Here is a 105,668-nt window from a genome sequence, read left to right as displayed (position 1 = left end):
TTGAGGATTTTTTTTCATCTTTGACTTAATTTCTTGTAATGTCTTTGCCTGGTTTTGGCATCAGGATAACGTTGGCCCCATGGAATGAGTTAGGAAGTGTTCACCATTCTAAGAAGAGAGAAGGACTGGTGTTAATTTTTCTTTAAACATTTGATACAATTCACTAGTGAAGCCATCTGCTCCTGGGCTTTTGTCAGGAGGTTTTTGACTACTGATTCAATTTATTTACTTGTTATAAGTCTATTTACATTTTCTTTTTTTCCCTTGAGTCAGTTTTGGTAGGTTATGTGTTTCCAGGGAATTTGTCTATTTTACTTAGGCTTGTCAGCATACATTATTCATAGTTTTATCTTATAATCCCTTTTGTTCCTTTAATGTCGCTAGTAATGTCCCCATTATACTGTGTTCAAGTCATCTTTTTCTTGATCAAGAGTTCAGTTGGTTGCTGTAAACCTGTGACTACTTTCCAGCGTTCCCACAAAGTCAATTCTGACGCTTATCTTCTTGACGTTTCTTTTTAGGGATGGGCTCTTGGAGCTTCCTACCCTGTTATTTGCACCGATGCACTTCTACTTTTTGTTTTCTATTAGAGTAGAATGGCCAACTGCCTCTGAAACGCGAAGTTCCTTCCCCCGTACATCCCGCCTGACTGGGATTCGGTTCCCCACTCCTGGCCTTCCCACCATCTGGGTATCTGTCCTCCACCATTTCTTTGAAGCTCTCTAGCTCTAGCACTAAGCTATGTCCCTCCAAATGTTTTCCACCCTCCCTCCTCCTCACGCTCCCCACCAGCACCACCCAAACCCCCGCTCCTTCTGATTGTAGGAGCTCGCCCTTCATTGTTTAACCCTCCCGCGCGCGCGCACGCGCACAACACACACACACACACACACACACACACACACACACACACACACACACACACACACACACACGTGTCACTCTCTTACCCTTAGCCAGCAGGCTCCGCTGTGGTGAGGGCGCCTCAGAGACTGCACTGGCGCCGACTCGAAGGCCCCAGAGCCTCTCTCTGGCAAGACGGCGCTTCCCTCCGGGGCTCGGCGGGGCCCCGGGCTCGCGGAGGCTCCACGTGAGCGTCTCCCCCCACGCCGAGCGCGCGCACGCCTGCCCGCCAGCGCCTTCGCGGAGGGATCTGGGAGTGAAGCGCCGGGCCGGGCGCGGGTCGCACAGGTGCTTGGGCCGGACGCGAAACGGCTTTCAGTGGTTAGAAAGAGTAAGGGAGAAAGAGAAAAGGGAGGGTGCGAGAACTGGAGCGGAAGAAGAGAGAGGGAGGGGTATCATCAAGACGGTCCGAGCGCGGCGAGGGGGTAGGACGGCCGCTCAGCTCCGCGACAGGGGTTTTCCCTTGGTAACGGACCAAACGACCGAGTCAAGCAGCCGTGGGCTGTATGGTGGTGAGGGGTAAGGAATAACGATAAAAAATAGAAAAGGCGCCGCTAGACTGCAGCCTTTTCAAGCTTGGGTTGGAGCGCAGCCCAGGTCCCGCGAACTGGGAACCGGGAAGGCGGTAGTGGACGCTGCCGCGTCGCGAGACGGAAAGCGGCCGTGAGCCTCCCTGGGCCCCGCGCACCCCCGGGCCGGCCGTCGGGAAGGGCTTGCACCCCACCTCTTGCACCTCCTGTCAAGCCTCGCATACGTGATTTAGGCAACAGCGTTCAAGTAATAAGCAAATAAGCATATATATTTTTAAGTGAATATTATTATGACCTCACTTTTTCCGGAGTTGAGCTGCTTTGAATGGTCTTGAAACGGTTTAGTAGTTTTCTGAATTCTCAAGTGTCTTTTCATCAGATAGCGGACTCAGTAATTCGGTGTTGCCGCAGCCCTATCCGTCGATAAGAGGACTTTTTCGAGAGGCTGCAGCCAAGGAACGAGACTGAGAAAGTCGCTCTTAAACGTTTTCTGTCTACGGACTACTCTCTGAGATTAAGTTCTCTTTAAAGTATTTCTGAACATTTTGAGAATAATCAGCTCCTAACCTTTGTCTCCATTTAGATGGATGATGTAGCTGCCCCACTTCCTACTTGCACTCTTGTTTACTGGAAAAATGGATGGGAGATCTGTGGAGGCGGTAAAGCGAGGAGTTCTAACTCTGTAAGTAAGCTTACCATTCCCTAATTCATTCAATCAATAATCACTGAGCACTCCTTGTACGCCAGGCACTGTGCTAGGCAATAGAAGTAAAGGGCTCATCATCCCGAAAGAAAAAAAAAATAACAAAACAGGAGGTACTGTAGGTGTTCTTAAATCTTTCCATGTTTTGTTCTAGTTATCTCCTGAGGGAGTCCTTCCTTTCCATGGCAGGGGGAGAACAATATTAACTGACTAAAACCATACCTGTTCCCCAACCAAGCCAGTCTTTCTTGATTCGGTAAAGAGCACCAAAAATTTTTTTTTTTTAATTTTTTTAATGTTTATTTATTTTTGAGACGGAGAGACAGCATGAACGGGGGAGGGTCAGAGAGAGAGGGAGACACAGAATCTGAAACAGGCTCCAGGCTCTGAGCTGTCAGCACAGAGCCTGAAGCGGGGGCAAGATCATGACCTGAGCCAAAGTTGGACGCTTAACGGACTGAGCCACCCAGGCGCCCCAAAAATATTTTTAAATAAGAGAACAATTCACCATATTAGTCTACCTAGAAGAAGCTAGTGATGGTATTTTTTCTTTATTGGAGGTGAGGAGGGAGAAAGGGAGAGAGAGAAATAGCGTTCCTCTCATTATAAATCATTTAATGGAATGATTTTTGTTGTTGTCAATGACTCACGTGTGAAAACTGTTGCTACAGATGAAATTTGAAGTTAGCAACCTGGGAAGTAAATCTTGAGTCCTTCTACCTACCAGCTTCTAAAGTAACCAAGTCTGATAAATTGCTACATGATTTTAAAGCTGTTTTAACATGTAAAAAAATATATATATATTGGTTGCCATACACTTAAGCTTTAGATAGGAACAGCAAGGCAAAATAGGTTTGGTTTTTACAAATCAAGGAATCTCTATAGATAGGAAGCTGAGAAAATGACTTTGCAGGAAGCTAAACAATAATCAAATAAAATGTTTGCCTAAGGACCCTTGAGATGAGATTGATGAGAGGAGGGAAGAGAGAAATGGGGAATGTCTCTCTTTTTGACAGAAAAAGTCCCTGAAGTAAATAGTTCTTAGAAAGGGACACTTGTCCACTGGGCCCACCGTAGAACCAGAGGTACCATCAGAAAGTGAGTCAGGGTTGTGAGGGGCCAGTCAGCTCCAAAGCAGAGTTAATAATTTCCATGTCTGCCCTATATGAAGTAGATCAATCATGTAGAAACCAAAAGAGAAGGGAATTGATTTCACAGTTTCAGTTAGAAGGTAGTACCGTTACAGGAAACCAACCCCTGAACAAGGCTAAAAAAACCTAAATTTGGGTGACGAGTGTATGTAAATAAGACCAATTTTCCTTTTTCCTTTTCTTTCTTTTCCTCTTGTGCAAAGTGTTTCCATAATGTTGAAAAGGGCGTGGATAAATATTGCTGAGGGGAGTAAAATTACATAAAATCCACAGAGAAAAATTAGCAATATCGATGAAAAATTTAAAGGGACATCTCTTCAATTAATTCCACCTCTAGAAACGATTCTGCAGATATATTTGCACATGTGCAAAATGGCCCATGTGTAAGAATAGTAACTGTAGTTTTGTAATGACACAAGAGATGAGACTATTTCAATGGCTATAAATGGAGAGGGATCAATTAAATTATGAGGCTTCCCTAAAATTAATAATATATAGCTATTAAACAATGCAGCAGATCTGGCAGAAATATAGTGATTTTCAAGATACATTGTTGAGGGGAAAAAAGGGTATAGAATAATGTGTGTAAAATAATTCAACTTAAATTTTAAAAATATTTGTGTATACATAGAATATTTCTGGAAAGACATGCAAAATGTTGTTGACTGTTGCCTCAAGGGAAGGATGTAGGTATCCGAGGGCTGTGTGGAGGGAAATTTATTTTGTACAGAACACAATTTGCTACCAGTTTTAAAAACAAGTGTTTGAACTATCTAATACAAATAAATAACTAATAAAATAAGCCAAGCACTGGTAGCAGGAAGTTTTTCTAGAACTTACCACATTCTATTTCGTAAGAATTCTGCAACTGTCAAAATTGCGTTAACAGGAAGAGAGAAAAGAAACCATCAGGATAAGTGATTCAGTTAGGCCTCATCTAAGCCTTAGTTTCCTCATTTGTAAAATGGGTACAAGGGTAACTATTTTGCAGAGTTGTTGTCTGGATTAGACATAAAGGCTATGAATTATTATAATAGTAGTACACACACACACACACACACACACACTCCTCTGACTCAGGCCTTCAGTTTCCCCAGTGTAATTCCCAGAAAAAGATCAAGCTGGACCTGAAACAGGAAGAATTTATTTTCTCACCAGCACAGGATTTAGCACTAGTAGTAAGTCCCATCCCCTTGGATTTCATTTACTAAATGGGAAAATGGATCCCTGGATACCATGATGACCAAGACAAAACTCTGTGCTTTCAACAGTATTATGCAGTTTATACATAAGTGGATTTGCACTCAAATAATAGAGAACAAAACTAGTATTTCCCTTTGCTGTTACTCTTCTCCCCAGAGATTAATTGCTGATATCGTCGTAAAGGTGAGGGAGATCCTTTATGACTTACAGTTTTGTTTGATGCATGTTGTTTCCCCCCTTCATTAGCATCATAAAGTATACACTGGCTAAAATATCAATATGTCTTAGAGGTTTTTCGCAGGTCATAAAGATTCTTCCCTATTCTTTTAAACTGCTGCAGGTAGCCTAGTGTATGGATAAATGTGCCATTTATTTAATCATTTACCTGTTGATGGACATTGAAGTTGTTTTCAATTTTTACTAGTATAAAATGCCCAAAAGAGCATGGTTATACATATATCTGTTTCGTATATTCAAACCCATATTTTTTTCTTTCTTTCTTTTTCCTCTGAGGCTATTAATCTTGGTTATAAACATTACAAATGTCTGCCAGCTTGTTGCTTGTATTATTACTTTGTATATGGTATCATTCAACCTACAGAATTAAATTTTTTGATGGAAATAAATGTACCAACCATTATTTTAAAAAGATGTTTTTCTTACAACTTTGTTTTCTTGTTTAAGGTCTTTTACACACCCAAGATTATATGCACATATTCTCCTATATATTCTGTTATTATTTGAAATTTACATATTTTATCAACCTGGAATTTATTTTCAGTGTATGTCAAGTTGTAGTAGGCAGTATAGTGCTCCTCCACACAAGATGGCCGTGTCCCAATCTCCAGAACCTGTGAATATGTTAGGATACAGTATGCAAAATGAAATTAAGGTTGGAGATGGAATTAAGGTGGTAATCAGCAGACCTTGCGATGATGTATTAGTTTCCTATTGCTGCTATGACAAACCACCATAAATTTAGTAACTTTAAAACAACACAAATTTCTCCTGAAAGTCAGAAGTCTTCTTCTGAAAGTCAGAAGGCCAAATGAAATAAGTTTCACTGGGCTGGAGTGAAAATGTAGGGCTGATTCTTTCTGGAGGCTCTGAGGGGAAAGTCTGATACCTTCTTTTTTTCATCTTGTAGTGGCCACTTGTATTCCTTGACATGCAGCCCTCTCTTCTACCTTCAAAGCCTGTCTCTCTAATCTCTGCTTCTGTCATCATATCTCCTTCACCTTCCTGTTGTCAAATCTCTGACACACTTATAAGGACACTTGTGATTACATTTAGGGCTCATCCGGATAATCCAGGATAATTTCCTCATTTCAAGATCCTTAATTATGTATGCAAAGTCCCTTTTTCCATATAAAGTAACAATCATAGGTTCCAGGAACTCAGGCCCAGATATTTTGGGGGACATTATTCAGTCTGCCATATATAGAGTGATTATTTTGGATTATCCAGATGGGCCCAAAGTATCACAATTCTTATAAATAAAAGAGGGAGACAGAACAAAGAGAGCCTGAGACATAGCATTGTGAAAAAGACACAGCCTGATGTTGCTGGCTTTCAAGATAGAAGGAGGGTGTAATAAACCAAGGAATGTGGGTGACCTCTAGAGAGTGGAAAAGGCAAGAAACAATTATCCCCTAGTGCCTCCATAGCCATGTTAACACATTAATTCTAACCCAGTAAGACCCATCTTAGAAGTTTTTTTAAAAAACCTTAATTTTAGTAAGAACATTTAACATGAAATTTACCCTCTTAACAAAATTTTAAGTATACAATGCAGTATTGTTAACTATAGGTATAATGTTGTACAGCAGATCTCTAGAATTTATTCATCTTGCTTAACTGAAACTTTATGGATATTGATTAATAACTTACATTTTCAGGGTACTTGGGTGGCTTGGTTGGGTGTCCAACTTTGGCTCAGGTCATTATCTCATGGCTCATGGGTTTGAGCCCTGCATCGGGCTCTATGCTAACAGCTCAGAACCTGGAGACTGCTTTGGATTCTGTGTCTCCCTCTGTCTCTGCCCCTCCCCACTCATGCTCTGTCTCTCAAAACTGAAAAAAAATTACAAAATTTTTTAAAAATAATAATTCACATTTTCCCCTTTCTCCAGCCCCTGGAAACCACATTACATATTTTGATTCTATGAATTTGACTTTTTAGATACCTCATGTAATGTGAAATCATGCGATTTTTGTCTTTCTGTGACTGGTTCATTCCACTTAGCATAATGTCTTCAAGGTTCATCCATGTTGTTGCATATGACAGAATTTTCTTCTTTTTTAAGGCTTCTTTTCCATTGTATGTGTATACCACAATTTCTTTATTCATCTGTCGATGAACATTTATATTGTTTTCACATCTTGGCAATTGTGAATGGTTCTGTAATGAACATGGGAATGCTAATATTTTTTTAAGATTCTCTTTCAATTTTTTTGGATAAATATCCAGAAGTGGGATTGCTGGATCATATTTTTATTTAAAATTTTAATCTCCATTCTGTTTACCATAGTGGTTACACAATTTTGCATTCCCACCAGCAGTGCACAAGGGTTCCAATTTCTCTATATCCTCACCAACATGTGTAGGTTTTTTGTTTTTTTTGTTTTTACAATAGCCATTCTTAAAAATGTGAAGTCATAGGGGCGCCTGGGTGGCACAGTCGGTTAAGCGACCGACTTCAGCCAGGTCACGATCTCATGGTCCGTGAGTTCGAGCCCCGCATCAGGCTCTCTGGGCTGATGGCTCGGAGCCTGGAGCCTGTTTCCGATTCTGTGTCTCCCTCTCTCTCTGACCCTCCCCCGTTCATGCTCTGTCTCTCTCTGTCCCAAAAAAAAAAAAAAAAAAACCGTTGAAAAAATGTGAAGTCATATTTTATTGTTTTTTGATTTGCATTCCCTAATAATTAGTGCTGTTGGAGCATTTTTCATGTACCCGATAGCCATTTATTTATATTTCTTTTTTTGAGAAATGTCTGGTAACTCCTTAGCTCATTTTTAAATCAGGTTTTGGTTTTTTTGCTATTGAGCTGTAGGAGTTCCTTATATATTTTGGATATTAACCCCTTACCAGATATATGGTTTGCACATATTTTCTCACATTCCACAATTTCCCTTTTCACTCTGCTAATTGTTTTCATTGCTGTACAGAAGCTTTTTAGTTTGATGCAGTCCCACTTCACTGTGATGCCTTTAGCTTTGTTCTTTCTCAAGATTGTTTGGCTATTCTGTGTCCTTTGGGATTCTATATGAATTTTAGGATTTTTTTTCTGTTTCTGAAAAAAAAAAGCCATAGGATTTTGATAGGGAATGCTTTGAAATGGTAGGTCACTTTGTGGACCTTTTATCCACTGTGTGGATATTTTAATAATATCAGTTCTTCCAATCCATGAACATAGGATGTCTTTCCATTAATTTATGTCTTCTTTAATGTCATTTATCAACTTTTTAAAGTAGGCTCCATGCCCAGTGTGGGGCTTAAACTAATGACCCTGAGATCAAGGGCTGTATGCTCTACTGGCTGAGCCAGCCAGGCACCCCTCATTTATTGAAGTTTTGAAGCATTCGGTATACAAGTCTTTCACCTCATTAGTTAAGTTTATTTCAAAGCATTTTGTTATGTTTAATGCTATTGCAAATGGGACTTTTATTTCTGCATAGTTCATTGTTAGTGTATAGAAACACAATTGATTTTTTATATTGATTTTGTATTATAACACTTTACTGAATTAATGTATTAGTTCTTACAGGTTTTTTTTTAAGTCTTTAGAGTTTTCTACATGTAAGATTATGCCATTCGCAGAGATAATTTTACTTCTTCCTTTCTAATTTGGTTGCCTTTTACTTTATTTTCTTGTCTAATTGCAATGGCTAGGACTTCCAGTACTACGTTGAACTGAAGTGGAAAGAATAGGCATCCCTGCTGATTTTTCAGTTTCAAGAACAGCTTTCCATTTTTCACTGTTCAGTATGATGTTAATTGCAGGCTTTTCGTATATGGTCATTATTATGTTAGGGTAATTTCTTTCAGTTCCTACTTTATTGACTGTTTTATCATGAAAGGATGTTGAATTTTGTCAAATGTTTGGTCTGTTATCTATTGAAATAATTACTGTGGATAGTGTTTTTGTTACTAATTTAATCTTTTATTGTAGGTCTGTTCAGATTATCTTCTGCTTGCGTCATTTTAGAAATTTGTGTGTTTCCAGGACTTTGCCTACTTTATTTAGGCTATCTAATTTGCTCATACAATTGCTCATAGTATCCTTTTATAATCCTTTTTATTTCTATAAGAAGAGTAGGGGTGTCTCATCTTTCATTTCTAATTCCAGCAGTTTGAATGCCATCTCTTTTGTCTTTGTTAATCAAGCTAAAGTTTTATCAATTTTGTTGCTCTTTAAGAAAATAAGCTTTTTAATTGATTTTCTATATTTTTGAATTTTGTTTTATGAATTTCCACTCTGATTTGCTATTTACTTTCTTCTTCTTGCTTTAGGTTTATTTTGCTCTTCTTTTTCCAGTATTTTAAAGTGGAAAGTTAGGTTATTGGTTTGGGATCTTTCTTTCTTCTTGAAATGTTTCTGTGAACACTGCTTTTGCTACATCCCTTAAGTTTTGGTGTGTGTCTCCATTTTTATTCATCTCAACTTTGAGATGTTTTTGAGATTTTTAAAGTTCCCTTTTGATTTTTTCTTTGACCCATTGATTATTTAGAAGTGTGTTGTTTGATATCTTATGTTTCTGAATTTTTCAGTTTCCTGTCTGCGGTTGATTCATAATGTTGAAAAAAATATCTTTATATCATTTCTATCCTTTTAATTTTTTAATGATTTCTATTCTGTATACTTTATTAAAACAATCCTTTAATTATTTCTACTATACTTTAAATTCATTGAGTTTTGTATTATGGTCTATGATCTATTCTGGAGAATAGCTCATATACACTTGGGAAGAGTATGTATTCTGTTCCTGTTTTGAGGACCATTGTATAAATGGTTGATTTATAGTGTTGCCCAAATCCTCTATTTCCTTGTTGATCTTCTGGATAGTTTAATTGTTCTATCTATTATTGGAAGTGGGGTATTGAAATATTAAACTATTATTAAGTTCTTATTATTAAACTATTATTAAGTTCTTTATTTTAATTCCAGTACAGTTAACATACAATGTTATATTAGTTTCAGGTATACAAATAGTGATTCAACAATTCTATACATTACTCAGTGCTCATCATGGTAAGTGTACTCTATTCCCCTTCACTTATTCCACCTATCCCTCCAGAACATTTTTAGTGTTTATTTGTTTTTGAGAGAGAGAGACAGAGCATGAGCAGGGGAAGGGAAGAGAGAGAGGGAGACACAGAACTCAAAGTGGGCTCCAGGCCCTGCGCTGTCAGCACAGCCTGACGCAGGGCATGAATTTACGAACCATGAGATCATGACCAGAGCTGAAGTCGGATGCTCAACCGCCTGAGCCACCCAGAAGCCCCGTTTAGAACCTTTTTAATGTCTGCTTTTTCTGATGTTATAGCCACTCCAGCTTATTTGTTGTTGCTCTTTGCATAATGCACCGCTTTCCGTTCATTTGCTTCAAGTCTTTGTATTTTGAATCTAAAATGTGTCTCCTGTAGACAGCATAGAGTGGATCTTTAATGCACTGACAATCTCTGCCTTTTAATCAAATTATTTAATATAGTCACATTTAATGTTATTGATATATTTGGATTTATATCTGCCATTTTCTTTATGTTTTTGTATGTCTTACATCTTTTTAGTTCCTTTATTTCTTCTTTACTGCTCTCTTTTGCATTAAACTAATATTATCTGATGTACCATTTTAATTTTTAATCGTCTTTTATACTATATTTTTTCAATTTTTATTTAAATTACAGTTAGTTAACATGTAGTATAATATTAATTTCAGGTGTATAATATAGTGATTCGTCACTTCCATACAATCCCTGGTGCTCATCATATACTATATATTTTTTGAGTAAGTTTCTTACTGATTGCTCTAGGCTTACGATATACATCTTAACTTATCAGAATCAGCTTTATATTTATATTTATATTAATATTAATTTAATTCCAGTGAGATTTAGAAACATTACTGGTAAATAGCTCCATTCCCTTTCCTCCGTTTTCTGTTATTATTGATATACATATTATATCTGTACGTTACAAACCCAATGCATGATTATAATTATATAATACTATGTCTTTTAGACTAGTTAAGAGAAGAAAGGAGAGCAAGTACATATTTATAGCTTTTCTTATATTAACCTTCTTATTTATCATTTCTGATTCTCTTTATTTATTCTTGGAGAATCAAGTCACCATTTGGCGTTATTTCCTTAGCCCAATATAACTCCCCCTCCATACCTTTTGTGCTGTTATTAGCAAACGTATTACATTTGTATGTATCATAGGTCCAAGAATACATTACATACATATTGATTTACACAGTTGCTTTTTAAATTGGGTAGGAGAAGAAAGGAGAAAAATGGATTTATGTTGTCTTTTTTTTTTTTTTAATTTTTTTTTTTTTCAACGTTTTTTATTTATTTTTGGGACAGAGAGAGACAGAGCATGAACGGGGGAGGGGCAGAGAGAGAGGGAGACACAGAATCGGAAACAGGCTCCAGGCTCCGAGCCATCAGCCCAGAGCCTGACGCGGGGCTCGAACTCACGGACCGCGAGATCGTGACCTGGCTGAAGTCGGACGCTTAACCGACTGCGCCACCCAGGCGCCCCTATGTTGTCTTTTTTATGACATAATTATCATTACCAGTGCTCTTTGTTTTTTAATAAGAATTTAATTACCATTGGGGGTCACTTACTTTCAGTCTGACTAACTTCCTTTAGAATTTCTTATAAGGAGGGTCTGCTAACAACAGATTCTCTTTGTTCATCTGGGAATATCTTTCATTTACTTTTGTTTTTTAAAGATAGATTTGCTGAATATAGGATTCTTGGTTAACAGTTTCTTACTTTGAGCACTTCAAATATATTATCCCATCGTTTCCTGGTCTCCATTGTTTCTGCTGCAGATGTCATATTTTAATAATTTTGAGGTTCCCTTGAAAATGAGTCATTTTCTTACTCCTGTCAATTTTCTCCCTGTGTTTTGTTCTTTCAGAATTTTTTTAAGTTTATTTATTTAGAGAGAGAGAGAGAGCACGTACGAGCAGGGGAGGGGCAGAGAGAGAGGGAGAGAGATGGTGAGAGAGAGGGTGACAGTTTCCTCACTATCAATGCAGAGCTCAATGCAGGGCTCAGACTCACAAACCATGAGATCATGACCTGAGCCAAAATCAAGAATCAATGCTTAACCCACTGAGCCATCCAGGCACCCATGGTTCTTTCAGAATTTTTACTATGTTTTTATTTGTGGAACTTTGTGTTTTCCTACCTGGAGTTTGTTGAGCTACCTATATGTGTAGATTATTGTTTTTCAGTAAATTTGAGATGTTGTTCATCCATTATTTCTTCAAATATTGCTGCGCTTAATACTGTCCATATTTCTCTGAAGCTCTGTTCATTTTTCTTCATTTGTTTCTCTCTCTGCTCTTCAGGTTGCATAATCTCTATTATCTTTATTCACATTTGCTAATTATTTCTCTTTTTAAAATTTTATTTATTTATTTTGCGAGAGCATGAATGGGATAGGGGTAGAGAGAGAGGGAGTGAGATTTCCAAGCAGGCTCGGTGCTGTCAGCTCAGAGCTTGATGCAGAGGCTTCAGCTCAGGAACCATGAGGTCATGACCTGAGCAGAGTCAAGAGTTGGACACTCAACTGATTAAGCCGCCCAGGGCCCCACTACTAATTATTTCTTAATCACATCTACTGTTGAGCCTCTTCAGTGAAGTTTTCACTTTAGTCATTGTACTTTTCTAGTCTAGAATTTCCATTTGATTCTTTTTTATAATTTCTATCTCTTTATTGATATTCTGTATTTGCTGAACATGTTCATCATTCCTTTTTAACTCTTTAGTCATGACTCCCTTTAGTTCTTTGAACATGTTTATAATGACTACTTTGAAGACTTTGTTAAATTTGACATCTGGTTACTCTGTAGGCAGTTAGGCACTTTCTGTCGTCTGCCTTTTTTTTTCCCCCCAGGGTGCGGGTCATACTTTCCTGTTTCCTTGCATGACTAATCATTTTTGTTGGAATCTGGACATTTTAGATAATATATTTTGGCAACTCTGGGTACTGGTGCCTCCCCTTTTGTTGTTTGCTTGTTTATTTGTTTAGTAACATTATTTTAATAGAGTCTGTTTCTTGCACTGATAAGCTTCTGATATTGCTCTTCAGGGAGCATATCCTTGGGTTATATGCACAGTCACCCTGGGTTAATGGTGGTTTTTTTCAAGGTTCTCTTTGGTTGTCTCTTTTCCTGATCATACCCAGTTGTTAAACTCTAATCGCTGGGTGATTTCTTTATGGCTTTCAATCAGTACCCTGGGGTATAAATTGCTCATCAACTAAACCAAAGAAATTCAGACTCCTTTGAAGGGATAGTTCTGGAAGGCAGTTATTAATATTTGTTCTGACCCTAGACAGTTTCCTGTAGCTATGTTCTTCCAGGTTCTCTCCTGCACACTAGCTGGCTCACAATTTACCTTATATGTCCAATGATTCTACCCATATCATCCCAATTGCCCTTCAGTACTTCTTTCACTAATAGTGAGAGTAGTTTTGGGGGGGCACCTTTAGGCTTGAACTTCTCCACACTCTCTTGCAAATAAAGTCATTTCCTTTAGGAAAAGCTTTATTGCCTACTCTCCCTCCAGGAAAAGTCTTGGAGTTATGGCTATGGACCTGGAAGCGAGGACAATGGCAAGCTTCTCTCTAAATGACATTCCCAGTTTAGGAGCTGAGTGCTCAGTGGTGGTGGTTAGGGTGGGGTAGGCAGTATCTTCTGCTTTTTGTTTTTGTTTTGTTTTGTTTTGTTTTGTTTTGCTTGATTCTCCCAGCATGTAGTCAACAGACTGGTGGAAAGATGATTGGGGTCCCAATATTCTCAGCAACACCACACCCAGGGTAGAGCTCCTTAGGGACTGGGTAGAAGAAAAACTCCATCTCTATGCTTGCCTATAACTTAGCCTCAGTAGCAGATCGGTGGGGGAAAGATGAGAAATACTGACTTCCTGCCCCTCCTGGGATGATAGCTTTCTAACTGGGAACTAGGGGAGATGAAACTGTGCTCTTGCCTGAGCCAGCCTAGAGTGAAGTTTCCATCTTGCTGAATTGGGAGGAAGGGGAAGCAGATTTCTCAGTTCAAATACCACAGACTGTCATGGTTCTTCACACATTTTAATAAATTCTCTTGAATGTGTGTTTATTCAGATGTGTGTACTTAACCATACTGAGCAATTTTAGCTGGTTGTTTTAAAATTGTTTTCACTGGGTTTGCTGGTGACTGAGACTACGGAGTTCCTCAGGCTGTCATGCTGAGAGTCTGAGGAATGCTACCCATCTTTATTTCCTCTTTCTGGAACATGTATTCTCTTCAGTAAGATTTACATTGGAACTTCTGCTATGCTTTACATTTCAAGCTGTCATATTTTCCATCTCTTTATTTCTGTTATATTCTTTTCTGTGTGAGCTCTACACCCAATGCGAGGCTAGAATTCAACTCACAACCCGGAGATCAGGAGTCACATGCTATGCCAACTGAGCCAGCCAGGCACCCCTGTTTCTCTGTACATTCTGAGTTTATTTTCTTTAGTTCATAATCCATCTAACCAATTTTCTCTCCAACTCTGTCTAATATTCTGAGTTACTCTTGAATTTTTAATTTTATTTGAGTAATTTCATTTTGATTTTAATTCAGTTTTATTGAATTTAATTTTAATTTTATTAAAATTTTATATTTTAAATTTTCTTTAGTACTATTTAGTTCTTTTAAAAATCTGCCTGGTATTTTAAGATAGGGTCTCATTGATTTCTTATATTTTCTCCTCCTATGGCTTTGTTTCTAATCATTTATCCAATATGTATTTCATAGTATATATCTGATCCATTCTTAAATTCTAAGGAATTTCTGTTTCTTGTTTACTAAGCTTTTTTGCCATGAATGACTTAAATTTTATGAAATGCTCTTTCTGTATATATATTAAGATATTTTTAATCTTAAACAGGGAGGCTGTCACCTTACATTTCATGTGTTTAAATGGAGGTAACTTTGAATCAGAATATCATTTTTTTGCAACCCAATTTAAATTAATGGATAGATGGGTCATCTGGGTGGCTCAGTTGGTTGAGCTGTCCAACTGGACTCTTGATTTCAGCTCAGGTCATGATCTCAAGGTCATGGGATTGAGCCCCATGTCCGGCTCTGCACTAAGCAGTGGAGCCTGCTTAAGATTCTCTCTTCCTATCTATCTTCTCTCCCTCCCTCCTTCTGCACCTCTTCCCTCCTCACACACTCTAAAAAAATTTTAAAAGTAAATTAATGGGTAGAGACATTAAAAGCTGATGGCTACTAACATCCAAGAGAGATGAGACATTATGTGCCTCCTGATGAAAGAACATACCACCTCCTCTGAAGTAGCCTTGAGAAAAAAATCTATCTAGATTCAACTAATCAACTTAGAGGAAATCAGAAGACCAAGGATTATGTTAAACTACACTATGGAGATGCAGTTAATAGAATCTGGATTATATGAAACTCTCCAGGACAAACAACTGGCTTTCCTCACCAAGTAAACTGTAAGGAGAGAGAGCAGGAGAGAACACATGAAAGATGGGGAGGGAAAGGGAAAGCAAAAGAGCCAGCAAGAATGGGAGAGTGAACTCAGAGATTAAAAGGAACATAAAATACATACAAACCAATTGCTATGTGTGGAATTTAACTGGATCCTGATTCAAATAAAGAATATGTAAAAAAAAAAAAATAGTGGCATTCAGGAGATATGTGAAGTTTTGAATATTCACTGCATATTTGATGTCACTAAGGAATTTTAATTTATTTTCAAATGTGTGCCAATGGCATTGTGCCTATCTTAAAAATAGTGATCTTTTAGATGTAACATTGAAATACTCATGGTTGAAATTATATAATGTATGTAAAATGCTTCAAAATAACATGTGAGGAGTATAGTATAGAAGAAACATATAGGCTATGAGATAATTCTTGAAGCCAGGTAATAGATAAAGGTTCATTACTATTCTTTGTATTCTCTTACACATTTGGAATTGACTTTGCTATTACTTACTGCTTTAACCTTGTAATCTTGATTCTTACAGGGAAGGAATTTTGCTAAAATGAGGTCAAAAAGAGCAGTTAACAAATGCATCATCACATTCCGATGTGTAGACTTTTTAAACCTGAATCATCTGTAAAGCTGAGGGCATCATTTGAAAACACTGACAATTTCCTGTTAATTTTCCCTAAATGAAATCATCAAATGCATTTGTTTTTATTCTGAAAAAAATGTGCTGTGCTACAAAATACTTATGGAATCAAGCACACATCTCTTTTTTCGGTTCTGAAACACTTAAAATATTTCAGTGTCTGTACTTTTTCAAAAATCATTTTTTCAGGATCCTATTGATATCACAAGCTGTTCAGTTTATGTGAGTGTTCAGTTTACACTACTGATTGAGGCAAAACCAACAACTTTTTATTTGTTGCTCATTAAATGTAATAAGACATGGGCACCTTGGGAATGGCATCTAAATCAATCCATAATTTATAGAAACCTACAGTCTCCTTGGGAAGACAGATTACATGACAAGATGAACAAGAGAAATGTGTAAAAATAATTGTCAAGGCAACAGAATAAATTACATATATGTATTTTTTGTCAACTCAGAATTCAGTACCCAGAATTCCTAATTCCCTCCATCGTAAGTATTTTTTAACTGTATTAAACCTTGATTCACCCCCACCTCTGCTGAGATAACAAGGGGATATAAATGGGCAAAATAGAATGGGTAAAGGGCTCTAGTAACGTTAATTAGGGCACCAACATACTATCTGTAAATATATTCTTTCCCTTCTTGAAAAACATGGACTTTTGGTTTCTGCCATGCCAGGACACTATGATCTTTATCCTGAATTGAACTGTTACAAGGAGCCAGACTCTAGTCCTAGGGAGAAGTGATTTGAAATGGAAATGGAAGCATCACTAAAATTTCAATAGGCAGAAGCATAATGGGTGTATACATTTCACAAATATATATAGTAATGCTTATGTGTCAGTCACTATGCTAACTGGACAATCAGGCAATTTAATACAGTGTGAACAGGGTGTTTGGGGAACACAAAAGGAAGGACAGCCAGCCAAGTGAGGCAGATGAAAGAGGGTGGTGGTGGAGCAGTCAGGTGGAGAGACAACAAAGGGCAGAAGTAAGAGGGGGGTATCCTGCTTGGACCAGAAGTCTAAGAGCTGCTCTGATATGGCGGCCATCAGACACATGTGGCTGTCGAACACTTGAAATAAATTTACTTGACTGAGAAACAATTTGTAATTTTAGCACATAACTTAAATTTAAAAACTGATAGGTTTTTTTTTTACTCTTATTATTTTTTATTTTTTTTTCAGTATATGAAATTTATTGTCAAATTGGTTTCCATACAACACCCAGTGCTCATCCCAAAAGGTGCCCTCCTCAATACCCATCACCCACCCTCCCCTCCGTCCTGCCCCCCATCAACCCTCAGTTAAAAACTGATGTTTCAGGGGCGCCTGGGTGGCGCAGTCGGTTAAGCGTCCGACTTCAGCCAGGTCACGATCTCGCGGTCCGTGAGTTCGAGCCCCGCGTCAGGCTCTGGGCTGATGGCTCGGAGCCTGGAGCCTGTTTCCGATTCTGTGTCTCCCTCTCTCTCTGCCCCTCCCCCGTTCATGCTCTGTCTCTCTCTGTCCCAAAAATAAAAAAAAATAAAAAAAAAATGTTGAAAAAAAAAAAAACTGATGTTTCAATATACTTGCAATGATGGGTATGTGGATCTACTTTTTCATAGTAAAATTTATAAAATTTAATAACATCAAATTACTTCTAATGAAAGTTTAGCATCAGATTTGAGATGTGCTGGTAAGTGTAAAATACACATCTGATTCCAAAGATTTAGTATTTGCAAAGGTGTGTAAAATTTTTGACTTTTCACTACTGATTACATGTTGACATATTTTGGATAGAGTAAGTAAATATATTATTATAATTAATTGGCTTTTAAAAAATGTGGCTCCTAGATTTAAAATTACATATTGGCTCACATTATATTTCTAGGGATAGCACTAGTCTGTAGTGCTGTCAGGTGTGGGAGATAGAAGAGGCTGGAGTAAGCCAGAATATGTCAGGACATGCAGGGCTTTGCAAATTGTGATAATCAATAAGAAGCCGTACATTCAAAATAGTATTGGCTTGAAAGCCTACCAAGTGCCACTTCCTGGTCCCTTGGGATATCTATCAGTGAACAAGATTTCTGCCTTCACAGTGTGTACATTTCTAGGGAATGGGGGTGGAAGTTATCAAAAATCAAACAAGCAAACACAAATAAATATTAGATTTGTTGGGAGGTGTTAATAGCTTATGGAAGAAAAAAATTGAGTCATGTGGGAATGGGCAGGAGGGCAGGGGCTGTGGAGTGAGAATCATTGCCCTCCATTAAAATAGGATGTTGGGTTGATGCACTGTGATTTTTGAGCAGAGATTGGAAGGTGATAGAGTGAACCACGTGGTTATCTAGGAGAAGTTTTCCAAGTAGAAGGAATATAAAGCAAATACTCTGGTATTAAAGGCAGGAGAGGGCCTGATCTGCTCCAGGAAAAGCAAGGCCGGTGGTACAGAGGATGGTTGGTAGGAAGTCAGAGATGAGGGACATGTGCAGATTCCATGAGGACTCATGGACTATTGTGAGGATTTAGGCTCTTATTCTGAGTGAAAGAGAGTTTGAGCAAAGGAATGACTCATGTTTTACAAGGATCATTTTGGATCCTGGGTTGCTGTATGGGACTGGAGAAGAAGAAAAGAGGACCAGTTAGAATATCACAGCACCCAGGTGAGAGGTGAGTGGCTCAGACCAGGGTAGAGGTAGTAGCTGTTGTGAGGGTGTCAGTTTCTGGATATATTTTGGATGATAGAATGAATAAACCTCTTCCTGGTGTGAATGTGGGTTTTGAAGAGTCCAGGATAACTCCATGATTTTGGTCTGAGGGACCAGAACCATAAAACTGCCAACTACCAAGAAATGGCAGAGATTTGGTGGCGGCAAGGGTGGGGGTGGAGATGGGAAACAGTCACTGAGGAATGAGTGAAGATAGAGAAGTCCAAGAATTGAGCCCTGGGGCAGGTAACATTAAAAGATCTGAGAGAACAGCAGGAATCAGAAAAGAAGATTGAGTAGCAACCATTGACGTAGAAGGAAAACTGACTGTAGCATCCTTGGAAGCCATGTGAGGAATATTTATCAAGGAGGAGGGACAGATGAAATCTATCAAATGTGTCTGATAGAAAAAGAAAGATGAAATCTTAGAACTGACTGATTTAGTAAGGAGGTGACCTTGAAAATGGTGGTAGTGGTGGTGCTGAAAGTAGAGTGCTGGAAAAGCTAGATTGGAGTGAGCTGAAGAAAGGAGGAGGAATTGGAGGCAGAATAGATCTTTGGGGGTTATATTCCAATGAAAGGCAAAGCAGTAAGACAAACAGCATACTGGATTGTGGCCAAGAATTCTTTTTTAATGGGAGAAAGTAACAGCATTATTTGTGTGCAGAGAGAAATGATGCAAAGAGGGAAAATTTGAGCATGGAGAGATGGGCAACCACTAGAGTGAGGTCTTTGACCAGGTCAGAATTACACAGGAATGATCAGATTTTCATAGATGCAAATATTCACTGAACTTGTGCCAAGCACAAGGAACTGAGGATTCCAGTGAAAAAGACACAGTTCCTGCTTTTATGGAGGTTTATCAAAGAGTGAGGGAGATAGGGAAGTCCTTAACTGAATGATAGCCCTTTATATATTGGAAATTCTCAAAAGTTTTCCCTTCAATGGTTAGAAATTCTCAATTCCTTTAACCACTACTTATGTGGCATGGTCTTCCCAATCCTCACACCTTCCTAAACTGCTGCTTTTTAGATGGTCAGTGTTCTAAAAATGTTGTGCCCAGAACTGGATAGTGTTCCAGACATGATTTAACAGAATTCAATGTCAAACTAAGAGAGATTATTTTATTTTACAAAGCCAGGTCTCCTCTAGAGTCCACTCCTTAAAAGGTATCAATTTAAGGGGCACCTGGGTGATTCAGTGGGTTAAACTATCCAACTCTTGATTTTGGCTCAAGTCATGACCTCACAGTTTGGGAGTTTAAGTCCCGCATTGGGGTTTCAGACTGACCGTGTGGAGCCTGCTTAGGATTCTCTCCCCGCCCCCCCCCCCCCCCTTCCCTCTGCCCCTCCTGCACATGCTCTCTCTCAAATAAACTTTTTTTTTAAAGGTATCAATTTAAGAGAGTAGATGCTTACAGTAAAAAGCTCAAACAGTGCAGAAAGACATGAAGTACACAGTAGATCTCTTGATTCATACCTCAGAGGTTATCACCAAGCTTCTTACCAGAAACTTTCTATGAACATAAAGCATAAATACACTATCCACACATCCAGTATTTTTCTGACTTCCACTTGTAACAGACATCATTCCATTCTGGTGCATAAAGATACACATCATTTATTTGAGCTGATGTATCTTATTTAGATGCCCCCACTCCTTTGAGAATTTTAGCCATTCCTAAGCTTTTGCCTACTATAAACAACTCCAGAATGCACTCAGGCTAACTTGCAAAACATGTCAGGTTTCAAATATAACCCTGGTATTCCAGCCTTCTCCTTTTTTGGTTAACACTCTACATATGAAGGATTCTGGTTTATCCACAAAATCATGAAAAACAATGCAAAACAATGCATTATCAATAAAGTTTTTAAGTAGATGCAAATGCACAAATCAGTAACTTGGCACTCTTCCAGAGGGTTAAGTCACTATGCTACAACTTTTCCATTACGCCCATAACCTTCACTAGGGAAAATGAAAATATTTCAAAACTGACCAATGCGTTCCCTTAATTTTGTAGCTAAAAAAAAAAAAAAAAAAGTGAAAGATCATGTAAAAAGCATCCCAGGAAGAAAGTCTACATAGTCCTTAAGAATAAGGTATCAGCTGGGGCACGTGGGTGGCTCATGTGGTTAAGCATCTGACTTTTGATCTCAACTCAGGTCATGATCTCATTGTTCCTGAGTTTCAGCCCTGAATCTGCCTCGGCGCTGATGGCTAGGAGCCTGCTTGGGATTCTAGCTCTACCTCTCTCTGCCCCTCTCCTGCTCGTGCATGTGCGTGCTATTTCTCAAAATAAGTAAACTTTAATTTTTTTAATGTTTATTTTTTGAGAGAGAGCGAGCGAGCGAGCAGGGGAAGGGCAGAGAGAGAGAGAGGGAGACACAGGATCTGAAGCAGGCTCCAGGCTCCAGCTGTCTGCACAGAGCCCTATGTGAAGCTTGAATCCCTAAAACCATGAGATCATGACCTAAGCTGAAGTCGGACGCTTAACCAACGGAGCCACCCAGGTGCCCCAAAATAAATAAACTTAAAATGCCCCCCCTTTGCTCATGCTCTTTCTCAAAAATAAACATTTTAAAAAAATGAAAAAAAAAAAAAAAAAAAAGACTGACTGATGGGTAACAACAAAAAGACAGGAGTATATGCCAAATGAGAACTCTGAAAATGAGGTTGCTAGAAAAGGCTACTGAATCAAGAAAAGTACATAAGTCATTGGGGGAAAACTGTGCTTTCTGAAGGCAGCAAGAAAAATGCCCACGTTTTTGCCTTGATATCCTCAGACTTCTAAGAATGAAGGAAAGGAAGGCATAGTATTACAGAGTAGTGAATCAGGGTTTACAGACCCAGACAACCCTGGGTTCAGATTCATTAGGCCATCTGTGCATCTCTAATGCGCAACCAGAGTTGAATCACTGTATTGGAGAATGCGAGAGTCATAATCACATGTAACCCAAACAGCTCCATGTTTTAATGCTGGGGGTAACTGGTTTATTTTATTGTTTATAATTAGCAGATTATCTTGAAGCCAATCTCCTAGACACAAACACATGGACTTTACAGACTCTTTAAACAGGATATATCACTAAAGGATCCAGTAACAGCCCACAGTGAAAAGTAATAATTCTGAGGAAAAAAAAAAAGATCTCCCTGTGACAGAACAAAACACATTCCTATAAAATTAACAAAAAGCAGTGTAAGAAGCAAGCTTCTATTTTATGAAAAAATCTAAACCACTAACTCATGTAAAGTAATTCATCAACTCAAAAAGTAGAAACAAAGATCAAATATTAATTTTAAAAATACCTGACACACTATAATGTGTGTATATAGTCTCTTACATGGTTTAAGACTATCTGAGTATTAAACACCCAGTTTTTCTCAAGTTGTGGCAGGCCCAAATATCGTTCTGACTGTACAGTCACTCATGAAGATCGAACTCAAACAGAACTCTTCTTAGAATTACCATCTTAAATTTTGTATCATTACACCTGTATTTTTTCAAGAACTGGGTCTTTTTTAAGACAGCTTTACCATTTGAGTATATTCACTGTAGAAAAATGTGAAGACACAGAAAAATATAAAGAAAATTAAATTGTTTCCCTCCCCCAAATATGGTAACAAAAGATTATAATATATTCATTTCTAGTCTTTTTATACATCAATGCAGAATTTAAAGACAAAATTAGCAATGTAAAATGCTTACGCATATCCTTTTGTCATTTCATATTACAGAGCAGTCATTTCTTTAGGACATTAAATATGTGAAAACATGATCTTTACTTGGCTGCTTCACAATCTAATTAGAGCTAGGTCATAATTTACCTCCAACTGTTGGATATTCAGATTGTTTTGTATATTTGTTATTATAATTAAAACTATATTAGACATCCTTCTTTATATATAATTCTTTGTATCTCTGATAATTTTATAAAGATAAAGTCCTAGGACTAGAGTAGCCAGCACATAGGGTGTAAGTATTTTTAAAACTTTTTAAAACTGTAGGAATTTTACCAAACTGCCCTCCAGAAAGACTGTATGAATTTACAGTTACACCAATAAATAGTCTAAGAATTCCAGTTCTTCTTCATATTTCCTTGGTAACATAGGAAGCTGGATGTTATCTCCTACCCTGTATTATTACAAACTTACTGGGGGAAGGGCAAATGGGGTCTTGTCTTTTTAAGAATTTTTCCACGTGTTTAACTGGTGATTTGCTTTCCTTCTGTTTTCTGAAGCAGTCCAAGCCTTCTAGAAGGCATTTCTGATATGTGCATGTCTTGTCATGTTCTTCCTTAGCAGGCAGGGGCATGAGAGCTGCATGTCTTTCCATGTTTTTTCCATTAACTAGGCAGAAATTTCCCAAATGACTGGAATTAGAAAGTCTTCTGGTCTTCTAGGCAGCCACGCTCTTTTAATGTCTTGGTAATAAAACAGAAAACTGGGCTGTATTCTAAAAGGAAGAAAGCAGGCATAGATTACAGTTAACCAAGCACTTGCTGTAGGTATTGATTCTTAGGATCAGGATAATCACCTGGAGTACTTATTACAAACCAGATTTTGATTTTAATGTTTATTTTTGAGAGAGAGAGAGAGCACGAGAAGGGGAGGCCAAGAGAAGGAGACAGGGTCTGAAACAGGCTCCAGCTCTGAGCTATCAGCACAGGGCCCAACACAGGGCTTGAACTGACAGACCTCAAGACAGTGACCTGAGCCAAAGTCGGATGCTTAACCGACTAAGCCACCCAGGTGCCCCAAACCAGATTTTGATTTCAGAGAGTGAGGACTCATGGTGTACACTCCTCAGAAAATTTTCATGTCCACCAAAGCTTAAAAACAACCAACCAGAGGTGGGACTTGGGACATAGCTCATAACTCTTTGTTCCTCTGTCTCTCTCTCCTTTCCTGTAAAGTGTGTTTATTTCAAGAAGGTTGTTCAGATTCTCTCAGATCTCTATTCCCTTTCACATCCACTAGGACACATTTTATGCACCAACCTCCAGCCTCGATTAATTTAACGCAATCTCTGTCATTCACCTTATCCCACTGGAAAAAATCCTTGAAATTTTAACATACTGGTATCTCCAAACATAATAGGATCTTCTTTATCACAGCAAGTCTTATATATCTTTATAAACCACAGCTGGACACATAACGGGTACTAAGTGTTTCTGAAATGCATGAGTGAATGGATGATACACATTTCAGTGTAGAGGTCTGAACATGCTACCCCAGAAAACCCCAAAAGAATAAGCGGTTATTAGTAGGGTGTCCCTTAATGTGACAGAATGGAGGTCATGATTCTTAGTTTTGTCTAGAGCAGCAATTCTTAATTTTCTTCAGAATCTGATGATCAATTTCTTTCCTGAGAATCTGATGAAAGCTACACATATTAACCCTCTTTAAAAATGCATATATACAGAAATACACTATTTTTACATACTTTCAGAAGTTTCTCAGAAGGAAAGGAACACATGAATTTCTACCATTCAAGCATTTTTTACTTAAAAATGAGGCTGAAATAATTTATTGCTTGGGAAATTATCTTCAAATTTAAAAGACCATGGTCAAAATACGGTCAGTTGGAAAACCTAAAAAAAAAAAACAACCCATCATATTTTGCAGGTGACATTAGCCTCAGCAGCTGCAAAAGTATGAGTCATATTTCCCACAATCAATAGTGTGCTTGTTTAGACAAGCTAACGTTATGCTGCTCCTACTGCACCACACTCAGGGAAATATAACGGTTTCTGGTTATAACACTCCCTATTCTTAGAAATTATTGTTTCCCTTTCCTTCTCAATTATAGTAAGGATTGCCTGCATTCAATTATGATGGGGGAAAAGGGCTATCGTTTACTTACTTAAGAACATGTATCTCCTAGGTATACAGGTTGAAACCAACACATGTATTTCCTGTCCCTTATGGACTTGAAGTCTAGTGGGAAAACAGAATACAAATTCCAATATTCTTGACTTTGCCAGTCCTTAAGGCTGACAGACATCTTGTTATAGGGTGTGCTGCAGCCTGCTATATCAGTTTGCAAGAACCAGCTCTGTGTATCTATCAATGGCTTTGTGTGGACAGCTTGAAATCAGCTGTGCTGGAGCATTTACACCATGCAGTCAGCATCCACTCCAAATCATGGTTCCTCTAAGCCCAGCAGTTGTCCATCACTGACCACCACACGGTGTCTTCATCACACTGAAATCGTGGCTCTCATTCCAGGGCTCCTTGGTAGTAGCAGTTCAGGTAGGGAGGGCTTTTACCAACTTTTCAAATCCTCTCTCAACTACCTGTCATAAGATCCAAGAGTACAGGTGTGTTCTAGACCTTAGAACATGCTAGTTATCTTCTCTGGATAGTAGGGGAATATAATATCCAATCAATTTGAGGCAATTCCTTATCCAATGGGGTTAATCATGAGAGTCACAAAATGTCCAAGTAAAAATCATGAGTCTCTGAGTTTAGCAGTCTGTTTAAATTATATTCTGGGAATGACTACTAGAGTTGAAAAGCTACCAATCTACAACCCATCCCATGTTTATAATTAATCACTGTCTTAATTTGATACAACATCAGCCCTAGGTAGACATTCCTTGGCACCGTTTTGGTATTGCTATCTTAGTGTTTTGGCTTTAAATTTTGCATGGATCTGCCAAACAGCAAATAGCTTTGTCAACAATGTAAGCCATGTGCACAATAAGCACAATCAATCTTCTTTAAAGTATGACTTAGTGATACCTTGCAAAGCATGACAATGTTAAGAACCTGGCGGACTAGATAATAAAACTCTCACCACCTCGACTTTCAACAGTCTTGCATTATTAGCCAAAATATAAAACTACTCAATTTTAGTATGATAGTAAAGAGCATGAAAACTTGTAGAGAAATTCTAGACTAGTATAAAATACATGACGGGCTAAATCAAGGTGAAGTGAAAATAAGAGAAAAAGGCAGCTGAAGGTCTATGGAAGGGTCTGCTTGAAGATAGCTAAGGATACTTACCTTCAGGTTCTGGAGGGTTTCTGACCATTCCATGGACCCTATCTGAGGTATGGTAGTGAGGAGTAAACTTTTGGCTTTATTGGCATTTTCTTTCAGGGTCTTTAAGACCCGGTCCACTGAAACCTAGAGAAACAACAGCACAGGATGTTACTAGCAATTTAGAATTCCACTGCTTTTCGCAGACCATTTTCCTGAGTTTCTACCTCATCTGTGAAGTCAGTTTACTCCAATTCCAATCCCCTGAGCACCAGCTCTGCATTTTTCAAGGCAGTCTTGCTTCCAGAGGGAAGGTCTTGGAGAAACCTAATGACATCTCTGAAAAGCACCACTGGTTCTCAATATAATGTCTGAGAAACCATCTCAGAAGTATGTGTTAGCATGGTCTAGAAAGATGTGGCTAATTCTCCTCACATCCACAGTAAAATGGATCCCAGTCTTAAAACCATTGCTACACTGGCTAACCAATCAGAAGATGAGCACATTTCTCTTAAAAAAAATTTTTTTTTTAATAGAACTACCTTATGATCCAGCAATTGCACTATCAGGTATTTATCCAAGGGATACATGCTGTTTCGAAGGGGCACATGCCCCCCAATGTTTATAGCAGCACTATCAACAATAGCCAAAGTATGGAAAGAGCCCAAATGTCCATCGATGGATGAATGGATAAAGAAGATGTGGTATATATATACAATGGAGTATTTATTACTCGGCAATCAAAAAGAATGAAATCTTGCCATTCGCAACTATGTGGATGGAACTAGAGAGTATTATGCTAAATTAGTCAGAGAAAGACAAATATCATAGGACTTCACTCATACGAGGACTTTAAGACACAGAACAGATGAACACAAGGGAAGCAAAAATAATATAAAAACAGGGAGAGGGATAAAACATAAGAGACTCTTGAATATGGAGAACAAACAGAGGGTTACTGGAGGGGTTATGGGAGGGGGGATGGGCTAAATGGGTAAGGGGCTTTAAGGAATCTACTCCTGAAATCACTGTTGCACTATATGCTAACTAACTTGGATGTAAATTTTAAAAAAAAAATCTTTTTTAATGTTTATTCATTTTTTGAGAGAGAGCGAGTGCATGAGTGGGGGAGGGGTAGAGAGCAAGGGAGATACAGAATCTGAAGTAGACTCCAGGCTGTCAGCAGAGGGCCTGATGCAGGGGCTCAAACCCATGAACTGCAAGATCATGACCTGAGTCTGACATTTAACAGACTGAGCCACCCAGATGCTCCAGCACGTTTCCCTTTAGAGACGTCTTCAAGACGAATCAGAGTCTCATCATTTTTATAGCTCCCAATGAATTAATGGATGAGCTGCTAATATCACAGAAACAACAACAAAAAAATCCCAAACCAAACAAATAGTCCACTTTAATGAGCTTCCTGATGGGAAAACTAAACACTACATCTGAGGCCTGAACTGGATCAAAAAATCTTTAGAACCAGCTGTCAATTTACAGAAAATAATACAGCAGACAGAGAAATCTTTCAAACTACCCCAAGGAGATGATTTCAGTGATCCAGATGGTGGGAAACTCTATAGGTCAAAAGACCTGGTTTCTTCTCAGAACACTTGGAAGTAAAAAACTGTGGTATTAGAGATCACTAGAAACGTGAACTCTGCCTCGATAGGTTAAGGAATTATTGTTGGAAAGTGATGATAATGTATGTTAGGTGTCTATGGATAAAATTATGGATCAGAGTACAGATGAAATATGGTTGGCCATTAAGTTGGTATGTTCACAGATGAAGCTGGGTGTTGATTTACAAAAGCTCATACTATTATCTACTTTTGTATATGACTGAAATTGCTTCATAAGGAAGTTGAAAATTGTGAATGTAAAATGGATAATTAGAGGTGGAATATTTGTCACACCTCACTATACTTCAGAACGTATCTGAGGTTCAGGGACACAAGGACTGTAATACTTTACTACTTATTTCCTGGTGTTTATATAAAGTCCAAATCCCTCCCACAAACACTGAGGTGTGTTTTGGAAAAAAATGATGGGCACCGTTCACTGTGGGGATACGAAGCAGTGACGGGCTGGGTGCTGCCAGGTACATGGAGAGGCATATTTTAAGCAGAGTCTTCCAGGGCAGGCTCATGAAGCACCCAAGGGATTTACCTTATATTTGCTTTTTTTTTCCTTACGCTTTTCCTTTTGACTGATATTTCTATATAGACTCTGACCTCTCTTTTCTTTGTTCCTAATGTTGGGTTCTACCTAAAATGCCCACTCTACTAACCTCCTCATAATAAAATCTAACCCTCTGTTTAAAGTTTATTATTTATTTTTGAGAAAGAGCAAGTGAGAGCTAGAGCAAGGGAGGGGCAGAGAGGGAGAGAAAGAGAGGATCCCAAACAGGCCCTGCAAAGCCCAATGTGGGGTTCGATCTTATGAACCATGAGATCACAACCTGAGCCGAAGTCAGATGCTTAACCGACTGAGCCACCCAGGCGCCCCTCTAAATCCTCTGTTTAATGTCTAGCTCAAATGTCAAGTTTTCTTCACACTTCTGCACCCCCCTCCGTCATAGCTGCCATCCGATGGCCACCCCTGCATAGGAGCCAGCACTATGGTACTTGCTCAACATATATCATTTGGTTTAATTCTCCCAGAAATCCTGCAAGGTCAAAACTATATACGCCTCCCTCTCACCTTTGGCTCCATCCCACAGAAGAGTAAATGGATCAAATAACCTGCCCCATCTTACAAGTAAATGGAGCAACAGGAATTTGACAGCAGGTTTAGGCAACTCCCAGATCTTCACACCACGCCAGGCTGCACATCTGGTCTAAAGCACAGTGACACACATGGCTGGTTGACGATGCGGCGAACTTCATCTATGCTTTTCTTGTGGCATTCAGCATTATCTGCCTTCATGCCTTACCACTTACACCCAGCTCAGTTTCTCTGCTTTCAACTCAAGCGACTCCAACTGACTGCTTTCCAAACCTCATGTAGTAAAGGAAAGCACCATTTGCTCTGCAGAGGAGACCGATGTTACCAGACTGAGCAGAAAGCCACAGGCAGGAAGCAATCTGCTCTTGGGTAGTGGCAGGGGCTGGAGCCTCCTGCTAATTGGAGGCAGCTTCTCAACACCACAAGTCTGAGCTGTCCCTTAGGTGACCAGAGCTGCCAAGTCAGAGATTATGCTGTGTCAGGATCTGGAAGTCTCTTACACACCAAGCTACTGATGCAAAACAAGGAACCTGTGTTCAAGTATAACCCAAACCCCATATACACAGATGGACAGACAGCAAGAATATCTTATTCGGTTTTGTATGAAAATGGACGGTGAAACAAGCAGTTCTGACGTAGTGGGAAGGGTCACCTTGGAGAAGATGTCAGTTCCCCTACATGTGCTCAGAACAGCCAGCCCTGTACTTGTTCTTTACTTCAAAACTCCTTGACTGTACTTTTGTCCCTTTCTCTATTTTAGTCTATGTGCTGCTGAAGCAAGCACTCCCTTTCTCTATTTTAAAATGAGATAGAGGACAAGACAAATGATCCAGTTTCTTCAAGTAAAATCCAAGGAGTGAAAAGACAGGGGAATATTAGATTGAAAGAGATATAAGAGGTGTATCATTCCAGGGGCACCCGGGTGGCTCAGTTGGTTAAGTGTCTGACTCTTGATTTCAGCTCAGCACATGATCTCACGGTTGTGAGATCGAGCCCCGTGTTGGGCTCTGTGCTGAGTGTGGAGTCTACTTAAGATTCTCTCTCCCTCTCCCTTTGCCCTTCCCACACAAGCTTGCATGCTCTCTCTCAAAACAAAACAAAACAAAAAAAGGCATATCATTCAAATGCAATGTATGGGTTATAAGGGACCCTGATGTGAATGGTTGTAGAAGACTGGAAGGAAAATGTAAACAGTCTAGATATTTGATTACACTAGGAATTCATATCAGTATTTTGGGGTACAATAATGGTATTGTGGTTATTTTGTTATTTTATTTAAAAAAATAAAAGAGACTCCTTTTCGAAAAATATTTACTCAAAATAATGAGGGCAGGGGAGAGAGAAGCGGGTAGGGGTATATTTATATGACCCAAGACTGGCCATAGCTGGTAACTGGAAAGGTGGGTGATGGGTAACCGGGGGTTCATTATACTAGACTCTCTACTTTTGTAGCTGTTTGAAGTTTTTCACAATGAGAATATTTATTTTGGAAGCCTGACTGAAGTGGTCCAGTGTCTTCAGATACCAGTTGGACCTTGCCGTCTTTCCTGCCCAGAACTCCTTACTAACCTCCCCGCTGAAATCCTTATATAGCCTACATGGCGCTGCCTGCCTCCCTCCCTCCTCTCCACTCCACCCACGCATGCCTGCCTTTCCCACCGCACATACACCAGAAAGGCTTCCCAGACTTCAAATGCTTGGTTGAGTCAACTGGATATATACTTCTCACCATACTATTTCTTTATAAGCCTGAGCTTTCTTACATTGGTCTGCTTAACCTCTGTACTTCCTCCCTAAGCCCCCAAAAAACTCAGAATGTTAGACCCTTACAGGCTTGACTGTCTGCTGTCATATTCCTGCACCAAGCATCATCCATCCAGTCATGGCAGGTTAAACAGATATGAACACAGAGTCCTCTTACCAGGAAGAGGTAATAGGTCTTTCCCTTTGAAAACAAACAACCTGTAGCGCAGGATAAGGAAATTACAACCAAAACACACTTTCATCTTTAAAATAAGGCCCAAGTCTCAGGGTGCCTGGGTGGCTCAGTTGGGTAAGCGTCTGACTTCTGCTCAGGTCATGATCTCATGGTTCGTGGGTTTGAGCTCTGGGTCGGGCTCTGTGCTGACTGTTCAGAGCCTAGAGCCTGCTCCGGATTCTGTGTCTCTCTTTCTGCCCCTCCCCTGCTTGTATTCTCTCTCTCAAAAATAAACATTAAAAAAATAAAAAATAAGGCACAAGTCTCAAAATGAATTCCCACTGCACCTACATGTCTACAATGTACTGTTTACTGTTGATCCTTGGAAAGAAGTGTCTTGTTCTTCTCTCTGGAGACCTATTTTGTATCTTCCAATGAGAACTATATAGAAAATATTTGACCATATATAAAAAGCTGACTTTAAGACCTGGTAGAAAGGTGCTTTCTGGAACTAATACAGTAGAAACAAATGGTTAAGGCACCCTCTCAATGGCTCTCGTGGCACCCGGAAACCCAGGTCATATATATTCAGAAGGAAATTCCACCTACCGCTTCCTCATGCTCCTTCCAGCAATCATAATCTGTCGCCATGGCGATACTTGCATAGCAAATTCCAGCCTCCTTAGCAAGAACCACCTCGGGAACCGTGGTCATGTTGATAACATCCGCCCCCCAGGTGCGGAACATGAAGCTTTCTGCCCGGGAGCTAAAGCGAGGTCCCTCAATTGTGACCATTGTCCCTTTTGAGTGGCACCGGAGCCCTAACTTTTTAGCAGTCTCTATGAGGACCTAGAAAACACAGAGTCACAAACTCAAAACATACAAATGTAAGTAACAGTTTAATATTGGTTTTTTTCCCCCCAATGTTGAACAAGTTAATTACTTAAGTATTTTTCTATAAATGGCTAGTACCTGGAGGCCCTCAAACAGAGCCTGGGAGATCACGGAAATGTGTTTCCTGGATCCTCACCTTCCTTACATAATCCTGTTCCCCCAGCGCCTTGCACATATGGCTTACAGCAACAAAAGCAAACAGTGAGCTTTTTCTATACACTAGGCATTTGTTTTTATACTTTAATTTCATTTATTAACAGCTTGAAGAGACTAAGCTGGGTTGTGAATATGGATTTGAGTCTGAGCTCTTCACCCCAGAGGCTGAGCTAAGGTTCTGATTCTAGTCACATCTCAAAGACATGCTAGGAACAGTTTCCAAGCTCCTGAAAGGTCTTTCATACACAATCTAAAGACCATTGTAAAAGCTTTTCTTGGCTAGAAGATGATTTCTTCATAATCTCTTTTGCCTGTTGCCTCTTCCACAAACATACAGAAACAGAATGAGGCTGTGCAGGTTTTTTCTCTCTAGGGATAAATTTATCATGGCATCTCTTTCAATGGTAAGGCTATGCATGGATTTTAAAAACATTATTTATTTATTTTTAACGTTTATTTATTTTTGAGACAGAGAGAGATAGAGCATGAACGGGGGAGGGTCAGAGAGAGGGAGACACAGAATCGGAAACAGGCTCCAGGCTCTGAGCTGTCAGCACAGAGCCCCACGCGGGGCTCAAACCCACGGACCGTGAGATCATGACCTGAGCCGAAGTCGACCGCTTAACCGACTGAGCCACCCAGGCGCCCCTAAAAACATTATTTAAAAGCCTGATCAGTTTTTCCAGTATCTAATTAATAATGCACATCTAACCTTTAGGTTATTAATTTCTAGCCTGTGCTTCAACATTCCTTTTTTTTTTTTTTTTTTTTTTAACGTTTATTTATTTTTGAGACAGAGAGAGACAGAGCATGAACGGGGGAGGGTCAGAGAGAGGGAGACACAGAATCTGAAACAGGCTCCAGGCTCTGAGTTGTCAGCACAGAGCCTGACGCGGGGCCTGAACTCACGGAGTGTGAGATCATGACCTGGGCCGAGGTCGGCCGCTTAACTGACTGAGCCACCCAGGCGCCCCTTCAACATTCCTTTTTAATTAAAAACAAAAATGAAGTCCTAAAAAAAAAAATTAAGTCTTTTAAACTTAACTGTTAACCTACTTAAGCACTGCCAGAAATTCACTTAATCTTTGTATGTTGTTTTCTCATCTGTAAAATGGTAATAAGATTGTATTATAGAAGTGTTGTGCAGGTTAAAGGAGCTAAGGAGTATACATTACAGAACTGTGTTGGGCATATTGTAAACACTGTGTAAAAAGCCAAACCGGTCTTCTAACAATTGTTAATTTTGGCACCTTCTACACACGTTTGCCAAATAATTGACAAAGGTTCCTGGGGTGCTTTAAATATAAAATGGAGAGACTCAATGTCAATAAAGTCTCCAATTTAGGCCAAAGTATGTCTAGCCTGCATGTGTCGGAACCACATAAGCAAATTAACCTATTTCTTAAATAATTTTGGCAAGAGCCTTGGCAACTCCAAATTTAGAAGCGTGACAAGTCATAGGACAGTGAACAGTTGATGTTATATCATGTTTATTTATCCCAGATTATGTTGAAAATAAGAGTATGCTTAATAAAAACTTTTCCCTAGAGTACAGGTTATAAATTCAAAGGCCTAAATCACTCCTCTTTCCCCTACCTACCCCCGCCACCTCCAAATTAAGAATATACCCAGCCTAGGGGTGCCTGGGTGGCTCTGTTGGTTGAGCATCCAACTTCGGCTCAGGTCATGATCTCCCAGTTCGTGAATTCAAGCCCTGCGTCAGGCTCTGTGCTGACAGCTCAGAGACTGGAGGCTGCTTCAGATTCTGTTTTTCTCTCTCTCTCTCTGTCCCTCCCCCGCTGGTGCTCTGTGTCTCTCTCAAAAATGAATGAACATTTAAAAAATTGTTTTTAAAAGATATAGCCAGCCCAGTCCTGTCTTCATTAAATGTCTTTTAAAATCCTGAATAACTAAGCTGTATGTCTGGCCAAACTTGAGCACCTCTAGAGATGAGTGAAGGAATAGCACAACCACTTGGTACACTGGATTATGGCGTGTTAAGTTCTCACGTCACTCTGGGAGGTGGGTGCATGATGGTGAGGAGGAAGAAGAGAAGGCTTCTTTGGGTGTGGACCAGCTACAGTGACAGACCCTGGGGTCTCGTCACTTTGCACCCCCCACAAGAACAGAGAACTTCAACACTATGTACCAGAGATACAAACCACAGGCTGACTGAGAGATCTCTGGGTCTGAGGTCAAGATGCTTTCATTTACATGTTTTGAGCAATCATGATGGAATTCCTGAACCTACCACCATCCTTCAAATATTATCAGCAATATTAGATCACCAAGCTAAATATATTTTATGTGTTAGAACTTGCAAAGACTGTGTCTTCAGATTACCTCCTAAAACGACATGAAGTGAAAATATTTTGGGGGTACAAGTGACATGGGACAAAAGATAAACACTACAAAAGGATATTATTCTGTGACGAGTATTTTTTCCACCCATGTCCTAGTGAACCAATTCACCTCCCCAAGGGAAATCACCAGTTTTTTGGGTCAGTTTTCCAAAAAGACTCTATTTGCATGTAAATATTTTCATATTTACCTCTTTATATATAACACAAGTGGTAGAGCAGTACAACCATTGTTCACACCTTGTTTGCCACTTGACAATTCTTCCTCATCAGTACATGAAAAGTCATGTGAATGTTCAAAGTTAAAGTAATAATTACCAAGGGGCAGCACCATCTACTCTTTACATTTCTGGACAATATTTACAAATCTCTCAGAGTATGTAGGAATAAAGTTATATTCCAAAGGTTTATTTTTCTTTTTTCTTTTTTCTTTTTTTTAGTTAGAGAACACACACAAGAGGAGGAGGGGGTTGGGAATGGGGAGAGGGAGAGAGTGGGACAGAGGGAGAGAGAGAATATCCCAAGCAGGCTCAACATTCAGTGTGGAGCCTAACGTGGGGGCTCCATCCCACAACTCTGGGATCATGACCTGAGTTGAAATGAAGAATTGGACGCTCATCTGCCTGAACCACCTAGGCACCCCTTTCCCATTTTCTTAAACTGCCTTTCCTAGCACTCTAAATGTTGGGGGGGTCCCTTGACTTGGCTAGACCAATAACTGCTGAGTTAATGTGGTCTCAAGGGAGGCCAAACTCTGTTACTGGAAACTATCACCAAGCCACCACATTTGCATGAGTTCTGAAGACATCATTAGTATTTCCCTTACCCTACACCTCTACTCCTAGTACTGTAAATCAGTGTTTTCTCTGTGGGACAAGATCTCAAGCGTATCTCTCCCTAGTCTATTTCTTCCCAAGCTGCCCCCATTTGGAAATGGATGAGAATTTTATATACATCTAATTAACCCTGGAAAACAAATTCATTATGTGGACAGATCTGTGTTTCAGAGGGAAGACTAGCACCAACATTTTGATATATTCTGCTGCTAACTACCCAGAAACATATACATCCAAATACAAAAATACAAACTTAACCTTCCATTTTTTTAAAACAAATAAAAAATTACTTTCACAGAAATCAGAGGGAACCAACAAGCAGTGGTATATCTGAAATGGCTTCCCTGCCCCCCGATCCCCCGCAACTCCTGGTTTCAGATTCTAGAATTTTGAGATCACAGTGAGGTTAAGATGCCCTTGCTGTTAACCACACGGAACCTATTTTTACACAATTATGCAGGGTTGAACATAAAAGTTCTTTTATTTTCCGTATGTAGGTGTTGAAATTATCTGAATGAGTGGCATGGTTAGGTACTTCCACTGGCATTTGTAGGGCTATCCCCGTAGTTCTGAGATTTTACTATAATCCTGGAAAGAAGGCTGGACAGTAATAGCCAAACTCATCTTAAAAGTCAATGATGCCATTCTGAAAATTTACAGATTATCACTAATAACTTAATTCATAAAAGCAGTTACCACTCATTGGATGTCTCATAACAGGTATAGTTCAAAGCACTTTATGAGTAATAACCTATCTATCCCTCACACATTTCTATCAGGTACATGTTATCATTATCTTCATTTTCCAAGTGGGGAAACTGAGGCTCAGAGGCATTAAGAAGTTGTCCAACAAAACACAACTAAGCAGAAGAGCAGAGGTTTGATCCCAGAACCAAGGTAATCTTGTTCTAGACTATACATCCTTGACTAATACGCTGTCCTACACTAAATTATTTAAAAGGTATTCTGGGCCACCAGGGTGGCTCAGTCAGTTAAGTATCCGACTCATGGTTTCAGCTCAGGTCATGATCTCATGGTTCATGGGGTCATGCCCTGAGTCGGGCTCCATGCGGACAGCTCAGGGCCTGCTTGGGATTCTCTCTCTCCCTCTTTCTGCTTCTTCCCTGCTTGTGTGCACATGCACCCTCTCTCTCAAAATAAATAAACTTAAAAAAAGGTTTTCTGACAGCAAAATCAAGTCCTGTAAAAAGTAGCTTACAACTTTGAGTGATTCAGCTTATAAATGACTGAGAGGCATTACTGACACAGAGAAACTCTTCGTGAAACCTTGCCCAAGAAGCAAGCTTGAGAGGTGGAAGAGGGACCATGTGCTTAGCCAATTAGTCTAACTCTAGATGCCACCCCAAGCCCTTACAACTTATTTTAGCGCACCTTCTAGAAAGACTACAAACCTCTCTCGTTTTGGGGCAGAACGGCTCAGCCATGGGAATATGGCATACTCCTCTGGCACAGGAGTGACTTCCATCATAGAAGGTCTGAGGCCTTATGGTGGTCCTATAAAATAAAGTGAAAAAAAATCTTTTTTAAAAGCCATCACTCCATCCTCTGGCGGCTGGTGAATCAACTTTATCTAGGTCAGCATCTTGGTGCCTGCTCCAGAATCAATAGCTCTGGATATGGTGAAGGCAACTATTGGAAAAGCCACTCTGGAATGGTATTTGGCTTTTTTGGCTCTGGGTTGGTGGCAAAATGCTTCCCACCAGGTCTGGTGACTATGACAGGACAACCAAAGTGGACTGTAGGCACAGCTCAACTTTGGGCTCAGGAGGCTGGGTAAACCACTTAAGAAGTCACTATAAAATCCCCAATCATTATAGAGGTAGAGGACTGTACAGTGAACCCCATATATATCCATCACCTGGATTCAACAATTCAAATGTTGTCAAGCTTGCCTCATCTGTTAGCTTTTCCATGATTGCAAATCTCAGACTTTGTCATTTTACCCCTCATTAGATGGACCAAAATATGTGTACTTTTCACTGCAATGTCATTATCACATCTGATTAAAATTAATTCCTCAGCACCAACTAATACACAGACCACATGCAAATTTCCTTGATGCCCTCAAAAATGTCCCTTTTTTTTTTTTAATTTTTTTTTTCCAACGTTTTTTATTTATTTTTGGGACAGAGAGAGACAGAGCATGAACGGGGGAGGGGCAGAGAGAGAGGGAGACACAGAATCGGAAACAGGCTCCAGGCTCCAAGCCATCAGCCCAGAGCCCGACGCGGGGCTCGAACTCACGGACCGCGAGATCGTGACCCGGCCGAAGTCGGACGCCTAACCGACTAGGCCACCCAGGCCCTTTTTTTTTTTTTTTAAACAAATGCTTTTTTAGTTTCAAGTTCCAGATGAGGTCCTAAACTTGCATTTGATTGACCTGTCTCTAATGAAAGTAATTTCTGCCCTCTACCCCCAATCTTATTTTTTCATGCCTTTGGCCCACTGAAAAAGCAGCCATTTGTCCTGCTCCACTTTTGGGAATCTCTTTGCCACCCCATTTAGCTTGTTGCTCTACCCATCATAATTAGTTCTGAACTCTCTTAGTTCAACTTTTTGGTAAAACATTTTTGAATCCACAAAGAAGAGGTTAAAATTAACCCAGAGCCAGAGCCAAATCACCCTGCAATTTTCACCCAAAGTTTTCAGAATAAAGCACTTTCTATGTCCTTTATATTGTTCTCAACTTGAACTCATGAGTAATACAGGAAAGAGACTCTTCATCTTTCCTACAGAGGGGAGGGCGGGAGAGGGCCAGACCAAGGGAAAACAGGGGAAGGTAGATCACTTAATGTCTACTTCCGGGGACGGGAGAGAAGGAAACGGCATGGAGAATATACTAGTTCAGTTTATACAGCTGGTGGGTCCGCCTACCAAAATTAATGTTACTTTCATCCTGTCACATACCAAACAGGGACACTAGCTGGCACCAAAGCCACCTGGCTCAGTAAGGAGGCCTCCGTGCTTTGCAGGGATGAAAACCTAGCCTGTACTCCTCCCAACCTTTTGTCATGTGTCTCAGGGGAAGGCTAAGTTAACTCCAAAGCAATTCCAGATGGGGTTGAAGAACAGGTCAAATGACTGTTCCAGCCCATATAAGCAGAGGCTTTTCTCTTTTTGTAAAACTAACCAATAAAATGGTGCCACGTACTCCAGCTCTGGCTTGGTATCTGCCTTCCATGAGTCAAGTATTAGCAATATCCCCATTTACAACCATGATCGAGTACAAAAACAGGGCCACAAAAACCTCTAGCAGCTATACCCCAATGTCCACGCAATAGAACCCACACCGTATCTCTGTCCCCTTCTCCTCTATTTCTACCCCTTCTTTGCCTAATCACTCCTCTCTGTTCTGAACTTCTATCTTAAGACAAAACATGTATTAGTTATGCTTTATGTTATGTCATATACATGTGATATTATTAACTATAGTTTTCATTTCCTCTGTCAAGTGGAAGATTTTACATTTTTCACTTTAAATAAAGCTCTTTAACCACTAGCTATATGGCTTAGAGCAAACTGCCGTATCTTTTTGATTTTCCATTTCCAATCATAAAATGTAGTTTATCCACCCATTTATACAGGTATTATGAGGATTAAGTCAATCAAGATGTCCAGACAAATGCCAGCAGCTCGGAAGTGAGGTCTGGGCTGGAGATGGAACAGAGAGCCAGCACCAAGGAGAAGCTGTGGTTGAGGCTGGAGCCTCAGAGCACTCAAGCCTGCAGGGGCAAGTGAAGGGGACAGCCCTGAGGAGGCAATGAAGACTTTAATACTAATATTTCCAATGGTTTCAGGGCTAGGCTGTCGAGATCCAGCAAAGAAAGGAGCAAATGAGAAATACCTTGCTTCACACACCTGCCCACCTATCCGTGGTGTTTCATATAACTTAAGTGTCAGTACATTCAATGAAACATTTAATGACCTAAACTTCAATTGCTATAAATAGCAATACTCCTGTCCAGCATAAAATAAGGCATGATTAATGCTGAAGGAAATGCTGACCAAGGGCAATGGGGGTTTACAATCATAGGGGACAAGAGTGGAGTACATTTTCTTTGATAAGTACAGTAAAGTATATAAATGTATTTTCTTTATGATTTTCTTTTTTTTAAATGTTTTTATTTATTTATTTTTGACAGAGAGAGAGAGAGAGAGAGAGAGAGAGAGAGAATGTGCATGCGCACGACAGAGAATCCTAAGCAGGCTCCACGCTATAAGCACATGGGGCTTACGCTTGTAAACTGTGAGATCATGACCTGAGCCACAATCAAGAGTCAGATCCTCAACAGACTAAGCCACCCAGGCGCCCCTTCCTTAGAATTTTCTTAATGACACCTTCTTTTCTGTAGCTTACTTTATGGTAAGACTATAGTACATAATACATATACCAGATAAAATTCACGTTAAATGACTGTTATCAAAGGCTTCTGGTCAACAGTAGACTATTAGTAGTTAAGTTTTGGGGAGGTTAAAAATTATACATGGGCTTTCAACTCAACAGGAGTCAGCACTCCTAGCCCCCATGTTGTTTAAGGGTCAACTGTAATTTGTTACAGCATCAACAGGACACTAATACATATGCTCACATGGTTTAAGATACAGTCAACTGAGTTCTGGTTTCTGCAAGTAATAAAGAAATGACGCTGAAGGTTGTCCCAACTCTTGCTACAGTTAGCAAACCTTCCCAGCTAGGCAAGAGGATTATCATTTCACTTCCCCACTAGCTTAGGACCCCACCTGGCAGAAAGACTCTTGAAGTGACTGATCTGGCTGGCTTTACCGCTTACTCAAGAACTCTATGCCTCTAGGAAAGTCAATCTGATGTCTATGCACCTCAGTTTTTATCTGTTTTCTCATATTCAGAATGAGAAGTAAGTAATACAACCTGCCTTCCAAGGTTGATGTGAAGACTGAATGAGACACATGAAGCAAGTGCTCAGCACTAGCAACTACTGTTCAGGGAAAATCTACTTCTGTACTTGCCACGTGCCAACCTCAGAGCCTGACGTGTGTGTGGACCTCAAGGCAAAGGTGCACAAAAAACTGTGTGAGGCTATCAAACCCGAATACATGCTAAGAGACGTTATGTGTACATACAAACAAAAAACTGCCCATGGTAGAGTGAAGGAGGCAAAATTGTGTTGTGTACTGGCAAGAAAAATGACTTCAAGACTGCCAAGGCACTTTCACACACAGAATAGGGAAAAGCCTAGAAAAAGATGGACTGGTAGGTTGTTTCTGAATCAAGACTCTTAAATCAGCCGTAGGACAGTCATTTGTTAATAATTTTCTTTTGAAGAAACGCTGAGTTGCAAACAACTTGTCCTACAGCAGAAGCAAACCTAACTGCACATCTCTGAGGAGGCACATGTCCCCAACAGGCCTCAGCATGCAGGAACATGAGTCAATGAATATACTGGCAAAGCAGGGCCAACGACTACTCATAAGGAGCATGGCTTTGGGGAAATGATTCCACCCACATAACTTAAAAGATATCCAAACAATAATGTGCATGGGAAGAGACAAACTCAGTTTCTGAGAAACCAAATTCAAACAAAAAAACCTCCCAGTCCCTCTTTTCATTACAGCCTGGGCTCTGAGGGAAAGTGGAGGTGTTCTATGTAGGTCTGTCACAGCCACCTTGACGCCCAGAAGCTGTGCTAGCAATTTATCCTACAGGGATGTTCACACAAATACAAAGACAACTGGACACACCAATGTTAACTGAACCAGTTAATACAAACAGGAAACTGAAAACAAATTTCTCACTTAGAAGGCAACTTAAATAAATCACATACCCAACAATGGAAGAGCGTATAGCTGTTAGGAAGAAAGTGATGGTATCTGACTACACGTATGGAAAGCTAAGAGAGAGATGGTGAAAAGGGAAAACCGCATGTTGTGAACTAGAATAGAATAAAAAGAAAAACTGTTCTTTTTCTAGAATTCCTACAGCCATACAAACGTATTTTCTTTGTGTTAAAGAATATATAAATGTATATAATATGGACTCACAAAATGCTTGATTTAGTTAATAATATCTCTTTTTTTTAGTTAATGGTACATCTCGACGATTTTTCTAGATCAGGACATAAAAATCTATTTGTTTAAAGTGCTAAATAGAAAGCCACAGATAGGCCAGTATATTTATTATACAAAAAATAGGTAATTAAAAAGGGTACAACCAGTATCTCTGCATGAGCTACCTTGTACACAGTTCTCAAAAAAACAAGAAAAGGAACTGTTTCGGTCAAAGGCCACGCACTTTTGAAGTTTAATAGATCTTACCAAACTGCTTTTCAAAGGGCTATAGCAAGGCATACACCCACTGGAAACATAGGAGGGTGTCACTTTCTACCATATGCTCTCCTCCACCATTTTCATTTTATTCCATTACAAACATGCATTACTCTTTAAATGCTTTAAAACACAAGACTGTTGGATAGCATTTTAGTTTTAGCACATATTACAACACCAGAGACAATTTAAATTAAAAATCTGAAAAGTATACAAACAGGTGAAGATGGCAAAAAAAAAAAAAAAAAAAAAAAAAAGGGCCAAGTCACCAACTGATTAAATCAGAAGGGTTATTTATATCCTAGGAAACATGCATAATTTTAAGATCAACAGGATTAAGAATGAACCTTCTAAATTTCTAGGAGTATATATGTGTGTAGGTGTACACACACATATTTGTGAACAGCACTGTCATGAGCATGTTTATAAGTGAAGGATCAAATCCTAGAAGACTTGGGTCAAGGGTTCTTATCTGGAAAAGAAAGGTAGGGCACACGGGGAAAGCAAGATAGTATTTAAAACTGCAGTGGGTAGAAGTAGAGGAAATTCTGATGTGAATGGCAACAAATTATGCCACGACGGAGTCTGCTCTATTAATCAAAAGAAACTGAAACCTTCTAAATTTGGACAAAGGTCATTAAGATCCCACCATTGCTCTGATCTAATGAGTGCTTATGGTGCTACAGAAAAGGAGAAAACCCAATGATGTTTATATCCCAATGAGGAGGCAATACTGCTCAATAAATAGCTAACAGTTTCCCTTCTTATTCTGGACTTTTCATGAGGTCTTGCTAAACAGAGGATGCAGAGCAGTAGCCCAAGAACAAAATCTCGACTCCGACACAGGTGGTGAGTAACAATCTCTTTGGGTCTCAGTTTTCTCATCTGTATGAGATGCTTTCCAGTGCTGTGATAATTAGCAATACTAGGAACATGTTACGACTATAAAAGCAGCTTTGTTTTGCTGTAAAGTATCATGGACACCACTCTAGGTCAACGTATGTAGCTTTACAAGATCCTGTTTGCAACTTCACGACATTCCACAGGATGGCTGTCAACCACTGCTTTAGGCTGCTCACTCAGGAAACAATATACATATATCCTGGTATGTGTCTAGAAAAATTTGGTGCTTTTATTCTTAGGACTGCAAACTGCAAAAGGGAAAGGCTGGTTGGAAAGACATGCATACTTTAAACCTTAATAAGAAGTCAGACTGCCTTTTAAGAAGAGTTCTAACAATCTCTACCAGCAATAACTATGTGAGTTAATTATCCAGGACCTAACAGCACCTAACATGTGGGAGGAGCTTAATATTTTATTTCACTTCAGAATTACACAGAAATAACAACTTCATGTTTATAATCATTTATAAACATTAATAACTCACTGGGGAATCGCTTCTTGGCCTTTTGGCTAAGATCAAGTGTAATAACTCACTGGGGAGAGGGAAATGGGCAGGGATACTAAGCACAAAGGCAATGGAAGAAACTACCACAAAGGTGACCAGATATATGTCAAAGATCATTGGCATCGATGACAAAAGGAACTAGGAAAAAATTACATCAAATTACAGGAAGAGCTGAGGTCTTCTACAAGAGCTTTTTTTTTTTTAAATTTTATTTATTTTTTTTTAATTTACATCCAAGTTAGTTAGCATATAGTGCAATAATGATATCAGGAGTAGATTCCAGTGATTCATCCCCTATGTATAACACCCAGTGCTCATCACAAGTGTCATCCTTAATGCCCCTTGCCCATTTAGCCCATTCCCTGACCCACAGCCCCTCTGGCAACCTTCAGTTTGTTCTCTGTATATAACAGTCTCTTTGTCCCTCTCCCTATTTTTACATTATTTTTGCTTCCCTTCCCTTATGTTCATCTGTTCTGTATCTTAAATTCCACATATGAGCAGAATCATATATTTGTCTTTCTATGACTTCACTTAGCATAATACCCTCTAGTTCGATCCGTGTAACTGCAAACGGCAAGATTTCATTCTTTTTGACTGCCGAGTAATACTCCATTGTACATATATACCACTTCTTCTTTATCCATTCATCTGTCAAAGGACATTTGGGCTCTTTGCATACTTTGGCTATTGTCAAAAGTGCTGCTATAAACTTTGGGGGCACATGTGGCCCCTTCAAAATAGCACAACTGTATCCTTTGGATAAATACCTAGTAGTGTAATGCTGGGTCATAGGGTAGTTCTATCTTTAATTTTTTTTTAATTTTTTTTAACATTTGAGAGACAGAGAGCATGAGCATGGGAGGGGCAGCGAGAGGAGGAGACAGAATCTGAAGGAGGTTCTGGGCTCTGAGCTGTCAGCACAGAGCCTGACGCGGGGCTAGAACTCACAGACAGCGAGATCATGACCTGAGCCGAAGTCAGACACTTAACCGACTGAGCCACCCAGGTGCCCCTATCTTTAATTTTTTGAGGAACATCCTTACTCTTTTCCAGAGAGGCTGTACCAGTTTGCATTCCCACCAGCAGTACAAAAGGGTTCCTCTTTCTCCAGGTCCTCGCCAACATGTGTTGTTGCCTGGGTTGTTAATATTAGCCATTCTGACTGGTGTGAGGTGGTATCTCATTGTAGTTTTAATTTGTATTTCCTTGATGATGAGTGATGTTGAGCATTTTTTCATGTGTCTCTTAGCCATCTGGATATCTTCTTTGGAAAAGTGTCTATTCATGTCTTTTGCCCATTTCTTCACTGGATTATTTCTTGGGTTTTGAGTTGGGATCAATTCTTTGGAGATTTTGGATACTAACCCTTTATCTGATATGTCATTTGTAAATATCTTCTCCCATTCCCTTGGTTGCCTTTTAGTTTTGCTGATTGTTTCCTTCCCTGTGCAGAAGCTTTTTATCTTGATGAGGTCCCAATAGTTCATTTTTGCTTTTGTTCCCCTTGCCTCCAGAGACGTGTTAAGTAAGAAGTTGCTGCAGCCAAGGTCAGAGGTTTTTGCCTGGTTTCTTCAAGGATTTTGATGGCTTCCTGTCTTACGTTTAGGTCTTTCATCCATTTTGAGTTAATTTTTGTGTATGGTGTAAGAAAGTGGTCCAGGTTCATTTTTCTACATGTCACTGTCCAGTTTTCCCAGCACCACTTGCTGAAGAGACTGTCTACATTCCACTGAATATTATTTCTGCTTTGTCAAAGATTAGGTAGCCATACACATCTGTGGGTCCACTTTTGCGTTCTCTATTCTGTTCTATTGATCTGAGTGTCTGTTTTTGTGCCAGTACCATACTGTCTTGATGATTACAGCTTTGTAATACATCTTGAAGTGCGGGATTGTGATGCCTCCAGCTTTGGTTTTCAGGATTGCTTTGGCTATTCAGGGACTTTTCTGGTTCCATACAAATTTTAAGATTGTTCTAGCTCTGTGAAGAATGCTAGTGTTATTTTGATAGCAATTGTGTTAAATATGTAGATTGCTTTGGATAGTATTGATATTTTAACACTATTTGTTCTTCCAATCCATAAGCATGGAATATTTTTCCATTTTTTTGTGTCTTCAATTTCTTTCATAAGCTTGCTATAGTTTTCAGTGTATACATTTTTTACCTCCTTGGTTAGGTTTATTTCTAGGTATTTTATGGGTTTTGGTGCAATTGTAAATGGGATTGATTCCTTAATTTCTTTTTGTTGCTTCATTATTGATGTATAGAAATGAAACCAATTTCTGTGCATTGATTTTATATCCTGCGACTGCTGAATTCATGGATCAGTTCTAGCAGTTTTTGGTGGAATCTTTTGGGTTTTCCATATAGAGTATTATGTTGTCTGCAAAGAGTGAAAGTTTGACTTCCTCCTTGCTGTATCAGATGCCTTTTATTCTTTTGTGTTGTCTGACTGTTGAGGCTAGGACTTCCAAATACTATGTTGAATAACAGTGGTGAGAGTGGACATATCTGTCCTTCTCTGACCTTAGGGGGAAAGTGCTCAGTTTTTCCCCATTGAGAATGATATTAGTGGTGGGTCTTTCATATATGGCTTTTAAGATCTTGAGGTATGATCCCTTTATCCCTATCTTCCTGAGGTTTTTTTTATCAAGAAAGGATGCTACACTTTGTCAAATGCTATCTCTGCATCTATTGAGAGGATTATATTGTTCTTGTCCTTTTATTGATAGGATATATCACATTGCTTGTTTTGCAGATATTGAAACAGCCCTGCATCTCAGGTATAAATCCCACTTGCTCATGAATAATTTTTTTAATGTATTGTTGGATCTGGTTGGCTGGTATCTTGTTGAGAATTTTTGCATCCATGTTCATCAGGGAAATTAGTCTGTAGTTCTACTTTTTAGTGGAATCTTTGTTTGGTTTTGGAATCAAGGTAATGATGGCTTCATAGAATGAGTTTGGAAGTTTTCCTTCCATTTCTATTTTGTGGAACAACTTCAAAAAAATAGGTGTTAACTCTTCTTTAAATGTTTGGGAGAATTCCCCTGGAAAGACATGGACTCTTGTTTTTGGAAAACTTTTGATTACTAATTTGATTTCTTTACTGGTTACGGGTCTGTTCAAATTTTCTATTTCTTCTTGTTTCAGTTTTGGTAGCTTATGTTTCTAGGAATTTGTTCATTTCTTTCACATTGCCCAATTTCTTGATGTATAATTGCTCATAATATTCTCTTATTGTTTGTATTTCTGCGGTGTTGGTTGTGATATCTCCTCTTTCATTCTTGATTTCATTTATTTGGGTCCTTTTTTCTTTTTGATCAAAGTGGCTAGGGGGTTATCAATTTTTTTAATTCTCTCAAAGAACCAGCTCCTGGTTTCACTGACCTGTTCTACGGTTTCTTTTGGTTTTGTTAGCATTGATTTCTGTTCTAATCTTTATTATTTCCCATCTTCTGCTGGTTTGGGGTTTTATTAGCTGTTCTTTTTCCAGCTCTTCAAGGTTTAAGGTTAACTTGTGTATCTGACACCCTTCTTCCTTCTTTAGGAAGGCCTGGATTGCTTCCTGGATATACTTCCCTCTTATGACTGCCTTTGCTGCATCCCACAGGTTTTGAGTTGTGGTGTTATCATTTTCATTGGCTTCCATGTACTTTTTAATTTCCTTTTGAACTTCTTGGTTAGCCCATTCATTCTTTACTAGGATGTTCTTTAGTCTCCAAGTATTTGTTGTCTTCCAGATTTTTTCTTGTGGTTGATTTCAAGTTTCATAGTGTTGTGGTCTAAAATATGCATGGTATGATCTCAGTCTTTTTGTACTTGTTGAGGGCTGATTTGTGTTCTAATATGTGATATATTCTGGAGAATACTCGAGAAGAATGTATATTCTGCTGCTTCAGGATGCAATGTTCTGAATAATACCTGCTAAGTCCATCTGGTCCAGTGTGTCATTCAAAGCTGTTGCTTCCTTGCTGATTTTCTGTTTAGGTGATCTGTCCGTTGCTGTAAGTAGGGTATTGAAGTCCCCTACTATTATGGTATTATTATCAATGAGTTTCTGTATGTTTCTGATTAACTGATTTATAAATTTGGGGGCTCCAACATTTGGAGCACAAATGTTTATAGTGGTTAGATCTTCTTGGTGGATAGACTCCTTAATCATGATAAAATGCCCTTCTTTATCTTGTTAGTCTTCATTTTAAAATCTAGATTGTCTGATATAAGTATGGCTACTATGGCTTTCTTTCGGCAACCATTAGCATGATAGATGATTCTCCATCCCCTTACTTTCAATCTGCAGGTGTCTTTAGGTCTAAAATGGGTTGCTTATAAACAACATATAGATGGATTTTCTTTTCTTATCCATTCTGTTACCCTATGTCTTTTGATTGGAGCATTCAGTCCATTGATATTTAGAGTGAGTACTGAAAGATATGAATTTATTGCCATTATGTTGCCTGTAGAGTTGGGAGTTTCTGGTGGTGATCTCAGGTCATTTCTAGTCTTGTTGCTTTTTTGTTTTGTTTTGTTTCATCTTTTCTCCCCTCAGAGAGTTCCCCCCTAAAATTTCTTACAGGGCCGGTTTAGTGGTAACAAACTCCTTTAGTTTTTGTTTGGGAATTTTTTTTATCTCTCCTTCTATTTTGAATGACAGCCTTGATGGATAAAGAATTCTTGGCTACATATTTTTCTGATTCAGCACAATAAATATATCCTGCCACTCCTTTATGGCCTGCCAAGTTCTGTAGATAGGTCCGTTACAAATCTGATCTGTCTTTCCTTGTAGGTTAAGGACTCTTTTTCCCTTGCTGCTTTCATGATTCTTTCCTTGTCTGTGTATTTTGTGAATTTGACTATGATATGCCTTGTTGATGATTGGGTTTTGTTGAATCTAAAGGGGGTTCTCTGTGCTTCCTGGATTTGGATGTCTATGTCTTTCCCCAGGTTAGTAAAGTTTTCTGCTATGATTTGCTCACATAAGCCTTCTACCCCTTTTTCTCTCTCTTCATCTTCTAGTACCCCTATGATTTGGATGTTACTCCTTTTTAATGAGTCACTGAGTTCTCTAATTCTTATATCATGCTCTTTTGCCTTAGTTTCCCTCTTTTGTTCTGCTTCATTATTCTACATAAATTTGTCTTCTATATCGCTGATACGCTGTTCTGCTTCTTTCATCCTTGCCCTTGTGACATCAATTCGAGATTGCATCTCAGTTATAGCATTTCTAATTTTGTCCTGACTAGATGTTACTTCTTTTGTCTCTGCAGAAAGGGATTCTATGCTTTTTTCAACCCTAGCTAGCATTCTTATTATTATGATTCTAAATTCTGGTTCAGACATCTTGCTTGTATCTGTGTTGATTAAGTCCCTGACTGTCATTTCTTCCTGGTCTTTCTTTTGGGGTGAATTTTGTCATTTTGGAGGAAGAAAAAGAATTAATAAAATAAAAATTGAAAAATTAAAAACACCACAAAACCAAATAAAGAACTGAAGATCCTAGGTGTGTTTTGGTCTAGTTGTTGAAAGAAGCTGGACAGAATAGAGAAAAAAGGGAGGAAAAGAAAAAAAAGGAAAAAAGGAAAACGTTTGAAAATTTAAAAACATAAATACAATAAAAAAGAATAAAATGGAATGACGAAGTAAAATAGAAGTAAAAAATTTACAAAAAAGTAAAAGTATAGTAGAAAAAATTAAAGAAAAATTTTTATTAATATGGAAAATAAAAATAAATTTTTCTCTTTATGTATTCAAGAATAAGAGAAGAAAAAAATTCAATAGACGGACCAACAGAATGAAATATGATTGGAATTATGTCCAGTTTCTCTTGGAAGTCAAACTATGAAGCACTTTATGGTCTTAAACTAAGCAGGCAGAGACGTGTGGTGTTCCTCTAGAGCACAGTTGGCACAGTTGGATGGGGTTTGGTATAATGGCTCTGTTCTCCACTAGATGGTGCTGAGTTTACCAGGGTGGATCATTTGTGGTGCATGCACAGGAAGGGTGAAAATGGTGTCACCCAGCTACCCAGTCTCTAGTATCAGAACTCTGTGCTCTCCCCAACAGGCAATCAAGCGCCCCTCCTTTGTCTCCAGCTTCCGTCCACTCCCCTCTTCTACACTGTCCGTGACCAAGCCGTCAATCAGCCTGCCAGGTGGCACCTCCCTCCTGAGCTTTATCTCAAATGGAGCTGTGTTTCCAAACCCCTCACTTCTGAGGGCCCTGTGGCTTTGACCCACTCCAATCCTCTGGGGGAGGGTCTCACCGAGCAATGGCCAGGTGCCAGCCTGCCCCAGAAAAACTTCAGATCGTGTAGCAGCAGCATTCCAGGGATTATGGTAAATCACAACACACATCCGGTGCCAGGCTTCACCTTTAACATCCTTGTTCCAACACCAGCAAATGTAGCTGTTCTCCAGGGTCCACTGGGACCTTTGCCTGCGGGGAGGCCGCACAACCTCTACCAAATGTCCTCTCAACAAGGGAACCACTTCTCCTCATGTGGGCTGAGGACCCCTCAGACCCTGCTGTCTGCTCCTAGGAATTCACCTTTCCCACTACAGCTCCAACAGGTATCAAGCTGCGGAGTTTCAGACTCTGCACTCCCCTGTTTATAGTGTCTTAACGGTATTTAAACCCTCTTCTTTGTATTTTCTCCTTTCTCCCTTTCTTGTTAAGCCCCTTAGAGGTGTTTCCACTCTTTCTCTTTCTCTCCAGCTGCTTTCGGGGGGACTGCTTTTCCTGTATTCTCTCCCCCACCCCAGTCTCCATCATCTCTCCGCAAGCAAAATCAGCTCTCTACCCTCTACGGCTTCTCTCTCCCCTAGTTCACTTCTGTGTGCCATGCAACTGCCAAGTTCTGTGCTTCAAGTTGTGCAGCCTGTTGTGTTAATCCTCAGATCAGTTTTTAGGTGTGCAAAATAGTTTGGTGTTGATCTAGCTGCATTTCAGGGATGAGAGAGGCAAAAAAACCTTCCATGCTGCTCTGCCATCTTGGCCCCTCCCAAACAAAGAGCTTATTAGGACATTCCTTCTCCCCAGGCTGTATTGTTAACTCAGCCTTGTGGGTCTGAGCTGGTACTAATCACCACTGTGTGACAACCCTAAGCGAGTGCTCCCAGAGAGTAGTGGATGCTTTGTTTCCAGCACTTTTCTGATCATGTCTTTGTTTCTGTTCTATTTTCTGGGAGTAGTCTGGAAACCAGCTTTGCAGGAGACACACTGGAGAGAAGGAGGGATGTGAGGGAAGTGGTTGACAGAGAACAGAGGGTGGTTCAAAGCACACACAGGTATGACCTGAGGATGGACTCTCCATGCAGGGGTGACCCAGAGCCATGGCACTGACTGCCAGGTTGAGGCAGTACCATGGGTATGATCAACTTAGGAATTTTCCAAGCAGGGAAGGAAGAGCTGAGGTGGGGTGAGAGTGTGGGGTTAGAAGACATCCAAGGGGGGTAATTTAATCTTGAATTACAAAGTGTGAGGTATCTCTGGGACCCTGTCCTGTATCTAGTGGCCAGTGGGATCTGAAGGGGGAAGGCACAGCTGGGAAGTCTGTGTGTGAAGGGTGGGTGAGGTCACAGGCTCTGGATGCTAACTGGACTTCAAACTCCATGGATCCCACTTACTAGAGAGTAATGACCAATATCTTTGAGTTTTAAGTCTCTTCAACCATAAACTGAGAAAATTACACTTGTACGTGATGAACAGGATTAAGGGATTTGTGGCACTTGGTAATAACCCCCAAATTGGAAGCTTATCAGCATTTTTAATAAGAGAAGGGATATGAAGCGAGGCAGTAATAAGGGAACTAGGTTGCGGAGCAGAATGAGGAAACTCTCGGGAACATGGGTATAGCTGCCCCTGCTTCCTGGACAGGTGGGCAGGAAGACGGTAAAGGCTGGGCACACAAGTAACTGATGAGAGGGAGGGGGAAGGAACATGGTAAGTTATGCCTAATAGCTTCTGTTTTTTTCATAAAGAAGTAATACTCTCAACTAAGAGTGAAGGAGAGGGGCAGGAAGCAGTCAGGGTTTGAAATAGCTGCTCACGGGCATGGAAAAAGGGCTAAGGGAGGGCTTCCTGTGAAATCCTTTACCAGAAGCCCCATTAGTACCGATAAAAATCCACGCCATGCCCCAGAAGTTCAAAGACTGGTGATATAATGGACAGCAGAGCACACCTCAACCTCCGGGTCAGTCCTTGGCAGGGGCCCGTTCAAACAATATTACACCATGACCTCAAGGGGGGAAGCCCAGGGCTTTGGGAGGGGGAAATAAACTGACATAATCCCTTACCACTGTGTTTACAGCGGGACTTTCCTGATGAGTAAGCAAGCAAGCATCACAGCCACATTACTCAAACCTTTCCCTGACGTAGTGAAAAAAGAACGCTAAGAAGAGGGAGGCTATCAACTCAAGAACCAATCCAGCACCCTCATTTTGCAGATGAGGACACTCAGTGACAAAAGAGTTTGGGGGCAAAGCCAGGGAACAATTCTGAACGTTCTCACTTCTAAGCCGGGGCTTCTCCCACTGCATTCTCCACCAGAACCTAACTGGGGGCCTCAAACGTAACAGGCTAACATGTTAACGGCATTTTGCAGAAAACATCTGGCAGTAGGAATCACACCCTGTTTTTCATCTCAAATTTTTTATTGTATTTTTCTTAATTGTTTAAAAAAAAAAATCCTTATCTGCATAACATTCCTGATAAAAGCCACTATTAGAAAGTAAGAATCTCATCTTTGTCCTTCACAGATGTTTGCTAGCCCCAGCTCGAGATAGTTCCGATAGCTATAGCAGTTTAATGGGTCCTACTAATCTGCATCTTAAAAAACAAACAAACAAACAAAAAAACAAACAAAAACTTAATAGAACGTGGGCATCTTTCCAAATAGCGTACCCACATATAGAGAATTCAATTCCTTTCAGTAACTATCAGGATTGATGGTGAAGAGAAGAGTCATGTATGGAACTGCTGGAATCCTCTACCCATGTGTACCAGGCACGACATGGAGAGTCAGTAGTTCGGGGTGACAGGTATACGCTACACACACAAGAGTTTGCATCACAGAAGAACCCCCAAATTATGAATCTCGGAGCATCTCCCTTGTGAGATCCTTTTAAAGTATAAACAGCCTCTCAACAGTCTCTTAAGACAGACAGAAAGATCAAATTCCTTCCCTAGTTCAAAGGGACCACGGAATGACCGTCAAGGAGTGAAACAAGTCCCATTCTTAACCATGTTTTATACCGAACTGTCAAATGACCTGTGGCTCTGACAACAAGAACCTCCATCAAGGTAGAAGAAATGGATCAATCAAACCCAGTTCCATCAGAAGGCATGAGGCACTGAAAAAACTTACTGTGGACGAACCTCCCACAAGTTCTCAGTACTTGTAGAACGCCATTTGTAACTGGTTTGTGAAGAGCGTTGTGCCTGAAGCCCAGGACCCAGGGCAAGGGAAGAGTGAAGAAACCTGTCACCGTGTAGGAAGAATAGGAAAATGACAAAACCAACACATTCTTCTGGTATGTAAATTCTAGACCATCCATTTTGCTTTCCACAGCTGCCCTAATCATAAGCACAAGATATTATTTTCACTTTAAATATTTGCTAAGGCATTTCTTTGCATGTCTGAGAAAGAGATGCATGACTGCACACACCCCAAAAATACTTGGAGCCACTCCCCTCCCCACCTGTCTGCTGTCCTGCTCTCTCCATGTCAGCCACACCCAGGATTCCCCTTCTCTCAGGCCCAGGCTTTCAACTTTTCACAGGCTGGAACACAGCTGGAGAGAAAAAAATTACTTTCAGAAGACAATGAGCTTGGGGCACCTGGGTGGCTCGGTCAGTTAAGCGTCCAACTCTTGGTTTCAGCTCAGGTCACAATCTCACAGCTTGTGAGTTCAACCCCCACACGGGGCTCTGCGGTGACAGTGTGGAGCCTGCTTGGGATTCTCTCTCTCTCTTCTCTCTCTGCCCTTCCCTAACTCATGCTGTCTCTCTCAAAATAAATAAATAAACTTAAAAAAAAAAAAGAGGACAATGAGCTTATTTTCTTAAAAGAGCTTCTAGTCCATCATACTCCTTTAAGGGTGTATTCCATTTTTAGGGTAGAAATCTAACATTTTAAAAACCACCATAAAATCAGAGCCTGCTGTCACTCTTAACCTTAATGGCCTCTAAGGTAGGCATGGCTGATAAGCCAGGCTGGTGGTGGTTTTCTCTATGCTGGGCACTTTTTCTATGGACGGCAGAGAAAATGACGTGTTTTAGTTCTGCCATCTATTAAGTAAGAATAGCCACACTACTCCTTCCTGATTCTTTATCACAAGTTTCTGTTAGGGATATTAAAACAATCCCACTTAATCCTCTGATGACCACTTTAGGACAAGGATATTTTTTCTAAGATAATGTGCCGACAAAGTGACAGCAGTAAGCAAAAATATGTTTCTAGATCAGTCCCTGTAGAAGAATCCGTATGTAGTGCAGAGAGAAAGAGCCTAAGTAATGGTGGGGCTCAACCTGGATTTAAGAGAGGGCAACGGGCTGCTGATTTGGCTGAGGATAAACAGAGCCAAGAGAAAACCTCATAATCCAGGGCTCCTGTCCCCGTGGCTATCACCCACTGGGTGGCTTTGCAGAATGTTGCAATTTTGTCACCCAAGCTGAGGCTGGGTAGGTGGCTATGGGAACCTCAAGCTACAAACAGCACAGTCGCTCGCTCACCATTCTGTGTCTGAGGCCATCACCCAGAGAACGCATCAGGTGCCTGCCTGAACACACCAAGGTTTACCTTAAATACACGAAGGCCATTACTCATAAGGTAAAAAGTACCGATTCTCCTCTCCTATGACATAAACCTACTCACAGTGACTCAGGTACATACCCAAGCTTGGTTAACTGGCCCAGCTAGTGGCAGCATTATTCAGAAACACTGTCCAATAGCAGTATAATACAAGCCACTTAGTCATTTTACGTTTTCTAACACATTAAAAAAAAGTAAAAGAAATAAGTAAAATTAGCTTTAGTATCTTATCTAGCCCAATAAATCCAAAATGTCATCATTGCAATATGTCATCAACATAAAACTTCAGATTTCTTCTAAATGATATTCCCTTAAGAGAAAGTCTCTTCTATTGTTACCAAATAATGTTAACTACAGACCCACCCAACCAACATGCCACAAGCACAATAATGGCACCCAAGTACTGGGAAGGTAGTACGTGCTAGATAAAAGGCACTTGCTAGACTCTGAATTTCCAAGGTAAGAGCAAGGAGTCAGGTTATCCCCACTTCACATAAAAGAAAACAGGTATCAGAAGGCGTTAAGGTTACACAGCTAAGGAGTGCTACGACGGAATGAAACCACATAGAAGGGCAACGCTTGTTCTCTTTCTCTTCTCCATCACCCCAACTGCTTTCTTGAAAGAGCCAGTATGGGAAACATCTACATTTGCTATATATATGTGAGGAAAATATCTGGCAAACACCACAGTTACACCATCTAAGTAACAAATTAATCCAAGGCTTAACGCCCAAGTCAGACATTTCTTTCCAGCACCATCTTTGATACTTAATAAATTTGGATTAGTCTGAATACGGAGTTTTATACTCTGCTATACTTTTTTTTTTAAGTAGGCCCCACACCCAATGTGGGACTTGAACTCACCACCCTGAAGTCAAGAGTTCCATGCGCTCTCTACTGACTGAGCTAGTCAGGCATCCCATGTACTCTGCTTTATCAAACACAAGCATATTACAGCCATTTTCTCAAGTCATTACCTCCAAGCACAGGGACTCTTGACAACCATAGAGATTTTGATCAAGAATTCCAACCTCTCTCTTCCTTTGAACGATCACATTCATGCAATTGCTAAACAATACTGACTGGCTGGTTCAGCCGGTTAAGTGTCCGACTCTAGATTGCAACTCAGGTCATGATCTCACAGTTTGTGATATCGAGCCCCGTGTCCAGCTCTGCGCTGACAGTGGAGCCTGCTTGAGATTCTCTCTCCCTCTCTGCCCCTCCCCTATTCATGCACTCACGCTCTCGCTCTCTCTCTCAAAATAAAGAAAAGAAACTTTAAAAATAAATACTGACGGAGCAACTACGGGCCATGCACTGTTGTGAGTGTTAGGGATAAAGTGGCAGATAGGGTCTTTACCCTCACATGGCCTATATTCTAGAGGGAAAGATGAATAATAAACATATGGTGTCAGGTGCTGAAAAAATGATAGGAAAAATGATACATGAAGGTCATGTAATGATTTTCGTCTACCCCCATTATTTGTTAGGTGGAGCCACATGAAACTGCTGATATTCAACCATTTCTGACCTAGAGAATAGTCAATTTCATGTAGTTCAACCTAACAGTTTCACTCCATCAGGGAATAATCAAGAATGCTTCTGATGGACTCTAAATAGAACAGATCCCTGACAGGCAGAAGGCACAGAGAACCAGACTGAATAAACTTTCCTTGCATAGAAGAGGTATGAGAGGTGTCTGGGTGTAGTAAACTCAGACAGAGCAGATGGGAAGGGAGTGATAGACATAGGTCATGGTCTGGGGACTCCAGGAGGAGCCACCAAGTGGCTTCCACTCTGCTACTTCTCCCCATCATTGACTCAAGGCGCAGAGCACAGCCACCTGTCTCCATCCAAAACACCTTGGGAGGTGGTTCTTTTCACCACGAATTGTAGGGGGGCAGGGTGCAGCAGGCAGGAATCCCTAGGAGACCACCCATTCTCCCTTGTGACCTCTTTAACTATTTCTAAGTCCAGAAAAAGCCCAGGAGCTTGGCAGTCTATTACTACTGAATTTTTTTGGTAAAGGACAGTTATAAATTACTTGTGCAATTAAGTAACAAAGAAGTCCGTAGTTCCTGAACCAACTGATCAATCAACACCGTGTAAAGACAAGCAGATATCACGTGCCTGCTGGTACAACGCGGAAGGGAGGGTTCTTGCCAAGAATTTGAACCTGGTTCTTATCAGGCCTCCAGAGCTACCCACTGGTTTACAACAAACACAGGACACAGGGGAACACCCTTAGTGACACTTAAGGATGCAGTCAGTAAAATCCAGACTGGGGACACTACAGAATAACAAGAAAAATGAAAAAAGGAGGTGGATGAAACATTATTAGCTCTTGCATGTATGAGTGGACCCCCCCCCCCGGACCCGTATTTGAACAAACCAACTTAACAAAAGTCTCTAAGATGGTAGAGAAGAGGGGAGCACTGTCTAGACTGCTAATACTAAGGAAATATTAAGTGATTTGCTTGTTTCTAACAGAGTCCTTATCTTTTCAAGTTACAGGCTGTAGTGAACTGATATATGGCAAAGCTGGGAACTGGTAACCGGAGAGATTCTTATTCTGTTTTGCAGATGTTTAAAACTCCCACAATGAAAAGCTTAGAGCAAGTCTGTGGGCCTGCCCTCCGCATCTCTCCCAGGTACCCACCAAATGTCCATTTGAGCTGGGAATGATCTTACATGAGCCTAAAGCATCTTCAATGATCTGCTTACCTGTCGATGAACTGATCGATAATGACGATATCACCAGGTTGAATCTCTTCCCTCAAAGAACCGCAAGCTGTGGTCACTATGACATGTGTACAGCCCTCCTCCTTCAGAGCCCAGATGTTCGCCTGGTAGTTGACTTTGGAAGGCATGATGCTGTGCTGTCTCCCATGCCTGTGGGAAGAATACAGCAGATGAGTGAGCAGGGCACTTGAATACTGTCAGAATAGAAGCAGTATTTCATAGAGTTAAAATTATTCTGGGCTGCTTGAAAAACTACCAATACTACATGGAATGTTCCACCACAGAAAGGCAAAGTGTCAAGTCCAGTGTCCTTTACATGTGGTAATACAGAGGTAAGCTTTCAAGGAAGTAACCGAACACACACAAATCTCTTTCTAGAATGACGATTAAGTTTGAGCTTTGGAGTAAAACTGCCTGGGTCCAAATCCTAGCATTGCCATTTACTACTGGGGTGATCTCATCACAGCCACTCAGCTCTCTCAGCCCAGTTTTTTTCATCTGTAAAATGGATATTACTGCACCATAGATTGTTATTAAATATCCCTTGTATCATCCCATATTTATATTAAAAAAAAAAACTTTAATCTTTACCAACAGAATTATGTAAAACATCAAAATGCTCTGTACATAATTTCAGACTTATCAGGGAATAGCTTATCAGGGTTTTTATCCTGAGTTGACAGATGACTTCTCAGAAGGTAGAGGTTCATGAATGCCCAGAAAGTATATGCATTTTCCTAAGACTGGTCTTCAAAACACTAAAAAGATTTTCAAAAGAAAATCAAAAACCAAAAGTAGGCAAGAGGGGTGGGTGGCTCAGTCAGTTAAGTGTCTGATTTCGGGTCAGGTCATGATCTCATGGTCCATGAGTTCGAGCCCCACATAGGGGCTCTGTGCTGACAGCTCTGAGCCTGGAACCTGCTTTGGATTCTGTGTCTTCCTTCTCTGCCCCTCCCCCGCTTGCTCTCTGTCTGTCTCTCTCTCAAAAATGAATAAACATTTAAAAAAAAAAAAGCAGTTAAGAAACACTGCACTAGACATGCACGAGGGTGGCTTAGTTGGTAAGCATACAACTCTTGATCTCAGGGTTGTGAGTTCGAGCCCATGTTGGATGTAGGGATTACTCAAAAGTAAAATTGTTAGGGGTGCCTGGGTGGCTCAGTCCTTAAGCATCTGACTTCGGCTCAGGTCATGATTCACGGTTCTTGAGTTTGAGCCCCACATCAGGTGAGCTTGAGCCCCGCTTTGGGTGAGCCTTGCTTCTCTCTCTCTCTTTCTCTGCCCCTAGCTCACTCGTGCCCTCTCACTCTCAAATTAAAAAAAAAAAAATTTTAAAAAAGTAAAATAAAATAAAATAAAATCTTAAAAAAAAAAAGAAACACTACATTAGAGGGACAAATAGTTCACAGTCCAACACAATTCAGTTCAATTGGCAGTAGTATAAAAGCCTCACCATGGGGCCACACCACTAGCTGTTTTCTCTTAGAGCCTGGAAAAAATTAATCAATCCTCCCGCAATGACCACAGACCAACAAAGAATTTTGCCTGAAATCAACCCATGTAACCATCTAAACCTAAATTTAGTTTTACTGAATTCAGCAAAGTCACTTCTGTTTTAAAAATGTGGTGTGGCAGACAGGGGCACCTGGGTGGCTCAATCAGTTGGGCGTCTGACTTCAGCTCACGTCATGATCTCACGGTTCGGGAGTTTGAGCCCCTCATTGGGCTGGCTGTGTGCTGAGAGCTCAGAGCCTGGAGCCTGTTTTGGATTCTGTGTCTGTCTGTCTGTCTCTCTCTCTCTGCCCCTCCCTGGCTCTCAAGGTCTCTCTCTCAAAAATAAACAAACATTAAAAATATTTTTTTTTAAAAAGGGGTGTGGCAAACAGACTCTAGGGTGATCCCCGTTTTCACGCTCCATCTAATTCCCTCCTCCCTCCACTGCAGGTGGATGTGAGATTTGCTTCCAGCCAATGGGCTACACCAGAGGTGTTGGGGTCACTCTCCTGACTAGGTTTCACCTGGCCAGCATGTACTAGAGCACCCCCTCCTTCTGGCCCTGAGGAAGCAGGCCGCTATCCTATGACCTACGCCCCTGGAACTGAATTCTGCCAACAAGCACTTAAGCCTGAATGAGGACCCGGAGCTCCAAATGAGAACAAGTCCTGAGTGTACCTTGTGTGACCTTGTGTGACCCTGAACACAGGAGTCAGCTAAGCTGCACCCACACTCCTGGGGCTCAGAAAGTGTGTATTGTTTTAAGCTGCTAAATTTGTGCTAATTTGTTCTACAGCAACAGAAAACTAATCTATGTAGTCTAATTTCCAACCTTGTGATAAAAATGATTTGCTCCCTCTGTAATAATGGAATAGTCCTAGCCTGGTCAAGAAAACAGAGTGTGGATACCAAAGGGAACCCATTCCCTGCAAACCTAGAACTGTTACTGCACCAGGGGTCGTGAATGAAGCAGTCTGCCTTATTAGAAGAAAAACAATGGGGGTGCCTGGGTGGCTCAGTCAGTTGAGCGACTAACTCTTTTGATTTCAGCTCAGGTCATGATCCCAGGGTTGTGGGATCAAGTCCTGCCTCAGGCTCAAAGCTGAGCATGGAGCCTGCTTGAGATATTCTCTCTCTCTCTCTCTCTCTCTCTCTCTCTCTCTCTCTCTCTCTCTCTCTCTCTCTCCCCGCCCTCCCTCTGCCCCTCTCCCCTGCTTACAAATACACTCTTACTCTCTAAAATAAATTTTTTAAAAAAGAAGAAAAACAACGGACATGAGAAAGCCTCTCTCCTCTTGAAGTTAGAACTGAAACCAGAAGCTTCAATTTTTGTCGGACTTGCTGTACTGCTCATTAATTACTCTAACCACTTGTCTAGTCTAAGGGGGGTGGGGTGAGATCTCTGTTCTCCAGAGTCCAGATAATTTACCCCAAAACCATAAGTAGTAAATAAAGGTGACCGAGAAGCTCTGGCTCCACCAGCACATAAAAACTCATTCCTGTGTCATTACTCTCTCCAGAATTCAGGTCAAATTTAAATCTTCCTTTGGTACCAACATTCAAAAAGCTTAGAATATCTTACCTTGCGAGGAGGACGCAGTCAACATTCTTTATCTTCCCCAAAATTAAGGCATCAGAAGGCTGAACATAATGAAAAATGGTTACAACCCAGTGACGTGGATACACTCATATATAAACAATTTAAAAACTGCCACTTCCATTGTTCAACCACAAAAGGATTCATGAGAACTTGGAAGATATGCTTTTAAAGAAGTACAAGAGTCTATATTTGATTAACTTAGTCACTAATACTGAGCCTTCTACAAGCACAGAAAGTCACAGGACCTGGAGAGCTGCCCTGGGTGCATGGGGTAGACCACACTTAGCAAGAACTATTTGTAGCCAAGCGCCCCGGGGATTCTGATGTCACTAACGCTGATCAAAGAGAGATGTGTCAAGGGTATTGGGCGGGTACAAGAACAGGTGCAGAAAGGAGTTCACTGTCACAGAATTTAAGGACTCCGCACTGGAACAGTTTGCCATGTTAACCAGGTCTTAGATGGTCATGGGACGACCTGAGATAATGGAGAGGAAGGTCCCGACAACTTGAAGGGGGCGGGGGGGTGGGGAGGGTTAAGAAAACAGGAGACCGTGAAGTGAGCCAAGGCGAAAGCAGGACTTAGAGAACACAAGGTCAATCTATAGCCTTGGATGAAAAGGAGGACTGGGTTGAGACTGCCAGATGCAGGGATCTTACAGGACCAGGAGAACCATCGAGTTTGGAAGCAACACTATGGAATTAGAAGGCAGACACCTCATCCTAGCTGGCTGACACAAGAGCTGGAAGAACAAATAGCCTCCATGCAACAGAAAAGGAGTGTTTTATTTCCAGTTTAGTTATGCTATTGTGTTCTGCATCCTCAGGAAATCCCCCCTTTGGGCCAGGGCTTACTGAGAAGAGGCCACTTTGCATTATTTGCTACCGTGTGTCATCAGTCTGTCTCCAAAATTAGTATGGAAGACACACAGGCCCCAATTAGAAGCTGATTTGAATGCAGAGATCTGAAGAAGTGCAGTTGCGGTCTCTGAAATGAGTGTCTGGCTTCTAGAGATAAAAATTGAGAAGTTGTGTGTGCACGTTCAAAAGCCATGTTCTCAATCGTGTGAAGTCCAAGGCACTCTTAGGGACACGGTCTCAGCTGGCAGAGCCCAGTGACAGGAATACTGGCCCCTCTCAGCCGGGGGCAGAGAGCCCTGTGCTGCCACGACAAAAGCAATTTAAAAAAAGTTCTTTTTAACTTAAAAACCTAGCCAGCAAGAAGAAAGGAAGAGGCTGGTATGTCTCTGCTAACTGGATATGAACCTTGCCAAATGGAGTATCCACGTATTTTTCTGTTCGTCCTTCCAAGATCTCAGGATCATCCAGGCCTGTTCCACCAATTATTCCAATCTAAAGGAGACAATAAGAAAACAACATATTTGGTCATTTTTCATTGTAAACAAGACCATTATTTCATGCAAGTTCATTTATTCATACATATATGCTCTTCACCATTCCTGCTAAGTCCTAGTTATTTTTAAAAAACTGAACATCACAGGGGCGCCTGGGTGGCTCAGTCGGTTGAGCGTCCGACTTCGGCCCAGGTCATGATCTCGCAGTCCGTGAGTTCGAGCCCCACGTCGGGCTCTGTGCTGACAGCTCAGACCCTGGAGCCTGTTTCAGATTCTGTGTCTCCCTGTCTCTGCCCCTCCCGCGTTCATGCTCTGTCTCTTTCTGTCTCAAAAATAAACATTGAAAAAAAAAATTAAAAAAAACAACAACTGAACATCACAGAAAAACAATCACTCATTCAATACACATTTGAGAGCCTTCTATATTCCAGAAATAACCAATGCATGGGACATATTTTGGACTATATGACATTTGTTTCTGACTATGGAAATAACAAAGGTAGCATAGAAAAATACTTTAACTAGCTTAAGTTAGAAAAGCAAACCTAAAAATGAGGCATGTGGTTCTAACCAATCTTGTTTTCTCTACTAAATGGGTTATGGAGTAAGAAATGCTCAAAAGACGGCCAGGACAGAAAATATTCTGTATCCCCATCCAGTAATGATTTCTCTTCATTATGCCATTTGATAAAGAAACAAGAAAGATTTTCTTTCCTAGGCCACTGAAATCACAGAGCTGTAAGAGATCATGATAGAAGAGTCTGAAAAAGCATAAAAAGTTAGCTTCATGTATATTTATAAAATCAAACTATCCTTCATATATATGTAAATATAAATAAGTAATGCAAGTTCTAAATTAAAAAAAATTTTTTAAAGTTTTTTTAACGTTTATTTATTATTGAGAGAGAGAGAGAGAGAGAGAGAGAGACAGAGCATGAACATGGGAGGGGCAGAGAGAGGGGGAGACACAGAATCCGAAGGAGGCTCCAGGCCCCGAACTGTTAGCATAGAGCCCAATGCGGGGCTCAAACTCAATACTGGCGAGATCATGACCTGAGCAGAAGTTGGACGCTTAACTGACTGAGCCACCCAGGAGCCCCTAAAATTTTTTTAATGTTTATTTATTTTTGAGAGAGAAAGAGAGGGGGAGGGACAGAAAGAGGGAGATACAGAATCCAAAGGAGGCTCCAGTCTCTGAGCTGTCAGCACAGAGCCTGATGAGGGGCTCGAACTTGTAAACTGTGAGATCATGACCTGAGCTGAAGTCAGACGCTTAACTGACTGGGCCACCCAGGCACCCCAACAAGTTCTAAATTTTTTAAGTTCAAGTGTTGTATTGCATTTTCCAGAGATGAACTTATTAGTCCTTGTCTCCAGGTGCTAATCAGAGTTACAGGAACCTGATACTGCAATTCCAGAGTTAATTTGATGACTAAGAAACACAAACAAGAATAATTACAAAGACAACTAAATATTAACTGAACAGTTAACTAAAACTTCAATGACTGAAATCATTCAGGTTCCCTGGGCTGACAGTTCCTCAAAGAGAAACAGGATTTAAATTACTGATGACAGGTTAAAAGAGAGGACACTTTATTAGAAACTGAATGGAAAGTGACCTGCACGTTTTCCTTTTTTTCAACAAAAAGCTTTAAATCTATTGTCACTGGAGTAAAATTTCTACTAAATGAAAGAAAGCAGCTCCTTGAGAAAAAATTCCAGAGTTAAGAATTAACTGAACATCTGAGTGATTTTCAGATCAAGTGACACAAGTTGACTTCTATTTAATATGTGGGAAAATGGCCACCTCTCTGGCCCGCGGTTTTCTGGAAGGAAAACCAAACAGAATAAAACAACACAGGTAATTTAGTGAGATTTTACTGAAGAACTGCTAGTTACAGGATTCAGACCTTTAAAAATATCCCCCCAACGTCCTCAAGTGGCTAAACCAGTTTTTGAAGTTGGTGCCACCTTGTGGTATGTTAAAACCACAGCAGGTTACACATTCGATGCGGACCCCACATTTCTCTCGTATCTTGCTACCACGTAAGACAAAACCCACATTGCAGTTTTGAAATCAACAGAAATGTTCATTTAAGTCAGTACATTTAAACCATGACAATTTTGATAGAAAAAAATTTTTTTTAATTTGGTTTTATATAATCCTAACCCTTCCTTTCGCTGGGCCAGGGCATCTCACATCCGGATTCAATACTGGATTCTCAGACTTGTACATACAAGACAACACAGACTTTGTTGTGAAACCACCTCGGTTTGGGGGAAGCTAGCCCAGCCTCGCAGCAGCGATGAAGAAATGCCAACCAGGGATCCTGCTGCAGTCTGGAGCCCCTGGGCCCGCTATCAGCAGCCCCAAGCTTCAGTCCGCAGCACCCTGGCTGCATGACTGCATTAGGTAGCTGGTAACTCAGCCCTCAGAGAAGAACACGTAGTTTCACTGGGCATGAAAGCAAGAGCTGCTACCGCTCCCCAGAAGGTTGGAACAGGGTCTCGGGCACTGGAATTATCTATAGGTGAACACATCCAGTCATCTAACCGGCTCCAATTGTTCATGGAAAACCACATCTCAAAAGGGATACAGAACACATGTAGCAAACTGCATACTGCCATATCGGGGAAATAGACCTCTAACCATTTTTCTGCTGTGGAGGGAGGCCAGCAGTGCCAGAATGGGGCAATGTTGCCACCTGCTGGCTCCACAGCAAAGTACAACTAGGAGGGAACTCTCTCAAGCACCCATGGCCTACCTAATAGGGTGTCACGTGGAGCCTCTCAATTCAACAGTCCATCTAGTACTTGCCTTGGTAATGCCTTAGTGATGAAGTAATTGTGTCTGAGTACTTACAAGTCACAGGCACTAGGCTGAGTGCTTCAGATGCCTTACCTCAACTGATCTTCACAACCACCCTGCAAGACAGGCCCCACAGTGTCACAGTCACTTTACCAAAGACAAAAAAAAAAAAGCATCAGATTAAGAAACTTGTCCAAGAAGTAAGGAGCAAAGCTGGAATAGGAACCTAGGTCTTTCATGCTCAACTACAACGATGTACTACTACCTTCCAATATCCCCTGGAGTCCTTTACAGCATCGTACCGTACTGGGAAAGTTTTTCTGTCTCCGTGTATTAAGGAAACTGATGTCCAGAGAGGTCAGATTCTGGACCGGGGTCACAGAGCGAACAGAAATAATGACTCTGGCATCTACGCAAACACCTAAGAAGGGAGGGGACTCTCCATCAGTGACTTCATCCACACTCAGGAAGCAACGACAGGACCTTACCAGGCCTTCTGGGTCAGAAGCATCAGCCCTCCATCCAGGAAACCCTAGACTGCTAGAAATAAATATGTTTGGAGACAAGGATGGAATTCCTAGGTCACTTTACACCAGATAAAGTTCTAAAATAGAGACCCCCCCCCCCAACCTGGTCAATCATGGTCACTGCCAAATTATAACAGCTACTGGGTTCATTCCATACTTTCCCACCGACAGACCACCGAGTCAACTTCCTTCAAAAGAGAAGAGAGTTTGACTTCCTGAGAGTGCAAAAGCATTTTATCTAAATGTTGGCTTACCTGGCCACAATGGTTATTTCCAGCAATGCTAAAAGGGCTCACACTAACCCCCTATCCTGCGTCCTTTTCCCCTGGTACCTAGACCTAGGAGATTTCACATATCCCACTTGGTTTCAAGAACCACTCACCATCACTCTGAGGCCCAGATACACTACCTGAAGGAACCTAGCACTCCACGACGGCATTCTCAAAACACCGTAACCCCAAGCAGTTGAGACTAGCTCATGCCAGAGAGGTGGGCTTCCTCTGAGCGCTTCAAGCTCACAAGGAGGCAAGAAGGCCAGAGCTCAAGCTGGCAGCAATCCCTTATCTGAGCATTTCAGTCCTGCAGCCCCGGCTGCCGTTGACCTATTTGGCAAGCACAAGAGACAAAAGTTCTCCCTTAATTGAGCCAACCTGGCTTTGAGCCTCCCAGGGCCTTGCAAAATCCCAGAAGCCCAGCTGTATGGGGACAGAGTGGCCAAATGTCTCAGTCTGGGTGGCCTGTTGAAAACCTGCAATACGGTCCAGATAGCTGGTGGCTCCATCTCGGACAAGATGCCCTTCTCCGTAAGCCACCCTTGTAGGTGATGGTTATTGGCTGAACTGGTTCCCCCCAAATCCGTATTTTGAAGCACTAATATCTAATATCTCAGAATGCAACTCTTTTCGGAAATAGGATCTTTGTTGAGGTAATTAAAGTTAAATGAAGTCACAGGAAGGGCCCTAATCCAATATGACTGGTATCCCTATAAAACAAGATTAGGAACACAAACACACAGAGGGAAGACCATGTGAGGCACAGGAAGCTGGCTGACTGCAAGCCAAGGAGAGGCCTCAGAAGCAACCAACCGTGCTGACACCTGGATCTTGGCCTCCCAGCCTCCAGACAAAGAATAAATGTCTGTTGCCTAAGTAACAGTTTGCGGTACTTTGCTATGGCGGCACTGGGAAACTAATCTGGTCATGTGATATTCTGATCAGAGATAACCTTGGGGCTCAGAACATCTGTAGCTTTACTTAACCAACCACCTCTTGCAAAGTCAGGATGTTTATTCTAATGGGTAGACACCCCCCTTGAAGATATAATTCACCTCCTGAAATGGCCAATTTTTTTATACTCTGGTTTCTCTTCAGATCGCATAAATCTTTCGCCTTTTACTGAAATGGCCAACTTTTTTTTCTTTTTTGAGAAGGATTTTCCTCAATGCTAATTGTATTCTGTAGAGCTTTCCTTCCCTTGTGGCACAGCAGCAGGAATGTTCCCGGTGTTCCCCCTGGGTCAGCTCCGGGATACGAGAATCCTGTGGGGAACTTTCAATACTGAAGCTCAGGTCCAAGATTCCAGAGACTCTGATTAACCGGGCAAGGCAAGGTTTGTGTTCTTAAAGCTCCTCAGGTAGTTCTAATGTGCAGCCAGAAATGAGCACCCCCACCCTATGGCCCAGACCACGAATTGCCAAAATCTGGACTAGCTGAGGCTAAATAAATAACGCTCCTGAAAGAGATCCTGTCTGTGTCCTAAGCCCCAGAACCTGTGAATGTTACCTTACTGGATTAAGTTACAAATCTCGAGACAGGGAGATTATCCTGGATTATCTGGGTAGGCCCTAAATGTCCTTATAAGACGGTCAAATGGGAAAGAAGGTGACGTGATCCGGGGCCATGAGCCAAGGAACACTGGTGATCTCTAGATGCTGGAAAAGCAAGGGACCGGGACTCTCCCTTGGCTCTTCCAAGAGGAGCCACTCTACTGACACTCCCATTTTAGCCCAGTTAGGACTCATTCTTGCACTTCTAACCTCCAGAACTGCGAGAAAATACATCTGCATTGTTTTAAGCCATCCAGTCTGTGGTTATGGTTATAGCAGCCATGGGAAACTAGAACACCAAGAAGCATCTGAAGAGCTTGTTCTGAGTGCAGAAACCTGGCCTTTTCAAAGCTCCCCGGGTCAGCAGCTATCACACTCTAGTGGGCTTCTGAATACACTGAGGCTGTTTAAAACCCAGATTGCTGGACACCCCCAACCCCCAGAGGTTCTGATTCCGCAGGCCTGGGGTAGGCCTGATAACGTGCCTTTCTAACAAATCCCCAAGGTGGGTGCAGATGCATCATACACTTTGGAAACGATTGCTTTAGATGTTTCTGAGGCACAGACTAGAATACCATGATCATGGGGCACCTGGGTGGTTCAGTCGGTAAGCGTCCTGACTTAGGCTCAGGTCATGATCTCGCAGTTCAAGGGTTCGAGGCCCGCGCTGGGCTCTGTGCTGACAGCTCAGAGCCTGGAGCCTGCTTTAGATTCTGTGTCTCTCTCTCTCTCTCTCTCTCTCTCTCTCTCTCTCTCTGCCCCTCCCCTGCTCACGCTTTCTCTCTCTCAAAAATAAATAAACATTAAAAAAAAACTTAAAACATAGAATACCATGATCACAATCACAATTAGGGATTAGAGTCCATTGGACACAAAAATTTATATCACCTGTTTGCTCATCGGTACTGAAAAGGAGATCCTTAATTTATAGAATGATGAGAATCAAGTGAAATAATGCATTAATATCTGTCACCGTTTCTGTATATCTTCCCACTTCCAGCAACAACAAAACAAAAATGAACATCCCTTGAAGCAACAACAAAAAGCCCCCTATTGCTTGGTCTTTCTCTGCTGGTCGGAATGCAAACTGGGCTGCTCCCACATCTCCTCACCAGGTAGTCTCTGTCTCAGGGATCTGGCCCAGGTCCCTCAACCCAGCGTGTACTGGCTCTCCTGGGAGTGTCGGGAAACCCATGGGGACACTTCTGGCTGCCACAACAAGGGGGCAGGAGCGCCACGGGCATTTTGTGGGGAGGCGTCCAGGATGCACTATATGCCTGGCAATGCTCAGCGCAGCCCTACAAAAGGAGGAAGCGTCCTGTCCAAAATGCCACTGTGACCCCAGGCAAAAAATGAAGCCTCCAGCTTCCAGTTGAGGCCTGGTTTCGGAGAGTCGCTCAAGGACTCTCAGTCTGAAGGCCTCTGCCAGCCACACTCAGGCAGCCACAAGGAGAGCTCAAAAGGCCCATTCATCACAGTCTAGACTCCGTGACTTGCCTGTCTCTCTCCATACCATTTTGTTGACAGCTCACTGCACACTTATGATGGAACCGTATTTCCTCCTTGTGATAACAACCGTGATTAATAAGGCTTATTTTTAATCCCCCAGAGCAGCTGCCTGGGGGAACCATAGCCAGCTGAAAGAGCCCTTTAGAATGTTCTGTCCGGGTGCCAAAAACCAGTTTAGCCCTCTGCATGGTCATACGTACCACCTGCCCGTGACTGATGTTGGAGGATGATGCCTCCCTGAGGTCCTCCCAGACAACAGCTATCCTTAATAACATGGGAGAGTAGCCAGTGGGCATGGGGAGGGGGGTGCAGGCTGCATGATCTCTCTACTCACACAATAAAACAGGACATGTCGTATTTCGGAACTGCCTCACATCCAGCTGGGGGCACACCAGGCTCTGGGCCCAATTCTATCACTATCTAGGTCCAGCTGTATAGTCCTGGACACCTTAGTCGACCTTTCCAGGCCTCAGCTTTATGTCCACAAAAAGGGTCTGTGTGGCTATGTGGTCTTAAGAAATGTTCCAGCTCTACATTTCACAATCTGGAGACAGGGTATGGTTTTTAGGAGCCCATTTTGCTCTGCACGCTGGCACCTTGTGTCTCCTGCATAGGACGTAGCCTCAGCAGTCTGAGGGATTTGGCGTTGCCATCATGGTTTCTCAAAGCACAGCAGTCACCCTTCTAAGCTCAAAGAGCAATCAGCCAGCAGGCCTAGCACTATTTGTCCCTCTTAATTTTATATTCAGCAGCTCGCCAAGACCAAAGATATACGTCATTCAGTATTTACATCAGGGCTCTAGTCAATGCCCGTTCTGCACTTAAGTGTACTGCACTAATTTCACAGGGATTGTGTGACTGGAGAATGTCAAACAAGACTGAAGGGAGTCTGTTTCCATAACCATCCCTCTCTGCTCCTAATGTCACTTTAAGTGTACTCCTATAAGGGAAAGGTGATCACTTCCGCTGCTTAGCCACTGAAAGCTGTCATCTAATAAGACCTAGCAAAATAACTGTTGGAGAAAAGACTTGTAAAATTTATTTCAGCTCCCGCACTAATAAGCACTAACATCTAATAAGTTTCAACCATGTGCTAGACAGATTAATTGTCACCATCCCAGCAAACCCTGCAGGAAAATCCCCACTTAAAAGACGGACACCTAAAGAACTCACCTACTTTGCTCATAAGCATGGTAAACATTTTCTGCTTGTCCTCTGCTACTGACAAGGGAGAGGCCTTCTACAAATGTTTGTTAAGCGCAAGATTCTTTTCAAAATGTCAAAGCTGAGTTTCATGTCTGAGTATGAATGCAACACTCTCTACCCTACCCCTTCTCATTCTAAGTGTCTCATTAAGAGCTGCAAGGGCTAATAAACTCATCACTCTGGCTGAATACACACCGCAGAGATTTGCCTTCTCCCAAAAGAACTGAACACAAAGGCGGGAATCAGGAGATAACCGAAGAGGGATCTATCCCAGACCTTCCTATCCCATCCGCCAAGAATTTCTAAAGTCAAACAAATTTACTGAGTTCTTAGCCAATCATAAACAACCTAGAAGAGATCTGAAGTTTCATCATCAATATTTCCATTGCTCTGTAATTCTACACTCTTCTCCCGAGACTACAACCAGGATGTGTTTAAAAAGCCCCAGGGAAGCTCGAGGCACCCTTCAGAACTCGGGCCCTCCCCTGGCCAAAGCTTCCACCGAACAAAGATCCCTTGTATGGAGACCTGTGAGGTCCGAGGGTACAAGAAAACCGATCTCTAACTGTTTCAAGGTTGCAAACAAAGCAGCTTAAAGCCAGAGGCCTCCAAACAGGGAGCGGCCCGGTACTCCATTTCGGTGAGGTCAAAAAGTCTCAGAATTCCCCAAGCATTGCGCTGCAGGGAAAACTTCAGGACAGAAAAGCCCTACGTTTGAAAGCATAAGAAAAAAACCGGAAGCTCGCACAAGTTCAAGCACCCAGTTCTCCCACGTGGGCCGAGCGGGCAGCGAGCCGAGTTGGAGCGGAAGCGTGAGTACTGCCGGCACCGGGGGCGGGTCTCAGCAGTTGCGGGCGCCCACACTGCTAGTCCAGCAGCTGCCCGCCGGAAAGGAGTGGAGCTGGGGAAGCGTTGGGGGAGGGGGGGGGAGTGTGGGGAGCAAGCGCAGCCTCCACCCACCGCCCTTCTCCACTTGCCCACTCCTGGTGCGGCGCAGGTGCCTCTGAGCCCAAGGTGTGGGGGGAGAGGAGCGAGACTGCAAGCATTCTCTCTCCCCCAACCCACGCCGCTGGGCCAGCGCCCCCGGGGCCGGGCCCCAGACCCTGCCGGCCGTGGCTGGGGCGCACAGGCCCGGCGCGTGGCCCGAAGGCGCGGTCCCCCACCCACCCAGCGGGAGCAGGGCGGACTGCAGCCGCCGAGACGGCTCATCTCACCTTCACAGCCGCGGGGGTGGCACCTGAGGCCATATCTGCGCGGGGAAGCTGCTGCGGTGGCGGACGCGCTGAGTCCGGGAGCCGAGCGAGTTGTAGCGGTGGCACCGCGCGGAGCAGTGCGGAGTCCCGGGGGAGGCCCTGGCTCCTCCTCTTCCTCCCCGGGACAGCTGGATTGGCTGCTGGTGTGGGACTCGCCCCCGCCACCCCCCTCCTCAATTGGAGGTTCTCGCGTCCGGTCCTTTTGGCAGACCTTTCCGGTTCTCCGCGGTTTCTTTCTCACCCCAGTTCTAAGTAAGGGGTTCACAGTTATGATAATAATAATGGAGGCCGTTAGTTGACCCGTTGCACTGCCCCAGATTCTGTGCCTTTGCCCTTTAATCAGATCTGTTACCTTTCGCAAGATCCCTACGAGGAAGAGCGCCACTCCCTGCTCTGCCCACTGGTAGCTGCAACCTCGGCCTCCTCTGTAAAATCAGGCTGGTCGCTGTTCCAGAAGTTCTCGCGGGAGGGAGACTCCTCTGGAGGAAACTGGCTGTTCACAGACATTCTGCCCAACTGCTAACACCCGGCTGCCGAGCCTTGCTCTTCCTACTCCCGCGACCCGATCGGGGGTGTGCTCCTGTCCCTGAATTCCTGAAGGACTAAGTAGGGATGAGGTTGACGCAAGACTCCGAGGTAACAAAAAGGAAATAAACAGAGTAACCGGCTACCGGATGACCTTTCTGATGTGCATACTATACTCATCTTAAATTTGAGGGGAGGCTTTTGAAGGGATGAGACACTGCCAACCCCCAGTTTGGCTTGATGCAGGCCAAGGCCATCTTTAACCTCTCCCACCCCAGCCAATGTCCAATACACCGAGATTCAGAATCCAGACTCATGGTCTTCATTGTTCGACACCGACTGACCACTCCCGCATCCCCCTGCTGCATGCCCCCCTCCCCAACCATCCCCAAGGCAGAGCACCAGCCCTCCACTGGGATAATCCTTTCCTCTCAAAGTCCCCATCCCTTCCCTGCTGGGATAATCTACTTGAACCTCCCTTGGTGGATTAAACTCTCCTAAACTAAATGCTGGGTGGCAGTAATGTTCTGAGATACAAAAATACTGCACATAAACCTAGGGGTTGGGAGGATGGCTGTGAAAGAATACACTTTCCTCTTTCCCTACAGCAGCAAAGCACTGAAACAAGACACAAGTACACTTTCATTTAAAATATCACTGTGGGGGTGCTGCCCATGTAAGCTGTTTACTGAAATAGTAAAGACTTCCACTCTGTTACTTTTTGCTCTAGGTCTACCCTTTCTTACAATGTAAAGGTTGTTTGTTTATTTTAAGTTATAAAATGAAATGGCTAAAGAATAAATGTAGAAGACGGGGGTGTTCCTTTGAAAAGGCAGAAGGCTGGGAGTCCCTCAAAGATGTAGTTTTCTGGGAGTCTGCTGATTTCTCTACTGGGGAGCAGGAAGCCCAGTGATCAGAAGGGAACCATTGTGGGAAGGAAGATACCCTGGGTATGATTGCTTTGTAATTGGGGGATCTTGACCAACTTCTGTGCTTTAATGTGACCAGCAAGTCCAATTTCTGTTCTGTGCTGCCTCTCTGCCCAAAGTTAGACCCTGTGAATAGAATGGATCCTGTAAGCATTAGAAGACTCTCAGAGAAAGAGTTGGAAACTTGGAAGGGGTTAAACTGGACTTCTGGACTTTTGTACTGTAACTTGCAGGTCAGGGCTCAAACGTGCTCTTTTTAAAAATTTTTTAATTTTATTTATATTTTTAAAAATTTACATCCAAATTAGCATGCAGTGCAACAATGATTTCAGGAGTAGATTCCTTAGTGCCCCTTACCCATTTAGCCCATCCCCCCTCCCACAACCCCTCCAGTAACCCTCTGTTTGTTCTCCATATTTATGAGTCTCTTCTGTTTTGTCCCCCTCCCTGTTTTTATATTATTTTTGTTTCCCTTCCCTATGTTCATCTGTTTTGTCTCCTCATATGAGTGAAGTCATATGGTATTTGTCTTTCTCTGACTGACTAATTTCACTTAGCATGATAGCCTCCAGTTCCATCCACGTAGTTGCAAATGGCAAAATTTCATTCTTGTTGATTGCCGAGTAATACTCCATTGTATACATATATACCACATCTTCTGTATCCATTCATCCATTGATGGACATTGGGCTCTTTCCAGACTTCGGCTATTGTTGATAGTGCTGCTATAAACATTGGGGTGCATGTGTCCCTTTGAAACAGCACACCTGTATCCCTTGGATAAATACCTAGTAATGCAATTGCTGGGTGGTAGGGTAGTTCTATTTTTAGTTTTTCAAGGAACCTCCATACTGTTTTCCAGAGTGGCTGCACCAGCTTGCATTCCCACCAGCAGTGCAAAAGAGATCCTCTTTGTCCGCATCCTCACCAACATCTTCAAACATGTGCTCTTGAACATGTGATGTCTGTGAAGGGAAAATTGTCCCAAATCTGGCCTGGGTTTTTGAGTGATATAATTCACAAACCATCAATAGGAGGAAATTAGCACTTCTAGACAAAATTTAAGCAATTTTCTAACCTCTTGTAGGAAACCAGTCACTTCCCCCCGCCCCCCCCCCCAGCTGATTGTCATGCACTATTTATGTGTGTGTGTGTGTGGCATGTAGTTCAAGACAAATGGACCCACCTTCCAAGGGAACTGTATTAGTTTTTATCACAATGCATTATGAGAAAAAAGCAGGCAAATACTGAGAAGGATTGGACTGGCAAACTCTAGGTGATTTGAACTCACAGCAGCCACTATAGGGTTCTCTTAATATAAAAATCCAATTTTAGAAGAATGTGTCAAAATAAGTTTTCAGATAATTAAAAACATAATATTCAAATGAATATATAGTCCGCCTATGTCAGAGATGTACTTAGTCTCTAAAAAATCTCTTAGTCGTTAGTAAAGGATCTAGTGGAGTGGCAAAGCTGATTCAAAGGAGGAGAGTAAGAAGCTGAAACAGCAGAAAATAGTATGTTAGAAGATGGCAAAATTAGATACAAAACTGTTTTTGCAAAACAATAAAACTGTAGCCTTTGGAGTTTTCTTATCTACCAACAATCCTATTTGCAGCTTTGCCAAAAAAAAAAAAGTAACTTATCAACCATAACAAACAAGAAATCTACCACCTGAGTCTAAACACTTATCAATAAGAAACAATAAAACAAAGTTACAGCCCCTTAGGTAAGGTCTGTAAACCTTACCTATTAAGAGGCAAAAATCAAGGAGTATGTGAAGCTTGAAAATGTAGACAATGTCTAATTGAATGAGCATGGCTATATTCCAGTACAACTTTATGGACACTACAATTTGAATTTTATATAGTGTTTACATATGACAAACTATAACTCTTCTTCAGAGTTTTTCATCTCCCACTTAAGATTATAAAAACCATTCTTAGTTTGAATCTATGTAAAAACAGGTAGAGAGCTGGTTTGGCTAAGGGTGAGGGCCATTGTTTGCCATTCACCCCTGGAAGCAGATGACCCTTGGGCAGACTTGTTGGATAATGACTTCATGTGTCTTTGAAAAGACAGACAGTAACCTTTTTGGCTTATTTCCAAGTTTTAGATATTTTTTTTTTTCTTAGTAAGCCCTCAAATCAACAGAGGGCAGCATTTTTAATAGTTAGTGGTCTCTCTTTTTGATTGGTATGGGGAATTCACAAGAGGTATCTCAAGAGTCTGTATATGAAAATAACATCTTGTTCTATCCTTCTGTTCTTGCCCTATAAATTCTCTCTGTTCACCTGTACACCTGTTTTTTTCTAAGAAATTCTAAAGAAGTACCCAGGTCACCTTATAACAATTCTGATCATGACACTGTACAGGTATTTCAATAGCTTCTTCTTTTTTCGGGTAATCCCTCATACATACCTTCCCAGCGTCCAGCTCCCAGCCAACAACATACTGAGAGGGTGTTGCTAATAGCTGTCCAGATCACATCTTGAGCATGACCTGAGCCCAAATCAAGAGTTGGATGCTTAACTGACTGAGCCACTCAGTTGCCCCTACAAATACTTGTTTAAATATTATTTTTTTTCCTAAGGATAAATTTCTAGGAGTGGGGCTGGAGAATCAAAAGGAATGAACATTTTGCAAGCACCCAATAGGGTCCAATTATCTTACAGAAAGCTACCACCACCTTGCACTCCTGGGAAGAAAATGAAATTGTTTCCCACATACTCACCAATAATAAGCATTATATTTATAAATATAAATCCATTTTGTGGTTAATTTGTATTTAACTCCTTGTACATCTGAGCTTTTTCTCATATATTATTAGCCATTCACATTTCAAGTGTTTTGTCTTGATCCATATCCTGAATTAAAAAATATATTAAATAGATACATGTATAAATACTTTCTTTCTAAACCCCAATTTTATGTCCTAATTCTACAGAAATAGTCAGCTATACTTTCTAACTTGAACTAAAAAGAAAACATGCTATCTGAAAGGACATTTATTGAAAAAATACCTACATGTCAATTATATTACAGTTACATGTCAATTACATTTAACAATTTAATCTCCTAAAAAAATCTATAAGATAGAAATTATTATTCCCACTTTAGAAAGAGGAAAACTCAGGATTAAGGAATGTCAGGTCAATATCCATCTTCTACAAGGATGAGACATTGGGACATGACAAGATTTATATATACGTATATATGATGATATACATGTGCATACATGTATATACATATGATGCATACACATATACATGTTTATATGTATACATATATGATGATGGGGCTAGGATTTTCAACTTTCAACATTCAAATTCCTTAGTGTGTCTTCTTAAAATGGTGAAATTCGACTTCATACCTACATGAAAAACCTGAACGTTCTCTGATGCTTCTTAATTTTTTTTACCAAGTGATATACTTCAGACTAGTGAGTTTGCAATACAGGGATGGGGAGCTTGATAAGCAGGACTTGGGGAGGAGAGTGATGATCAGAGAAACGGAGCGCCAAGTCACTTCTTGAGTCTGTCTTAGTGTCATTGGCTCCTAAGAGAAAGGTTTTGTAGGTTGGACATGCCCAGATCTAAGCAATAAACTAGTGACCAAATCACTTGATCCTTAACTTTAACTGTGGTAATTTACAATTCAAATGGCAAGACTCCACAGTTTTCACAAAATGTTGACAGAGTGCTTTACATAAATATTTGGTTTTCCAATCACAACCAAGTTGATTGCCCTTTGTGTTGGCATCACCCTGGGGCTGTTGCATTAAATTGGTTGAGAGCCCAAATTCTTCAGTGGTGACAATGACCATGCTATTTTTGACAACTTAATCAGCTAATCAGATTTCGTAAGAAATAATCTCGAGTAGGATTAGCCATGATTAACTTTCTTCCTGGGACAAACTTAAAGAATGCCATATGAGCCTTTGTGATTAGCTGGTTATAAATTAGAAATAGCTCAGTGGTTCTTACAACTATTCATGGTGCATACATAATAAGTTTTCTGATGGGATGGATATATAAAATTGGGAAATATCTGAGTGTAAAAGAAATTACTGTTATTGAAATCTTTGCATTTCCTTTCTGGCCTGACAATAGTAAGCTGTGAGTAAAAAAAGAAAAGAAAAGAAAAGAAAAGAGAAAAAGCCAACCCCAAAACAAAAAAGTTGATTTGCTATATTTCTGAGTATTATAGGTAATTCTATAAGCATATAAATAATTCCATTTAAAAAATATTTGAGTTATTGGAAATGCTTTGCTTATAGGTATCTTAAATGTGTCTTGTTAGAAATGTGAAATGCTTCAATATAAAGTGAAATATGTAAAATTTTTGAAAAATTTAAAATATTTAATTGAATCTAATGACAAAAGAGAGCTGAGGAAAATTATTCTGTTTAATATAGAAATGTTACCAATAATAGTTAATACAATAATCAGTAAAAAAGTGAAGATATTTCTCATTGTACCCAATGTAAAAATAGAATAGGACAATTTGTAAACTGAATGTAATTACTGAAGGAATACTTACAACTTGTTTTTTATTTAATTAATAAATTGAATGTTAATAAATATTTAATTAATAAATTAATAAATTGAATATTAATGTTAAAACCAAATAGTTTTGAACACTTCTTTATATATATGCAGAGCTCTCTACTCCATCTGACTCCAGAATATTAAACATAAAAACAAAGCCCTCACATTGATTATTCCACCAAGAGTGGAAACTGACTAGACTGAAGAGCAAAAGGAATGGTCTGGAAGTGAGGAAGAGACAAGAGATACCTCCCTCCTGAAGTTTGGAAGTGAAAGGAGGCGACACTGAAACACGATAAGAGGAGAGGAAGTCAATGTTGGTTTTCTTTCCCTTTAACGATGAAAGAGTTTTGAATACATTTGTAAGCAGAGGGGAAGAAGTTCACACAGAAGGAAAAATGGAAGATACTGATAGAGAGGGATGGCTAATGGGGCAGGATCTCAGAGTTTCCCAGAGGGATGGGATCAGAAGTACTGATGAAGAGAATGGTCCTGTATCAGAGGAAGGAGCTGTGGGTCTGGAAAAAGGAGGTAAGAATGGGAGCTCGAGATAAACTTAATAGAAGGTTCCTGATGGCCTAATATTCTCAACAAAGTGAGAGATGAGGTTGCAGAATGGCTTTGAAGATAAATGGCATACTTTTGGCATGGTTGTGGGACTATGTCAGATTAAGGACCATAAATTTGAAATGGTACCAATCTACAATGGTGTATAATTTTCCCTCGTAGGCCTCTATTGTCTGACTTGCTAGGGTCTCAAGGAATGGGCGGAATTGGGAAGGTGAGTTTATATCATCAGTCATGCGAGTCCAACCTTCTAGGGAGCAGAGGCCAAGAAGGAGCTGGGTGATGGTAAAAGGAACTGAAGGTCGCAAAAAAAGGCTCGGCGCAGTGGTGGTAGGATGAAAGGGTGTGAAAAATGGAAGGAGGGGAGGTCCTGAAGGGAGATATTGAAGCTCAAGGTTTTAGAAAAATAGTCACCCCAGGTTATGGCAAGATCCAAAAAGTGTACAGCTAAATCAGATCATTAGATAGGACAGAAGATATTGTCTGTGTGCATGGTCTGAGATCATACTGTAGCTCCATGGTCTATAACAGAACTTGGGGAAAGGGGAAGGCAGGGAGCCAGGATCCAACTGCTGGAGGAGCTGGCAAGAGAGAACTACAAGGCTGGTCAGAGACCTCAATATAGTATTAGTTTTATAGACATCAGGAAGCAAACCAATCTGGAGTTGGCAGTTGAGGGACTGGCAGTCCCATGATGCATGAGGAACGCTAGAACATTTGGCCTCTCCTGGAGAAAGTTGTGGAGGGAAATGGTTGACTAGGCTTCAATAAAGGCAAGGAGGTGGAAAGAGTGATCGAGAAGGAGGGTGAGGTTGTAGGGGAGCTTATTAATAATTAAACAGTCATTTCACGGAGTGCAGTGGAAAATGTATTTATAAAGTGCTGAGGGAAAATGGGAGAGAGGAGTTCTTAATCAGACTGGTAGCTCAGGAAGAATCAGGAAAAACTTCCCAGAGGTGGCGATATGTGATGGGGCTCCTAAAAGACAGCCCCTAGTTAGCTACGTAAAGCGGGGAGGTAGGTGCCAAGTTTCAAGCCAATGGGCGATATTTCACGGAGAAATGGCACTCCTGTGGTATTGCCATAGGTTCCAAGAGGCTGAATTGAAGAGTAAGTGATTGGCCATCGCTGAGGTAGCTTCTGATCAAACGGAAATTATTGCTTTTTGGCCAAATGGAGCAAAGGTTAGTAAAAGGAAGCACGGTATTGCTGAGAATTCCACAGGCCTCCCCAGAGATCTTATACCAGATGCAATATTTTATTCTAGATCATCTGACAAGATATTTCAGAATTAAATTAAAACATTAGTTTGTGTGTTCGAGCCCCAAATCTGGCTCTGTGCTGCCAGCTCAGAGCCTGGAGCCCGCTTCACATTCTGTGTCTCCCTCTCTCTCTGCCGCTCCCCCACTCAAGCTCTGTCTCTCTGTCTCAAAAATAAATAAACATTAAAAAAAAGTTTTATGCTTAAAATGGACTTAAAGTAAAAAGGAAACAAGTGGCTATCCTCCTGGTGCTGCCATGACTGGATTACACTCTGTTCACCGTCCTGTCCACTCTCTCCTCCCCTCCTTCTCCTTGCCTGTCCTCCCTTTCTGCCCCCTTCCCTTCTCTTCCCCACTCTGCCTCAGACTATTATTAAGGCAAACATCACTGATTTGATACAACTGAATTTATAGACTCTAGGGACATTATTTTAATTAATTAATTAATTAATTTAGAGAGAGAGTACAAGCAGGTGAGGGACAGCGAGAGAAAGGGAGAGAATTCCAAGCAGACTCGGCTCAGTCAAGGCAGAGCCTGAAGCGGGGCTCAACCCCACCAACTGTGAGATAATTACCCAAGCTGAAATGAAGAGTCAGACGCTTAACCAACCGAGCCACCCAGGCGCCCCTCTAGGGGCATTTTAAAACAGATTTTCATGTCATTTTACCTTGGAATTCTTCATTTTGCTTTCCTTGTCTCAGGTTTTCTTTCCTTGTCTCAGTCACCTTGTACAATATGGCTCATAGGTAGGTAGTACGGCTTGTATTCATTCATTGAGTAAATAACTGAGTGAACAACTATGTGAATAAATAAAAGCAGGAACAAACACATTCTGTTTTTAGTTTTAGCAAGAATGAAAGCTCAGATATGCTAAGAAACTTGAACAGCAGGGGGCAGCAAAACTTAGCCTTTTTTTTTTTTTCTTTTTTTTTAACCTTGCCAGTCAATATTGTCTAACATTTGTCGCGCTCACTTTGGACGGGAAAGAGAGACACACACAGATACACACAGAGGTGTCATCATTTAAAGGTCAACTTTAAAGTCACAAATGTACCCACAAATGGGTTGGTGTGTGCTTTTTCACAGTCCTTTCAAGGACCCCAAACTGTTCATACAGAGTTAAATACCAATGGCCAGCAGATGGCAGTACTTTTCATGGGTCAGGATTACGAAACAAGATCTTGAGGAAAAAATAAAGCATACAGAGGGCATGAAATCTTTATTTTAAAAACTATAGAAGTAAAGTCAGTATGAAATAGAAGTTTAAGTCTTATAGGTCTCAAATGTCTTGATGAAAGAAAGGTAGAATTTTAACCGTAGGTGCATTGTTGGTTTTGAAGCAAGGTGATAACGAAAACGTTTTAAAATGTCAAGTTTGAGACTGACAAAAGGTAAGCTGTAATTGATGGCAATCATTTGGATTTCACTGTGTACTTTTAGAATGTTCCTTTATCAGATTTTTCAGTGATCAATTCACAGATGTTAGCCAAGGGAGAGACACTTGCACACCTACACAAAGCTTTTAGATTACTGATTAATAGCAGTAAATGACTTCCTGCGTTGTCCTTGGCTACAGTATTTAAGTGTCAACAGAGTACTCAGAGCGTCTTACGTATTATCAGGTCTTCACCCTTTTTAAACATTTAACTACTTTAGTTGGCTTTTAATAATCAGATTAAAAGTAGGAATGTCTGTAGTTGGAGTACTTGAACTGCAAAGGAAATGGCAGATCCCCTGGCTTTGAGAGTGACTGCACTTGCCCAGACACTGCACACAGGACCTGAAACTTCCATCGGGGTGAAGGAGCAGAGACCCGTCTAGCACTTGGCTTCTTTTTAGATCTTCTATCCTTAGCCATGCAGATAAATAATAACTGCTTGGAGGGGCATAAAAACCATTCTGTTGCATTTCTGCATATAATGAAAAGTCCCCTTGTGGCTCTTTGCGATTCCACATGAAGCCCAACTTGGATTTTACTACAATAACAAAGAGCACTAGAAAAAAACAGAAGGGCATATTTGCTTAAATTGTTGTTTGCACCGAAAGAAACTCCCTAATGGGGTTATCGCTGGGTCAGGCTGCACTCTGTTTTTCACCAAGGCTGAATCAAGGGAAAATGAATTCAGAAAGCTAGGCGGGTTTAGATTCTTTGAACACCGCTGTTTTAATAACGTTTTGCCTTCTTGGCAAAACAGGCTCTGAGCTCTTCTATTTGATTAGCAACTGAAAGATACATCAAAAGGGATTAGGAATCCTGAAGAATGGTCAATTACCCAGGAAATGACCCTTAGATTTAATTTTGTTTCCAAAGAGTAACACTACTCCATGTGGGAGGAACTGTGATCTAGAAAAGTGGCCTCTGACCCTAGACTATTTGGTGTTGAATATTTGAATATTGTCACATTCTGTGCCTCAGTTTCCTTAGCTGTAAAATGAAGAGAATAGCAGGTGGGGTGAGAGTTCCAGTTAGTACTTGTAAAGCACTAGGAATGCAGTGAGAACTATGTGTATTAATGATGATAATGGTGTACCCGGCACTCATGAAGTGCTGAGAAAATAAATGGGTAAGACAACAATCTGACTGCCGCACCAGGACACAGGCTGGTCTGGGTATCATGGGCTGGAGACAAGAAGGAAACTGTGCTACTGAGTTATGCCCAGCTCTGTGAAACTGAGTTGCAGCTTCTGAGTTACATCCAATAGTCACTGAACAAATGTAGGAAACCCATTAGGTGCAAGGTTCTTGCTAATTCTACTCTGCTTTTAGGGAGTCTATTGCTGTTGTAAATACTTGGAGGAAGGGGACACTTGAATGAATAAGACACAAGTTTTGGCCTTCAAGTAGGTTTATAACCTGGTAGAGAAAATCAATCTGCAAGTAAATGACTGTAATTCGGAGCAGAGTGACAAGCCCAGAAGCAGCAGCAATGAATTCTGACTTGTGGGTAGGTTCAAACAATCAAGTCTTTGAAAGGAAGGAACTAAGAGTACATTTTCCCCCAAAATTTTCTTTGAGAATGCCCTTGAAATCATTCCTAGAAAAGAGATACTAATAGAATCTTACAGCTGGACAGGAGAAGCTAGAGGTGAATACATTCTAACCTTCGACTTTACAAAGAAATTAAATCCTAGCGAAACTCTCATAGCTTGAAAGAAGCAAATTTTCATTCCTGTGCCAGGCAGGAGACACTCATTCATTTCACTTCGTGATCATTTAAAAGAAAAACAAACACACTGACGAAAGAAAATGCATTTTCAGCTGTTAAAACTGATGGCTGTGAAATCCTCCCTATACCTTTGAACAAATTCAGTTATATATTTTATACCAAATCACACTTTTTTAAATAAAATATCTTCCACCTCAATGAATCTTTTCTTTATGCCCTTTCTTTTTTTTTTTTTGTTTTTTTTTTTTTAATTTTTTAATCTTTATTTTTTTGAGAGGGAGAGAGAGAGAGACAGAATGTGAGCAGGGGAGGGGCAGAGAGAGAGGGAGACACAGAATCTGAAACAGGCTCCAGGGTCTGAGCTGTCAGCACAGAGCCCGACGCGGGGCTCGAACTCACAGACCGTGAGATCATGACCTGAGCCGAAGTCGGACGCTCAACCGACCAAGCCACCCAGGCGCCCCCTTCTTTATGCCCTTTCTAAAGAGACTTACTTTTTAAAAAATAAGTTTAAGATGCAATTTTTAAGGGAAGTCTCAACCAGCATCAAATAATATATGCCATGCATATTACGTATACATTTCTCTCACAACACAGTGAGGCCTCTTTAAATACATATACATAAAAGTTTTTCATATATATAAAAATTTCCCCCTCAGTATAGCATTAAAGGTAGTTAATGTAATTAAGTGTTTTGCCCTCCGTAGGAAAAAAAAAAAAAGATTCTACATTAGGAGAATCTTAAAATGGTTTACAATCAAGCCCCAGAGTAGATTTTAATCACTGTTTTTCCCTCATCTGGCCACTAGGAGAGAGCAAGACCGATAGTTGAAATGACTTATGCAGAGTTGAGAAGCATTTGCAAAGCTTAGACCCTGGCTGGTGACATCATCCCATCCCAGAAGCCACATTGTCTAACTGCTGGTCACTCATGCAGAAGGTATTTCTGGAGTCTCACCTTGAAGTGGATTTGCTTGGTAGTTGGGAAAGTAGGAAGGATAGATCAGTGACTTCCTCCTACCTACTGAACAACTTGCTGAACATGTTGTGCACTATCCAGGTAGCCGAGATGAGAATCTCAGGGGAAAAAAATCAGCAAAGTTCAAACAGCTGCAAGCACTCCCAGAGAATAAAAGCAATTTCTGCCCCAAAGGTAATTGAGTGGAGCTTATTTTAGCTGAAAATTAATCTTATGTCTTTGTTGTTTCCTTCTTCTTCTGTCTCAGATCCCTTTCGTTATTGCCCAAGACTTGTAGGAAAAATCCCTGAAATATTTAAGCCTTAATATATTAAAAGTAAATAATAATAATAATAATAATAATAATAATAATACTGATTCATATTGAATGAGCTGGAGAAGAGGACTAGTTTCGAGTGATGAATCCATACTTTGAATCTGCTGAAAATTCACCGCATCCTGCATGTCTCACACTATGCAAGAGGAATCACTGGATTATACACTCAAAAAGAATCTAAACTGTATGTGTGCAGGATGGCACTCAGATTTACCTTTGGTCGTTGGGTGAAAGCAGAAAGAGAATGCTCTGACATCTGGCAAAAAGGCTCAAGGCAGAATTTCCTGCAGGATTTTATTCATGATAAGTGAAAAAAAAATTACCGATTGTTGTAATGCTTTTTTTTTTTTTCCTAGCCTGTTCCTCTGCATTTCTTCACACAGGAAACATGATTTTCTATCATTTAATTGCTGCCCTTTCTCCAGCATGGAACCATTCACCTGTAATTGAGTGCAGTGTTCAAAGTAAATGCGAACACACGAACGTAATTTTTACCCCAGCATGCACAGGGGAGCTGATTGTTCCAGAAAGCAGAGAGCCAGCTATATTAACTCTCCCTGGATCAAGCTGTAGTGGACAGAGACTGGGCTTTTGGGAATGATAGTAAGAATGGAGCCCTTGTTTTCCCAGCTTCTTTTAAATACATAATAATTAAAGAGTAAGAGAAATCTCCATGGAGTTTGGCAAAGAGCTAAAGACATCTGCCTTCTATACCTTTAGCTTTCTCTAGGTGGAAAAGTTTATGGAAAACTCCTTCTCTGTTAATCATAGAAGCAATATCTCAACCATAGTATAGGACAACTTGAAAAAGAAGAATAATTCATAGTTTTGTCATCCTGAGGCCAGATTCTCAAGTTGAATTCTGACCATGTCCCTTTGTAGCTGACTGACCTTGAAAAAAGTTATTAAGCCTCTTTTGCTTCAATTTCCTCACCCATAAGATGGAGATATTGATAGTACTCACTTAATTGAGCAGTTTGAGGATTATGTTAGATAAAATATATATATAAAGCACTTAGAACAGTGTTTGGCACCAAGAAGTCTTTTGTAAATATTAGTCACTATTATTATTAATTTGGAAATAATTACATTAAAATATTCATCCTTTTTAATCTTAGTCCAAATTCTACATATTTTTTAAAAAGTGTTTATTTATTTATTTTTAAAGTTTATTCATTTATTTTTACAGAGACTGAGACAGCATGAGTAGGGGAGGGGCAGAGAGAGAGGCACGCAAAATCTGAAGCAGGCTCCAGGTTCTGAGCTGTCAGCATAGAGCCTGACATGGGGCTGTAGCTCATGAACTGTTGAGATCATGACCTGAGCCAAACTTGGACGCTTGACCAAGTGAGCCACCCAGGCGCCCCTAAAATAACGACATTTTAATATAACTCTCCAAAATGGTTGCCCTAAATTACAATATTGCAAATGCTGTATGAATGCTTTGTATCACATCTTCACTAGATGTGGATTGTTATTAATCCAGTTTGGCTCATTTGATAGGATTAAACTAATATTTTTATTGTTATCTTCTGTTTATTTTTTTAGAATTTATATCTCTTACTATGTGGTCATTGCTTGTATCCTTTGAACACTTAACTATTGGGATTATTTTCTCTTCTTTTCTTTTCTTTTTTTAGAGAGAGAGAATGCAAACAGGGGAGAGGGGTAGAGGGAGGAGAGAGACAGAGAAAGAGAGAGAGAGAGAATCCTAAACAGGCTGTATGCTCAGTGCAAAGTAGGACATGGGGCTCAATCCCATGACCCTGGGATCATGACCTGAGCAGAAATCAAAAGTCAGATACCCAACTGACTGAGCCACTTAGGCACGCTGGGATTATTTTTCTTATATGCTTGAATATGGACATTAATTCTTTTCTTCACATTTAATGAGAAACAATTTCCTTTTTATTATTGTTTTGTGATTTACATATTTGCGATTTCATAAAGTTTTGTATATTTGAATATTTTCCTTTGAATCTTTCTAAAATTTTTTTAAAAAATGTATTTATTTTTGAGAGAGAGAAACGCACACATACACAGCATGAGCAGGGAAGGGCCAGAAAGAGAGAGGGAGACACAGAATCCAAAGCAGACTCCAAGCTCTGAGCTGTCAGCATAGAGCTCAATGCAGGGCTCGAACTCATGAACCACGAAATCATGGCCTGAGCTGAAGTTGGACGCTTAACTGACTGAGCCACTCAGGCGCACCTCCTTTGAATCTTTTTTTATTGCATCTGGGTTGCATCAAGATAGAATTATCTTGTTCTTCTATTTTTCTTCTTTTTTTTCCCCTCACACATAAATTCTTTGGGATTTATTTTGACATACAGCATAAGAAAGATTTTTAAAACAATGGTATTCTAGGGACACGTGGGTGGCTCAGTTGGTTGAGCATCCGACTCTTGACTTTGCCTCAGGTCATGATCCCAGGGTCGTGGGATCAAACCCCACCATGGGCTCCACGCTCAGTTTAAGATTCTCTCTCTCTTTCTCTTTCCCTATTGCCCTCTCTCCCCGTTCACTTTCTCTTTCTCTCTCTCTAAAAAAAAAGAAAGAAAAAAATAACATTCTAGTAAATTACCACATTATATGAAACAGCTAGTATTTGTATTTCTGAGATACAATATTACAAGTAAGGGAGAAATACAACAGGATTCTACAAGAAGCTGAGAACAGATAGCTAATTCTTTGAGTAGAGTCTCTTTGCTTTTGCTCTGTGTTAGCTTGTCCTGATTCCAGACACAAACTCCAAACAAAGGGAGAAACCGGTGCCCCAAATACAGCAAAAAGTTTAGTACTAAAGACCATGTTGAGGACTCACTGTCTCTTTGGCTTGGCTGATCTACTTTATCTTCTCTTTTCATAAAATTAATCTTAAGTGCACACACTGCTCATGCTCCTGAATTAAGGGATGCTTAATGTACTTAGTGCAAGCTAGAAATATTGATTTCTTAATGTAATACTTAAACACATATTTCATGACACCAATTCCTGGCAGAAACTACTTTAATTTAATTCTTTTAATGAGTAAAAAAATAAAAGTGCTGTTTGTGGTTAGAAATATAAGTGTATTGGGATGCCTGGGTGGCTCGGTCAGTTAAACATCTGACTCTTGACATCAGCTCAGGTCATGATCTCAGCGTTCGTGAGTTCAAGCACCGCGACGGGCTCTGTGCTGACAGCATGGAACCTGCTTGGGATTCTCTGTCTTTCTCTCTCTCTCTCTTTTTCTCTCTTTCTGCCCTTTCCCTGCTCACCCTCTCTCTCAAAAAATAAATAAACAAACTTAAAAAAACAAGTAAGTGTACTTAGCAAGAGGTCCAGTTTGGTAAGGTTACAAACCAGAAATTCTAACAAAATATTGTGTCTCACTTGATTACTTGACTCTAGACACAGAAAGACCTGGTCTTTGGCTTTTTAAGCGTTTCATTTCGGTACATCAAACATTTATTAAGTACCTCTTCTGTACTAGGCACTATGCTAAGGTGCTGGAGGTAAAAAGATAAATAAGAAAAAGATCTTGCTGGGGCAATTTAAAGCCTACTTGTAGACAGGCACATAAACAGATCATTGCAATATAATTCAAGTCCTGAGGTTCAGAGCATTTAGCTGTTTATGTCAAAGATTTTAAGAGAGGTTGATACTTTACGCTTTGTAGGATTATTCTCCTACCTGGTTTTATTTTAAGTTTATTTTTGAGAGAAGGAGGGAGAGAAAGAGAGAGAAGCTCAGGGGAGGAGCAGAGAGAGAGAGAGAGAGTGAGCAAGAGAGAATCCCAAGCAGGTTCCCAGCTATTAGATGCTTAACTGACTGGGTCACCCAGACGCCACTCTCCCACCCTCTTTGACGCTGTCTCCAGTTCAACATAAAAGGCTTTAGAGACACACAGCCTTCCTTCCACAACTCCACCAACCTAATTCCTCCACCTGTTTCGTCATCACCTACTACCTTAGCCCCCTATCCCAGGAAGGAAGCTGTACTCAGAATTCATTTCTGCCTTTCCCTAAGAGGCCATGGGACTAATCCTCATGTCTCACACTCTCATTGGCCTTAGTCACCACAAGTCCAAGCCTCTCAGGTCAACACAGGCACTCTAGTCCATACGTTGCTGTGCAGCCCATTATTTGAGCCACCCTCCCGTTCCTTCCCAAACTGCAGTCCTTTCCAGTGTGGCCTTTGGAACTCAGAGCTTGAATAGCAACACCTCTTTTACCTTCACGCTCTTCTCTGAATCCTCTTCCCAGACTCTCTTCTGAATACCTTCACGTTCTTGCCCTCAGACCCAGATCTGCCCCCTGCATCCTGCTTACCGGCAGCCCTTCCAGTTGGTGGCTGTGTTTGCTTCCCCGTCCCACATTTCTGGGTCCTAGAGGTGAGAATAGGAAAACAGGTGCTCTCCTTGTTTCTCATCAGTGCTTCTTTTTCAGAAACCCCTGCTGCCTTGAGGTGACACTAAACTGCTTTTATTTCCTATCCACCCAGTCATTCTGCTTCAGGCATGGCAGATTTGAGCAACCAGCTCACTACATTTCCTTCTGTTACTGCTCCTGATATCATTCTTGGTGACTTCAACACTATATAGATGGTTGGTCTCCAAATTTACCTACACATTTGCATCACAGGATGATGTCTTTCAAGATTACCTGGGCCCACCTCCCCAAACCCTAGAGAGGCTGATTTAATTGGTCAAGATAAAATCCAGGCATTGGGTATTTTTTTTTCTCAACCCGTAGGTTGATCTGAACATGCAGGCGGGATTCAGAACCCCTTTACTTGGGACATCAAGTCCAATTCCTCAATCTCACTCCAACATCTCCCCTCCACCCACCTCCCCATCATGCTCACTTGTTCCCACAATGATAGCCTAGATCTTGTTATTATCAGCAAGCTCCAAAATCTTGTTTTCCGTCACCCCACTTTGTGATCTCCACTGTGATATCACTCAAAAATGACACCATTCCGGTAGATCAGGGATCCACCCCATGACCTCTTCCCTGTCCAATTCTCTCCTCTTGGCTCACTTCTTTCCTTACCCAGCCTAGATTTCATAGTGTCACTACAACGTCCTTAGACACGCCCTCAACTCTTTTGTCTGCCTCTATTTCCATTGTACTGTTCCTGACAAAACCCAAACGCTGGTGATAATTCAACCCTGCCTATCCCACACCTGCATTCTAGCAGCCAGATGGATGGGACGTGAGGAAAAGACATTTGCTTTACATGCATTGCCACAGATCTCAACTGGGGGCCCAGACTGCAGGAGAATTCTGCTCGAATTCTCTCTTCAGTTTCCTGTCCACTTTTTCAGAGGACTGTTCTAGATCGTCTCTCTTTTCCAACCTCCAATGCTTCCTCCCGGTCACCACTCTCAGCTTATAATTAACAACAACAACAACAACAACAACAACAAAGCAAGCAGATGAGAATTGCTTCCTTTCCCCCGTCCCAAATCCACCAGCCTCCTTTCGCCACACCCTCATGCAATGTCTTCCCTTTGGTCACAAAGGATGAGCAGCTCCTGCTCTCTCTAAGGACAGTCTCTCCACCCTGAGCCCGTCCCCGGCACTTCCACTCTTCGGTCTCACTGGATATCAGCATGCAATTAGACTTTTTATCTCAGCAAAGTAGAGGCAAGCCTTTCCTAGACCTACTCCCACATTGACTCAGCTTCTGGGCAAGACTTAACAGACTTGACTGTGTTCGCTGTCGCACTGTCTCACCTCGCGCAGCGCGCTGACTCGCTTCAGCGGGGATTTGCCCTCACTACTCTGAAATTGCTCTGTGAAAATCACCAGCAATCTCCATGTTGCTAAAAGCAGCGGTTTTCTTCTGCTTTTTATGGTCTTTAAATTTGAGTATGGTTGACACACCGCAGTACGTTAGATGCACAACATAGTGGTTTGACTTCTCTCCACGTCAGGCTGTGATCACAAGTATAACCACCTTCTGTCACCACACAGCACTAGTATAGTATCATTGACTCTATTCCCTGTGCTGTGCCTTTTATTCCGTGACTTGCTCAATCCATAACTGGAAGCTTGGATCTCCAGCTCCCCTTCTCCCATGTTGCCCCCCCCCCCCCCCCCCCCCCCCCACGTCTGGCAACCGCTAGCAGCCAATTTTCAATCTCCATGTTCTGCAACCTCGCGGCAGACTGAGCACAGATATCCCCTCGGAAGCACGGTCTTGTGGGTCCTTCCTGCACACCTGCACATACTCTCCTGGGTATCCTCCCACCTCACCTCTTTTGCTTCCCAGTTCCGGCTGCAAGCTCTGGGCCCCGCCCTCCTCACAGGCTCCCTAGCTGATCCCATCCAGGCGCGTGGCTTTAAATAGCATCCAGTGAGAATCCCGTTCCCTCCTGCCCCCGAAGCTTCAGGTTTGAATACCATCACGTTAAAACCAAAATTATTAATTTTTTTCGTCTCAAATCCGCCCTTTGCACGGATTCTCTTTTTTAGTATAGGGCATCACCATTGCCTGAATCACACAGTCAAATGTGTAGGTGTCATCCCAAATCTTCACACACTTTACTTCTCTTCCTCCAAGTGTTGTCAGCGGCACCTTCAAAACATGACGTTGAATCTGACAGTTCTCACCACATCCACCTCTCTTATTTTGGTCCAAGGGAGTCTTACACCTGACTGTGGTATTAATTAAATTCCTAACTCATCTTCCTATTTTTGCTCCTGCTTTTTACCAACTGGTTCTCCACACAGCAGCAGAATATGTTTCCGGAACATAAATTTGTCTGATAAAACTATCCTGTGTTTGCCACTCCACTGTGAGCAAGGTAAATCCTTGCGGGGTCTGACAAGGCCCTCTGTGACCTGCCTTCTGAATCACCTTCCTGACCTCTTTACCAGTACCCCTTGCTCGGTCTGCTTAAGTCAAACGGTCTGGCATTGCTTTCTGGAATGCACGAAGCTTGCTCTTTCAGGTCGTTCATTTTGTTCATTCTGCGGTATGTAGTATGCAGAATGCAGTATGCAGTATGTGGAATGTACTTTTGTTCATTTTGCAGAGAATGCTGCGCCCCTGTATCTTCACACCTGCTCAGTTTCTCATTTCATAGAAATGAATGCTTCCGTGAGTAGCAATACCTAGACCTCCTTGTCTTCCTTCTCTCACTTTCCTTTATATCCTCCATATTACTGATCACTACCTGAATTCAAATATTTATGTTTACTTTTTTTTATTATGTGTTTCTCTTGCTAGAATAAGCCTCTTGAGGGTCGAAATCTTACCTGTCTTGTTTATAGTGGCATCCCCAATGTGTGGAAACACAGCCTGGGGTCTGGGAGATTCTCAAGAAGCATTTGTTTGATGAATGAATGGAAGGCGTAAATCATCACTAAAACAGACTTAAATATTTATGCCAAGAGGTTACCTTATTGATATTACTTTATTACTCATTAAAAACAAATAACTACTCGTGCGTTTCTGTACCGCCTAAACCCATCTCACCTACTTTTTTTTTTTAATATATGAAATTTATTGTCAAATTGGTTTCCATACAACACCCAGTGCTCATCCCAAAAGGTGCCCTCCTCAATACCCATCAGCCACCCTCCTCTCCCTCCCACCCCCCATCAACCCTCAGTTTGTTCTCAGTTTTTAACAGTCTCTTATGCTTTTCGCCTACTTTTAAATAACATTGCAGCCACCATACTTTGAATAGCATTATTATCTAACTTGCGAACTGAACGTATGACCTCTGCTGACCCTGGCTGGTTCAACCAGGGGTGGGTCCCTGGCTAAAGAACTACGGATCTACTGTGTGATTACTGACCAACTAGTTAGCCTGGTTTGCAAACCTGATCAAAAGCATTACTACTTAGGTTGAAACCTGCTGCCGGGTAGCATAAAGTGATTGCCGGCAAATCATTGCTGTCTCGTTTATAATGTTAGAAAATGTAGAATACCTTGAATGTCTAATATTAGAGGACTGGGTACTTACGCAGTATAGAATGTTATACAGTCATTAAAATGATACAAATAAAAACCTTTGAAAGATGCTTACTCTATATGGTGTATTGTTGAGTGAAAGAAGCAGGGAGCAAAGCGGTTTATGCTGTATGACTTCAATTTTGTTAATCTCTCCCATCTCTCTCTCTCTCTCTCCATACACACACACACACACACACACACACACACACACACACACACACCTTTACATCTATCTATCTATCTGTCTAATCTATCTTTCTATCTATATCTTCACAAGAAAAAGAAAAGAAATATACCAAATATTTAATAGGGCTTCCCTTTTCCTGGATGGTGCCAATGAAGATTATGGGAATATCCTCATTATGCATGATTTTATTTTTGTCTTTATAGTTTTATGAACTTTTTCGAATTAAATTAATTATGATAAAAAGCCACATTACTTAGAAACCTTTCCACAAAAAGAACACACTGAGATTTAGTGCATTGTTTGAAACTATATTTTTTTTGCATTATATATAAAACTATAGGAATAAAATATTATATATAGCTCTGTGTTACATAGTATTTATGTCACCTACCAGGTTAGAATATATTGCATATATTGTATTTTACACACATACACACACATATAACTTCATAGAATAGTGAATTCCTTGATTTGATGATAATTCCTTTAAATGACTGCCAAGCATTTGGTTTTTATTCTAAAGAGAGTACAATAAATAAAAATAAGTCTGAGTATAATTATATCCTTATATGAGAATGAAAAAGTTAAAGTCCAGTTGTTTAAAGATTGCACTGTGGGATAATGAGAGCTTTATTTTAACATTATTATTCATTTCATAAATTCCAATATATCCTTGGTAGGTGATAATGACCTCGTCTTTAACCCCTAAATGCTACATGCATGCAAAGTAGGAAATGGAGCTATTACATAGTAAATCTCAAAGAGTAGTTTATTATAATTCAAATATTAAGGCCTAGGACTGAAAATGATTTGAAATAACAGTTTAAAGACAATACAGAAACGAGTAATACAAATGCATTTTGTTGAAAAATAAAATTAATGGGCTTGGTTTGTACTTAATTAGGAAGTCTTTCTCCTTGTTTAAAATTCAGATTTAGTCATTACTTCTTTTATCTGTTGATTTGACAAGTATTTATAGAGCATCTACTGTGCCAAGTGCTAAGAATACAGTGGTGAAAAAGAGATGAACCATATCTTCTTGAAATAGACTGTGCATTAGTCAACTGGTTGCACAATTTATCAGTGAGTCATAAGTATGATACATATTAGGGAGTTGAAGTGGGGCTGAACATTAAGTTTGAGGTGAAGTATAGGATCTCAAGGGATCCTTTCTTCTAAAGAAGTGTTTAAAGCTTCTAAACCCTATTTACCTAAAGCACCTGGCCAGGGGGTAAAATCTGTTTTTCTTTGTAGCCTAGATGAAAACTGATTGTACAATTAGTCACTGACATGCTTGAAATTCCGTGCTTACATTATCCACAAGATATACCACAGGAATGAGAGCAAAGCAGACATTTACCAACCCCCAAGTGGTGTGCTTCTAATACCCCCCGCCCCACCATGTTATGGTCCCAAATTGTTATTTGTCTCATGACAAATGGTCAAATGTCCACTGATCATTCTGAACCAATAAACACATTTCTGTGGTAGATGCTGGATAATAGGACAGAGAGAGGGGGCGAGAGTAAGGACAAATGATAAGAACATCAGCTCCTTTTTTCTTTTTTAATTTTTTAAACGTTTATTTATTATTTTTGAGAGACAGAGAGAGACAGAGCATGAGCGGGGGAGAGGTAGAGAGAGAGAAAAAGTGAGGTACAGAATCTAAAGCAGGCTCCAGGCTCTGAGCTGTCAGCATAGAGCCTGATGCGGGTTCGAACCCACAAGCCGTGAGATCATGACCTGAGCCGAAGTCGGATGCTTAATGGACCGAGCCATCCAGGTGCCCCAGTTCCCCCTTTTTAGATCCCTACTACATGCCACGTTCTATGCCTGATCCTCATAAGAACTCTGCAGCACAGATACTATCATAACTTAATGATGAGAAAACTTGGGTCAAGAAACACAAGCAACACAGAAGATACTATCATAACTTAACGATGAGAAAACTTGGGTCAAGAAATGCAGAAGGAATCATTCAGGGATACTTAGCAATTACACAGTAGATCTATGATTAAAATTCAGGTCTTTCAAACTCCAGAGCTAGGGTTGTTTTTAAATACTTCCGTGCTAGTAGCAGAATATCTACACAGGGAGGAAAAAGGAGAGTAACCGTAGAAGTTGTGGATCTTTTGTAATTATCCAAAAAATGCAAGAATTAGGGATGCTAGCAAATAAAATGTATAACTTTATAACTGCCAGATTTGCTTTATTGCTATTCTCACTGCAGTTTGCTTTATTTTTTTTTCCAAATATTTATTTATTTATTTATTTATTTATTTATTGGGAAAGCACAAGTGGGGTAGGGGGAACGAGAGGGGTATTTATTTATTTATTGGGAAAGCACAAGTGGGGTAGGGGGAACGAGAGGGGGACAGAAGATCTGAAGGGGTCTCTGCACTGACAGGCTGGCAGCAGTGAGCCTGATGGGGGGCTTGAACTTAATGAACGGTAAGATCATGACCTAAGCCAAAGTCAGATGCTCAACCAACTGAGCCACCTAGGTGCCCCCAGTTTGCTTTTTTTTTTTAAAGTTTACTTATTTATTTTGAGACAGAGAGAAGTGGGGAAGGGAGAGAGAGACAGAGAGAGAGAGAGAATCCCAAGCAGGATCTGAGCTATCAGGGCAAAGCCTGATGTGGGGCTCAGACTCACAGACTGGGAGATCATGACCCGTACCGAAATCAAGAGTTGGTCGCTCAACTGACTGAGCCACCCAGACGCCCCACTGGACGTTTGCTTTTTTAACCCTCCTCTACCCCAGTCTTGCTAGAAAATGTTTCCCCAGGAAGTTCAACATATCCTATACATATGGACCATTGTGGTTGACTGAATTTGGGGTTTCAATTCTTTATCGTCTCATGACAGATTTATATCATTCCTTCCCTTGCATTGCTCCCATATGAGTGAAGTGTGTTTTTCCTACTCTTCAACTTTGGGCTTGGACATGTAAGCTGCTTTGGTGATGCAATGGTGGTGACAAAAGCAGAGACCAGAAACATACCTGAATGGTTCTGCCTGCCCTCTTGTACTCCAGTTTCCCCCATGAGAAGAACATGCTCTACCTGGAGAGCTGTTTCCCTGCCAGCCCAGCCCCCTCACACAGACACTTAGAATAGACTTCAACTGAACCTGCAGCCGGAAACCAAAGCCAGCCAGCCCACAGCCCGGAAAAGAGGCTAGGTTAGCCAGACCACATCTTCCGCAAGTGTAAGAATAAACGCTTATTGCTGTAAGCCACCGAGTTTAGGGATCATTTGTTATGCAGCAGTATTGTGCCTCTAGTTGACTGAGATAGCCATCATGTGCACATAAAATTACCAGAGGTGCATAAGAAGAAAGATATTCTTCCTAATCTTAATTCTTTCTGAGTCAACAAGACAGAAAGTCAGAAATGAAGGGCCATGACTAAGGGACTTGAATATGTGGCCCGAGCACATGTGAGAACTGTTCCTGCATGTTGATTTGCATGACCAGGGGAGAGCTAACAGGTGAAGGGTGAAGGAGAGCCCCACCAGTGTGAGAGCAGCTCCCCAGCCAGACTCCTGAGCTTAGCTGCAGGAGCCAAGCGAATGCTGTCAGAGGGAGAAATAGGATAAGGGACAAAGGATTAAAGCAATTGTCTCGGCTCTTAGCTCTGCAGCCTTACAAATGAAACTAATAAATTGCCAAACTGTACTTTTTGTGTTACTAGCTGACTTCATCATAGTAACCACCTCTCGTTTCCCTAGAGAATGATATTTTAAGCCAACTAGGGCTTAGGCCTCATTAGATATATTGGCGTATACTTTGCTCATGAAGTAAGCTGTAGATTAAAGTCACTGGAACAAAATACCAAAACTGAAGGTGCTTGAGGCGATTTTAGTCTCGGTATAGATTATCGCCTGGTGAAGGATTTACCACAGAAACATGTTATTCAGACGTATGCAGGTGAGGATTTACAGTAATATTTAGTAAAAACAGGCACGGGGCTTATCATGAAATAGGCTCATGTGATGTGTCCGACATGCCTAAGGAACTTGGCACAAATACTAAAGCTCCACTACGTGATGCCAAAGTCACTAATACGAGGTGGTTCACCTCAAGAGACACAACTATTTGATTTATACACAGACCGCCCCCCCCAAAAAAAATCACCTTAGCTCAGTTAAAAACATCCACATGCTGGTCCCAGTTTTAAGCCATTTTCTGATAGATGTCTTTGTTTGGCTAACTCCTTTTTACTGACTTTGTTTGTTTGTTTGTTTTAGTTCTTGGACTTCTCGCATGGAAAATAGTACTAGAACCAACAGGATGCTTTTGCCACTTGAGTTATATGGAATATACATCCCGTGATGGTGAGATGAAGAAGATTTTCCAGACACATTCCTTTATTCTGTGCGGACCAATTTTCTAGTTTTTAAAACCCTGTGTTATATGACAATTACATGTAGTCAACCAGTCATTCACATCCATTTTTAGGGAGGGGTGGCAGAACGAATAATATGATTAAAGAAAACAAACAGAAGTTTCACTTTTTGTCTTCTTCATGGTCCAAATGGTGAGGGTCTCTTACAACAAATTATTTCTGTTTTGAGGTAATGAGTGCCCCTTGGTTGGGACTCAAAATTTCTCATCTAAAATTCAGGGGAATAATAGTATCTCCTTGTAATGAGTTTCCTATTGTTCCTATAGCAAAGTAGCACAAACTCAGTGGCTTGAAACAACACACATTGACTTTTCAGTTTTGTGGGTCAGAGGCCTGATGTGGGTCTCGCTGGATTAAAATCAAGATGTTGGCAGGACTGTGTTCTTTCTGGAGATCCTAGGGGAGAATCAGGTTTTTGGCCTTTTCCAGCTTCTAGAGGCTGCCCACACTCTTTGGTTTGTGGCCCCCGTGCCTTCTCAAAGCCAGCAAGAGCCCACTGAATCTTACATTGCATCACTCTGGCACTGACTTCTTCCATATTCAAGAACTCTTGCGATTACTTTAGGCCCACTCAGATAATCCAGGATAATCTCCCTATTTTTTTTTTTTTTTTTTTTTTGAGAGACAGCAAGCATGCATGAGAGCAAGGGAGGGGCAAATAGAAAGAAAGAGAGAGAGAGAGAGAGAGAGGGAGAGAGAGAGAGAATCCCAAGCAGGCTGCACACCCAGCATGGAGCCCAATGGGGGGTTAGATTTCATGACCATGAGATCATGACCTGAGCTAAAATCAAGAATCAGTCGCTTAACTGACTAAGCTACCCAGGAGCCCCCAAATCTCCCTATTTTTAAAGTCAGATGATTAGCAGCCTTAATTTCACCTGTTACCTTGCTTCTCTTTTGCATTGTAACATAACATTCATAGGTTGGTGGGATTAATGTGCGGACATCTTTTGGAAACCCCTATTTTGCCTTCCACACTCTTGTATGTTTGTGAGGATTAAGTGAGATCATACACATGTAAATCTGACCCATAGGGCATACTCAATAAATGCTTTAGCTAATGTTATTATTGTTACTTTGTAAAGGCAAGGTGTCAGATATGTAACTCTGATTGAAGGCTCACCAATCACAAACACTACCACACTTCAACATACAGGTAAATATTCATGGGAATTGGATTTTGAAAACTCCAAACCTTCAGCAGGCTTTGTCTCTAGGCATTTGGGACCTCAATGTCTGCCTGGTGCATAAAGTATAGAATCAGGTAACTAGGAAATGCTAGTTTTTCAGAACATACCCTTCATTGATAGGATGGGCACCATAGACATGCAGAACACCCCACTTTTCAATGCCCATAAGGACCAAAAGGTAAACTGGTATTCAATCTAGGTTGATGTTTAAGAGCCATGGGAGACAAGAGTAATTTTCCAAGTCCTATTAGTGTGGCCTTAAGTGGACTATTTGGTTTGGATCGGGGCCCCTGCCAATGGGTACAGAGGGTAGGGTTTACTCACACTGAAAAGCATCTTGATGCCTGGGTCCAGCCCCAGGCCTAACTGAGTAAATGGGATACACAATAGGAAACTAAAGTTCAAGTTCAGTACTGAACCATAGAATGGAACAAGCCAGTTGTTAAGCAAAGAAAGCCGCCTGGTGGGATCACCTTAGTACGCTGATTACTCTGTTTAGGTAAACAAGACTCATTCTAGATTGGATCGGTGGATGAGTCTGAAGCTGCAAATGCTTAACTGCTTTGGCTGGATTTGGTTGCCGATTGCAGGCCATAGCTAGTCAAACCTGGGGAATGGCAGTGGCATTAGATTCATGAAGTTTAACATTAGCCGTTCATTTAGCAAATAGCGACTGAACTCTGTGTATAATACGTGTGCATATCTAAGGAAAAAGTAGTGGGAAGAATGAGTGCAGGCCTCATTTATAGACAGAATTGTATTTAAGTTCTGCTGCTAAAAGTGACAAGGTTTATGACCTAGAACAAGTTGCAAAGTAAGCCTAAGGTTCTTCATCTATAACGTTACACACAAACAAGGTTGTATGGATTAAATGACATCACATGCTAAAGGACCCAGAATGGCCTAGCACATTGGAGAAATGCAATAAATGATACAAGTATACTGATTTGACAATTGAGGAGAAAGTTCTTTTTTTTTTCTTTTCCAACTACTTTAACCAGGAGCCAAGACTTTGTCCTCATGGAGAGGAGAGCACCTTTTGCAGAGCTTTTGACAAGCTGTACAAAGTGAGCCTCCAATTCCAAGGATTCTCTGCACCTGTCTCTAAAGCAAACTCAAAATATAGCACATGTATTTATCCTGTTTGGAATTCCCTGAGCTTTTTGAGTCTTTGGATTACCGTGTTTAAATGTTTTTTAATGTTTATTTATTTTTGAGAGAGAGAGAGACAGACAGACAGAGGTTTAATTTCATTAAAACCTTTCAAAGAGAATAAAAGTTATAGATTCAAAGGAGCAAAAGGAAAGTGATGAAGGAGTTTAGACAGGGTGTGACCTGCGCTGGTCTATGTTTCAAATAGATCTCCCTGGTGGAAGTGTGGATGATGGGTTAGAAAGAAAAGCAAGACCTCAATGTAGGGAATCCAGTTAGGAAAATACTGCAGTAATTCAGGTGAGTGACATTCCTGGCTGGAGGTGGTTCCAGAGAATGAAAAATGGGTTTGAGCAATATATAGGAAATTCAATCGGCTGAAATCAGAGACTGAGTAGATGTCAGGGGTAAGGCCTAGCATGCTTCCCAGATTTTTATTTTGGTGGCTAGCGGCAGGAGCATACTATCACTGAGACAGGAAACAGAGAGGGATAAACAAATTCAGGGACAGAGGAGGTGAGGGGTTTGTTATTTTTGTCACATGTACACATCCAGGATAGGCTTTCAAGTCCTTACTCGTTAAAAATTTGCTATAAGTATTTTTTAGGAAAAAAAAAAGACGCTTAGAAAGCTCATATTTCAAAATGATATATTGATTACTAGAACTTTGAATTCATTATGTGTCCCTCTAGTACTGTTGGGTTTCTAGAATGTATTCCCAGCATATTGATACTGAGCAGGACAGAATTCCATTTATTTTCAGTAATTTTTTAATTTCCTTCCACCTTCTACCACATTCATTATACTTCTGATAGGAACTCTTGGTATGTGGCTGTCTTCCAATACCTTTTCTCATCAATAATTTCTGTGGCTATAGAACACATAATGAATATTTTAAAAGAATCACATGTATATTGAGAATGCCCCATGCCACGAACAGATCAATATTCTGTATTCTTTTAGTAATCCTTTACAATGGAATCTAATTACAGGATCCATTAAGATTTTGCTTGTTTCAATTATTGCTACATAAAGAATATATTAAATTCTTCATAACTCTTAAGAGAATAGATAATGTCATATAGAAAATATGCTTTATTGCTGTGTCATTCGTACTACTTTGCATCAAAGTTTTCCCAATCGGTACTTTCTCAAATTATGCTAAGTAGATCTCTATTTACACACATATATTTTATAGTGTTAAAAGTGTGAACATTGGATTTCTTCCCACATGTGGGCATGTAGCTGGCTGGTTTGAATGAAAATCGTTGTTTCACAGATGGTACTGTGGATTTAACATAGAACTGAGGATGACTTCAAAAATTAAATTGAATGAGTAGGAGACTCTTACAGACCTGTTGAACAAGACTTGGAATCACACTATTTTTAGCCTTTGACAAAAACCAGCTCTGTGCTTAAATTCCTGGAATCGTCTTTTTGAGCTCAGCAACAGCCTCACTTTCAAGCTATTATCTTGGTTCTTCTTTATTCACCTCCTGGCTTCCTTCTTCCTTCTCCTTCACCCTTCCCTTCCAATTAATCAATGTGACTTTCTAAAAATCTCCTGACTCCATCCATGTCTCTCTATTGACTCTGCCGCTATTGTAGTCCAAGTTACCATTACCTTTCATAGCCTTTTACCTGGTCTCCTGCAACCTGACTCACCCCTAATCTGTTGGCCACAGTGACATTTTTTTTCTACATGAAGAATTCCTTTGGGGCACCTGGATGGCATCTGACTCTTGATCTCAGCTCAGTTGTTTTTTTTTTTAATTTTTTAATGTTTACCTATTTATTTTTGAGAGAGAGAAAGAGAGAGAGAGTGCACACACACACACACGTGGGGGAGCAGCAGAGAGAGAGACACACACAGAATGTGAAGCAGGCTCCAGGGTCTGAGCTGTCATTGCAGAGCCCGACACAGGGCTTGAACCCACAAGCTGTGAGATCACGACCTGAGCCGAAGTTGGACGCTTAACCAACTGAGCCACCCGGCACCCTTCAGCTCAGTCTTGATCTCAGCTTAGGTCTTGATCTCAGGGTCTTGAGTTCAAGCCCTGCATTGGGCTCTGCACTGGGTGTCAAGCCTACTTAAAAATATAATGAAATAAAATAAAATAAAATAAAATAAAATAAAATAAAATAAAATAAAATTCCTTCCATGGTTTCTATATTCTTAAGGGAAAAACAAATCCTTAACATGATTTGCAATTTTCTGTCGCTCATTCCTGGGTGTCAGCTTTATCTTGAGACCACTCTGCTCTTTCCCTTTGAATTTCAGCCACTGTGAATTTCTGTGGGTTCCATGTTGGCACTGTGTTTTCATTTGTAGAAACAAATGAATGCTTTGGCGAATGTTCCAAACATCCTTCTATGCCTACTCCTTCTTTTCCTAACTCCAACCCCTCCCCCGACCCTTCAGGTATCTTTTTAAGTAGCACTTTCTCAAGAAGGGCTTTTCTTGACTTCTCCTTGACACTATAATACCCTGAATATCCTCTGTCATAACACATATCAAACTTTGTCATAACCTCTTGGTTAGTTAGCTGCCATGATTCTTTTTCTCAAATGTTTGTTTATTTTCGAGAGAGACTGTGAGCAGGGGAGAGGCAGACAGAGAGGAGGACAGATGATCCAAAGCAGGCTCCAAGCTGACAGCAGAGAGCCCGATGTAGGGCTCGAACTCACCAACCATTAGATCATGACCTGGATTCTATGCTGCAAACTCCATGGGAACTGGGACAGTGTCTCACTGGTTCTTGTTGCCTGGTATTTAGTAGATTCTCAATAAATATTTGTACAAAAAATTGTCTTGTCTGTTCTAAAACTTCTTAATGAAAACAACAAACTTTTTACTATTCTACTAAGGTTAAAACCTTAAAGTCAGGAATTAGACCCTTAGGTTTAACTTGAACCCCATTTGTACCAATTTCAGACTTTTCTGAATTCCTCTGCCTTCCGTGAACAAAGAGAAGCTTTCTGACATCCCACTATCGTTATCTGTTTTAATTCTGTCTAAATAAGGCTTAGAAATTTGGGGAATGTTTGTCAAGTCAGTTGGAGCATGTAGACTATTTTCCTCATTGGAAGGTTAATCAGCATCTTTGAAAAATGTCCATTGAGGACGATGAGCTGGTTAAAAAGCCAAGTCATGGTAGGCTAGTCTGAGATCCACACCAAGAGTGTGTCTTACAATGTTATACGTTAATGATATCTCAATAAAGCTGTGGGAAACAAGAGTGTCTTAGTAATAATCAAAAAGTGATCCCATTTGGAATCCAACGCTAACGGAAACTTTGAGGACAGCAGTTGAAGGAGAGCCGGGCCTGTTCTTCTCTAAGCCACAATGGAGTCCTCACACGGTGACTCAGGCAAGAAGGCTAGAGCATTTGATATTAGTCACATAAAAGGTTGTATCTACTTCTCGCAATGGAGACATATAGAAGAGCACTTCAGAACAGAAATAGAAATAGCAGGAGCAATAGAAATGTGGTTGACGGAGTTCACATGGCTAGGACGGAAAGCCTGCATTAGCAGCTCTGAATTTAGAGCAGTTACAAAAGCGCATAGAAACTCTGTACCTTTAGAGAACTGTCCTGTTAGCAGCAAGTGACCGGTCTGGCATACAGAAGCATGGGGATGTAGACAAAAATCAAGAAGGATTAAAAATATAAACCTAGTACGAGGGAGAGGCAACTCCAGCCTGGGACTGACACCTTATCTCTACTCTGGCCACCTCTGCTTAAGAACATCACCTATAGGGGTGCCTGGGTGGCTCAGTCGGTTAAGCATCCGACTTCGGCTTAGGTCATGATCTCGCGGTCCGTGAGTTCGAGCCCCGCGTCGGGCTCTGTGCTGACAGCTCAGAGCCTGGAGCCTGTTTCAGATTCTGTGTCTCCCTCTCTCTGACCCTCCCCTGTTCATGCTCTGTCTCTCCCTGTCTCAAAAATAAATAAAACGTTAAAAAAAATAAAAAAAAAATCACCTATAAGCCTCGTGTTTATGAGTTATGTTTTTGTTATTTATAATTTGTTATATATTTGTATGCTTGAGAAAATCTTAAAACAATTTCAAGGCTCTATCAGAAGATCTCCAGTTATCTGCAAGAAAATTTGAAACTCCGGCCCTTAAGTGATTGTGTTCACATCTAGATATTTTTGAAACCAGTTTTCTTTCAGGTGTTTGTATTTAATTAATTAATTAATTAATTAAAAATGTATTTACTTATTTTGAGGGAGAGAGAATGCAAATGGGGAAGGGGCAGAGAGAGAGAGAGAGAGAGAGAGAGAGAGAAAACCCTAAGCAGGCTCTGTGCCGTCAGCACAGGGCCCAAAGAGGGGCTCAAACTGATAGACCATGAGACCATGACCTGAGCTGAGATCAAGAGTCAGACGCCCAACCAACTGAGCCACCCAGGTGTCCCCAAATTATTTAAACTGATAGTATTTCAAATACTTCACATAAATGAATAAGTTTAGCATCTGCATTTTGAAACAATTTCCAGTAAAAAGGAAAATGAAAACAGATCTTGAAAACTGGCCATGGAAATAAAACCTCAGAGCAGTAGCCATCTTCCCGCTCTCTCCTCTCTCTACCACTGTTCCCTTATTCCTGCATCATCTTTCTTTTTTTTTTTATTTTTAAAAAATATTTATTTATTTTTGAGACAGAGGGAGACAGAGCATGAATGGGGGAGGGTCAGAAGGAGAGGGAGACACAGAATCCGAAGCAGCCTCCAGGCTCTGAGCTGTCAGCACAGAGCCCGACGCGGGGCTTGAACTCATGGACTGTGAGATCATGGCCTGAGCTGAAGTCGGACGCTCAACCGACTGAGCCACCCAGGTGCCCCATGTTTCATCAATATTTTATAGTTTCCAGTGTATCTGAAAACATCTTTCTTTGGCTAAATTTATTCCTGATAGTTCGTTGCCTCCATTGCTATTGTGGATGGGATTGTTTCCATAAAGTCTCTTTTGGATAGATTGATGTTGGTGTTTGGAAATGCAACTGATTTTTGTATGTTGATTTTGTGTTCTGGAACTTCGCTGAATTTATTCACTAGTTTTAACCGTCTTTTACTACAGCTTTAGGATTTTCAACATGTAAGATCATGTTATGTGCACGTAGAGACAATTTTACTTTCTCCTTTCCAGTTTGGATCCCTTTTATTTCTTTTTTCTTGCTTAATTGCTGAGCTGATTGCTCAGTATAAGTCTATACTGAGTAGATGTGATGGCAGTGGGCAACTTTGTCTTGATCCTGATCTGAGAGAAAATACTTTCAACTTTTCACCATTGAGTATGATGTGACCTGTGGGCGTGTCACAGACAGATTTTATTATGTTTAGGTACATTTTGTCTACACCCACGTTGGTGAGAGCATTTATTCTCAAAGGTGTTGTTTTTGTCAAATGCTTTTTCTGCATCTATTGAGATGATCATATGATTTTTATCCTTTACGCTGTTAATGTGGTATATCACACTTATTGATTTGTGTATGTTGAATCATTCTTGATATCCAGGGAAATAATCCAACTTCATCATGGTAAATGATCCTTTTAATGTGAAGTTGAATTCGGGTTGCCAGTATTTTATTGAGGAGTTTTGCATTTTTGTCCATCAGGGATATTGGCATTATCATTTTCTTTTCTTTAAAAAAATTTTTTTTTTCATTTTATTTACTTTAGAGAGAGGGAGTGCAAGCTGGGGAGAGGGGCAGAGAGAGAGAGAGAGAGAGAGAGAGAGAGAGAAAACATTGTAAGCAGAGCCTGAGACCTGTAAGAGATCCCATGACCCTGAGATCATGACCTGAGCTGAAATCAACAGTTGGTTGCTCAACCAACTGAACCACCCAATCGCTCCTAATTTTCTTTTATTGTAGGGTCCTTGCTTGGCTTTGGTAGCACGGTAATGCTGGCCTCATTAAATGAACTGAGAAGTGTTCCCTCCTCTTCAATATTTTGGAAGCATTTGAGAACGATTAGTATTAATTTTTTTTGAAATGCTTCGTGGAATTCACTAGAGAAGACATCCAGTTCTGGACTTTTGTTTGTTGAGAGGTTTTTGATTACTGAGTCAATCACTTAGTAGCAATTGCTCTGTTCAGATTTTCTATATCTATTTCTTCAAAATTCAGTCTTGGTAGGTTGTGTGCTTCTAGGCATTTGCTCATGTCTTCTAGGTTGTCCATTTTGTTGTGTAATTGTTAATTGTGATTTCTTATGATTTTTTGTATTTCTGTGGTATCAGTTGTAATGTCTCCTCTTTCATTTCTAATTTGAGTCTTCTGGTTTTTTTCTTAGTCTAGTTAAAGATTTATTAATTTCATTTATCTTTTCAAAACAAACAGCTCTCAGTTTTATTAATCTTTTCTATTGTCTCTCTAGACTTTATTTATTTCTGTTCTGATGTTTATTACATCCTTTTCCCACTAATTTTAGCTTAGTTTGTTCATCTTTTTCTAGTTTCTTCGGGCATAAAGTTAGGTTGTTTATTTAAAATCTTTCTTTTTCCTTAAAGTAGGCATTTATTGCTACAAACCTCCCTCTTAGAACTGCTTTCCCTGCATCCAGAAGTTTTGGTATATGGCATTTCCATTTTAATTTGTCTCAAGACATTTTTTGACCTCTCTTTTGATTTCTTCTTTGACCCATTGGTTGTTCGAGAATGTGCTGTTCTGGGACACCCGGGTGGCTTGGTCGGTGGGGAGTCCAACTCTTGGTTTCAGCTCACGTCATGATCTCATGGTTCATGAGATCCATGCTGACGTGGAGCCTGCTTGGGATTCTCTCTCTCCTCCTCCTTTTGTCCCTCCCTCCGTTCACGCCCTCTCTCTCTCTCTCAAAAAGTGAATAAAAAATGTTTTTTAAAAAGTTAAAAAAAAGAACGTGTTGTTCCATTTCACATAACAGTAAAACCTTGGATTGCAAGTAACTTGTTCTGCGAGTGTTCCGCGAGACCAGCAAATATTTCTTTTAACTTAATAAACGAACGATGTCTTGCAAGATGCATAGTACATGACACCAAACATCACATGACCACAGATGAGCCAATGGTTCTTTCCTCTTTCTTTCTTTCTTTCTTTCTCTCTCTCTCTCTCTCTCTCTCTCTCTGCAGGATTGTGAGTGACTGTCTCCCATGCTCAGATGCTCAGTCTCAGGCTGTGGCGTTTGGAAGATACCAGTGATTTTACAGAAGGTCAGAAGGTGCCCACAACCGGCTCTAGTGTATTTTTTGTCACTTCAGAGCACCTATGGACAGTCCTTTGCTTTTTTCATACAAGAGTAAGCTCAGGAATGTTTTGCTTGGTTCTAGGTCAGGCTGTCTGCAGATATAGACCCCTTTCTCTGCTGCCTTATTGCCAGTTACGTTAAATACAGTGTATGGCAAGAGTTTATTAATACTGTACTGTAGTCAACATCTGTTAGTGACAGTGAAAGTCATCCTACACAATAACCCTCCTCTCTCTTATCTCCCTCACACCAGCCATGAAGGTTTACAAAGATAAGTGCAGGATAATTTATTTTTCTTTATATTTTCTTTATTATTTTGTATTATATTACAGTATTATAATCATTTTCATACGAATATTTTTGGGTTGTGGAATGAACCACCTGAGTTTCCATTATTTCTTATGGGGAAATTCACTTTGATATACAAGCGCTTTGGATTATAAGCATGTTTCCGGAACGAATTCTGCTCACAAACCAAAGTTTTACTGTATTTGTTAATTTCCAGTTTTCTTCTTACTGCTTTATGATTTCAGACATCATGGTTGGAAAAGATACTTGAAATGATTTTAATCTTCTTAAATTTGTAAAGACTTATTTTGTGGCCTAATATATGATTTATCCGAGAGAATATTCCATTTATCTCAAGAATGTGTGCTTGAGAAGAATGTGTATTCTATTGCTGTTGGATGGAATGTGCTGTAGATGTTTTTTAGGCCCATTTGGTCTAAAGCATAGGTTAAGTCCAGTGTTTCCTTACTGATCTTCTATCTAAATGATCTGTCCATTGTTGATAGTGGGGTATTGAAGTTCCTTTCTATTACTGTATTGCTGTCTATTTCTCCCTTCAGATCAGCTTTGCATATTTGTATATTTTGTATATTCGCTTTGTGTATTTATGTACTTTAAGGTGGGTTGCGTATATATTTACAAAATTATTTCCTGTTAATGAATTGGCTCTCTTATCATTATGTAATGACCTTCTTTGTCTTTTACTATAGTTTTTGGCTTCAAATCTCTTCTTCTGATATAAATACAGCTGCCTTTGTTCTCCTTTGGTCTCCATTTTTATGGGATATTTTTTCCATCCCTTGTTTAGAGAATTTTGATTGGAGAATTTTGTCCATGACATCTAAAGTAATTATTGATAGGTAGAAACTTATGAATTCCTGCTCCCCAGTCATTTTATGTGTTTGATGTCACAATTTACATCTTTTTATATTGTGCATCTATTAACAAATTATTATAGTTATTTTTGCTACTTTTTTTCTTTAATCTTTATACTAGAGTTATATGTGATTTAAACACCACTACTGCAATATTAATGTATTTTGAATTTGACTATATTAGGTATAATTGTCTTTGTCAATGAGTTTTATACTTTTATATGATTTTATGGTACCAGTTAGAACCCCTTCTTTTCAGTTTGGAGAACTTCCTTTTTTTGGTTCGTCTTTTCACCAATTATGAATGCCAACTGCCTATGGTGTCCCAGAAACCATTCCTTTGCTCAGTAATTACTCATTCATTCACTCACTAGTTCCTTGAACAAATATTTATTGAGTACCTACTATATATGAGGGACTGTACTGAAGGGAAGGGGCACAATGACTAGAAAGATGAATGATACCATGTTGTACAGAGAAAGAAACATAAGCAAATATTGACAACATGTTGTGACAAGAGGAATAACTGGAGTAGTGATTGACTATGGACTTGAGAGTGGGTAAACCAGATTCTGATGGGGTGGGAGTAGGGCAGGGGAACTGTGGGTATTTCAAATTACACTCTTATCCTGGAAGTTTCAACCCCACAGGAGACAGGCATTGTGCCCTAACCCTAACCCTGGCATTCCTTTCTCGGATAGAATCCCACTGGGCTGCCATCACTAACAGGATCATGCTAGATCCCTGGGGTGCTGAAGCACAAAGAAGGTTGAGGCGACACTGAATT

General features: G+C 40.8%; 1 protein-coding gene and 1 long non-coding RNA gene across 6 annotated transcripts; one reads left to right on the top strand and one right to left on the bottom strand.

Moving 5' to 3' along the window:
* The first annotated feature begins 1,199 nt into the window (after positions 1 to 1,199).
* On the top strand, positions 1,200 to 38,548 carry LOC122204389. Of its 2 annotated transcripts, XR_006195649.1 has the most exons (4): positions 1,200 to 1,422; positions 2,017 to 2,115; positions 35,219 to 35,336; positions 38,045 to 38,548. It is a non-coding gene; the product is annotated as an uncharacterized LOC122204389 (long non-coding RNA). The 2 variants fall into 2 exon arrangements; XR_006195648.1 differs by lacking the exons at positions 35,219 to 35,336; positions 38,045 to 38,548 and adding an exon at positions 15,762 to 16,325.
* LOC122204387 (methylthioadenosine phosphorylase) lies at positions 21,529 to 69,519 on the bottom strand. Of its 4 annotated transcripts, XM_042911817.1 has the most exons (9): positions 69,263 to 69,519; positions 60,084 to 60,170; positions 58,803 to 58,861; positions 55,709 to 55,876; positions 51,539 to 51,652; positions 35,852 to 35,954; positions 30,803 to 31,042; positions 25,573 to 25,695; positions 21,529 to 23,017 (listed from the first exon to the last, which is right to left on the bottom strand). In XM_042911817.1, exons 1-9 carry the CDS (start codon positions 69,293 to 69,295, stop codon positions 22,979 to 22,981), a joined length of 966 nt encoding a protein of 321 aa, XP_042767751.1. In that variant the 5' UTR covers positions 69,296 to 69,519; the 3' UTR covers positions 21,529 to 22,978. The 4 variants fall into 4 exon arrangements, with proteins under 4 accessions (XP_042767751.1, XP_042767750.1, XP_042767748.1 ...); XM_042911816.1 differs by lacking the exon at positions 30,803 to 31,042 and having other exon boundaries at positions 69,263 to 69,395; XM_042911814.1 differs by lacking the exon at positions 51,539 to 51,652 and having other exon boundaries at positions 69,263 to 69,395.
* Positions 69,520 to 105,668: the final 36,149 nt, after the last annotated feature.

This window comes from Panthera leo, chromosome D4 (genome assembly GCF_018350215.1).
Source record: "Panthera leo isolate Ple1 chromosome D4, P.leo_Ple1_pat1.1, whole genome shotgun sequence".
Lineage (NCBI taxonomy): Eukaryota > Metazoa > Chordata > Mammalia > Carnivora > Felidae > Panthera > Panthera leo.
This window is presented reverse-complemented; position numbering and strand designations above follow the sequence as displayed.

What these genes read in the sequence shown, in the direction of transcription:
- LOC122204387 (XM_042911817.1), bottom strand. Translation starts at nt 69,295, where the DNA reads ATGGCCTCAGGTGCCACCCCCGCGGCTGTGAAG. An exon ending in ATCGATCAGTTCATCGACAG is followed by an intron (nt 51,653 to 55,708) that starts GTAAGCAGATCA and finishes ACACGGTGACAG; the next exon opens with GTTTCTTCACTCTTCCCTTG. An exon ending in TTGTGGGAGGTTCGTCCACA is followed by an intron (nt 35,955 to 51,538) that starts GTAAGTTTTTTC and finishes TTTATTTTATAG; the next exon opens with GACCACCATAAGGCCTCAGA.